At 39.7% G+C, this 144,179-nt stretch overlaps 1 protein-coding gene across 5 annotated transcripts; it reads right to left on the reverse strand.

Annotated features, from left to right (window-relative positions):
• Positions 1-12,965: 12,965 nt before the first annotated feature.
• Positions 12,966-110,768, reverse strand: USP15 (ubiquitin specific peptidase 15). 5 transcript variants are annotated; one of them, XM_075209594.1, is made up of 22 exons: positions 110,659-110,768; positions 102,879-103,006; positions 93,478-93,608; positions 81,648-81,774; positions 80,822-80,967; positions 78,708-78,766; positions 65,669-65,755; positions 53,929-54,073; positions 51,724-51,897; positions 45,578-45,736; positions 45,126-45,350; positions 43,533-43,616; positions 43,348-43,442; positions 36,892-37,083; positions 36,301-36,416; positions 29,867-30,142; positions 27,407-27,477; positions 26,358-26,473; positions 24,439-24,588; positions 18,505-18,608; positions 15,373-15,461; positions 12,966-14,951 (listed from the first exon to the last, which is right to left on the reverse strand). In XM_075209594.1, exons 1-22 carry the CDS (start codon positions 110,745-110,747, stop codon positions 14,766-14,768), a joined length of 2,949 nt encoding a protein of 982 aa, XP_075065695.1. In that variant the 5' UTR covers positions 110,748-110,768; the 3' UTR covers positions 12,966-14,765. The 5 variants fall into 5 exon arrangements, with proteins under 5 accessions (XP_075065695.1, XP_075065694.1, XP_075065697.1 ...); XM_075209593.1 differs by having other exon boundaries at positions 93,478-93,620; XM_075209596.1 differs by lacking the exon at positions 65,669-65,755.
• Between the last annotated feature and the right edge of the window lie 33,411 nt (positions 110,769-144,179).

The raw sequence follows: 144,179 nt of genomic DNA on the forward strand, positions 1-144,179 counted from the left end.
ATGCTGTTATTGGTGATCATTCCATCAATCAACTTATATAATGATTTCATGCTGATTTAATTGCCTTATACTCTGATGTTGATGTGCCTTGGAGGAAATAAAGCTTCAAAGAAGATCTCATTCAAGTTTCAAGTCTGGTGAGACCAGAGTACACAGATGCATAATTTATTAAAGGTAAGTGCAGGCAGAAACTCATAACCAGTGACATGGTGGCTGAGTAGATGAGATGAAGATCACATATACTAGAGTTAAGCCAGAGCGGGAGAATCCACAAGCATTGCTGAAGGAAAGCTGGAACTGCTCACAGAAATACAATCTATGTTCTAGCACAGCCTGCAATGAGAGCAAAGGATTTTAAGAAAGTTCAGCAGGTGTAACTGATTACCACTAAAGAAGGGAAAATTCCTCCGTGACGAATTAGATCCAAATCCATAACAACAGTTTGCTGAAAAAAGGGCAGAGAAAGACAGTGGGCCTGATTCTAGGCATGTATTCTGAGCGCAACCTGCGTTTAGAAGTATACATACATATTTAGGCCTTGTGCACTCACAAATTCATCAAGGAACAAATTGAATTAATATCACCTGTTAATTATGGAGACATTAATGATAAAATATTTAAAAAAAATAAAAAATTCCCCATGAAATACATTTATTGGACTGTTAATGTCTACTGAACATAAAACAATATTTTACAGTTGCTCCTGATTGCAAACACATGTTACAGCATGCATATGAGACTGTCAATACTACTGATCTGGAACTAGCTGAAGCAAGAGATACGTCAGAAGAACAAATAACATTAAGACACTCAGAGCTTGATTCAGAAGTGGCTGCATGTGCTTAAGTTTGGCACGCACCTACTGTACAATGACCACAGCAAAACGCCCCTTTCACCCACCCGTTCACTCCCTGAAATCATTGGCTGTAGTCCTTTGCTTTTGCAGACACAGTGGCCAGAGCTCACTTCACGGATGTATCTCTTGGTTCTGGGCATGTGCAGAGTGATTTTGCAGACGATACGCACAAAATCAGCAAACACATGCCTTGATGAATCAGGTCCAGAATCGTGACAGAGTCGGGAAAATATACAGTCAAGTGCATAAATATTGGGACATCGACACAATTCTCATATTTTGGGCTCTATACACCACCACAATAGATTTGAAATGAAACAAACAAGATGTGCATTAAATGCAGACTTCCAGCTTTAATTTGAGGGTATTTACATCCAAATCAGGTGAACGGTATAGGAATTACAACAGTTTCTATATGTGCCTCCCACTTTTTAAGGGACCAAAAGTAATACGACAAAATAAACAATCCTACATCAAACTTACCCTTTTTAATACTTTGTTGCAAATCCTTTGCAGTCAATTACAGCCTGAAGTCTGGAAGGCATAGGCATCACCAGACGCTGGGTTTCATTCCTGGTGATGCTCTGCCAGGCCTCTACTGCAAATGTCTTCAGTTCCTGCTTGTTCTTGGGGCATTTACCCTTCAGTTTTGTCTTCATCAAGTGAAATGCATGCTCAATTGGATTCAGGTTAGGTGATTGACTTGGCCATTGCATAACATTCCAGTTGTTAGCCTTAAAAAAACTCTTTGGTTGCTTTTGCAGTATGCTTCGGGTCATTGTTCATCTGCACTGTTAAGCGCCGTCCAATGAGTTCTGAAGCATTTGACTGAATATGAGCAGATTATATTGCCCGACACACTTCAGAATTCAACCTGCTGCTTTTGTCAGCAGTCACATCATCAATAAATACAAGGGAACCAGTTCCATTGGCAGCCATACATGCCTACACCATGACACTACCACCACCATGCTTCACTGATGAGGTGGTATGTTTTGGATTATGAGCAGTTCCTTTCCTTCTCCATACTCTTCTCTTCCCATCACTCTGGTACAAGTTGACCTTTGTCTCATCTGTCTATTGGATGTTGTTCCAGAACTGTAATGGCTTTTTTAGATGTTGTTTGCCAAACTCTAATCTGGTCTTCCTGTTTTTGTGGCTCACAAATGGTTTACATCTTGTGGTGAACCCTCTATATTCACTCTTGTGAAGTCTTCTCTTGATTGTTGACTTTGACACATATACACCTACCTCCTAGAGAGTGTTCTTGATTTGGCCAACTGTTGTGAAGGGGTTTTTCTTCTCCAGGGAAAAAATTCTTCTGTCATCCACCACAGTTGTTTTCCGTGGTCTTCTGGGTCTTTTGGTGTTGCTGAGCTCTCCGATGCGTTCTTTCTTTTTAGGAATGTTCCAAACAGTTGATTTGGCCACACCTAATGTTATTGCTATCTCTCTGATGGGTTTGTTTTGATTTTTCAGCCAATAATGGCTTGCTTCACTGATAGTGACAGCTCTTTGTATCTCATATTGAGAGTCGACAGCAACAGATTCCAAATGCAAATGTCACACCTAGAATCTACTCCAGACCTTTTACTTGCTTAATTGATGATGAAATAACGAAGGAATAGCCCACACATGTCCATGAAATAGCTTTTGAGTCGATTGTCCCATTACTTTTGGTCCCTTAAAAAGTGGGAGGCACATGTAGAAACCGTTGTAACTCCTACACCGTTCACCTGATTTGGATGTAAATACCCTCAAATTAAAGCTGAAGGTCTGCAGTTAAAGCACATCTTGTTAGTTTCATTTCAGATCCATTGTGGTGGTGTATAGAGCCCAGAATATGAGAATTGTGTCGATGTCCCAATATTTATGGACTTGACTGTACATCTTACAGAAAATTGCATAAGATTAGGCGAAAGAACAAATTGTAGTAATGGCATCTTAATCATTATCTCGCCACAATGTTTTTGTATATTACATATACTCACATTTATTTTGGAAAATATAGGAAGCTTGTATTATGCTATTATTCCAACAACCAACTATGTTGCTACTGTGCCTTGGAAGAAATAAACTTCACAGAAGGCCGAAGTCAAAGGGGTATAAGGGGTATCAAGCTGCAATTTTCCAGCGGGTTTGAAAAGTGGAGATGTTGCCTATAGCAACACTCAGATGCTAGTTATTTACTTAGTACATTCTACAAAACGATAGCTAGAATCTGGTTGCTATAGGCAACATCTCCACTTTTTTTTTGTTAAACACTTCATAGTTTTTATGCATTTAACAATATTGTTCTTTGTGGGAAAACATGCTATTCCCATTTGTAAAGTTACACAGAAAGCTATTCTATAATAGCCAATAAGTGCCTGGAAATATAAGTGGGCTAGTTTGTGATGCAAATTCCTTTATTTTAAATTGCTGTAATAAGCCTCCCAGACCTTCTATATTATTATTATTATTATAATAATAATAATAATACTAATAATAATAATAATAATAATAGGCTCCAGCCAGTGCTGATGTACTGCGTCAGCAGTGTCATTTATAGCAAAACACCCAGTGATGGAATCTTTTCTGACATCATTAAGGAAAGCAAATGTTTTTGAACTGACTGGAATATATTAATTTATCAGCTTTTGATCACCATTTGGGGATGTATTTGATCATAACTGGATGCAGTGGAATACTATCTTTTTGTTGAATGCAGCTTTTAGAGGCTTTAAAAAACAAACAAAACAAACAAACAAAACATGCTTGACTTTTATTATGCTTAATTTTCTTAATTTTTTATTTAAACAAATGTATCATTGTATTCAGTTATTTGATTTTATTTTTAAGTAGTGTTGTTCTTTAAAACAGAAATGCAATTCATAGGTATCATTTTTATAGGACTATATAATATTTTAGATATGCAGTAAAATATACATTTTTACCACTCACAGCAATTATCTTTCTAACCTAGATTTTATACTAGTAATGTTTTCCCCTAGTATATACTATAGTATACCTAGTATATATTGTTAGTAAGATTGAAGAGTTTGCAGTCTCCTAATACAGTTGCTACGAACATCACATAAAATAGTGCCAGGAGGGTATATAACCTACTATTGCATGCCTTTACTGCTAGGGCTGCTTTTTAGTCCCAGTCTTTCTCTAACACTAAAATTGGCAAATAGGCTAAAAATATTTTGTCTTTAAATTAAAAAAAATTATGTTTAAAGGAAAATAAATAAGTAATTATGCAAAACCTAGTTTAAAAAGCACTCCTGCTGCACAGTGCTGGGGTCAGGAGTTGATTCCCAAACAGGGCCTTATCTGTGTGGAGTTTGTATGTTCTCCCCATGTTTACATGGGTTTCCTCTGGGTACTCTGTTTTCTCCCACACTTCAAAAAATACTAGTGGGTTAACTGGCTGCTAACGAAATTAACATTAGTCTGTATATGTGTATTAGGGAATTTAGACTGTAAGCTCCAATGGGGCAGGGACTAATGTGAACGATAAACATTCTCTGTACAGCGCTGCAAATTGGTGGCACTTTAAAAATAAATGGTGATGATGATAAAAAGGATTTTTTACTTACAATAAATCCCTTACTCTGATTCCATCTCAGGGACACTTAACTAGTTAAACTGTGACTGCTGACAGACTCCTCCCCTCTGCAACCCCCTGTAGCTAGTCAGTCTAATTCTAAAGCCCTCAAGGAAAGGGAGTCAAACCAAGCAAGAAGCAAACAGCAGAAGAACAGAAGGGAGGGAACGCAGTATCCCCCAGATGGAATCGGAGAAAGGGATTTATCGTAAGTATAAAAATCCTCTTTTCTCCTTCATACTATCTGGGGGATACTGCTACCATGGGGATGTACCAAACCAGCCCCCCCTAAGGGAGGGACCGTCCTGGAAGCCTGGCTCTTAGCACGCTACGGCCGAAGCTAGCATCCGAGGACGTAAACCCACTGAACTGATAAAATTTGGTGAATGTGTGGACCGAGGACCATGTGACCGCTCGGCATAGCTGATCAGCCAAAGCCCCATTACGCGTAGCCCAGGAAGCTCCCACAGACCAGGTGGAGTGTGCCTTGATGTGGGTAGGCAGAGTCCGGTTAGCCTTAAGATACACCTGTTTTATTGTAAAGGCATGCCATCTAGCAATGCTTTGCTTGGAAGCTGGCCAGCCTCTTCTTTGGGAATCAATTAGGACAAAAAGAGAGTCCATACGTCGGATATACAAAGTTCTTTGGACATAAATACGTAATGCCCTGACCACATCTAAATATTCTAAGGAAGAACCTGCGGAAGCATCCTGGAACACTGGAACCACTATTTCCTGTTTGATGTGAAATCCGGAAACTACTTTCGGTTGAAAGGAAGGGACAGTCCGAAGCACCATCCTGTCATCATGGAAGACCAGGAAAGGCTCTCTGCAGGAAAGAGCCCCAAGCTCTGACACTCGTCTGGCCGACGCTATGGCCAGCAGGACCACCACCTTCCATGTCAGAAATCTAAGGTCCGCTGACTGCAAGGGTTCAAAAGGAGGTTCCTGAAGCATAGATAGTACCAAATTCAGATCCCAGGGTGTTGTGGGAGAAGCAAAGGGAGGTTGAATGTGCAGGACCCCCTGCAAAAAAGGACGAACTTCTGGAAGGTCCGCTAGACGCCTCTGAAGATGGAAAGGGCCGCGACCTGGACATTTAAAAGGAACCCAGGCGGAGCCCTACATCAAGACCGTTTTGAAGAAAACTTAGCAGCCAAGAAAAATTAAATTTACTTGTATTGTGTGCCTGGTCTTCACACCATTTAATGTAAATGCGCCAGATTCTATGGTAAATGCGGGCTGACACTGGCTTCCTAGCCCGTAACAGGGTATTCACCACCCTGGAGGAAAACCCTTTTGACTGCCAGAGGCAGCCATGCCGTCAAAGCCAGCTCAGGCAGTTCCTGATGTTAAAAGGGACCTTGCAGAAGGAGGTTGTTTTGCGAAGAGGGAGACAAAGTCCTTGTCCCACTGCCATGAAACGGATGTCTGCTTACCATACCCTGCAGGGTCAATGGGGAGCCACCAGTATAACTGGCAGTCTTCCCTGCTTGACCCTGCAGAGTACTCTGGGAAGCATTGGAATGGGAGGGAAAAGATACCCTAGCCGGAAATTCCAATGTATTGTCGTTATGTCCACCGCCACCGGGTCCCTTGCTCTTACACAGAACATGGGAACCTGCTGAATGTATCTGGACACCATCAGATCCAGAACCAGAAGGCTCCACTTCTGGAATACCAACTGAAAAACCTATGGATGGAGTGACCATTCCCCTGGCATTGCTGTGTGATGACTTAGGAAGTCGGCTTCCCAATTTAGAATGCCTGGAATGAATACGTCTGACAGATATGGGACACACTGTTTTGCCCAAGCAAATATCTGGGCTGCTATGCCCATTGCCGTTAGAATTCTTGTCCCCCTCGTTTGTTGACATATGCCGCCAACGTGGCATTGTCAGATTGTAATCGTACTGGCAATCCCTGAATTAGGGACTGAGCCCCTTTTAGAGCCATAAACATGACCTTCAACTCCAGGATATTTATTGGGTTCTTTCTTGTTCCAATCAAAGACCCTGAAGGTGCAAATGTAGCACCACTGCACCCCAGCCCTTTAGACTGCCATTCATTGTTATAAGGATCCAGGAGCAAGGGGCAAGGGAGCTGCCCATGCTTAGGTGTTCTTGACTCTGGGGACAACAGTATCCTCTGGTGCTCCAAGTGAAGAGCTGAACCTGACAATTTCTTTAGGAGATCCCCCTGGAAACATCTCGAGTGAAACCACCCATAGGGGATTGTCTCGAAGGTCGAGACCATCTTGCCCAGTAAACTCATGCAAAGAAGCATGGAAGGTTTGTGACTGTCTAGGACCCTGGTCACTAGGTCTTGTACTGAGCAAACCTTGTCCTGTGGAAGGAAAATTTTCTGCCTTCTGGTGCCCAATAAGAGACCTAAGAAAATCATCCTCTGGACTGGTATTAACTGGGACTATCGGACATTTATCAACCAACCATGAAGCTGCAGGGTCTCTATAGTGAGGTGTAAATGCTGACAAAGAAGCAGATCTGAGAGGGCTTTGATAAGCAAGTTGTCGAGATAGGGCACTATGCTCATTCCTATAGAACGGAGATGGGCAGCCATTACTGCCATGATTTTTGTAATTACTCTGGGCTCTGTAGCCAAGCCAAAATGAAGTTCCCTGAATTGGTAATGGTCCGCTCCTACCGTGCGGCGGAGCAACAGTTGGTGCCCTTCCCACATAGGTACATGAAGATGTGCGGCCCGAATATGTATGGATGCCAGGAATTCTTCCCCCTCCAATCCATATGTCCCTGAACGAAAAGACTTAATTCAAAACCTGTCTATTTTCAGATGTAGATTTAGGGACTTCAAGTTCCAAATGGGATGGAAGGAACCGTCCAGCTTGGAGACCAGAAAAATATTTGAATAGAATCTCTGGTGTCTCTGATTCTCCGGGACAGGGCAGAATACTCCGGCTTAAAAAAGAGAATCTACACAGTGCAACATCGCTTGCCTTCTGTTCTGGTCGAGGGGCAGGGCAGTTGCAAAAAAAAAAACCCATGAGGGGCTTGACTTAAAAGATCTATGACATATCCTTTGCCATGATCCTTTAAATCCAGGGATCTGGAGGATTTTATCCACTGTTCTATGAACAGTTGCAGACGCCACCCTCATTCCCGCGGGCGCGAGAAGATGGTGTAAGTCAGTAAGTCAGACTGCCTGTTTTCCCGGGAGTCTGGCCAGACGCATGTTGTCAGATGAGGACCTTCCTCTATGGGAGAGACCTCTAAACCCAGAAGACCTACCTCTGCTTGTTTGACCTCTAAAAGGTGGGGCCTCCCTGAAAGTTCTGACGAAAGGAGCTAAACCTCAGAGTACGGGTCTTTAACACATTAACGGGAAGGAAAGTATTCTCCCCCCCTTCGCCTGGCAGATAATGTTATCTAACTGGTCCAAACAGTACTGAGCCCAAATAAGGAAGAGCCTCCAAGGCCCTTTTAGAGTCTAGCCCAGCTTTCCAGGACTGAAGCCAGAGAGAGTTCTAGACGCCACCGCAGCAGCTGACATAGAAGATGACAAGGATTCTGCATTCTGTGCTGCCTCATACAGATACCATGATGCTTCCTTTCTTGTGTAAAGCTAGGGGAAGAAGGTCCGAATCCTGGAATCTCTCTGCCAGATGGTCAGCCCAAGTTTCCATTGCCCTAGCAACCCATGCAGAAGACAGCATGGGTCTAAAGGAAGCTCCCGCTAATTCATAAATGGATTTTAAAAATCCTTCCACCTTGTGATCAGTGTTCATAATGAAAATTGGCGGTCCCTGGAACTGTAGTGTGGGGCATCAGTCGTGCCACCGGTGTATCCACTCTAGGAACCTGTTCCCAGTGAGCTAGGTCATCTGGCTGCAATAGGTACAGGGACATAGACCTACATGGAACCACATTTTGCGATTGGGCTGCGGCCAGGCCGATTCAGTAATCTCCCTTAATTCCGTAGAACGGGGAATATAAAATCATGGGTTTTTTAACCTTTTTGATTAACCCGTGGTTACCCGGTCTAGGCTCGTCAATATCTACCAGGTCTAAAGCACGCTGTACTGCCAGAACACGGTCAATACCTTGGTTTCTGATTGAGTCATCCAGGTCTAGACCTGCGTCTGGAAATCTGACTCATAAAGAAGTCCCCCCCCTCCTCTGATGACACCTCAGAGTCAGAGACCGAGAAGAGAGGGTAGCTCAGTCTGTGTCTCCTGTTTCTAGAGCCTGATGCTCCTGGGTAATCTAAAAACTGGTTTAATTTATCTATACTGCTAACCAAGGCACTGGACAAGGCCGGTTCCCTCTGGGAAAGGCCTGAAGGAGTTAATGAGGATGGAAGGCCACCTGGAATTACCCCTGCATTCTCATGATGGGGCAATATCTATGTCTGTACTACCCTTACCGAGTTAGAAGGGTGTTCGGCCACTGAAGTCCCTTTCGGGCGGCTCAAAAGCTGCACCAGAGAACGTACTCACTGTTGTGAAGACATTGCCCACCTCGGTTTCTCCATGGCTATAGGAGCCAAAACCTGAGCCTGCACGGCCTGAGAGCCCGCCTCACAGCCCACACAGAGGGCCACCGGGTCCTGTTGTCCCACAGGTAAATTTATTTTACATTTTGAACAATTATAAAATTTAGCTTTGGTAGATTTCCCCTCATCAGACATAATTACTGAATAGGAACAACACAGGATAGAAAGTGTGGGGAAACGAGGTATTAATATCACTTCAACCTGTCAACTGCGGACTATAAAAACATATACTTTTTCTAGCCCTCTGTTTCCCCATATTTCTGTCATATTTAGACTTGTGTATATTCTATTTTGTAAGTAGTAAAAGGTCTGCCAGCATATATAGTTATCTTGCAGACTAGTCCATTGTCTCAGTCTAGTTCAAAGGGTTATTGTCCACCAGTCCTGTATGAACGTACAGGGGTCTCTTGTCTTTTAGATGCGAGCTCCATGTTTATTACAGAGGACTGCATTAAGCATTTAAATGTAAATGTGTCTCGATTGTGATCTCTCCTGTTTTAACAAACTCTGCTGTATAGCCACAGAACAATACCTGTCCCTAATTAAATCAGGAGTGATTCATCTCCTATCCCTTTGGCTGTATGTTTACCTGTGAAAAGGTAAACACAGAAAAGGAACAATCAGGCAGGTCCTGAAATTGCTGACAAAGTCATTTTTGGGCTTAAAAGAGAGCTCTAGAGGACAGCAAATTGGCATTCATAATAGCTGAAGTCAGGCTGGCATTGAGATATAGATCTCTACCCCTGACAGGAACGGGACAATCGGTCCCTGGATACTGCCGTTGCCCTGATCTACCTCTCCAGGAGCTGTGTGCCCGCCGAAAGCAGAGTGACAGTGACTCAAGGCTGCTACCTTTGCTAGTAGCCACACCTCTCCAGGGTGTCCACCTGCCTCTCCGCCATCTCCTCCTGATGTCCTCTAGATTCCTCAAACTCAATCTCACAAAAACCGAACTTATTGTCTTTCCTCCATTCACTCCCCCTGCCCTTCCGACCTTTCTATCACTGCTCTCAACTCCTCTATTTCCCGTTTCTCAACTTCGCTGCCTCGGCGTCATCCTGGACTCCTCTCTCCTTTGTCCCTCACATCCTCTCTCTCGCCAAATCCTGCCGCTTCCAGCTGCGCAACATCGCACGCATCCGGCCCTTCCTCTCCCAAGATGCCACTAAAGCCCTTGTCCACTCTCTTATTATCTCCCGCTTGGACTACTGTAACCTCCTCCTTACTGGCCTCCCCCGCTCTCATCTCGCTCCGTACTCAATGCACCCGCTCGGCTCATTTTCTTTTCTCGCCGCTCCTCTTCTGTCTCCCCCCTCTACCAATCCCTCCACTGGCTACCCATCCCCTACAAAATCGTGTTCAAGCTCCTCACTCTTACTTTCAAGGCCCTCTCCAACTCCACTGCTTCCTACATCTCCAACCTTATCTCCATTCACGCTCCATCCCGCCCTCTTCGTTCGGCTAACGACCACCATCTCTCTTCCCCCCTGGTTACCTCCTCCCATGCTCGCATCCAAGACTTCTCCCGCGCTGCCTCCCTCCACTGGAACCAGCTCCCCCGCTCCATAAGAACTTCCCCTAACTTGTCCAGCTTCAAACGGGCCTTAAAAACCCACCTCTTCCTTAAAGCCCTTCTGTCCCCCACCCATTGACCTCCTCCCAGTCTCCCCCTACCCCCCTCCCTCTCCTGCCCCCCTTCTACTTCCCTCCTTTTCATTCTCCTCTCCCCCGCCCTCTCCGTCTCTGCCTCCGTTCTCCCCATTCCCTCCTCCTACCATTGTGTCTCTGCCCATCCTACCCTCCCCTTAGATTGTACGCTCCTCCGAGCAGGGCCTCCTCTCCTTCTGTTCTCCACGACCTTAACTCTGCTCTCCAGCTCGTCTCCTCCGTGAGGTCCTCCAGCCCGTCTCTACCTCGCTGGGGGTGCTCACCTCTAATCTAGCTGTTCATTGAGCTTCTGAGTTACTGTGATTTCTGTTAACTGTACTGCGCTGTCTCACCCTGTATCGTGTTTCTGTCTGTCCCTGTACGGCGCTACGGATACCTAATGGCGCCCTATAAATAAAAATTAATAATAATAATAATAGCCTTAAAGGAGAGAGGGGGGATAAGCTTGGATTGGTAGACAGTAGTCCCTGAGAGTGACAAGCATACTGGCGAGTTGATTTCATTATACCCTGTATGTTGTCTGTGTGAGACTGTAGTGTTATTTGTTGCAAGTTAAAAGAGGATTATTGCTGTTTTGTGCTACCATTTTGTCAAATATACTTATTTGTATTATTTTGGATATTTGCCTGGGTGATTTTGAACCTTGGGTAGGTACCGGGTAGGCCAGCTGTGCGGTGCAGAAGGTTACGTTAGACGCGGTATCTTCACAGAAAGTATAGTATACAAACACAAAGGCACAGAGCGACACCTAAGAATACTACTAATCCCTGAGAAAGTCACCAGTAGTAATCTCAGATTTATTTTTATAAGCAAATTATATATGTATACATTTTAGTGAGTAGAAAACAATATATTAAATTATGTACCTACAACACTATATTTCTTTTAAAACACAATATACGTCCTCTTATATCGCAAGTACAGTGTAATATAGAGAATGAATAATACTTAGCCTATCCAGGCTAATATTGAGCAGGCAGGAGGGAGTCCAGCAGCAGCCAAGTCTGAGTTTGACTGCAAAGTTGCCTTCCCAAGTCGATGCTTTGGCCCTGTGAAAGAAATCAACTTGCCAATTAAGACAAGGGGAGCTCTATAATAACTCTTTCCTGTCTGCAGCGTCCAGCGGGTCTCCTGAGTGCTTGTAAGAGTTTGTTTGCGGCACTTCTACCATTAAGCACGGAAACTGCCTATTTCTTAATGCATTAAATGTATTATCCAAAGTAGCTCCGTCCCCTCTCCCATCTGAGGAGGGGACTTGGTAGCTTCCAAGATGGTGGCGGCCATTGCTTCTGGATTCCGGCGCTCTATGCTCCACAGAGCTTTTTCTCCCCGCTCTCGCGTGCCAGCATCAATACAAAGAAGACAGGTGGTTTTTGTGAGAGCCTCCGCTCTCCTGACCTGATAGCGCTGCAGCCCCTGTAAGTAATGCAGCCTTGTTGTCCCAGTCTTCTTATCTTCTTTCTACACTAACCTAGAAAGAAAAACAGCCTATAAAAATAAGGTAAACAGCAGCAAAATAATAGTCAGTCCAACTCTTTGGGCACTTAGATTACACTGACTAGCTACAGGGGATTGCAGAGGGGAGGAGTCTGTCAGTAGCCACAGTTTAACTAGTTAAGTGCCAACGCCACACTCCCCAGCTACAACCCCATGGTAGCAGTGTCCCCCAGATTGGATGAAGGAGAAATGTAATTTATCGTAGCAGTATACTCCAGTATTTTTTCATTCTGGAGCAGCTACTTTGGCTTTATGTTTTAAATTTGACAATTGTATGAGACATGTTTGATAAGTTACGTACAATTTGAAGATTGTAGTGCAATCCTGTATATACGTTTTTCATTTTTAAATGTGTGATAGGAACAAAGAAGGACTAAATTGTCCTTAAAAGTGTGGTAATTCAATCATAAATTCTGAAAATAAAATACCAATGTTATTTCGTAGCACAAACTCCAGATGACTTGTAAAGGAACAAAACGGATTGTGGTTTTAAATTAGCCCAAAATTAACAGCATTTTTACAGAACTGCCAAAACAAAGGGGAAGAAAAGACAAAAACTTAAGCAAAATAGAAATGCAGTAGTTTTAATCTTTAGTAAAACAAACAACATTCTAAATGACATTTTAACCTCAAAATGAAAAAGAAGTCTAATATACTGAGGAAAGGACAATGTGGCCTTACTTTCACATTACATATTCTATTACTTTCTCTTTATCGTACTCTACATTTTAAAAGACTCCCCCTTGTTATATGCACAAACAATTGTTTGAAATTTTCAGGTGAGACTCAAAATACAGTATAGGAAAGAAAACGGACTACATAAAGGCTTTCAACAACTTTATTGAAATGTATATAAATAAATTAATCATGCATTAAATGTAAACCCAAGTGAACTTAAAGTGCAGACAAACCTGTTACCTCCGTCATGCAGAAGGCTAACATTTGACATAAAAAAAGAAATACAAAGCAGCTTTAAAATACCAGGATATCACATCAGCTTTAATATTGAGCTATAAAGCAAAGCCATACCCTTATGTCTCCTGGTCAAATGCATTTATTTGTGTTCTTAATGCTAATATATAAATAAAATAATTTACCAAAATGTGCACTCACAGAGTGAACTTTTATTTACAATACACAATTTAAAACCTATTGTATTTTTATTACATTGGTTTAAGTTGAGAACGTTCTACTTTTTCCCCCTTATTTTCTTAATTATTTCTCCTCTGCTGCAACATTAAAGAAATTCCTCTCAGGTAGTAGATATTTAAAGCGTGTCCCAACATTTACAGAGGCCTTTCATAGGCAGTATACAAAACAACAATACATTCTTCAAACAAGATCACCGGTAAAGCAGCAAATAAACAACTTGTTTTACAAAATGTCCTATGTTTTATATTTTTTGGCAACCTGGACCCTTTAATGCAGTTAGCCAACATGATATCCAAGGCTTGTATGCAATATACACAGTTCTGATAATTGAACATGCAAATGTCAGTTTTCCTATTTCTCTAACAATTTACCCTTTGAGATCAGTTGTAAGGCCATGGTGACTTTTAAAGGGAGCATACAAATTCCACTGACCTGGATAAAGTCAAACATCTTAAAATGCAAATAAAATAAAAAAAAAGAACATCCCATTTAAGATAAGTCCACAGTCATTGTCCCAGGCACTGGTGCCATTATATAAATGTTTAAATTTACACTATCACTGAAGAGCTCCAAGATCCCCAACTAAAATTCTGATGGGGAAGAACTTACAAACACAAAGTTTAACGTCTGACTTTACAGAAATTTCATAAAAATGCACCAATGTTAAGCAAATAGATCAGCAAATAGAACAGCAATTCAACAAGTGACAAGAGAAACTTACATTCAATTGAAAAATAATTTTGACACAGCATTATGAAATCCAAATCCAGTACACAGCTTTAAGTAAAACTATATCTCAAAAGGCTAAAACACCTTTGATATCCCAGCAATTATTATTCAGATGTTAAGTGGTTTGCACTGATTCCAGAGTAAATTAAACCTGTATATTTTAGGAGAAACAAAACAAAATAAAACTAACAAAAAAACAACAGAAAAATCCCCCAAAACAAGCAGAACTGGCTCTGTTTCTGTCTTAGAAAAAATAATAATAATAATAATAATAATACTTGAGCAAGTGATAACATAGTATCTATTACTCTTTCCACCCTCATGAGCTCAGCAGATCAGAAAACAACTATTTATTGTCCTGCACTTATGAGCCTTTAATGCATTTTGAAGAAATAAAATACAGGACCCTGAGCAGCTGAGGATTTGAGATATGTAATGTAATAACATAAACTAACCTCAACTAATTATGAGAGCAGCAAAAACTAAGAAGACAACTTTTGTTCATTCTTAAATACAAGTCTATATTAAGTAGAGATTGTTCAATCACAGCTTCCATTGCATTGTCCTTTTATGGAGAATTGCAACAAAAAAAAGTAAAAGAAATAAACAAAAACAAACAGTTTACATTCTGCCAGCTGATACTCCTCTTTTTTTGGGCAAAGAAAGAAAAAAAATGCTCGCAGACATTTCATCTTATTAAAAGTGATCTTCATTCCTAGGTATGTGATCAGAGGCCTCTTTTTAGTTGGTATGCATACAATTTTCATTCTCTATGTCATTTTCATTCTCATTTGTCTCCTCATCACTCTCCGGTGGGGCACCCGTGGCAGCTGAAGCACCTTGCTTAGCCTCTCGGTCCAGAGGGAAGAAGCCAGTCCCACTGATAGTATCTTGACGTTGATAGAAAAGAACATATGCTGCTTTGGACTGTGGGGGAAAAAAGTTACCCATTTTAATTGGCAACTCCTAGGTCAATAGATATAATGGTACTGTATGCAATATATTTGAATGAAAAGTTTTGTGCAACATGTTTTGTAAATGTGAAATAGAAAAGTAAAAATGCATACAAATATCACAAGGATATAACTTGGGTCAAATATAAAATAATTTGTATCCAAAGTTGCTGTGTATATAAAGACAAAGCATGTATCAACTATAGATTGGATCCCATGAAATCCAAGTATTTCATAAAAAGAAGACATTTAAGTGCTAGGGAAAGGTGGAAATCTTGGAAGGCCACCAGGTAAAGAGCCCTGTACAAATGGTTTAAGGGTGAACCAGATATTGTATGGGAAGTATAGTAAATATGAATCAAATAGCAGTTAACTATAAAATATAGAATACTCACCACTATCTGATCTTCAGACGCAGATGAAACACTGCTATCATCAAAATAATACCATTTTTCATCATCTTTATTTTTTGCAAAGGCTGTATCTAGGGAAAAAGACAAAATGGTGAAAAGACAAACATTGTATTTTCTTTGAAGAGAAGAACAGATTATTTAAACATAAAAGCTCTGTTTCTGTTGTGTGGATGTCACTTTAGTACAATTCTCAGATGTTGCTATTACACCAGTTGATTTTAATACATATTTAAAAAGGATACACATCAAATGACATAAATCAAACCACACAAAAAAAACACAGAAATACACATGTAGACATGTAGGTTTTCAGAAAATTAAACAGATCAAATGAATCCGGTTTCTGTTTGTAGGTTTGAAGAATTGATTAATGACAAACTAACCAAAATTATTTTTTAAAGGTATGGTAAATATCCTAGCGAGTTATCCTTTAAGAGCTCATGCAAAAGCAATATTTATTTTCCAGTGATGTAGCTTTGTAAAGAGCAGTGTTGAGTCAATACATTATGTAATATCAATCCACTGTAACAAAAGAAAAAGAAGTTTTTAAATGTGATCTGATGGGTAAAGTATGTAGGCTAAAATCATTCATTAGCAAATTTTGAGCAGATTCTCAAGTTGAATAATCATAAATGTCAGGTCCAGTCCTTGGAAGGGCTTCTATTCAACAACATGCTTGAATATGGTGCAGCATGCCAACCAGATCAGACCCATAATAACCACCACTCTTCCAGACAGCAAATAATAAATCAGCTATTAGACTTTTTGGAAACCACCCTACTTAATAGATGTGTTATACAAAGTTCCAGCATTAAGACAGTCTTATGGACATCTAAATATCAGTGCTGAAATGTGTAGCTATTTGAACAGGGACTGCCAGCAAACAAAGAACACTGCAAATTAAGCATTATTAGGATTGTCAACTACCATAGCACTGCAAGTTATGTCCGTCACTATTGCCAGCTTTTGTTGTTTTGTTTCTTAAATGTTACCCCCTAACTCAACTAAACATTGTTTTTTTTTTTTTAATGTTACCTTATAACATTTAATACTATTACCATGTGTAATATCCCTTTACAATGTGGAGAGCTTGAATGCCATCAAAAAGGATAATTGTATTCACTGACAATGGCAAACACAGCCCTAGAATGATCTGCCTCCTGGAGATGTAGTCTTCAAAAATGTTCACCCCTAAATATTTTAATACCTGTAAAACCACATTAAATAGAATTGTTTTGCAATTTTGTTATGTTCTGGATTCACTTTGTTCTTTGTATAACTATAATTGACCACTCTGGCAGTTTTATTATTTATTCAAGAAACCTATAATGCCAATTCCTATTATTATGCACTGATCCTATTTGGTGTGGAAAAGTCTACATAGTTCTAGATCCAAGAATGAAGATATCCAAACTAGATGTCTGCAAGTTACCTTATATACAACTATGTATAGCAAAAAAAATATTTTTAACATCACATACATTTTTTTCTGGCAATCGCGGAACTCCAATAATAAATTTTAAATACTTTTGTGTCAAAAAAGACTAAAGTATTATAGGAGTGATACCTTTATTGGCTAACCAAAAAAAATATTATTATATTTGCTAGCTTTCAGAGCACAGAGGCCCCTTCATCAGGCTACTTTACAAATGAATGACTAAGAGATAGGCACAACATTTGAGAGCTGTTACATCAAGAAATTTGAATCCAGATCTCTGAATTCATAGGACTTTACGCTTCCATCTGTAACGAAAACCTCAGTTTTATTACTTTAGCTTATCGTAATGATATATTCCCCCCCCCCCCTGTACAAATTTCTTCATGTAACAGCACTTAAATGTTGCGCCTGTTTCTGTCATTCATTTGTAAAGCTGCCTGATGAAGGGGCCTCTGTGCTCTGAAAGCTAGCAAATATAATAATAATTTTTTTGGTTAGCCAATAAAGGTAACACTCCTATAATGCTTTTGTCTTTTATGGCACAAAAGTATTTAACATCACATAGACTTATCTACAACTGAAAGGTTTCTAGTGTGTAGCAAAAGCTGCCAAGACTGACTAGTGTATTGGGAGGAAGTGGGACGGCAGTCGAGTTCAGTAAGTGTTTCATAGATAGGATGTAATTGAGACAATTAGCCTCTGAAATGGACAAACAGTGATGGAATTGTGAGGTAGGTATTTGTAGTGAGAGACTTATGAAGATATGGTAGTTAAAAATGTACAGGCGACAAGAACTGTTGACAATTCACACACAGACGGACACAAAAAGTTGTGAGAGTAATTAGGTACTGGTACCCTAAGGATCACTCAGGGTTGCTGAAGCTACATTTTGTAAGTGTGGCGGAGCGTGGCAGAATAAGTTGATCACATTACGTCCAAATTAACCTATCACGTCAGATCACATTCAGTTTTAGCTGGTGGCAAGCACTGGGATAAATCCAGGAGCTATCTGAAGACTTCAGCTTCAGGAAAAGAGAGTTTCACAGAAGAGGATTTACTGCAGCACAGGAGGATGCACAGGATTGTTCATGGCAGAACTCAGGGTCCAGTGCCAGGACTAAGGCATTGATATCATTGTGCAGTGATGAATGAGGAGGGCAACATTGACATGGGAGGGAAGTTCATTTGACAGAAGGTACCCTAGAAGAGGGAACTGACAGTGATCATGTTAAAGGAGACAACCAAGCAGCTGGACCTCCAAGGATCTTCCAGAGCTCAACATCCTCTAGAAACAGCTGGTCTCCCTCCACCATGGCTGAAACACTGACTCCTTTTGTCCCTTATAAGGACTGTGCAACTTTTGCTCAGGAATCAGCAGGTGGCTTTAGAGAGGAGATGCTTGTTGTCCAGATGAGGAGCACCTGCAGACTCCATGATTTGCACAAGAACTGGGTGAAATACTTGATGCAATGAAGGTCAATTGAAAAAGTTCTCCAAGAGGACAATGACTGACTATTAAAAAGTCTAAGTTAGGAGTAAATGTAATCAAAGAGCATTGGAGTTAAAATAAAATATTTTAGGGGCATGGCCTTTTTCTCAGGTGGTCAAATATTTCAATAAAAACATTATTGCTAAACTTATTAAAGTTGTAAAAAACAAAACTAAAACTGACTTACAATGTCCACCTCCCATTCCTCCATAGTGGTTTGACACAGCAATTAAATTGTAGCAACAAGGTCCTGCATTTGGGTTAATGAGGAACTTTGACATGTCCAAATCACTGTTTGAGGAAAAAGGACATAAGAGAAAATCCATTAAAAAGCCACAAATTAATCAACACTGCAGAGAAATGTTATGTTAAGGTTATGTTATATATGAAATGCTAACCACCCGTGATATGACATAAGATGAATAATTTGAAACAGACAAGTCTGACTTTACCTGTATGTCTATCCTACAACGCAATAAAGGGTGAATCTGGTCTGAGATGTGTATGCAATCTCTATGCATGCAATATAACTGTGCGACATAGATGCAGATGTAAAAATTCATGCGCTACTTAAGCAACTTCTGAAAATTATTGTGATATTACGCTTTGGCTCTCATTTTGTAATTACATTGGAGCAGACAAAACAGTTGGGTGAGGTTCATATACCTGGTCTCTTTTTTTGCTGCTGTGCAAAAAACTTTAGGGTCTACATATATAGGAAAATATGGATGAAAAAAGTGGCAAATTCGCTCTTATCTCCATATCTGCCTATGGGTGTGGAGGAGAATGGAAATGTTACTAATAATTACCACGCAGTCTCTTCCATCACTCCCTCCTTGAATTTGAGGCAGAGGTCAACTTTGTTCCATTTTTGAACAGAGCTGCATTATATGCAATATTCAATCATTTATGTATGAATGTATTTATCTAAATGCTGCTGCAAGACTTATCTAACTCTCTCACCGCTCCACATCTGATGCACTACTTTGATTCTGGAGGACACGGAGCCAGTGTAGAGATTTGCAAACTCAAATTATTCACCCTTACCTACAAAGCCCTCAACAACACTACCCCTGCATACATCTCAAAACACTCTCCCTCCTGCCCTCTTAGATCTACCTTTGACCTGCACCATGTCTCGTCTCTGGTTACAACCTCTCACGTGCTGCTCCACACTTATGGAAGTCCCTACCACGCTCAATCAGACTATTCCACTGCCTTCAAATCTTTAGACGCTCTTTGAAAACCATCTTTTTTTTTTTTTTTTTTTCTTAAGAGGTGACCTTATCCCCGCTAATACTAGTCACACTAACACAACCTCACAACTGTCCCAATCTCCATTCTGAGCCTCATTTGCTCCTCTTGTTTCAGTTGTGTCCTCCTTAACTTAGATTGTAAGCTCTCTAATGAGAAAGGTCCTCCATACCCTTTGTATTCATGTCTACATTTATTTTGTCTAGTTTATATGTCCCTATTTTATGTATGTCCTACTGTACGGCACTGCAGAGCACTGTGGTGCCTTTCAAATCTATGATAATAATAATTATATGTAGCTGTTCCATTTGTTTGCATATATAAGACTTATATGGCAGGAAAAACTTGATTTTTAAACTTGCGCTAAATCCTGTTTTCTGAATATTTTGAAGGATACTGATAATATAATATAGAAGGTCCAGGCAGCAGTTTGGCACTTTACATTTTCTTCACTAAGTATGCAACTCCTTCCCCTTCTAAATCTCCTTCACTGCATTTTTCTAACCAAGCCCCACAGGAGAGAATAGAGGAAAGGATCTGAGAGAGAGAAACAACATTCCTCATAAACATTATAGGACAAGAGTAAAGGGTGGCATGCTGTATCCCCTGATGGGAGTCAGAGAAAAGGGTTTAACATAAGTACATTAATCCCATTTTCTCTTACATCTTATAGGAGATATGGATGTTGGAGAAGTCCAATATCTGCCCTTACAGGTGGCTACACACTGGAATTGCATATTGCAGCACCTTCCATCCAAAACTAGCATATTTTGACATGAAAACTTAGTGAATGTATCAACCGAGGATCAGGTGGTTGTCCGACGCAGCTGCTCAGCTCAGTCTCCATTTCAAGCCACCCAAAAGACGCTCACAGATTTGGTAGAATGTGCCATTAAATAGTGAAGAATATGATTCCCCACCCCAATGTTAGTTTGTCTAATCTCTGAAGTAAATCATGAAACAATTGTATGCTTTAAAGCAGACCATTTTTGTGCACATCTTATGAGAACAACAAGTTCATCAGTTTTTCTAAACTCAACAGTCTTAAGAAAAGAAATCTTCATAGCCCTAACAATGTGGGAAATCTGAATGGTGATCTTGGCACAATGCCAGGATTACAATATCAAGATTAAAATGAAAAGGAGAGACTACTTTAGGCTGAAAGGATGGTTTTGTCCTCAGGATAGCTCTATCCTCCTATGAGGTACGGAGATCTGTAATCATCATCATCATTTATTTATATAGCGCCACTGATTCCGCAGCGCTGTAATGCCATCAAGACTAAATTCACATCCTAGGAGCTAAAGGAGGAATGTATAGAGGCTGTACAGAGAGAGATCTGGGATATGGACTTCAAAAGAATAGAGACTCAATCAATTATAACAACCCACTCAAAAAATCTTGTTCCCAGTTTTCCACCCTTGGAGTGAACACTGCTGCCAATGCTGAAACATTTAAGTTCACCCAACACATGATCTTGTGGGTATTTGCCATCGTAAGGGAGCTTTTTGTTCTTCTGTGATGGTTGATGTATGCCACTACTGTGGCAATGTCTGACTGAACCAAAGATGTCCTCTAACGACAGTGTTCAGTACCGTTCTTCATGCTAGCACATTTACTGGAATCCTGGCTTCTGCTGGAGACATGTAAATTGACATTAAAGAGTAACAACGCATCCCTGGTTATGATAGTTTAAACCCAAATAGCTTGTTAAGGTGGTCTATTCTGAGCCACCAAAGAATAGAGTGGTATGTCTTTGGAGATAGTTTGATGACCTGGTTGATCGAGTTTTAGTGACATTTGTTCCATTTCGCTATAAGCTTGATCTGGAAACTCTTGAATAGAACTATTCAAATTGCATGGTCTTGAAGGTCGAGACCAACTAACCCAAGGATTTTCATGATCAAATGAAGAGAGATCTATTTGAGTGCTAATAGAGAGTCCACACAAGAAGTGTATTTCGTCTTGAGGCAAGAGCACCCTCTCATCATCATCATCACCATTTATTTATATAGCGCCACTGATTCCGCAGCGCTGCACAGAGAACTCACCCACATCTGTCCCTGCCCCATTGGAGCTTACAGTCTAAATTCCCTAATATAGACACACACTCACCGACAGACTCATACAGACAGACAGGTAGAGACTAGGGTCAATTTTGATAGCAACCAATTAACCTACTAGTATGTTTTTGGAGTGTGGGAGGAAACCAGAGCACCCGGAGGAAACCCGCGCAAACACAGGGAGAACATACAAACTCCACACAGATAAGGCCATGGACCCTCTGCTGTCAGGTATTGAACAGCAGACCAAGAAAGACAAGTCTCTGGGAAGAAACTAAAATGCAGTCCATAAATTTGTCACATTTCATGCTGGATATAACAGATCTCAGGGATTCCATCTTGAATCGAAACATTTCATGCTGGATGTGACAGATTTTAACATTTCCATCTTGAATCAACTCACTCGAATCTGGATGTTCAGAGCCTTGAGGTTCAAACTAGGCCAAAAGGTTCTGTCTTGGCTTCTGAACCAAGAGGAGGTTTAAATAGAAACCTATTCAATTCTAGTCTGCTGGCACAGGGATGACCACCTCTGTTGTAATGAATGTCTAAATAGCTTCCTGTAGAGTCCTACGTCTTACTAAGTCTCAAGGAACAAACGTCTGAGTTGAGATCTATCATGATCTATGAGGACTCTTACTCAGGAATCTGAAGTGGATCTGAACCACTGATTCCTGTAGAGAAACAGGCAGGTTCCCACCAAAGGCACATTTGGGTAGGCAGACTGCCTGTCGTGGTGACAGACCTTGGAAGTCGTCTGTTTAGCTGCCCAAGCCTGCATTGCCCTATGTCAGGCTTGGCTAACCTGTGGCACTCTAGGTGTTGTGAAACTACAAGTCCCAGCATACCCTTCCAGCAACAAGCTGCTATATATTGTCAAAGCATCCTGGGGCTTGTAGTTTCACAACACCTGGAGTGCCACAGGTTAGCCAAGCCTGTCCTATGTTGTCTTCCACGAGGGTCATAGGTCTGGTCACTTGCTTTACCTGCAGTGTGAAAAGACTGAAACTTGGGACCCTGCACCTTATATATATTGACTGTCGGGAAATTACTTCTTCCCCATCCTTCTCCTGGGTAATGATCTTATCCAGTTCCACATCAAATAAGACATTTCCTGAGAAAAAGCAGCTAGCAGACCACTTAAGTCGAATTCTAGATCCAACGAGCCAAGCATCGAGAGCAATGTTCCCCAATATTTGGACGCCTCTCAAACGCATTCAACTAAAGTTGGTAAATCAGATCTGGATCTACCAGATTGCAAAGTATCTAAAAATCTGTCCTTACCAGGTTGAATGACCCCTAGCTGAGAGAACTCAGATAAACTGACTCACTTAGATTTTAGCAGAAGAGACAAAAGAGATTTTCTTCACCTATCCCACAGGGATATATGACAAGCTGTGAGTGCTCAGATATAGACTGGGCCAAAGATTTAGCTCAGGCTGATTTTAAGAGATCAGTGCACCCCCCTGCAGGTGTGCAGTGAAGTTGGCTATCAGCCTCACATAAAACAGTGTCAGATAAACCCTGGGATAATGTTGAGCTACATGTTGAACACTTAAGATGTAGTAGATGTCTCACCTCCACATTTAACCCCAGAATTAACCCTTGAGCAAACATAAGAGATTACCATGAGACAAAGCTACATTTGCTATAATCAAACAGAAAATTAATCCTGCAAAGACAGACACAACCTAAGCTAAAGAGTGGAGGCAGAACCCACAGAAAACTTATCTCACTCTAATACTTCCCTCAGGAGAGATACAGAGGAGAAGAAAGAGCTGCATATGCCCGAGTCTGACTATGTTTGGCTGGTTTTTCTCTGTGAGAAAAGGCTGCAAATGAGGAGGAGCTAAGCTGCCTGGGGTTTAGTCTAATAAACCTGAGGTAATTTTGCATTACATTTTGAACACTTATAAAATGTAACAGACAGCTCTCCTTTAGATTTAACTCTGGAATTACTCCCTTTATCAAACATAAGAGATTAAGATTAGACAACATGACAGCTGCAGTAAACGGACAGACAGGAAAGTGAATCCAGCAAAGACAGACACAACCACAGCAAGAGATTGGAGACAGACCTCATACAGAAAAACTCTCACTCCAATACTTCCCTCAGGAGATAGACACCTGCAGCTCAAACTCTTCCTTTATGTATGACAGTTTAGATAGGCTTCCCTGTGTTAAGATAGGCTGTTAAGGAGGAGGAACTAGGCTGTCTAGGGTTTAGCAACTCTCCCCAAGAGCTCAGCACTAAGCATGGGCACCATCCAGAGGCCAAGTTGTGCCTAGTGATGGGCTGCTATGTATGGACTGAAACGCCTCCTTAACGCTGCACTTCTCCGCATGCCCTGGATATCGGGGGCTAACCATGACTAGACTCTACTTTCCCAGTCACAAGAAAGGGGACTAAAAATCTGAAGCTGTACCTCTATTGCATGGTCCGGTACCTGATGGCGTGTTAGCAGTGTGGGGTCTCCTGGTCACTACCTGACAGGGTCCAGGAGCTCGCCCCGAGGCAGTCCCTCACAGGAACTGGGGCAGCACTCCTGGGGCATTCTGATTCCAGAAAAGCACTATACTCCTGTGGTCATTAGAAAAAAATGGAGTTCTCTGCAGGGAGATGAAATTGAAGGGGGGAGGAGTTTCAGACTTGAAGAAAATTATAAGTGCCTGGACCCTCTGTACCACATTATCAGTGTCCACCACAGGATATAAGAGAGATTTGAGTTTATACATCCTCCAACTCCAAACAGGCATATGTTGTCCCTTTACTGTGAGAACATGTTCATTTTAATTTTACTTACCTTACAGGAAAATCAACTAATGTATCCAACTTATCCCTCATATATCTACTGTATGAGAAGCGTTTCAAGTGCACCACTAAAACTGGAGGCAATGACCAGAGATCTAATTTTTTGGTTGCTTGCTGATGTTCTTTGCAATTCGGACAATACCTAAGAGAAAATATATTTTTATTAATTCAAATCACCAGCAACATTTATTATTAGTAACACATCAGCAAGTTATGTTGAAGATACTTCAATATGCTCATTAAAAAATAGTTCATGGAATTGACACTACTTATCAGGTGCTTTTTCCTACTTATTTGCACCTTTCTTGCACACAGTGCTATTACTTTGTTTTAAAAGAATTCACTCATTTTATGGGTCAGGGATCCCAAAAAGTAATTATTTTAATAATAAGGAAATAAAAGGTAAAAGTGAAAGTAATTCGCATATGCCTGCTGTAAATAGAATCCCATATAGCTAAAGATAGGGGTGGATTTCCTTATGGAAGGGCTGTTAAAATCATCTATGACAAGACCCAGTCCACCTGACTTGCTCCACTGTATCTTACAAATCATATTAGTCTTTATCGGCACATTGTTTATTCCGGATTATGAAGATTTTGAGGTATCTACACTCCATGATCATTTATTATAAAGAAAGTCCACAGTCAAAAGGTCATCTTGGACAATTACTATGTATTTCCTGCTAATATTTTCTTAATTTGTTAGATGCACTCTCTAACAAAGTGTATTTAATAATATCTATAGTAAAGGTAAAATTATTTTTTTCTTCTGAGGACAGATATGTATGTGTTTTCTGAATACATTCCCATTACGATCGTCACGTCACCTGCAGACATATACTGTTTAAAATCAACTGTGGTGGAGATGGACATGTATTTAAAATAGACAGGCCCCTCCTCAGAAGAACTGCAACTATTAAAATATGTGTTATACATTCCTTTAAAAGGTTTATATAAATAAATAAATAAATGATGGTCAGAACTGAATAAACATGAGAGAGGACTGACCTTACAAAGTTTGTACGATTTCTAAACATCAATAAAGAACACGATTATAACATACGTCTATTGATATAGAAAATATCAAGGACATTAAAAAAACACAAAGTATAGTATGTGCACCAACACTTAGCTAGAACTTCAGTCATTGACTCCCCATTTTACTGTGGTACTAGTGTGGCCGATTTCTCTTTAGAATAATGGGACAGTGAATGGTGGTAAAGAAAAAGACGGATAGCATTGCTAGAGTAAAGAAGTGGTGAAGGCAAAAATCTACATGAGTTTTGATACATTTTCTGTAAGGCACTGAAAGACATGCAGTTATTTAATGCCTTTGCAATGCACTTTGAACACATTTCATGCAGTCAATCCACACTGTATGAACATCTGTTTAATAGAAGAATTGTAATATTTGCTATGCAAAAAAAAACCGTGTAATCGCAGAATGACTGGATGAGTGTCCACTTTGGCAACATAAGTGATGGACGAGACTATACATATAGGTGGCTTGCATTCAATAAGATCACATGGCTGACAACTGCACACCAATAAAAAATAAGCCCGCGCTCGGTATATCTCACATTATATATGGTACCAGCTGCGTGGCAATAAAAATGCCCATATATGTATACAAAACAAAATGACTTAGGGATGCAGGCTTAAGTCTTTTGATCAAAATATGAACTAATACCTCATGTTTTCATTTTGCTAGACACACACAGATATGCAGTTTAAAGGATAAGCGCTGACAACTTGTCTTTTTGTTTTGTAACCGCACACCAATGCCAATTAGATTATGCAGAATGCAGATAAAAATGTAACTGAAAATTGTCTAAACTGATTACTCGGTCTAATCTAAACCTTCTACAGGTAACCTTTAATGATTGATCAAATTTGATCTGGTTAAACTTACCATGGATCTTCAGCACCTAGCTTTTCCTTTGTTGTAAAAAGTTCAATACAATCTTTTAATTTCATGAAGGTCTTTTTCTGGGGCGTGAAATCAACACTTTCATGTTTTTCAAAATCCTGAAATATTTGAAGAAATAGTATTTAGCTAAGATGGATGCAATAATATTCTATTAATCTGTAATGTTATGAATGCCAGTTAAATTCACTGTAAATATAAACAACAAGATGGGCACACTGGTAAGGATTGATGCTTCACAGCGCTAGGGCCATGGGTTTGATTCCAACCTGGCCACTATCTGTGTGGAGCTTGTATGTTTTCCCTGCGTTTGCTTGGATTCCCTCCAGGTGCTTTGGTATCTTCCCACAGTTCAAAAAGAAACTTGTAGGCTAACCAACCCTTGACAAAAAAAAACTAGTTTGTGTGTGTATTCATGTGGCAGTGAACTTAAGACGGTTACTGATGTGAACAACTAAATATTTTCTGTAAAGCACTATAGGCACTACATAAATAAAGGATAATAAATTAAATTGTGGTAAAATAGACTACAGAGTAGATAAAACATCAGTACCTATATAATTAAATTTTTATTTGTTCTAGCTACATTGAAATAAGTACTTTTCATTTCTACACATCTTCATTCAACTCTAAACTGACTGCTAGACTTGTCAGATACTTATTTATCATATCACTATACCTACCAATGCTTAATAATTAAAAACCAACTGAACTTCACAATTCAATGTTTAATTCCCCACAAAATTGTATTGTATTGTATAGTACATTATTTAAAAAAATCCTTCATTAGCAAAAAAAAGCCTAATTATGCAGGAAACACATTTCTCCTGGCTAATTTGACAGTAATTAAAAACTAATGCATGTCCAATCCCTTTAGATCAATATTCTTGAAAGAAACATTAGTCTAAATTGTTGCTAGGTCAGATGAAAAAAATGTTTCAAGATTCAGAATATCCATTCAGAACACTCAGTATCAGGTTATAGTAGAGTATATAGTATTGTATAGTTTACAGTATAGTAGCACAATTACGTACCTCTGCTGCATTTTCATCAAAGAATTTTTTCTTCATTTTGGCATCCCAATCCAAAGCAAGGTAGGAGCTTTCTAACACATAACATAACAAATTAATGACTGTTTTGTATTAACAATTAAGCACATTTTTAAATTTACAGCCGACAGCATTGCTGAATAAACAAAGATGTAAATGAATGTTACACCAAAACTAAATAACGAAGAAGACAATAAACTAAAGTAAAGTTTATGTAATAAACTGTTAATGAATGCAATATTCTGCACAGTAGGAGGAAATTAGTCTTTATAGAAATATTACTTGCATAAGACAGGCAAAATTATTCCCTAAACATGTGATGGTATGATTAAAAACAGAAATGTATTCTATAGAAAGATATGGCCAACAATATTATAAATGTATATATATATATATATGTATATATATATATATATATATATATATATATATATATATATATATATATATATATATATATATATATATATCTAATATATAAAAAAGAAAATTTGTCCTGTCTGTCTTTCTATACAAATCCACATTTTTCAAGCGAAGATCATGAAATTTTGCATACGAGTGTATTAAAACATGACGGATGCAACTAAAAAAAATTAAAATTGAAATTCATTACGGGGTGGGGGTGGCAAGGGGGGTAACACCTAAAAATCATCGAAAACGACCATAACTCTGGAATGTCTGGAACAATTTACACCAAACCTGGTACACATATGACTTACAGTCTGACAACAAATATTGTGGGTGCAAGACACCCCTAGCACTCCTAAGGGTGGAGGTGGCGATGGGGGTAACACCTAAAAATCATCGAAAACCACCATAACTCTGGAATGTCTGGAACAATGTCTTGGAAGAAGTTCCAAAAAAAAGGGGAAATATATTTTTTCTGGATGCACCCGGAAGAACAGGTAAGACGTTTCTCATCAAGTTGTTACTTGCTAAAATTCGAGTACATTCCAAGATAGCTATTGCTGTGGCCTCTTCTGGAATTGCTGCAACTTTGCTCCCTGGTGGAAGAATGGCACATTCAGCTTTCAAGTTACCGCTTAATCTGGCCCAAAGTGAAACTCCCGTCTGCAATATCACTAAACGAACAGAAAAAGCTCAGATTCTGCAGGAATGTCAGGTCATTGTATGGGATGAATGCACCATGTCACACAAAAAGGCTTAACAGGCCCTCAATCAAACACCTCAATTTTTAAGAGGCAATGATTTACTAATGGGTGGAGTCACTGTTGTATTGGCTAGAGATTTTCGACAAACATTGCCGGTCATTCCAAAAGGAACAATGGCGGATGAAATTAATGCATGCCTTAAATCATCACATCTTTGGAGGCATGTTCGCACTTTGCGACTAACCACAAATATGAGAGTTTCTCTGCATGGCAACACAATGGACGGTCAGTTTGCTGATCATTTGTTAAATATTGGGAATGGTTTAATGCCGCTTCATCCAGTAACTAAAATAATTGTGTAAACAACATCAACTTAAAGATTCAAGAAGAGTTGCCTGGAGAAGCCATATTATACAAATCAATAGATACCGTTGTTGAAGAAAATGAGGCTGTGCACTATCCTACTGAATTTTTAAACTCTTTAGAACCTCCCGGAATGCCACCGCATAACCTGGTACTGAAGATTGGATCACCCATTATGCTTCTCAGAAATTTAAATCCTCCAAGACTTTGTAACTGTACAAGATTAGTAGTCCAAAAGCTCCATTCTCATGTCATTGAAGCAACTATTTTGACAGGTTGTGCAAAAGGTGACAATGCTTTCATTCCACGCATACTCTCATTCCATCTGATATGCCATTTCAATTTAAGCGTCTACAATTTCCAGTTCGTTTAGCTTTTGCCATGTCTATCAATAAGGCCCAAGGACAATCTTTACATGTAGCTGGAGTCAACTTGGAATCACCTTGCTTTTCTCATGGACAATTTTACGTTGTGTGCTCAAGAGTTGGATCACCAAGAAATTTGTATGTATTTGCCCCAAATAAAGAAACGAGAAATATAGTTTATCAAGCTGTTTTGAAGTAATTGTTTATCGGTTCGTTCCATCATATACAGTTCAACATTTTCACTTTTCACCTTCTACTGGTCCAATTTTAACATGATATTTACATGTATGTTTAATATTTAGATTGATTTTTGTAAATAAACATTCTTTAAATCCCGGGCAACGCCGGGTATTCTGCTAGTGTATATATATATATATATATATATATATATATATATATATATATATATATATATATATATATATATATATATATATATATATATCATTCTAGCACCCAACAGAAATTCCAATGTTTTAAAGACAATTTGCCCTATGTGGAACCTGAAGACATTAAAAGCTTGTAAGTATTTATAAAAGCATCCATAACAAACTTATTTTTAAAGTCTGTAATATAGACTTTGTAACATAAAACAACAGACTTACCGTCAAGCCTGAGTTGTCTATCATCAAATCTAATGTACCGAGTATCGTCTTTGATATAACTGATGTCTGCATTACCCAAATTAGTAAACTGGAATGTAAACAAGCGTTTTTTCTGCCCTGTGAGTGATTGTCCTTTGCAGGTTTCTTCAGTGCACAATCCATTTTCTGAGTCGTTATCTCCTCCAACAGAGTCTTCTGACTGACTGTTCTCATTCTCTGAAGGCAGCTCCTGATCCTGGCTAGACTCATCATCTGGTTCATCAGTTTCCATTTCACCTTAAAAAACAGTCATTGTTTTATCACAATGTCTCTAATAATGCTACATTAGAAGCATCACTATACTATCATAGACAGAAAGATCATTTTAAAAGGAGAAGTCCTTGTTGGCTTATTTTCAGTGTTAAATGAAAGTAGACCTAATAGGGCTATTTTGTAAATTTAACCCTTATCCTATGTATGATCATTTCCTAGATACACACTTTAATACAGTTAATCTGGCACACACCTGAAGTGTGTAAATGTTTAGTCTCCAGGTACATACATTAATTTCCTATGGTCAGCCCCCACCAGCATGTCTCCAGACAACACAGAACTTGAACTTTTCATATACACGTCTCCCTCCATGATGGAGACATGGCAGTAAAGATAAGATTTATATATGCTCTGTATGTATGATCATTTTGTAGTGTAACTGGTAAATGATCATACATAAAAGAGGTATTATATTTGCAAGACTTTTGCACATTCACCCTCTAAAAATAAATAACTCAGCTTTTAAAGTGAGAGAAAAATAAGAAAAACATTACAGGAGAGAGACTCACAGAGAAAAGAGGATTTTTACTCACCGTAAAATTAGTTTCTCTTACTACACTGGGGGACACTGCGTTACCTTGGGATATAGTAGGTGGGTCTGGAGTTAGGCACTTATAAACTTGTTTGTTTCCCTGACTCATCCCCCACTATGCCCCTCCTCTGTAGCTGACTTCAGTTTTGTATAACCAAGCCAGGAAGAGAGAAGAAGCAATCTAGAAAGCAACACCAAAGATAGCACTACATTCAGAGCAAGGGAGGGCACGCAGTGTCCCCCAGTGTAGTAAGAGAAACTGATTTTACGGTGAGTAAAAATCCTCTTTTCTCTGTCCTACCACTGGGGGACACTGCGTTACCTTGGGGAGCTACCAAAGCTGTGTCCAAGGGCGGAAATGCTCTGGAACGGCTGTGCGCAATGTTTTGTGTTCAAAACCCTGCATTTGTGAATGCAAAGGCATGCAACAAAGAAACAATATGCAGCAGAAACAGATGCTGCCACTCTGTACAACTGCGCCATTGAATGACGCTTTTGTGGCGTGCAAAAAGCTGCAACCCTCCTGGAAAGTGCACTGTAAAAGTCACTGGAACCTGCAGAGGGGTACAGACAGAATGTTGGTCATGATGCAGTGGCAAGAGACCACCTAGACCCTGTCCCCCCTACGCTCTTTAGCGTTAGAGAGGCTAAATGGGCATTAAATTCCTAACAGGAACTGTGCGAACAAGAGCACAAACTATCTCCCGTCGGAGAAACGTTACACAAAAAGAAGAGGCACAAGATTGATGGACTACAATCTCTGTGTCAGTGGAATGCAGGCACTAATTGTCATAACCAATTATGTCTTGAACCGCCACTAAGATTCTGGTAAAGGAAATGAGGAAGAGCCATACACACTCTCGCCCCAGATCCCCCACGAGATGTGACATCCAAGAGAACAGCCTGCATTGAGCTAACAACTCAATCCACTCAATGATATACAAAAAACCACCATATACACTGATGCAACAGCTTAAGTCACTCAGTGATATCTAAGGGAGCACTGATACAGTGCTTAAACCATTCAGAGATAAACAAGGGAGCACTCATTTCATGAGCAAACAGCTTAACTAACTCAGCGATATCTGAGGGAGCACTCATATAGAGAGCTAACAACGTAAGCCCGACATATATACCAGGAAGCACTCAAACCATGAGCTAACGGCTTAACTAATTCAGAGAGTCACCGGAGGCCAAAGCAAGCCTCCTGATGACGAGAACTAGACTCCCTGGAAATCTACAACCAACCAAAGGTGGGCTGAGCATAAAGAAACCACTTAAGCAAAACAACCTTCCGCTGAGCTAGACAGAGAGCCACGGAAGCTGCACGCTGAAAGAAGAAGGGCGTAGACCCCATAGAAGCCAGCTGGTAAAGAAAACTCTTTAAAAGATTCCTGAGTGGGACGTGTGAAATTTCAGAAATTTACACCAAATATAATTTCTAGCCCAAAGAAAACAGCTGAGGAAGAATCTCTACCGCTGAATTGAAGGTAGCAACCATCTCCCTGCAAGGATTCTCTGTCCGAAAAGGTTAGCCATCCGATGCCACAACGTCAAACCAGATGATGAAAACAAAAAGAGCAGAACTACGAGATGAGGCCGCTCTGAAAACGGGAAAAGAGGGACGACAACACAAGTCCTCTAAAACAGTAGAACACTGCTCTGCGAGACATACGGCGGACCACCAGACTAGCTGGGATGCGCCCCCTCCTAGAAACTCTTGAACTCCCACGAGTAAATAGGAGCTGTGAATCACCTCCTAAGTTCTAGGGAGACCCGACTTGGCTATGGACAAATCCACCTGAGGGTCATTAGATTGAGAGCCGATAGAGAAAACAGGTTAACATGTGAAAAGAACCTGGGCTCCCTCTTAGAGAGCCCTATGACCTAACCAGGAGAGCACAAAGGTATTACCCTGAGGTGACCCACTCTACCTGTTAAAGGATTGATTGCTAAGGCATTAGGCCCTCAATAACAATAATAATAATAAGTTGGTCTAGCTTGGCCCATAGGATGGCACAAGGAACACCCCTCCGACCATACACAGGTCGACCCCTATCCTGCATTAGGATATGGGAATTGCATAAGTGCTACAAATATGCAACAGCACTGCATTCTGAGACCGAATCTCTACAGGTTTTCTGACCCTCTGTCCAAGAAGAACAACTGACTCACTAATAAAAACAATGTGACTAAGCACCACCCGAAAGGTAAATTAGTGAATTAAGGCAAAGGGGTGCTATGCACGTCCAAAGCCATGAAATCAGCCTTCCTTGATAAGAATCTCCCTGTTGAGACATGGGAGATGTTACAAACAAGGAGAACCAAAGATACCAGTAGAAACTTGGTATCCTATTTTGCAAAACAGAAACTCCTGTAACCGAAAGGAAATTCTGCCAGGAGCAATTTAGAACTGTGTAGAAAAGAAATGAGCGTGTTCTTTGGTAGGAAGCTATTGAAAACCTCGAACTAGAAGATAAGGCATAAGCCAACGCTTCTAGCGTGGTAGAACAAGCGAAAAGCTGGGTAGGCTCAAAGTGATCACCTGTGAACCCAATAATGCAGTCCTGCTTCTTGCTGAGAGGCTGCAAGTATAATGTTCTGGCTGAAAACGTCTAGCTGTAAGCTAAGCGTTGGGTGTAATAAATAACTTCCACCTTCGGGGAATGTCCACAAATCAAAGGATGTTTACCTGATTTCCACAGCACATAAACTATAACCACCCCTGTAAGGCTAAGCCTGACTCGGAATGTGGCACCCTGACCTCAGATCAACAGAGAGGATCAGCGGATGGAACACGTAAACATCATGGCCTGGTGTCGCTGACATAAAACAAAGAAAGCACACCTACCGCCAGAAGCCTTTGGATACTCATTTTATAATAGAGCAAATTGAGAGTTCCGATATTGGAACGTAGTCCTGTGAGCATGTGGCTAACTATAGGTATCATAGCTGAATAGCTGTATGCCTACCAGCTATGATGCTGCTGGGTGAATACAAACCACCCCATTAACCCTTAATGTGAATAAAGGCTAGAGCACTTCTTCTGTTTGAAAGCCACTAGATAAAATCCTTTACCAGCCCCTGCTCCCGCCGGGGACAGCAGAATAAGCGAACTGAAAAGCCACAGGATTGTCACCAACAGGGATTACTTCCCTTGTATTGACTCTGGAGAGTTAGAGAAGGTGAAAACCTAGCCAGCCTATTACTGTTTACCTGGTCTTTGAGAGAAGACAGACACCGAGTTTAAGATATGAGGATAAACATTTTCCCAACTAGGGTGTCACTAAAACTTAGGTTGAAAACCAAGTATAGACTGTTTGTTTTGCAAATGCGAAAACTGTGTACAGTTTAAGCTGGGATTATCCACCTCGTGAGTGTAATCAGCAAGAATATTCCTCTTGATAGTAAAAACAAGATGGAAATAGACATCCTCTGGTGAGGGATAAACTACATCTTTATTTTGACTGTAGCAACAGTCAAAGATAAAATCCTCTCCATCTGTGAAAGATGGTGAACAACAGCATCTTTGTCCGGATGGTTTTATACCTGAACAGCGTAATGTCGCTTCTGTGTTAGCGGACAGATATAAGCTGTGTGGGAGCTTAACCAGCACAGTGTAAACATGTGTAGAAGCATGAAAAAGGGTATACTCATGTACCATTTCAAACTTTAAAATCACCTTAATGTGTTCGGCCACCAGACGTGACAGTGATTTAGACCAGACCTGTTTCTGCAAAACAGCTGACACCGAAATGGGAGCACCCTATTTGTAGACCTTAGCCTCGCAGTCTGTGCCGAGGCATTCGGGCTAGGCTGTGGAAAAGATAATTCAAAAATTACATTTCGCACATATATAATGTCACTCCTATTTTCCAGTTGATCCGTCAGAAAACATAAGGAAACGGTAGGCAAAGTAACAGGAAATAATATTGTCTAACAATATACTTTGAAGACACATATTCACATAAATATATAACAATTTCAGAGAGTGCCAACCAGCGAGTAATCTACTCCCGGAGGAGTCACCTATTGTAGGCTGCTATAACAGCAATAAAAAAAACACAGATCAAATCTGTTCTATATTTTAAACAGGTAATATATATATGTGCTATTATGGAAATAGAAACCACAACACCATGTAATCAAAACTGTGTATATATCAGATGAGCCACAGCTCCTGATGTACACATATATATATACATATTGCAATACAGACCAACCAGCCTACCACGGGATAACACTGTATATTAATTTTGTGCGATATAAATAATGTAGAGCATATAAAACAGCGTGTTTATTACCCCCTAGGTAATTCCTGAGACATACCGCATATCTGGAAAACTGTATAAAAGTTACCCAGCCACAATGCTTGTGGAACTGAGGCTATACATAACAAAAGGGATTTTATATATATATAGAACTCCCTTTACCAGAGTTATGGAAACCATATGGAATATCATACAGCTATGTATTCCCATATCAATGTATATCTGCCTTAAAAGAAAAATATGTCACAGGAGGATAGGAAACTACCAATATTGTCAAATAGGTAATCCTATAATATATACAGCAGTCACAGGATCCTGAAATAAAAGTCCTGACTGTGTGGCAAGTAGGCTGACAATCGTTGACAAATATGATTAAAAACGATCCAACATTACCAGGTGAAGAGAGGCAGTCAGGAACAGCATGCACTAATGTGTGTGCGCTCCGGATCCAAGATGGCCGCCGTTCACGCCATTAGGGAGAGAGAGGGGGGGAGGTGCACTCCCCTCTCCTAACATGTCCGCCCCTGCTCATCGCCGCTCAGCCCATATACAGAATATGGCTGCAGCCGGGGGAAAGTGAGAACCGCCGCGCTGCCGTGCCCAGGGTGCGTGCGGTCTCACTGACAGTTTCATCGCCTCCACAGAGCGCGATGCCTGTCCTTCTCCCCCACTGCTCGTTGTCTCGGGGTAGAGGAGGGGGGAGGAGGCTGCCGGCAAGTCTGCGGGCGGAGAGGAGAGGTGGAGACACCTTTACTCCTGCCCGCATATCTGATTGTGGCCGCGGCCGTGTATAAGGCCAAATATATAATAAAAAATGGCCCAAATGAAAAGTTTGCCTTTAAAGGCATAATTAAAACAAATTAAACATGGCCCCTTTGCTCGTTCTCTCTAGGGGATGACTGCCGGCAGAGGTGCGAGGGAAGCGTGCTGAAGAGCTGCTTACCTGCGCTGGAACTCAGAGTGAATTAATCCCCGGGACTATTCACTCCTCTGGGTCTTTTCAGTCCAGCGCTACACCTGAAAAGGAAAGAAAAATAAAAACAGGAAAACCTAATGCTAAACTAAGTATAGGCAGGAGCCTATACAGAAGTGACCTTTCTCCAGAAGGCACTTACAACAACTAAAGTCAGCTACAGAGGAGGGGCATAGTGGGGGATGAGTCAGGGAAACAAACAAGTTTATAAGTGCCTAACTCCAGACCCACCTACTATACCCCAAGGTAACGCAGTGTCCCCCAGTGGTAGGACAAAGAAATATACAAGATAAAAGACACACACACCATGTTATACTTTTCACAATGGTACCATACAAAAACTTACTTGGAGAACCCTCTTCATGGATACCATTAGGGCCATTTCCATTAATGGTAAGTTCTTTATTGCAGGGCAGAGGGCCATCAATTTCTTCACTTTCAGTTGCGATTTTTACATATCGGCTGTAAGAAGCAAAAAATAAAGTTGAAGGTAAAAGACACGCAGCACACCATTTAAAGTAGTGGTAGCTTGGCATTTTAGTCACTGGTTAGTATAAATGTTTAGGAACCCGGCTATGTAGTGCACTTTATTTAACTAACTTTACTCAACAGAAAGCATCAATCACCAGAATTCTGGTATTAAAATGATGTCTGTTTATTTTGTTATACATTAAGGACGCTTTCTCAATATTTTTTTAGAGTAACAGGAACATACTGCCTTACAAGTCTGTAAGATTTTCCAAATTGCTCTGATACGCAGTTAATAATTTGCAGATCGTTCAACTGTCATGGATGAAAAAGACTACACGTAGATAAGGCTTGAAAAAATATAGCAAAATAAAAAAAAGACGAGGTAGGTAAAAGCAAACACATTTCAACGATATATGCGGTTACAAAACAATTAACATGTTAAGTTAGCCAGTCTTGGATTACATACCACATTCTTGCTAAAAGAAGGTTATACAGCTTATCTTCAGTGATGTTTCTAGGCACAGTCATAAGAAAAGGTTGACCAAATAATGTTGAACCATGGTGATGACTATAACTAGTATGGCGGAATTTCTCACGTAAATAAATAGGAATTATGACCTGCTCTGTATCTTCTGTTCTGTTGATTGAGGTTTCAAATCTAAAGTAAAAATTTCTGGATTACAATCAAGAACAAAAATATGCAGTCCAGTTCACATGATGTATATTGCATTTTAGTGACTATAGTAGTGGGTATAAAACAGAGAATAAATAACAAAGAAGCATTTTTTTATACAGATTCACCTACGGTCCTAGGTTGTACAGTTCACCTGGGTAGATAGCCTAACTATGGCAATACTGGCTAACTGCAAACATTAAAAATGAAGCTATGTTTAACTTATCCACCAATTGAATAGGGATTGAAAATAAAAATCTCTACCATTATTGCATGATTTTAACAAAACTATTCTATTACTGGTGGTCGATTTCCTTCCACAATAGGGATGGAGACTTCCTGTGTAGAAAATGAAAAAAACAGGACAATCTATTTATTTTTTTACCCAGAAGCACTGTTTAATCCAGACATAGCTTGACTATCAATAAAAACATGCAAACCTGACAGCAATACATATATATGCAGAAAAACCAAAGGCAACAAATCACTGACACATCTCCCCTTTTGAAATATTTAATTTAGTTTAGCTGTTGCTTCTGCAAAATGGAATACTTATTACATTTAATTTCAATTCCTTGAAAGATTTCATGGCATCCGTAACATATGGGTTAACTCCTCAGTCAGCGGAGTAGACACAGGAAAAATAAACTGTTATATAAGGTGACTCCCTCTTCCCTTTGAGAATCTTCAGAAGCTGTTCTAAAAAAACCCAAAAAAAACAAAAAAACAGACAACACAGATGTGAAATATCCATCTGCCATGGAGTCTGTCTTTCAAGGGATTAAAATGAACAGTAATAACTATTCCTTTTCAAGACTCCTGGCAGCCGTGACATATGGGATATACCCAAGCAATGTACGGGTTGGGTACGTATCCTCGGGGGTGACAAAACCGACATGCTTTTTTCCTACAAAAAAAAATCCCAAATGTGACAAAAAAGACTAGAAAATAAAGAGACTTACCTGAAAACCGAAGTCCACATCTCCGATCGAAGAGCCATATTGACAGGCAGTGATTCCGAACACACCTCCCTTTCACGTCAGCGCGACTTAGATGAAGGTTCATTTAAAGCGGCAATGTGTGGACCCCACAGGTTAAGTGTTTAAACACTTAGCCTGCAGGGTCCACACATTTTTTTGCAGACGTGTCAGCGTCGGTGGCATGATTACCACCACAATATATGACATGGGAAATTTGCCATAATAAATATTTATGGAGCCAGCATTGCAACAAAAAAGATTTACTGAATCATTGTTTAAAGGATTTTCCTTCCAAACTAAGCTTCATTAGAAGATGTTACATCCAGAATACAATGTCAGGAAAACATGTGAAGTGATGACCACCCTACTGCCTTATATAAATTGTATGCTGAGGTCTGAACTTTCTATGCCCTGGAGGTCACTACCACCCTTTAGAGTGTGATCTTATTATCTGAGGCACATTACTCTTGTAAGCCTACACAATGATCTCCTTGAGAAGGTATGTTTTAATGGAGCATATCCTTAATGGGGTCCTGTAGGCAAAATAAAAAGTTGATCTGCCTTTGGAGTTCATTCGTTTTGGAAAGTTAAATAGAAATTACCCTGACAAGATCCAAGGTATGTAGATCTCTATTTTAAAACCACTCTGTCCATATGTTTAGAAAAGGTTGTTTTGTTTTTTTTACACCATAAAGCATGTAATTCTCCCACTCAATGGGCAGATGTAATTGCTACCAAAGATACCATTTTAAATTTCAGCCACTTAAGAGATACTTTCTGCTGGAATGGATCAGATGATGGATCATCTTGTACTTTCTTAAAATCCCAAAGGGTCTAATAGCTTGAAAAATAAATAGAAAATAAGTTCATATAATTCCAATTTTGAGTCGGGAAAAACACTAAGTGCCAACACATGAACTTTCAAGGCAGTTAAAGCAAGACGCTTGTCTAATACATCTTAGAATTTGTGGAAAGATTGCAGAAGTTGGATCAAATATTTTAGATTTGCACCACAGAATGAACGTTTCCCAAGTCCAATAATAAATAGTGGAAGAATTTTGGGTTGGGATGTATTATTGGTCCCTGATGTGATGACCAGCAGGTAGAGGTCGAGGTTGTTCCAAAAGTATTCTGCAGGCTACTGCAAACCAAGCTGCTTCTGCAGTTTCTTTCTTGATTTTCCATAGAGTTTGGGCAATCAGAGGAAAAGTAGGGAAGACATACGCCAGTTGAAATGTCCATGCAATTAATAGGGCATTTATTCAATTTGTTCTGGTATAATTGAGACGAGAACATAACTGCGTTATATTTGTGTTTGACTATCTCGCCATCAGTTGTATTTGAGGGAGCCCAAATTTCTGTACTATCAGTTGAAAACCCTTTGTGCAAGCAAATTTCCTTTATGAACCTGGCATCTACTGAGATAGTCTGCTCGCTAGATGTAGTGCAAACAATTTAATCAAAATTTCTTCCTATCCGTTGATATGTTTGTCATTATGTTCTTGCTTCTTGTTCCACCTGGTGGTTTACAAAAGTAACTACCCTTGAGTTGTCATAAAAAAAATTGGAGATGCTTGGGCCTTGAGAGGTTGAAAGTACTGGATTGCATGCCTTACTGCCCTCATTTCTAGAATATTAGCCTGCAGACTTTTTACGTTCTGGAGCCACAGTCTGTGGTGAGCACAGTCCATTCTGGTTGTGAGAGGGACACTAACTCTAAGTTATGTATTTTGCCCACCACCCAAAGGATTTTAATGCTGTATTTGTCAGCATGATGTGTTGATCTAGAGAAGTTGTATTGTGATACCACCGACTATGAGCAGTTGCATATGCAATCTTGGCCAAGGATGAAAACATTCCTAACAGGCACAGACAGTTCCATACTGGCACCTTTTTCTGAAGTTCAATTTGTTATACTAGATGTTGAATTTTAGGGAGTTTTTCTTCTGATATGCACACTATGTCTTTCACTGTGTCTATCTGTACTCCTAACAATTGTAGCTGTTGACATAGCACATGGTTACTTTTTGCTGTGTTGATGATTCAACCGTGTTTTTGCAAAAACATTATGACTTAGATAGTTCTGTGCTTTGCGACTTCTTATGAATTTCCAGTTACCAGAATGTTGTCCATACCATCATTACTTGTTTTCCGAGAGCTACCATTAGTACCACTACCACCTTGGTGAAGGTATGGATAGTCCTAATGGGAAACATGTGAATTCGAAATGTTGAGCCAGAAAAAAAAAAAATTGAGGAACTTATGTTGTTGAAGAATAATAGATCTGCAAGATGTGCATCACCACATTCCTATTGGTGTACAAAAGTCTGCCTTCTCTATAGCTTGGAGTATTGATTGTACAGACCCCACGTGGAAATTTCTTGCATAAATGAATTAAGCAAGTTCATATCTAGGATTGTTCAGAAATATCTTGATGCTTTCTTTACCAGAAAAAGAAGCCCTGCTGCTCTGTTTTACAGTGCCTTTAATTTCACTACAGAAAAAGGTGTATTTCACAAATATATTCTTTCTAGGTATAGAATGGAACTCAAATCTTGTACTTTCAGCAAATGATATTGAGAACCCAGAGATCCTGAGTGGTGAGTATCCAAGTCTCTACATACTTAGAAATTAAGCCACCCACAGAATTCCATGGAGGTATCTTTAGGGATGAATCACAGCGGTACGAGGTCTTTCGTCCTGCTTTATGAATTGCTTCATGCTTCTCTGAATTGCTGGTGAGAAGATGATGAAGGAAAAAGTATCGTTCTCTGATCTTGTAGAAAACAACGTGATTTACCACCAGTAATTTTCTGAATCATTGAGTCCAGTTTTTCACCAAACAAAAAATCTCCAAGAAATGGAAGTGTGATTAAATGATTCTTCAACTGTGAGCTTGCCACAACCGATGCCATACTTTCCTGGAGACTCTTCTAGAAGTATGGCTCTAGCAGTAAAGTAATTGAATACAGTGAAGCTTCACAAAGGAAAATCTATTCCTTTTTGCATAGTTTCCGTGCATTTAAGTAAATATTTCCCATTTATGTTTTCGTGCATCTGCTCTGGAGACTGAAGCCATAGTTTGCGCTCATTCTTTTATGCATATTTATCTTTAATAACTCTTTGTGAAAAGAACACTTTCCTTGACGATTCTCAAATAGGAAATCTTGTAAAGAGGCTGAAACTGGGGTACCTTCTGATCCCATAGCTTTGTTAATGTTTTAACAAACCCAGGAATTCACCTACACCTGAGATATTTAAATGCAAACTGCATTTCATATTCCCTTGTTTATAACACAAGCCTTAGTGGTAAAATTATCTTGCAACAGGCATGCAATTAACACCTTAATTTGTTTGTGATATTGAGCCATGTTTTCCTTGTGCTGAAGTATACAATCCACACAAAGTCCCTTCATAATCCTCATTTAAATGAATATCACACGCTGCACACACGATTAGATTTACTTGTATTTTTTCCTTTAGCGGGCTCTGAAAAAGCACTAAGAAAGGGTTACTAACTAATCTAAACTATTTAAACGGTGTATAACAGCACCTCTAAAATAGGCTTACCTCGAATGGGTGCTTTGTGGTGGGGGGTTCAGGTTTTATAATGTAAAGTTTCTTAAAGAAATGTAGATTGAAATGGAGAATCTCATGGCTTTATTGGCAATCAGCAAACCGAAAGTGGCGTCATATATGCACCAGTGACCTTCCAGCGTGCATTTTTTAAGATCACATTACTGAATTTTGTGCTCTCTTATGTCAGGACACCTGGGTTGGAACCGAAGTTCTCTAGATATCCACAGCCCTCTAGGTTCACAGATCCCACAGGTAAGGAGGCAAGAAAGAGATAAGAACCTCTTTATTTACCAAATGTGTAGACACAGATTAAATGCAACAGGAGAAACGTATTCCTACAGCAAATATAACCAAGTGTCAGTCAGTTCACCAGTGTCAGCAAAAAAGTCCCCAATTGGTTACCTCTCAGCTCAGAATCCTAACAGGCACAAATTCCCAGTAACACAGTCCACAATTGAACAATTCAAGAAGGCCATTGAGACAGGGGTTCTGATCCGGTCTGTGGGTCTGTATGACTTGCTGAACCCAGCTGCTTGGCCAACTCTCCACCAGCTTGGTGGGAACTCTGGGCATCAGTCTTCCTACCGATGAAGGTTCACTTATTCCCCAGAAACTGTGAGCATCTCCCTGTGGAGTGATGACAAAACAGTCCCAGAGGTTCAGCACCCAATCTGTCTGAGCAGGTCCCTGGTTCAAACGATCCTCTCTGGAGACTTTCAGTCAGGTGCTATGTGCTTCAGAGTTTCTGAAAAGGAGGAACAAATCTCCTCATGAGAAACACTTTATTTGCTACTTAAAAGTAGCAAAGACAGCTTCCCCAGCCACCTCTGCTAATACTTGCACTCCCAGAGGTGCGTCGCAGGGGCCATCTGGACTCACCAGGAACATGTAAGCCTTTGTGTAGAATATTATTTTATTATTTTGTTCTATCTAACCTACACACATACTTGCCTTACTCAGCTGAGAGACTGGAAATAGACACCAAAGTGTTATTTTTTTCTGAGCTGACTAAGGAGTAACCCATATGTTACAACTGCCATGAAGTCTTGAAAGGTCAGTGTTGGTAGTGACAAAACTGAAACTATCCAACAGCCTTTTTGCTGATGTTTTAGATTTCTCGTCTCCTCTTTCAGGTCTGATGTACTGATCATTATGAATAAATTAGAAAATGCCACATATTATATCCTGAGACTTCTAACATTTAAATACTTTATTAAGGTTTGGTCATGGTTCTTAATTCATGCATAATTTAGCTTGTATTTTATTTATTTTTGCATTTTATGTTACTGTGTATACTTCACTCTTTCTACCACCTGTAAGGAAAGATTTAATTTTTACTTTAAATACAATAACATGTTCTAACACAGATATGGATATCTGTAACATGCACAGCCCATGTTAGAGCATGTTAACACATGGTTTAACGATACAGGAGTTGTGCGAGAGATTTCCTAAACCACTCACTTTTTTATTTTGAAGGTATCGTGATCAGCAGGCAGAGACAGCATTAACTTCTAGTTCATTTTAAGAAACTTATCTAAAATAAATTATTTCATACTTTTTCATAGCTTTGTTATGACAACAATGATATAGGACTTTATTTTTTTATTTTTAAATTAGCTCAAGATCCAGTATCATTTAGCTTCACAAGCCAAAAATGTTTAAACATTTAGTGCGCTACAAAACTTACACATAAATGTCATCACGGTCCATAATGCTACTCAAGTTTTCATCCATAGCGAATATTCTGTGAAATCTATGGTTGTAAATATCTGTGACTACCATCTAAACATAAGGTGAAAAAAATTAATTACATAATTAGATTATGAAAGGGTATAAAGACCAAGAAAAGGCATGTACCAACACAATACATACCTTTTCTGGAGCAATATCAGACAGTGAAGAAAGAGCTGTGCAAAGGTCCATAATGTTTCCAATTTTTGGAACAATTACTTTGTACTGGAAAATAAACATACAAATTCATCGGATCAGGGTGTTCTGTAATGAATAAAAATCTGAAAATTGTATGAACTACATTTTTCTGGGCTATGACATTGTTTATTTCAACCTATAGATCATTCATTCATTGCTTGTTTATATTTTCTATCTGTATTTATTGCAGCACTGTGTAAATATATTTACCTTGTTGAATCTATTCAGGGGGATATTCACCTTTTTGGGGGAGGGATGTTTTTTTTTTACATCACTTTTTAATGTTTTATTTATTGCTATGCTATACAAAAGTTTATCATCAGTGTTGGACTCAATATTACTAGTGGGTGTTGTTTGGAGCATTAGTTACTTTAAGTTTACTTCCTTCTATTTACTTATGTTTAAGTAATGATATTTCCCTTGCACTTTACTCTGGGGTATGCTAATGATCTTCACAACAAAGTGTGATATACTAAGTACTCTTACTTTAGGTTTGTCATTTTATAGGTTAGCATGTGCAGATCACAAATATTTAATATTATGGGACCTATAAATACAACATATACTAAACGTCTAACATATCTACTTATCTATTATTCCAACTCTCCATCCCACATTCAGAGGCAGGGCCACCATCAGGGGGGTACAGGGTGTACAGCCGTATGGGGCCCGACAGCAGAGGAGGGCCCATCCAGCCCTAGGCCCAAACAAATTTATTAGGGGCGGGGGCATTTGCAGTGAATTAAGGGAGGTAGCGGGAACCATTTCTAGGCAGCAGCTGCGCTTGAGATGTGAGAGGTGGTGTGGGGAGTCCTCTATATGTAATTAATGATGCGGCAGCGGGCCCCCTTGTAGGCAGCACGTCTGCCTCCCCTCCCATGATGTTGGGGCCCACAGTTGCCGTTATTTGCTACAGTAGAAGCACCCCCAGACAGAGATTAATTAAGAACATCACAGTGCTGTCAATAGAGAGGAGCCAAAAGGAGACAGCAAGATGACGCAGAGAGGTAAGTAAACTACTGCAGGGGTTAGATGAAACACGGGATGGGGGAGTGACTGTAGAGAATGGGGGGAGGCAAATGTTGGGTAGAGAATAATTTAAAAATGAAGGTGGGGTGAGAGAATGAAGGAGGGGGCCCCTGCCTGTTACATTTGTACTGGACCCCTCAATTTCTGGTGGCAGCCCTGTTTAGAAGGAATATCTTGATGTCGTAAGTGCTGGGTGTATGAATATTAACAAACCACCAAGCGCTTGCATCAGAATCTCATGCATACAATTACTAGTAATTGAATAGTACGAGTCACATTCTGCTGTGAGACCAGCAAAATTTCAGAGAAAAATAAGAGACAATGGATCATATGTAATGCAGATCTACATAGTATAAAGAATTTGTTATTTGAAATAAATTAGTCAACTAAACAGGACAAGCACTGGGAACATCTCTCAATAACAGGATTGCAATGTATTTACTCGGTTAACAGAGAAAAATAAACACTAAGCTATTATGTGTGTATCATCTACTGCTCACATCTTACCTGCATAGGTTTAGAAAGAGGATCCATTCTAACAAGATACACTTCCAATGTGCGCTCTTTTTTCATTGGTAGTGGAAGTGTTAAATAACAAAAAGGATCAAATGTCACAGAAATTTTAGCACATTCAGGACACACTAAGGTGGACTTAAATAACCCATGAAATATATCAACAATAATTGAATCATTTCTTTTTATATGGTTTTCCCAGGCTTCTTCAGCAACCACCTGAAATGTGAAAACACAATATTTAACATTTTATAAAGACAAAAATGTTAGAATACACCTTAAGTTTAGGACGAAAACCAGACAACTAAAATGCATAATGTAACCCTCTTGTCTTAAACAGACATCATAACTGTTTTCAGATTAAACGTAAATGCTTATTTCTTGTAGAACTCCTGCAAAGCATTGTCAATATTAATAAGAGGTAGAATCCATGTATGACGAAATACCTTGTCTGGCCTCCCATCTGCATCCTTGAGCTGGATGTAAGGTTTCTTTCGGATTCGATTTAAATCTTCATGTAGGCCATCTAATAAAAAAGCAAGTAGTTCTTGGCAATCCTGCTGCTGATAACCAGAAAATTGAGGTGCAAAACGGCCTACCTGAGTCTGCAAAATAAACATTTGAAAATTACTTTTGGTTTACAAGATATCCAATCTTAGCAGAGATCAACTAAGGATACAGAGAATGTTGCACATAGGATTGCAGAAAGTATGCCTCTTAAGTGAATTACTGTCAACTGACATAAAAGCTCAAAGAGTAAGTGCAACAAGGGGATGAAACATGTAAATTTAAAAAAAAACAAAACACAATTTATGAAAAAGACATTAATGAATAAGAAACTTTGAATTAATGCAAGGTCCAGAGAAACACTCGCATGTGCCAACACACTATTCACCATTAATAATAGTTTGTAGTATCAGATGGAGACTTATTTTTTTAGTATTTTCTACACGTAAGGGCCTTGAGATAAAAGTTATGGTTTAACATTTATTATTTTTTAAGATTTAAACAGAGTATCAGTATCCACAGCGACCTGTCCCGTTTTGGCCATTTTGTCTTACATCATCTGACCCTTCATTAGTTGTATATGAATGCTCAATTAAAAACAACAGTTTCACAAGACCGCTTAAAGTTAACATTCTCTGTTAATCCTTTCACAATGCAGCGAATCTATGCATAAAATAAAAATATATTTCATGCTGTAATAAGAATTTTCTAATGTTACCACATATAGAACAACATGTCTGCTGTAAGGCATAGCTTACTAGTAGCAGAGGCATGTGCTGCTTTACAGAAAAAAAAACACACTCTTAAGGCTATTGAATTAAATTTTAAATGTCAAAACATCTCCTAAAAGCACTCTTATGTTCACCAATTCAGGTTTATAATGGACATCAGGTAGGTGGCAATTTAACTTTAAGGGTTTTGGGCGTGGTGTTATAAACAGAAACAATTAATTGAATTAAATTTTCTCAGATTTATGTTTTTATATTGATACTTTTTGATTCCCTTAAAAAAAAAACACTCAAAAATTACTGCACTCATACCAGGTAGTGTCATAATAATTAGAATTGTGATGATAATAATTGAATGAAATTAAGACTGAGATTGTCAAGGAATGATGGTTAACCTAAAGAAGGCACATATACATAAAGTGCAAGTATGATAAAATATAAATAATTTAATAATGAAAAGAATATGGAATAAAACTCTAAAAAAAGAGGACTAAAATACACAATATCAAAAATGCATATAGTGCAACCTAGCTGATTGCACTGGATACCTGATACAATAAGTACAATAATACCACCATTAGTAATAATAATAAAGTTCAAATGGTGAACATAAATTAGAGCAACGCCAAATAAATATAGTGCAACCGTACTAATTGCACTGATAATACTGGGCCAGATGATAAAACCAAACACTTTTAAATGTACTATAAAAGTCCCTACAAAATGTCTCTGAAAACAAAGAAACCGTAAGTCAAGGTACCAGTTGATAAAGGAATGAAGGAGTCTATGGAAAAATAAATTATATCCAGGTATGTAGAGGTATGAGATCCAATAAAACCGTATGCAGTCTGTGGTGCCTTGACGTTAAGGGATCTGAGCTCAAACTAATCCCATATAACAAACTGTAATTAATCCAGTGTGGATAAAAATGCCAAATGGTAAATACTTGCTGTATGTTGAAAATAGCTGGGCACCCAGGGTATGAGAAGTGTAAAACTACGGAGCTGATGGTTAACGCGTGCGTTCCACAGTGGAACGCACTTGCTGTGTGCCGCTTCCTGCATTGATGATGTCAGTTCAGGTGGAGTGTCCCAAGTAAATGAAATTGGCAGTAAAATGTCATAAAATCCTTAATTCTGTAGTGTTTCCCTGTATGGGTTGACACATATTCTGTGATTGGATTCGTGTGTCTAAATTTTAATGATGTGCAATTTTTACAAGACCCACAGTAGTAGAAACCTGGTTTCTTCCCGTTGGTTGATTCCCTTAATGCACTTCCTCATACCGTAATTACACAAACATATTGTTGTGTGCTAAGTTTAGTCTTTCCTACTGTACTGTATCAATAATCTCTTGCACATATTTTACACAAAAAAGGTGTTTTATTTATTTATTTAAGCAGGATCTCTCATATTTCCAGCACCAATATATCAGTGTGAAATCTAAAAGTAACATACAGGATAGTTACTTGTTAGCAAATTTTAAATCTAACACAGCTGTACAGCCTGAATCAGGTCTTCTCTTCACTTTTTTTGCTTGCAATCAAATAGGGAAATTTTTAATGATGTAACAAAATAATGTCAATGATTCCATTATAATGTGGAAGCACTTGGCAATTTTGCATTAGCTGAACACGGTTTGATTTGAATGCTGTACACAGCTAAGTGAATAATTTCAGCTTCCCTCACAAGTAGTAACAAACTGACAGGGCAGATACATGGACCTTAAGGAAAGCTAGTTTCAAGCCATTGTCAAGACCATTCTGTTAAATAGAACAAATAAATGAATGACTTCTTCGGAAAGACCCCTAGCCCTAAGGATCATAGCTTTAACAACCATATGGGTGAAGCCAACCGATCTAATTCTTGGTGAAAAAAGGGGCCTTAACAGAGAAGATTGTTTCTTAGAGGGAGCCTCCATGACGGCAATGTCGCCATATTTAGAATATTCGGGTAACAAGATCTTCATTACCAATGTGGTGCTACTAGGATTACTGGAACACATTTTATCTTGTTTTTTTCCAGTTCCCCAAGTAGCGGGGGATGACATATCAGCCAATAGTTTCATGGGAATGTCATGGCATCCACCAGAAACACCTTCGGGTCCCAGGTTCTCATGCAGTACGGTCCACTTTGTGGCTTGGCCGAAAGGCTATCATATCCACCTCCGGCTGACCCAATTTCTCCACAAGCTGATGGAAAACCTTAGGGGAGAAAGATCGTCCCCCAAGAAATCTGCCCCCAAATTGTGCACTCCCAGGATGAATACTGTGGACATTGCTGTAACATATTGTTCCATACAGAGGATAACCTGGTGGTCTCCTTCATCGCTAGGGAGCTCTAACTGTCCAATTGGTGATTTATGTATATCACAGTTGTGGCACTGTCCGGCTGAATAAAAACTGCCCTGTCCTTCAAGATAGAGAGTGTTTAACACTCTTGGTCAAACTCAGAGTTTGACCAAGATTACGAGGAGCGTTGCATTCCCCGGCGACTAAGTCCCTGTAGCCGAAGATTTAGAATCAGAGCTCCCCATCCCCATAGTCTGGCACTTGTGGTCACTATTGTCCAATCACAGATGGAGAAATGATTGCCATTGAGATGAGATTTTCCTCAACTCAGCCAGCCAGCTGATGAATTTTTCTGACAGTCTGAAAAATGTGACTGGATTGGATCACCTGGTTAGAATCTCGTTTTGAAAAACCTACGAGTGGGAGAGTGTGAACTGCACTGTTTCGTAAGTTGACACCATTTCCCCATGACCTTCATGCAAAGGAGAACTGATACCCACTTGAGAGTCAAAGATATCTCACCAGCTTTTGAACTACAATGATCTTCTTTATTGGTAAAAATACCTTTTGATACTTTGTGAACTGAAAGTGGAAATCTGCGATGGCAAGTATCTGGGGTCTATGATTCTTTCCCCCCAGATCAAAATGGGAAGACATGCATCTTTTGTATCCATTGTGGCCTCTTGGTCTTGTCTCTCGTGAGAGGTACAAATGGGTGGAGGCCGCAAGAGGATCACTATGCAACCTACTTTCATTATAACTCTTACACATGTCAGAAGTGGATCTGATCCATTTTTCCTGAAAGAGCAAAAGGCGAACTCCCACCACAGAAATTACTGGGGGGGGGGGAGGGGGGTCTTGCAATCTGCTTATCAGAAGGCTTGGGGGCAAGACACTTGCCTAATCAAGCCTGTTTGCTCCTCTGGTGGCCACCACATGAGGCAGAGGAGTGGTCCTTTGTAGAGGATTCTCCTGTTTCCCTGAGAAATGAAAGGACTGAAATCTGTGGCTTTGGGTCTGTAAGCTTTCAATGGATGGTAAGAGCTTTAGTAATCCTTTCGTCCAGGTTGGACCAAAAAGGACATTCACCTCAAAAGGCAGAGACTCAAGAGTCCTCTTGGATTCTGTTTCAGCCACTGAAGATCTGAGCCATAGTGAATAGCTGGCAGAAAATACTAGAACCAAAATTCTGGACTGAAGTAAATCTGCATATGCAGGACAGCTTTGCCCAAATATTCACTCACGTGATCTACTAAAGGCAACAATTCTGATCTTGTCCTACCAGACAGTAAGTACTCACAAACCTGCTGTGACCACTTCTCGACTGCTCTTTTAGAATTACTTCATATTTCCTATCCATTCTGTCCTTCACAGAAAGGGATCGGAATTCGAATTGTGTTAAATTTGGAAAGGCAAGCAATAGGTGCATCCACCTTTGTGGGTAATTCCCACATTCAGCATTCTCGCTGGAGAGAGGATAGATAACTTGAACCTGAAATTTTCAGTCAGGTTTAAGCCAGGCTTCTCCCAAAAGTTCTGACAATTGTGGAGAGGCTACGATACGAAACCAAGTGCTTCTTTTCTTCTTGAATAAAGAAATATCAGTCAACCACCAGTACTAGAGTGTCCTTATTATTAAAGACCTGTTGAACGGCTAGCACCAACTCATCGAGGCCCTGTATGCTAGATTACTCCTGCTCCAAAACTGTTGGTTCTTAAAATCTGAGTATCCTATTTCAGCAATCTTTCAAGAAAGGAAGACATTCGCGCAAAACCCTGAATTGAATTTCTAACTCTGAGCCAAAGATGGTTCTCAAACCACTAACATGGGCTCTTGGAACCCCCTTGTACAAAAATGTGCTGAGGAAATGGGGATTAATCAATGTAGTCCCCGCGGGGAGAATAAGAGAAAAATCGACTTTCCTCGGAATCCTCAGTAGCTTTGGAACCGGTTCTCTTATCCGACATGTTAGTAAGGGGACAATAATGAGAATAGATGTAGAAAACAGTTAAAATAAAACAAGGTGAATCTAAAGACAGTTTGACAAAGTTTGACACTCACGTCTGTAATAAACACAAAATTCCAGGTGTAACATTAGTGCCCACAAGGCCAGTAACTTACAGTAGCCAAATTACACATACAAAATACATTTTCTCTGAAAGAGAATAGAGGAGAGGAACCTCTGAGGAGAAAAGATGTAGGTCAATTCTAGCGGGCTATTCCTGTATGAGGTAAAGCCCGCCAAGGAAAGAATGCCAGATGTAGGGGGTTAAGCATCTCTCTCCATGGCCCAGTCCACATATACCACTGTCTAAAAGTCAGCTGCCGAGTGTCATGATTTGACCCTGCTGCTGTAGGAACCCCACCTGACCTCTCCTGGCGTCAGGCTGTCTTGCTCTGCTTCTATGATCGGGACCAGGTAGCCGTGCTGACCGCAACAAGGCCTATCTGCCATTAAAAGGGAAACTGGCTGCCCACAAGAAGCGCTGCTGCTCCCCTTTGTATGTTCAGCATATGCAGCGAAGTCACTGTTTCTGATACAGACAGCAATATGAATAAGAAATAAGAAAAAAAAAACCAATACATTTTACAGCAGCCTTGAGATTCTATTTCAGCAGGCCCTGTCACACAGAACATTTTAAGACTCATAGGGGGCTATTCAATTGTTAGTGAGATCGCTAAAATACTCGCACTCCAAAAATATTACCGTTAATACGGTAATATTGCGCGTAAATACCGTTAATACGGGAATTTACTCGCTGGATTTCAGCTCGCAGCTCAGGGAGCGCGAGTATTTTAGCGATCTCGCTAACAATTGAATACCCCCAATAGTAATCTGTGAGATTTAAAAGCTCTGTATTTGCATTAAAATGCTCTAAAAAATTAGGCATTAAGTGACACCACTCTAAAAGTGGTAATTCATTTTCAATAACATTTTGTGTGGAGTTGTCCTCACTTTTATTTAAAAAACACAACAGCAATAAAGCAAGATTTTTTTTTTTAAATATATCACAGAAGAACGTTTACAAATATAAGTAAGTGCCATGCATGGTAAAAAAAACTTACCTTAAATGATCTTGGAGTTACGTAGGTGTATTTCCCTGACCACATCTGCTTGATGAGCTCTGCATATGACTTGGCTATTTCTCCTCTCATTCCTAAAGGGTTATCCAGGTTCAACTCATCTTGATACTTATCATTAAGGAAGTATTCAGTTAGTGGTGGAGTATTGCTCAAGCACTGAAAAATCAGATTGTAAAAATGAATTTTAAAAATTCAACCTATTTACATATTATAGAAAATATACCGGTACTTACACTTTATTACAATATTAGAGTGTTAGAAAAATAAAAAATAACATTAGTAATAATTAACAAATACAAAAAAAGTAAGTAAAAATTATTTAAAGACCAAAGTTTCCAATAGAATAATTCTTGTTACTGCTTTCAAATTTAAATGAAAATACAATTCTAGCCATTTTTTATGTTAAATATAAATCATATACATCATCCAGCAGCAATTTAGTGGCGATTCCTCATGGGAAGTTGGGGGATCCCTCTCTGGGACCCACACTATATCCTGAACTAAGCAGAGTGGGCAAAAAGCAAAGCTACCAAAGTGGTGGAGGAGATTAGCATACCTTACAACATTTACATTTTCTAAATCATAACACAATCATGCTTCCTCCAAAAAGGAGTTATAACTGTCACGTTAGGGGCGTGGGCACATCACAATGGGCATGGCCATATCCCCAGGGACATGTGTAGTACTTCTGAAGCGTAAAGTCACCTCCAACACTCCACCCCTTAGTAAAAACACTCTTAAATGGCCACAAGCACCTGCTCACCATGGCGATGTCCATATCCCCCGTAAGGACTGTTGGGTGGTATGGATTAGCTTGCCAATTTAAACTGCCAGGGCTCAAGGTGGGTAGGGAAGCAGACAGAACCATTAGCCATTCATTTCAGAGACACATTTACTCCACACTTTCTATTACAGCACATGGAAGGGATAGGACAGGTTAAATTCGCTGGTGTTAAAAGCTGCACTTCTCTACATGCTGACAAATGCAGGGTTCAGATGGCAGCAGGTGGACCCTGCTGAAGTGCTATACAGGAGTGCTAAAGAGGAGTAGATGTAGGATACAAAAGTAGACAATTCTTTTAACTGTGCCTAATTCAGAGTATCATGCATATGATACACATAGTTTCATACTATTCCTGTGTACAGGCAATAAGTAGACTTAGGGAGAGGGGTCTTTCTCCTTGGACTGACATTTCCAAATAGTTCCGAGCCTGGTCTACCTAAGCTAGACCACTCATTGTATGAGAGTTATTACATGTGAATAAAATAAAAGAAGAGCCTGGGAGAAGATATGTGGATTATGGGACAGGGACAACAAAAAGGTTCTCTGCTTTTTAAGTGCCTACAGTTAGTATCACTTTCGAAGATAGAAAAAGTGGTGCAACAAAACTGTAATGAGGCTTGTTATGCACTTGCCAATATGGTTCTCTTCTAGAGTGGTAAGCAACCGAATCCATACTCAATTTGGCCACAAGTGAGGGTGGGTCACAAGTAACTGTAGGTCCAAACTGTGATAGTTTCAAAACAAAATACCACACACACAACTCCATAACATCCTACAAACTACATATTATTCTACATAAGCATATATGGAGTAATGTTCATAAATATCTATAGCATAGAACAGATTAGAAATGGATAACCATAATTTTCCTAATATACATTTTGAGGATATTTTCCAGAGTAACTTTTATAAAGAAGTGAACAACATTAAGAGACATGTCTCTAATTTTCTGAATAGGCTCAAAGAGACAAAATTATTAATGAGCATAGAATCCACAATGCCTCAGCTACATCAATTACAGTAGATAATCCTGAAAATATATTACAATGAAGCTAACATTTTCAAACATGTTGTGCAGTTGTATCGTCTTTGACATGAAAATAAACACAGATATGAATAAGTGAATTCCAGAAGGCTGCAACTGAAACATAATTTAACAATATGAATGCTCAGAACCCATTCCCTACCACACTAAATTATGTTAACATAGATCAAAATAGACTACAATCCAGGCCCTATTGTGAGGGCATTATATTAATCTTAACAGTTTGAAAACAAATCATATACTTTTGTTTCCCCATATCTGTATGTCCCCTACAAAGAGCACAGCACAAGAGAATATGAGACTCCTTTTTCAGTTTGCAATACAATAATTTCTACACTAGTTTTGTTTGTTTTTTTACCTGAATTGCCGAATTCATAAAACAAGTGTTTCCCAGGTTACTTAAGCCACAAAGTCCTGGTTGCTCATTGTGCCTTCCTGGCTCAGAGTATTCATAGTTCTTGTAGGCAGCATAAGAAGGTAGGCAATAGTTTGAATTTTTCACACTGAAAGTACAAAAACAAATAAAAAGTATTGCTGAACTGTAAACAACAAACAGGGAAAGGAACACTTAAACAAATAATTCCCAACAAATGTATTTTTACCCAGAAATCATATGTGTAGGTTCACAGCTCACTCTGTTTTCAATAGAAACCCCCAACTTTAAACATTTACTATTAAAACATAGCCAACAGCAATTGATCATTGCAGAAAGATTTCAAACTCTGCTTGTGTGTTTGCAATAGCACAGATTTACTATTCAATATTTGCTTACAAATTACAGGTGATACAGCCAAATTCCCAAGGCTGCTGATGCATCTCAACTCCAAGTCAATAAGAGAAAAAAAAAAAAAAAGAACTATTTATAGCTTTTCAACAAGGACAACGTGAGCTAATGTTCTCAACCTGAAAACAGAGAAAGCCAATGAAGGATGTATAAATGTGCTTCATTTAGGTAAGTTATACAGCTGTGTCTCGGTGGAGACCTAACAGTGTATGCTAACTTACTTAAAAAAATAAATAAAAAAAAATTGTCAAATTAAATGATAAACAGGTGATATTGTGTAAATGTATGAGTGCTTAGAACCCCCCTGATATATGTTCATGGTCATTGCATCTAGTCAGAGTATATACACATAAATACAGTAGCTAAAGACAGCAAGCCAGAAAATGAGTGTATTATTAACGTTAATTTCCTTTCTCGAGCTGCTCCGTGACAGCCATTACAAACAGGTTTACACAGCTGAGAAGACAAAGAAGAAAAATGCCTTCTCTCCCCGAAGGTATAACGCCTTTCAATGGTGTTTTGAAAAACTTCTTAAGCTGTTCTTGAAAAGTAGAAACAGACAATATGGATGGGAATATTGGGCTGCCATGGAGTATCTCAGGGCAATGAAATTAATGGTAATAAATATCTTCTTTTCTTGTGAGCTCCATGGCAGCCATAACAAGTGGGACATACCCAAGTAATACATGAGAAAGTGGGTGGGCTCAAGCAAAATCAATGCTGACAGTGCAGAGTGAAATGTTTATTATTGCATAACTTCTTGAAGGATTTTAATTCCAAACAGATCAGTAGCAGATGTCATGTCCAGAAGATAATGCTTGGTAAAGATGTGAATTGATGACCACCCAGCTGCTTAGCAGAGATCATCCACCAATACCGGAGTACTGAATGCCCAAGAGGTGGACACCACCCTTGTAGAATGTGCTCTTAGAATTTTCATCACTTCACATGCGTTACTCTTTTTCAATTACCTCCCTGATCCATCTTGCAGGAGTATATTTGGATGGAGCATGTCCTTTTAGAGATCCTACAGGAAGGACAAATAATTGATCAGTTTTCCTTTGTTCTGGAGAGGTAAAGCAAACATATCTCTGACAAGATCCAGTGTATGTAATCTTTCCTTTTTGTCGTTAGTTGGTTTTGGGTAGAGAGATGGTAATATGATCTCCAGATTTATGTGAAAATTGGAAACTACCATGGGTAGTAAAGAATGAATAGTTTGTAACACCACCATGTCTGTATAAATATTCAGAAATGGCTTCTTACACCATAGAGCATGTAATTCATCCACTCATCAGGCAGACAGAAACAACACTAAGTGTGAGACATTTGAGCAAGACCTCTTGTAAAAATTTTCTAGGATTATAAATTAAGGCATAGAGGGCACCATTAAGATCCCAAGGTGCCACAAAAGGTTTAAAAAGAGAACATTTTTTATCTTTACTGCTTGAAAAAAAAATACAAAAATAAGATCCTCCAAAGCTAATATAGTCCAGAAAAACACTAAATGTTCATGTATCTGTGCTTAAAGTGGTGAGGGCTTGTTGAAGCCATCATGAAGAAAATCAAGAATAAGCTGAATGCTTGCAGAAGTAGGATCTTCCAATTTGAATTTAGAATGAATATCCTCCAAATCCTATAATAAATAGAGGAAGAGATTTGTTTTCTAGCTAGAAGGCGTACTTCAATCACCTTGTCAGAAACTACCTTGAGCCTCAATTGCGAAAAAACAATCTCTACAACTTTTAAAAGACGACATCCGTATTAGCATACAGATCTGGTCGCTGGTGCAGAACTGATCTCAGTGTCAAAATCCTAACTTATTCTTGGAGCACTTCATAAAACTATTGCAAACCATGGATGAATAGTTTAGGTGTTCAGAATTGTTGTTAAACTTATTCTGGGAAATCAGAATCTCTGAAAAGGTATTTGAACAACTTTTTTGTAAAATGACCATTCCACTGGATGAATTTAGAATCTGCTAAGATAATCTGGTGTTGTCTTTGCCTACCAAACGGTCTTTTGCCTGCATCTCAAGAATGTCTGTGTACAGCTGATTTTTGGTCTGTAGCAATGTGAATGGACCCAGCTAAAGGTTCCTCGCATGCCACCTTGCCCATGGGAACCAGAGACAGAGTTTTATTTTCTTGAGAGCAGCCATGCAAACTGCTAGCACCTTGATGAAGGTCAATGAAGACAGGCAGAATCAAAGATAAGTGTCCTGTAGATTTATGGAAGTAAGGAATTCTAGTTTCTTCGATGTGTGGAAAGGACTTTACCAGTTCCAAGTGGTCTTGAATGGCAAGTGTATAAACCTGTGCATAATTTAAATTTCTGCCCCCACAGATTTCTTTGGAGGTTGAACAGGGAAAGAGCCATTGAGAAGGCTTCAGAGCACACTGCTGTTACTCACTCCCGAAAAGGACGCAACTGGAGAGCTCTTCTAGCGACCACAGATGATTACCCTGAAAGGGTAATCATATGTACTGATGCTTCACATGGGAAGTCTATCCTTTTTCTCATGACATTAATGTTTTTGAGTAGATACTGTCTGTTTATTTTCTCTTGTACATCCTTATGTAGAGAATCAACCCATACTCTTAGTACCACTCCAGACTTGAACAGAGTATACTAAGATATATGAAGTTTCTTGAAACGGCTTTCCATTTTCCTATACATAGGACCTTTCTACAGGCATTCATGCTTTAATAAAATAGTGTTCTTCGCTGAAAGACTGGCTAGAGCAACATCAATTTTTGGCACCAAACAGCACATTGATACCTTTTTATCCTGAAAAAGATACATGTGATCAAGTTTGTCCTACTGTTCTCATTTCTTATTAATGAGATCCTTAATAAACCTATGCACATGGATCACTCAGCCTTTACACTGATGATCCTCAAAAAGAGTATCTTGGTGAGAGAAAAGAGTTGGTAGATCATCAATTACACATTAATATGTTTAATGAGGATATTCACAACATTAGCATTAAATGACTTGGAATCTTTCTGCTGACTCACTGTCACATGACCCTTTAAGATCACTGAGAACCCAATGCCTCCCAGGAAGACATACTAGGCCTATCATCTTCCAGATGCACACTTATCTGTGAAAAGGTTATTGTAAGCCCTTGAATGGCATATAAATATTCATTTGTGACAGAGTGGTTCATTGCTGTCATCATTCTGGAAATTAACTCCACAAACTGTTCAGGGGGTTGAGAAGAGGGCCATATGGGCTGAGAAATAGCTTGTACAAAGGGGCTATTCTAAATTCTCAGTAAAAAGTTAGTCACACGCTCCACAAACACGGTGGTAAGATTTGCTGCTTCTCTTTTCTTCAACGAGCTCTGAAATAGTACTGAGAAGGAAGAAGACTTAACAGAGTAATAAAAGTAGAATGTACCCTAAGGGACATACCTGGAATGGGTGCTCCACTCACACTACTTGGGAGTTGGCTCAGGACCATAACAGCAGAATATTACACAGACACTACTCCTGAAGGTTGCATGGACTAGTTACTATTGTCATCATAGATTTGTAAGGTGCCACAGTGCTCCGCAGCGCCGTACAGTAGGGAAAACAGGACACACATAAAGCAAGGACATAAAAGGCAGACTAAATAAATGCAGACATGAAAACAAAAGGTATAGAGGACCCTGCTCATTAGAGAGCTTACATTCTAAGTGGAAGATTGCACAGCTGAAACAAGAGAAGCGAGTGCGGCTTAGAGTGGAGAGTGTATTAGTGTGAATATTGTCATCAGGTATAAGGTAAGGCTTAAAAAAAAAAAAAAAAACACGAGACAAGGCGCAGGTCAGAGATAGATCTAAGAGGGTGGTAGGGAGAGTATTTTGATATGAGATTTGAGCTGTATGAAGGGTGGTGTTTTTGAGGGCTTTGTAGGTAAGGATGAGTAATTTGAATTGAATTCTGGAGGACACAGAGAACCAATGTAGGGATTTGCAAAGTGGTGCAGCAGATGTGGAGTGGTGAAAAAGGATTTCCACCTCATGCACCTGATAAGTGCACTGCCTGGACACACCCTATTGAAAAGTTTACAACCCAGGCTTACTAAAACTGTTTCTGACTATGGCCTTACCTTTATTATGAATACATAAAAGTAAAACATCACAAAAGTATCTGCTTACATGTGGGTATTATTCAACTGACACCAAATGAGCGTGTGCAATTAGAGCATTTGCCACTTTATGTGTTACATATTATTTATTTTAAGAATCTCTACAGAATGGTACTGTTGATCCTTAATTTATGTGTTATTAATAATATTTTTATCAGTTTTCATTGCTGCTTCAGGGAACATCTGCACATATTTAGCTTTGAGTGTTTTTTCTGTTTCCCACAGCGGCAATTTATTTTTTTAATTGTGACGGAAAGTGATAAACACTCAAAGGGAGTGCAGATCTCCAACCTATTTCTAAGTGCTTAATAATGACCCTACCAGCTTCAGCTTGCTTCTCTTCTGCCCACCTCCACACTTTCTGCTTACCACACTGCTCACAACTTTGCCACCTACTTCAAAAGGGAAAAAAAACACTATTCACCAAGAAATCTCCACTCCACTTCCCTACAAACCCTCAATTCTTTCTCAGTCTCTGAGGACAGTGTTGATAGATCACTCTCTTCCACTTCTCACTCAAACTATCCCTTTCCCTATTCCTCCAACCCACCCAACACTCAATTTATTCAATTTATCTCAGTTCTTCAACCTGTCTCACTGGCATTTTCACTTCCATATTCAAACATGTACTCATCTCCCCAAACCATCTCTCGATCCTACCTCTAACTACTGCCCCACTTCTCTTCTCCAACAATCTGTGCACGACTAACTCAAAGGGTCATTTCTCTCTTCTCATTCTCCTTTACCTCTCTACTGCCTTCGATACAGTGAACAACTCTTTTCTACTGCACACTTTCCACTGCCTTGGCCTTTGCGCTATTCTCTCATGGTTATCCTATCTTTCTAAGTACTTAGTCAGTGTTTTTACTGTTGGCACATCCTCCACTCCCTCTTTTAGCCAAGGCCCTCCATAAAGTTCTTTTCTCAGTCTTTTGCTTTTCTCTCTTTGTACCTCTTATCTCAGTGAACGAATATGTTACTCCCTTTCACCTTCAAAGCCCTCATCAATACCTCAACCTCATGCATCACTGACCTCATAAAAAAATACCATACTTAATAGATCTGCCTGACCTGAAATCCTAATACTTATCCCATACTGCTACCCACTTATGGAACTTTTTATCCTTCCTGATTACATTTTCTCCAAATCTTCAACCTTTCAAGCACTCTCTCAAATACCACATCTTCACCCAAACCTATCCTAACCCCACCTGATACATTTCCTTCAGCATACTACTAGCTACAGGGTCTCAGCACTGCCCTCCCCCTCCACTAGACTGTAAGCTCTCACAATCGGGGCCCCCTGTAACATGTCTCACATTATCAGTCATCCTTGGATAAACTTGGTCTGTTTACATGTATAATTTGTCAGAAAGACTGTCCAGCTATGCAGGTTTTTGACGATGCCCGCACAAAACCATGTGGAATATTATTATAATGTTAAAACCTCTTTAACAGTAAGAGATGACTGGTTGTAAAGTAACAAGGCTCTCAGGACCAAATGTACTATATAATATTAAAGTTGAATGAACCTGTAAATCTGATCCCTGCAGGCTTTTTGCTATAGAAAGGATTAAACTATTAACTACCTTATAAAAAAAATAAAATAAAAAGGACAGAGACAGAAGAGTCCTAACTTCTGCATTTTCCAACATACAATTAATACATAAATGATCAAATATAATATAAAAAAACAGAGAATATACAAGAAAAGTTGCTGCTGCTATCTTGTGGTCCTTTAACCAATAATGGACCTTTCAGAAATTAAGAGAATATTAAAAATGGGAGAGTGCTGATAATGTACAAGTTAATATGATGAAATGCAATAAAATACCTTGTACATGTAAATAAACTTAATACACTCTTATCTGGAAAATCCCTTCACGTAACAATCAGATGGATTTCTTCAAATTGAAAAACCCAAAAAGGTCATCAGCTTAAATAGATATGAGGTCATAAGTACCGAACATGGAAATAAACTTGATGATATGCTAATCTGTAAATCATTGAGTAGATCCATAATAATATATAGGACAACAAAGTACTGGGCTAAATGTATTAAGGCCCATTTTAAAACGGCAACATGTTTAAAGCCAAGTTTGAGATGAAATTGAAATTGTCATGCTAGCACAGAGGGTTACAAAAACATCTTTCTAAATTTAAAGATTGATATGAAATTTCCACATAAATATTTGGAATACAAAATAAGACAAAACATCAAACAGATCAAGGTGCTAACATGTATCCAGAAATGAGACAGTGTTGAGTCCCTAGCTGTAGGGAATTAAGTTCACCGATCCAATAGGGCTCCCTCCTGGAGGGGGCAAGTTTTCTACTTCCACCCCTACAACCCAATGCAACTTGCTCAACGTCCCCAAATTTTAAAAGAACTTTTAAAATTTGTTTCCAAGTGAAATGTCTGGGTAAACTGTGTGTTAAGGCCATGTATTATACAGGCTCCTGGATTCTAAGTCAAAGTTGTCATTTTGTTTTTCCTAAATAGGTCAAATTACGCTTTGTAACAAATAAATATTAAAAGTAGAATTGCGGGCAATATGGCTTTTTGTAGTATATGCAATACCTGTGCCAACATTAAAACTATGAGATTTTTTTTTTATCAATAAATTTGCAAATATTGCAATGTTAACATGGGAAACTTCCTCATTGGTTTTCATATGTTAAATAAATTACCAGGCAACTGTGTAATGCCTTCACTGTCTTTTCAGAATTAGCTTGTACTTAGTAATAAATGGCCAAAGTTGTATATTATTTTCTGTTTATCCTTAAAATTCACCAATGCGGACCAATCCAACACAGAGATTTTTGGAATGGCTAATTTATTAATGTAGAATATCCTTTGTCCAAATACTTTAAAAAATATGTGATTGTTGAATGGAAGTTGTATTAGAAGTGCATTTTTTTCTGTATGAAAGGAGACAGATGGCAACAGTATAAACTGTTTGCATCAATATTTTTGGGGAAAAACTTCTATTGATGGTATTACAAGTATCTATTTCTAATGAAAAATTGAGAATCTATTTGAATTTCGTCTTTTTTTATATGTCAATAAGCTTATATTACTTTTTATTAATATTCACAAGAAATCTTAATATTAAGTTACCAATATTATTTATTTTTAAAGTCCATGCATGATGTTGAGTTGATGTTCAGTAAGTTTCATTCTGCTATAAAAATATTATCTCAACTAGGGGCAACTTTTGTCTCCACTGCTGTTCTCGGTTTCAGTAGAATGTAAGCCCTCGGCAGGATCCTCTCTACCTATTGTCCCACAACTGTCTCTTGTTCCTCGTAAGTCCCATCACGTCTTTTGCTGCACTCTGTGTGAGTCCCCATAGCATTACTCAAACTCATCTGTGCTGCCGACATGTACTACCTCATCTATTTGTTACTTTCTTCTGTATCCGGTGCTACAGAATCTGTGGCGCCTTAAAAATAAATAAATAATAAAAATGATTTTCAACATCAAATAATTGTGGGGTAGAATAAATTCTATTCCATTTAAAATAAACTGTTCCCTCTCATGGGATAGGCTCATATCTCTTGATAACTCACTGTTATTTGACTCAATTCCCTTAGGTCGTGGAATTAAAGTATAAAGGGATGGTGTATCAACAATTAACCATTTGTATTTCTCCTTCCATATGAAATTCTCTAAAGATTTCAAAATGGCCGTATACTCCTTTGTGAATCATTGAAGTTTTTAAAACATAGGCATGTCAACTTATATCAATAAAGTAGGAAAAATTGGACGTTAAGGAAGTGCTTGGGGTGTATACATTGTTACAAAAGGGTACCAATGTATCTTTTTGCTCCAATCGCTGATTTTGTTGTGTTGACTATCTAATGTGTCCCTCAAAAATGTCTTCCCGTTAAACAAAATTGTATACTGTTTGACTTTGGCTAGTCTTTTGATTTTTGAGACTTGATTTATATAGCTCTCAGCTCCTTTAAATTTGGAGAGAGATTTGTCTAACTGATCCAATTCCTCTATCTGTCTGCTGGAGTTCCCTTGTATTTTCGACTATTATTAGTCTGAGAAGATGAGTCAAAACACTCGTCTAGCACTTTTTTCTAATCTATTACAAAGCGTCCATTTGAAGCGCCAAAAGTAAGTTCTTTTAATAATCGGAGACCCCTAGTTATACACCCCACTTGTAGATATTTTTCACATGCAGACAATTTCTCTAAGAACAGAGAGACCCACAAATTAATATCAATAGAGCATTTAAAAGATCTTTTAGAGAGATCAGTAAAAAACAAAAGCATCTTAAATACTACATGTGATATAGGTATAGATGCTTGTTATACAGAGGATAACTTTTCTAACTAACAGAGTCAGAAAAGTTCTAACTTCTGCACTCCTTCCACCATTCAATTCATATATAAATTATACCATGAAACATACAAACTATAGAGAATATACATTAAAAGTCACTGCTGCTCCCATGTGGTCCTTAACATATGACTTTATTTTGCAATTTATTTGATCTTTATGAAAAACATTAAATTGATGTATATGTTTTCATAAGCATTGATATTTTTTTTCCAGTGAACTACAAAACTATATGTATTATTTAGTATTTTCTGTATAACTGTGTACTGCCTGGACTCCCAAAATGTACACAGCAAGGTGCAGTTTAAAAAAAACATAAATCAACTAAATGTTATGCATGTCAATTGAAGATGCAGTACTATTTATTTAGGGGATTAACCTCGGCTCTCAGCTCGGGGACTGACCTTATTATGAATGTAGTAACAGTAACAATTACACTGCATGGAAACTGCCTTGTGACTTCACTTAGGAAGGAAATTTGTTCTTTGCTATTCGACTCTTCTGTTATGAGGCCTGGTACCCATCTCACATTAGTACAATATCGCTAGGTGTAATGTAAAACTGTGGAAATTAGGGAAACCCAGAATTGCACCTCCACATGTCATTTATGTTTTAGGGTATTTAGGAAGTTTATTCCTTCTGAGGAACTTGGGGTCCCCTATGTTATCTAGTGTGTGTCTTGGCCTTACTTTAACTCTGTGATACTACTGCTATGGAACAGGTTCTGATGGCTGCCGACTAAGGCAGTAGAGGGGGGCTAACATGTCATCTACTGTGGGGGAGGAATTATAGAACATGAAAGGAAGAATGCGCCAGCCATAAAGAGTGCATTAATTTTGCCTCCGTGTGTCTGGAATTGATCCATTCCATGGTCTAGGACATACTAAAGTCATTATGTTTACTTAAGAATGTGCCAAAGATTGACCAAACACTGTAGCATTAAAAGTCAAAGCTATGCAATTAGTAATTTCTTAAAATCAAGGCATAGTTATAATAAACAGACTTACGTGGAATTGAGATGTTCAAATGCAAGTTTATTCAAAAGTATATAAAACTAAACAAATTATCTGCGATGATATGGTGCAATGTTACAGGCCTGATTCATTATGAAATGTAAATGCGGATATGTGCAGTATTTTGCGGATGCTCAGAAAAGGAGTGAACGCAAGTACTTTCAATTAATCTTTGAAAGGAAAGGACTCTTCCAACAGCCTACGATTTCACGTTCGGAACGGGGGAGGGAAGGGACGTATGCACAAAGTAAATGTACAGTAAGGATGTGCCAGGTTTGAGACCATGCACTTCCATTAGATTCAAGCTATGTGCGTCTCTCAGATATGTGATTTTCAGCCATATAGAAGCAACTGTAAAAAGTAATTTCATATATAGAACAGCTCGATAAATGTATTTAGTAGGAAAAAAAATGTTTTTTCAGGCAACTTTAATTTTTCTCTTCTGTGCACCTACGTATTATTCGTATCCTGCAGTGTGTTGGGTCAGTCTTCATTCGACAAGTGCAGTATATGGAGAGCATACCTACATTCATATTCAACAAGAGACATTTCTTCAGATCCGCTAGTATTTGAATACAAACTTCCGTATACACGAATTATGTATGTTTAAAGAAACAAAAACGCACAATACGTTCGTTTTGCATGTCTTGATGAATCAGGCCCACTATGTCTAAAATCCAATGAAACACAAGATGACAACTTTTCCCCCCACCGTTTCCTGCATTATCTTCCTCACTAAGTTGCTTAGCAGAGCTCCTGATAATAACTATAGGAAGGCACATCTTTGATCTTGTTTGTGTAGATGACAAACACACAAATACAGCAAGAATTTACTTTCTTTACTTATTTCAGAGCTTTCTGGCTAACACGTTTTAGGTTTAAGAGATCCCATATATGTAATTTTCTGGTTAAAAGAACAGTAGGTATTTTAATTATGTGGACATTTCTGAATATTTTAGTTAGAAAATATAATACAATAGGAAAAAAAAATCAAGTGCACTACTAAAAACATGATATTGTATAGTGATGTCTTAGTTGTGGTGATCATATACTAGTGAAAACAAATACGCACCTCTTATGTCTTTTGTAGAATATAATAAAAAGAAAAGTTGAATAATTCACTCCATGCGTGCACAATATTATTTCAACTTGCTGTTATTACTGGAATTAACTGCTGCAAATGATTATTTTTGGCTTTAAAAGGAGTGGGCATTCATACTTTTCATTCATTCATTGGTGAATTGAATGGTTAAAAAATACATATATGACATGCAAGTTAGTAACACTGCATATGCTTTCCTTTGCATTTTAAAGGGCCAGTTTCACCTACAGCTTAATTTCCACTTATAGACCTCATGTCCTGTATTTTGAACGTTACCTTTCCTGCAGAAATCGCTATCAATTTTCTCTCAAGAAACATTTATATACAAGGAAAATGATCATGTACTCAGATAGAGAGTACATTATCTCTTATATCATACATAGCAGGTTTCTTCCGCAAATAGCAAATAGATTACATTTTGATGATATGGTTACTCTACTTGAGGAACAATAAATCCATTATTGTCAGTGGCTTGTAGGAAATTTGTGGAGTAAAAGCATACAAATAAATAGTGCACATTATCTAGGGGAAAACAAGTGCCAAAAATTCAAGGAATCTGAAGAAAAATGTAACAAAATAAAAAAAGAAGAGAAGCGTCAGAAAAAATTCTGATCAATACTGAAAAATACAATGCAAACGCATAGAACAAACCCACTCAATAGATGATAATGGGTTAATACACACACTGCAGAACATGGTGCTTACTTTCTGTTGTTCAAGGTGCTATAAACATTTGACAGAGATGGAGTAGAAATCTTTGATAATGCTGAAAAATGTGGTGCACCTGGTGACCTTCAAAATATGGAAATGTGAAATTAGAAAAAATGGTTAAACTATGGTAACATATGGTAAAAGAAAAATTAATCGCACACCAAAGAATAATACAATTAAAATAATAAATGACAAAATAGTATGTTTAAATCTAAAAACAGAATTTTCGACACTTGACCTCTCTTCTAAAGCAAGACCTCATACACACACTCACTGGAACATTTATAAAATATTTTATAGAACTATCCAATTACCCCTTCCTGGTCTCAAACCTCATTCAATACTAAGTTATTGTGCACAATCCTGACAGCAGAGACTCCCAATTGGAGCACATACAATGGTTAACTTGAGATGCCCATAATGAGCATTAGCCATTACAATTTACATAGAATATACTGTATGTGTACAGTCTGTATAATTGGTGTAGACCAGAGGTTTTCAAACTTTTGGAGCTGAGCTTTCCTTTTGAGTTTCAATTTTTGATCAGGGCCCCCTAAACCAAGACCAAAATAGGGACATAAAAATATGCTTAATTGACCCCTGATAACCCTTACATAACTAACCTATTTGTAAATATATAATTAACTAGCATACACACTTAACTGGGTGCTAGCTCGGGAGTATTGATGTGGACGGACCTTGTCCCATCTCCACTCTTCTCCTGCCCGGTCTTTCTGACGACTGCATTCTAGTGTTGGGACTTCCCATAACAGAGAAAAATATATACTTTGGTTGCTCATATCACCGCCTCCCCAGTAGAATATATAGCACAATAAAAAATGGAGTAGGTTTGTACCATATTTTGATATGTGAACATGCAACCTAAAGTCAAAGGCGCTAATTTTTGCAATATCCTATACTTACATCTATGTACGGATTATGAGTGAATTGGAGTAAAATTGTAGATACTCAAATGGACCAGCACACTATACACCCCACCTAATAACCCTTTAGAAGCTTACTTCATTGCAGATAAATCAATATTCGGTAATGTTTGCAAGCAAAAGGAGTGGAAGATGTCCCTGAAAAATGCATTTTAGTGGCACACAATATCAACTGAATGGACACTAAGGTTTTAAGTGATCAAACCTTAACTTCTCTATTATCGAAATACCTTGTATACTTTATGAAGTTTGATTTTTTAATGTTTGGGGTTGTGTGACTATAAGCTACACTTTTGTCCATCATTGGGTACAATTTAGGATTTTTCAATTGACAATCTTGATTAACGTTATCTCTATGTTATTATGAAGTACACACAGAGGCTTGAGGTGTAGAAGAGCAATGTAACTTATGTTTATGATAATAATACAGGGTGAACAAAATCTTCATCTTTCTATGAATGATATATTAAGTATTTTTGGGGGGCTAGTAATTCTCCCTTCTTTGTGTGGTGTGTTCCAGTGCACATTTGTTTACCATAAAGTGTATAACATGCCCATTATATTCATATTAGCTGTAATGTACAGTATACTGATAATACTATTTCGTAGAATATTTCATTAAATGTACCAAGAGGTGGCCGCAATACAGTAACAAACACAAACCCTTAACATTGATATATGCAGTTTTACACTGAAGAAAGACGCTGACCACTTTGTTTTTTTTTTGGTATCTCAGGATGACTTATAGAATTAGTCACAGGAAAAGACCACCAACCACCATAAAAAGAGGAAATTATTTTTCAAAAGTTAAAAAATACAGTTCGAAGCCAAATGTTATGAATGACAAACATGTATTTTTACATTAAGGGTTATACTGTAGAAATTTTGGACACATTATCGAAGTCGTATAATTGGATGAACGAAAGTATATTGGTTAATATTGGTTTTTTGGCCGATTGCACTCAGTATGCCACGCTACACGTGGCATACGGCGATCGCACGGTAAAATACGCACGCACACACTCGCATGACAACATTTAGTTATTTATGTAATTCATATTCATATTGGATCCATTACACAGTAATTTATGAGCAGACAGTATTTGGTTTATTATTAGTTTATATATTATGATTATATGTACACTTTAGTGTTATATATGGTTCAGATAATAGGAAAGGTGGCATGTCTAGTATCATATTAAAACCCTATTCATCAGCAGCTGTCCGGTGCAGTCGGCGAAGAGATCGCACATTGCATACTTTAGTTATTGATATTAGGGAATAAACCTTTGTATGATGTTGGCTATGAAATGCTCACATCCCCTGGAGAGACGACCCCCCCCCTTTGAATTCCTTAGATTGAATCAGCCTATGACCTGTTTACCCTGGAACCACCCTTGTCTGGACCTATAGAAGCAAACTACGTCATCTCTATTGTTCACTGTGTAACACTGACTGAATATATATCATAGCTGCACCCCCACTAGCCTCAGACTTCACTGATCACAGTATTCAAAGGTGAATCACTGTCCAGAGGTGCCCGTGGTTAGCGAAGCGAAGCGGTATGTATGTATCTTTTGGTATTGGCTGTACTGTACTGTATTATAATATAATAATGTATTGAATTGTTGACTATTTTCATCTGCTAAAATAAATCACTTTGTGCGTTAGAAACACAATACAATCGCCCATGCAATGCTTATTTGAAAACGATAGAATTACTTTAATAATTTGGGGGCTCTTGAGTTAGAAGGTTACGTTGCCGGAAGGTATGCAACGCTGACGGAATTCGGTTCCTCAACAAAGGGTGGATATTGACGGACGTGTCTCATACGGGAAAGAACGCAATGTGTTTAAAAACTGTTGTCCATTCTGTGTTGAGAAGCCGAATGTTCGCAGTTGCGTAATCTGAAGGAATGCTAACTAGAATCTAGGGACAAGAAAGAAAAATGTTTATTTTTATTGTCGTTTTGCGTTTTAAAGGGTATTGCATTGCCTAGTGTATGTGTGCTTCCAGTTTAGCGTGTATGAACTTCCGGTATTGTTACCACGTGTTTAAACAATCATGTTCATAGTCTGTTATATGTAACATAGTCTACATATGTGTTAATATATTCATAGTCTGTTATATAAGCATTTGTTAAAACCTCTGTAAAACTACCATTTTTTGGGAAATCTATTTTCTGTGCTGAAAACAAAAGGTTGTATGTGAATGGTATGCATAAAGATAAGAGAAGAGTTTGCATACTGTTGAAGACAGACAAAGAGGTGATTTACTATTGAAAAGACAGAGATATCGGTTGCTGCCTGACCAGGGGGACTGGATGGTTGTGTTTGAAATAAGAACACTATTATAGGTAGTATGTGGATTTTTTATGTAACATACGGTGCAGTTTAATATGGTAGTATGTGGATTTTTATGTAGCATACAGTGTAATAAGTAGTATACAAGGTATATGGTGATATGGTAGTATGTGGATTTTTATGTAGCATACGGTGTTATAGGTAATATACAGTATTCTAAGCTGTATATGGTGTGGGAATAGGTAGTATACAAGGTATACGGTGATATTGGTAGTATGTGAATTTGTATGTAGCATACGGTGTTATAGGTAATATACAGTATTCTAAGCTGTATATGGTGTGGGTTCAAGTAGTATGTGGAATTTTATGTAGCATACGGTGTTATAGGCAATATACGGTATTCTAAGCTGTATATGGTGTGGGTTTTATGGTAGTGTGTGGATTTTTTATGTAGCATACGGTGTATTGAAGAAGTACGTGATTTGAATAAGTAGTATACAGGGTATACGGTGAAAACAGATTTTGTGGTAGAGTCAAGGGTATCGAGGAGCTGATAGCCCTTTAGTCCGCAATGATATTTCTGTGTTAGGAGGTGTGTGGGCGTAGCCTGTGAAACCATCCACGGATAAAAAATCTCTAGTAGGTTCTGTTTGAAAGGAGAACAGGTAAAATGTCTTTTTGCGTAGCGTTGAGAAATAGGTTGTTTTCATAATGGATACAAAGCAAACGCTAGAGATAGTTCGTGTTGTGCTGCCTAATGAATGGCCGGTTAGTTCAGCAAGATTTCTCATGTTTAATAAATATGGTGCATACGCAACTGAATATTGCGACAAGTGGGTCAAAATTACCAAGTATTGTGAAAGACCTTTCCCAAACATGGGTAGTTTTGAGTCAGAGGTGTTAAATATTGTTAGAAATAAAGTGCAGTTGATTAAATCAACAAAAACAAGAATTGAACATGATAGCTGTTTAAAATTGTGGCAACAAGAAGGGTACACATGGCAAGGAAGCGCGTGTTCAGCGGAAGTAAGCGTACTGGAAACAAGCATTCCGGAGTTGTGTGCATTGCAAAGCCTGGCGAACTGAGCGCAAACACGCCCCTAACAAATTTGGTCGAGGCGGAAAGTACAGCCAATACCAAAAATGTAAAAACTGTAACTAGTAACTTGTATGTTGTTTTAAGTAATGTTAAAAGTAATGTTTCAGGACAAAGAATAGGAATGATCCCCCCAGCAGGGGCAGCGGCTGAAAGTGGTGAGAATAATGTAAAGGTTAACACAGGGGGAGACATCCATTGTACTGCAGCAGCAATTTCAACAACTAGTTCAGAACATAGTGATTTGGTAGGCTTACATCCTGTCTGCACAACAACAGTTCCCAATGGGAAGGGGGACAGAGATGATGAAGTTCCTTTAAAACATGTAGCAAAGCATGATCCATGGACTAGGTCTGAAATATTTTCAATTTTGTCTGATTTCCCTGATCCTAGGAAAGATTTGACCAAATGTCAGAAGTTCATTAGATATTATGGTAATGTGTACGAGCCAACTAATAACGATTGGCGAGTAATGTTGAAGGCCTGTCTTCCTCTCAATACTGATATACAAAAGTTCATTAAGGATCGTATGTTGGAGGAGGATGAATCCTTAACCGAGGATGATAATCAGGACAATATTAGACATATAATCACACGGTTGGCCATATATTTTCCAGTGATAGTGGACTGGAGTAAAATTTTTACTATCAAGCAAAAAGATAGTGAAAATGCAACAGACTATTTTTGCAGGGCTCTGATAGCGATGGCCAAATATACTGGGGTATCAGACATAAAGGATAATGTACACTACAGAGAGGTTGCTGTTAAAGTTCTAATGGATGGCCTCAGGGAATACTTGAAAAGAAGGGTGCAAACTTCATTACCATACTGGAGAGGAAGTACTGTAAGTGTTCTCAGGGAGTCAGCTATAGGACATGATAAAAATATATGTAAAGAGGAAAAAGCACTAAGTGATAGGGTAATAATGGTAAGTATCCCAGCATTAGAGGGATTGCACACACAACCACAGTGTAATAACACCTGGGTTAAGGAAAAGAAACAACATGAGTTGAGGAAGTGTTTTCAATGCATAAAAATAGGACACCTAGCAAAAGATTGTGCAGACATGACAAGGACGTGTTTTTACTGCCTTAAGGGACACAGGAGTAGGAACTGTGTAGAGAGAAAAAGGGATACCTGGGTTGGAAATCATATAGACACCCACAAAGGAGGCGTACACAAGTCTCAGAGGTTCCCCAACAATTGATTGCACACCCCATAGCAACTAATACTTTGGGGGAGAACTATAGCCGACCCTAGAGTTAATCTGTGGTAAGTATTGGTGAGAAGGTTTAGAAAGAAAAAAAAAACTGCTTTAAAAGGTAATCTTTATTGATTTTGTTTGTTTTATGTTGTCAAATGCTTGTTTTCCTAATCGCTGGCCGATGGTAAAGAATGGAAATGTTTGTTTTGTTTGCTGTTTTGAGATAACTATCTTGTTTCCCTCTTACAGATAAAGGGTACACGAAAGAAATATAGACTTAGTGTTTACAAGGGTGGGATAGAGAAATAGAAAAAAATCACTCTTGAAAGACAAATTAACAATAGACAATTGGAACACTCTTTGTTTCAGGCTGCAGTGACTCATGATAATTTGTTTGGCTGAGAATCATTATGTATCTCAGATGAGTCATCAACAGTTAATTTTTACATTTCTCTATCATAAGTTAGGAAAGTCCGTTGAAAAGGTATGTAATCAATGTGATACCGAGTTCTTAATGAACAAATGACGGACGACACTGGATTGCACGGTGGGTTTAAGACCCCCTAGTCAAGTATGGGGAGGGGTCATAGTTAGCAAATAGCTAAGGGGATTAGTGGAATGAATACAGCCATTTTCCCATAGAGTCCAATCCAGCTGTCATTTGTGTTCTAAAATCTCCCTTTCTACATGTATGTTTGTATTTAAACCTTTGTATTCCCATTATTCATTGCTTTCTTATTTCTCATTCTTTACATCTATGCTAGTACCTCTCTTTCTTTTTCTCTCCCTCTCTCTTTCACTCCCTCTCTCTGCTCTGGTAGAGATAAAAAACAGACACAGTCTCATCAATGAGGATAAGACATATTTTTATTTTTTACATAAGACAAATTCAGGGATACACACACTAGATTGACATGAGTTACAGAAACAGTCAGGGGTTTTGTTTTCATGTGTATAGAAACTGCTGATTTTAAGCAGAAAGGTTCTGTTGTGGAAATACGATTCATGTTTTATAGATTGTATATCTGTTTTGTTTTTTTGTTTTTGTTCGTGACTCCTGTACCAAAATGTGCCTTTATATGGATGCACAAAGGGTGGGGACAGGAGATTGCTAGAGGATAGGCATACAGATATGCATCTCTGTATAGAACATTGGAGTAGGATTTTTACCACAAGATGCGACATAATGTGAAACCCTAGAAAATGTAGAATTTTCGTGTTTTATATTTTATTTCACTGTTAGACAGACATGTACTGGATACTGTTATATTTGAAGAAAGTGTTATAGAAATAGACCCCTTTGTCTTTCTCACATAGTCAAGTAGCTGAATGTGAGGTACTGAGAATGACATGTGAGTTGGCAGAGGGAAAATCGATTGATATACAGTGGTCTTCAGCATTTTTCTAGTCTAGGGGGCGATGTTGAGTTGACTGAAAACTCTGTTATAGCAATACCAGCACATGATTAGGACACTACATAGAGGACTTTATACAGTGACACAGTTACCAACTGAAGTAGCTGCTAGTAAAGTCCACACTTACACACACGACCATACATAGCTGTCACACCAGGGCAAACATAGCTGTCAAATAGACAGTAGGGTTTTATGTGACAGCTAACAAATCTATGTTTTGTTTTGTTTTTCATTGTATTGTTTTAGTTTTAAAATGTCAACACACACACACACACACATGCACGCATACACATATTGGTTAATATATGAAGATTTGTGTTACCTGAGGAATAAACTGTCTGGAAGGTGAAGAGATGTGGTGAGGAGTCTGGCAGACCCTGGAGAGATGGACAAGGTAGACCAGTAGCTCCCAGAGTGTATCTCCCAGACCCAGAGGAGGCAGCAAATGGTCTGGCTCAGCTGGGTACAGAAGGTATGTGCAAGCTGGTAAGAGTATATTGGGGTGCACCAGACATTTTGTCTCAAGCTAGTAGGACGGCAACATCCTATCTTGATTAAGAGAATGTCAGGAAAATGATACCAATAGAGCCATCCCATATCCCTCCTGCAGATGGGTTTTCCTCCAGGTAAAACAAATTCACGTCATCCAATTACCACCATGCAGGATCCTCAAGTATACACTGGTGTACCAATGAAATATGTCTGGGTAAAGGTGTATTGAAATGTGTCTAATGTATTACTGTGTCATACTCAAAGCTTTTGTTATTCAATGTGATAGTCCTAGAGTTATAATAGATGATAGGGGTATTCATGTTATTGATAATAGAGGTATAATGTATGAGTAGTGGTAACAAATCACATACTTTCAATTAGCCACAAACCAGTGTGAACATAAAGTAAAGGTACTCGGTAGAACGAATTGAATAGAATAAGAGTTGGAACTTGATTGAAGTGACTGATAGCTTCGGCCACTAGTCCTTCCCCGCTACCAAAATATCACTCCTGGACAGACTTTTAACCTGTTGGCTTTTGAAATATTCCTGACCCCTCCCCCTCATGAGATGAGATTGTAACTGGGAGGCTAGGTTAGACCTAGAGAGAAGGTAAATAGTGAGACAGTAACCAAGAACGTCCAAAACACTGTTTCCTGAAAGGTCACACTAACTGTCAGGATGTTGGATCGGGAGAGTAAGTTGTGGAACAGAAATTTCTTAGGCTCAGGTTTTTTGACACAGGTACCAGGTGTAGGCTACCAGCATCACGGCTTCAAGGGTAGCAGAGACACACTGGTGCCCATTCCACCCACTGCAGAGGGGCCAACACTCAGAGAAGGGTCCAAGGGCACTCATGAGTCTGTTCTGGAAGGCCTCAAATGCAGTTAGTAGCACCTGAGCCAAAGGCTAAGACAGTTGTCAAGCATGAAGTTGTAGTTTTTCCTGTTTTGTGTTCTCTCATTTCATTCTCTTCTCAGGACGGTCAATTCTTTTGATTATTAGCAGGTGACAGAGGCTGGTTCAGGTAATGATAATGAGGTATTGGGGATGAAGGAGAAGTTAGTAGCATAATCGGTCCAGCCAATTACTCTATTCAATTTAGGGGTAAAGGAAAATTTGGAAACCTTGGAGCTTGGAGAAAGTGCGAGGGGCTATTGTCTGAGTAGCATTACGTCCGTAAGTACGGTGACCCCATAGTTAAAAAAAAAAAAAAAGGTACACCCAGCGATGCCAGTCCAGTAATATTCGGACTTGAGCAGGCATCCTTGAGAATGATTATCATTCTTGGGAGGGTAAGGTTTTAGACCAAACAAAGTGCTGGGCGTGCTCTCACATACCTCAGTGATTATATCAAGTAGGACTAGTTCTCTTTCCACTAAATATTCTTGAGGTACCGAAACTATGGGTGGGAGGTCACTAGGGGAAAAGTACGACACCTAGGTCCCTTAGTCTGAAGTCTCCCAATGCTTTGCAAGCCGATCACTGTTAAATCTGAGTATTGGGAGACTGAGAAGAACGAACAGACAATAGCCCGCCCACAAGTGTTGATGAAAAGAACTGATGACATTATTAGAAGTGTGTATATTAACGAAAGCTGAAGGAGATTGTATATGACATTATTGATAGACATAGGATGATGCTATTGATGAACATGAAGTGTTTAAATGTATTCTGAGCTTAAAGACATGCATTGGACAGAAGAACCTGTTAAACTTGAAGAACTGTAGTAGAGTATTCTGTATAGCTGATACATGTTCTATTGTACCTTGTACCTTTCCAAATAATGTATTACGTGTTTTATTGCACCCTTGAAGGGCATACAAAAGGTTATCTCCAAGCTCCAGAAATGTACGGTCTATAGTAAAAGAAGAAATCGTTTTGAGGATTAAGACTCTCTTATGATAACTTGTTTAGATCTACAAACAGCGTGGTCATACCCCAAGGGGGATTTGCATTACATAGCAATGAAACGTGGTACTGAGATCCTGCATATAACATTTTTAAGGTGATAGTTTATTGTACTATCAAAGGGTGGAACTGTCGAAGTCGTATAATTGGATGAACGAAAGTATATTTGTTAATATTGTTTTTTTGGCCGATTGCACTCAGAGTGCCACGCTACATGTGGCATACGGCGATCGCATGGTAAAATACGCACGCACACACTCGCATGACAACATTTAGTTATTTATGTAATTCATATTGGATCCATTACACAGTAATTTATGAGCAGACAGTATTTGGTTTATTATTAGTTTATGTATTATGATTATATGTACACTTTAGTGTTATATATGGTTCAGATAATAGGAAAGGTGGCATGTCTAGTATCATATTAAAACCCTATTCATCAGCAGCTGTCCGGTGCAGTCGGCGAAGAGATCGCACATTGCATACTTTAGTTATTGATATTAGGGAATAAACCTTTGTATGATGTTGGCTATGAAATGCTCACATCCCCTGGAGAGACGACCCCCCCCCTTTGAATTCCTTAGATTGAATCAGCCTATGACCTGTTTACCCTGGAACCACCCTTGTCTGGACCTATAGAAGCAAGCTACGTCATCTCTATTGTTCACTGTGTAACACTGACTGAATATATATCATAGCTGCACCCCCACTAGCCTCAGACTTCACTGATCACAGTATTCAAAGGTGAATCACTGTCCAGAAGTGCCCGTGGTTAGCGAAGCGAAGCGCAGCGGTATGTATGTATCTTTTGGTATTGGCTGTACTGTACTGTATCATAATATAATAATGTATTGAATTGTTGACTATTTACATCTGCTAAAATAAATTACTTTGTGCGTTAGAAATACAATACAATCGCCTATGCAATGCTTATTTGAAAACGATAGAATTACTTTAATAACATACACTATACACAAAGCATTCACAGTCAATATATCCTGTATGGAAAAACAAATTTGAATAAAACAAGTTATGTGTAGCTAATAAATAGATTAAAGGGACATTCTACTGAGACATTTATGTTAAGAATGTTTTAATTTTAAGTAGAAAAATTTGTTGTCAGACAAAGCCAATGTAGTTTAAGGGATTGTGCATAAAGATGGTGTGTTCTACCTACATTCCATACTACTGGATACAGAAGAGATTAATTCATAGACATATTATTGATTATTATGGATAAATGCACTAAGCATAAAGAAGGATTTTTCAATAAAATATGTATTTGACAGATCCGAACAGAAGATTTACAATTCAACCCCCACCACCCCCTCGTCGATGGCCAGAATGAGAGTTGCTGTGACATCTATGAACCTATTCACATAATGCATTTTTATATTATTACAATCCACTTTTTATATCATTCACCAGTTTTCTATATATACACACCCACTAGTGATGTCTTTCAAATTAAGTGCTTAGTAGTCTGCAAACACACAGCTACCCACATGGCTAAAGCTGGGTACACGCTTCAGGTTTTTCATCCAATAATTGGACAAATCAGCAAATATACAACCATTTGGTCAGATATCGTGTGAGTGTGTATAGTGACATGATTATCTAAAGTTGTCCCAAAGTGCCCATCACCGCTTCATTTGGTTGGTCATACTGTTTAATATTTTCCGACTAATCACCTTGCAATCCTGCAGTATGTATACACTTTCACGACTGTCAGCCAATAGTGGATCTCAGTGTGACAGCTCTCATTACAGTATATGTCCGCTGTCATCTCCCTGCTGTGTATCTCCGTCTCCTTCCATGTAGGCTATTATGCTTGCCACCCTGTGTTCTCAGCGAGCGGAGCTGCCTGCTTCAGTTAAGATCATTGCCTCTGCTGGCTATCTGGCATTTCTGTTTGCACGGATAGATTGTGATAAATAAGTGAACGTCAGTTTTTAAATGTACTATAATAATAGTTATCCAATGTGATCAGAATCATGGAAAAATACACCTCTTAGCAGATCCCTAACCCACCACTGTTCTACACGGACACAGCACACATCACATGCCAGTTATTGATGGAGATCACTAGTGAAATTAGTTTGATTTTAACTTTTATTGTTACCAGAGAACAACCTAAAAATTTCTCAAACATCGGCACATCAGACAAATCGTGTAGTGTATGCGGGAAGCATCTGTATGAGTAGGTGTCAGTGTGGTTTTGCAAAAATTTATATTATATATGTATATTTCAACTATACAGATCTGTTTCTGGACTATAATTAGTTGCAATTTAATTCACTAAAAATGTTATAAATATATTGAACGAGTTTAGTAACCTCCGCTAACATAAAACAGACACAGATATACAAAGTTATTCCAGCCTTTCATTTTATTTAGAAACATTATGCATATTCTATAGGGCAAAATCTTGATAGTGGTTTTCTATGAGCTAATAAACTTATAAAGTGCACTGGAGAGAATGAATAGAAAAACCGAGTGACAGTAATATGTCTTCTATATCTTAAAATAATGTTTTCATTGTCAGTACTGGGCTGCACGTTGTTCGAACATTCAAACAGCCTGCAAGAGATGTACAGGAGCCGTTAATCCGTGTGTGCAGAAGTTTTCTGACAGCACTTGATAAGGCTTCTCTGGCTTCTTCTTTATCTACAGCCATCTATCCAAAAGAAGGCAATCATGTGTTATAGAAATGCATTTAAAACCGGACAATGCCCCCTCTCTCCCACTCACTGCGTCTCTCCAGCAGACAATGTGACATGTCCAGTTTTGTCACCCACATCTGTGACCTGTCACTCTATTCTGGGGAATGCCGATAGTGTAATAAAATAAAGCAAATCCATACAAAACGGTGCGCTTGTAACAGATTTGTTGCAGCAGGCTGCAGACCAGAACATACAACACATCTTTAAGCGCTGCGACAAAGGAGAAGGATGCAACAGGATACAAGCTAGACACAGGCTGCACTTTAGTGTGCGGTCATAACACACCAGTCCTGCAATGTAGGAGTTGCAAACCCCCTGCCACACATCCCAACCTGCTAAGTCTAGCCTGCATTTACACAGGACAACACTCCACCTGGGGAGAGTTATAGAGCCTGCATCGCACAGCTGCTGCAGGTACCTGTGCAGGACATTGGTGAGCAGTTACGGATACAGATTAGATCAGACATCAGAGGTGCAGGAAGAACTCCTGGAAGAACCGCTGTCTTAATACCCTGGGAAACCCATACTGCCACTATGCATTGCACTGCTCGCAGTTTAACTTCCAGCAGACTCCTTTCATAGAAATGAAATGAATGGAAATAACGTGGGCATCTCTCACACAGGTACCTTCAGTCAGAGGATAGCTATAACAAGAAATAAATGAAGGATGCACATTGTCTTGTCATTCTCTAAACGACTAGAGGACCAGATGAAGAGCACAGATCTGAAAGTAAGTTGTATCAGTGTGTATGCATGAATCGGCAGGCTGATCGGGACTTCAGTCATTTACACAATCGTTAGAGACAACAAATTGGTCTAAGGTTTTTGTAGTGTGTACCCAGCTTTAGTTGAAGGCAGTTTAAAGCCGATACTCAACATAGTCATCCAAAATAGAAAAAACCCCCAAAAAAAAACAACAACAAAAAAAAAAAGACAACTTACTTCGGCATTGAACCCCTTGGCCACTGTCCTTCTTGGGTTTTCTGTTCTATTACTAGCATCTGTTAAAACACAGAAACAAGAAAATAAAACTGTAAAAGCTCTAAACAAGGGCAGTTACCCTCTTAGTTAAGAATCAAACATGGGTCTGGGATCCATTTAACAAAGGTGTTGGTAGGTACTGCTCCTCAAAATTTACAAATACAACACTATGCTATTAAAAAATCTGTCACCATATTTAGGTATCTGTCTCCCGAAAAATATCCACCTACTCTATCACTCAAATATCACTAAGTCAATTCTGGAAACTGAACGAGAAATAAGTGGTGGGGTAGACTAAATCTGTCTATGGGAGGCCGGATCAATCTGATAAAAATGATTACTTTTCCGAGACTGCTATATCCCTTGCAAATACTCCCTTTACTTTTAACAAAATCAGATTCATCAAAAATAAACTTGACTTTTCGTAAATTTATTTGGAACTTGAAAAAGGCCCGAATTGGACTCATAAAATTACAACAACCAAGAGAGAGGGGAGGCTTCAATCTACCAAATGTGGCTCAATACAACCAGGCGGCTCAGTTAAGACACTTGAGGGATTGGATTCATAATACATCCACATATACTTACACCACACTTGATCAAAACTTCCTTCCGGATATAGACCTCTGTGCATTTATTCACATGCATAAACAGGAATTACCGGACCTGGTTAGTGATAATCCAATCCTTTTTACTACCTATAAGCTATGGCATCAACTTTGTAGGCAATTCAAATTAAACCCACATGCTTCGCTATATCTCCCATTATTACGTAACCCTGAATTCCAAGACTGCATGGCTTCCTATTCTTTTACATTGTGAGAAAAATTGTGAATTTCAACAATTCGCCTACTAATTGACAAGGTGTCTCGTAAACCCATGTCTCATGATCAAGCCTCTTCTTTTTCCCCCTTCCCCCCATTCGTGCTCATAATTTGGCCTACTTTCAATGTCAACATTATATTAAAACTGTCTTAAACAAGTTCTCCCCGTTAGACTGGGATAACTCACTAGACCCAATTTTGTCTAAGCCGGTCCCGTTACACCAAGCTATTTCACAACACTACTCTATTCTACGCCATCGGTTTGATTTTAATAATTCCAAGACAGGTATCTCCAAATGGCAAGAACGATTCCCTTCTATGACACCAGACTTTCTTCTGAAAGCCTTGTCAAAACAGTTGCGTTTAATCCCAGCTATGACTTATTAAGAGATGTTTATAAAAAATCTTTCATAGAGCTTATCTCTCCCCATTCAGACGTTTTCAAATAGGTATGGCAGATAATCACAAATGCCCAAAGTGTGGAACACATCAGGCAGATCTAACACATTGTTTGTGGGACTGCCCTCATATAAAGCGTTTCTGGGTCCAGATCTGGAGATACTCACTTGCCCATTTAATAAACTATGTCCCACTCTCCCCGGAGTGGGCAATATTCGGAAACTTGCCAGCAGAAATTAAGGTGACCAAGGGCTGTAGAAAATTATTGCTTGCTATATCGGCGGCAGCTAGGAAGAGTGTTCTGCAGTTCTAGGCTCAGAAAGAACCACCTACATTATCATTATTTAGACAAAATCTTTACCATGTCTTTCGTATGGATTGGATAGAAACCTCTATACAAAAAGAAAGCAGAGTTGAATATTTTTTTTAACACCTGGAAAAGCCTAATAGATCTTTTACCGCAAGTTATACGTACACAAGTTTGAAAAAGCTTTCATAATACAGAATGGTATGAGCTACGTATGTGTGTCGGGAACCCGCCGATTGAACATTTGTCCTCTGAATAACTGGTTTTAAAGAGGAGGGAGGCGTGCTGACCTGCGTCCTTGTGCTCATCTATGTACTTACCTGTTCCTTAAATGCTAACAATCCAAAAAGTCCTTGATTCCAGTCACTGGAACATAGGGGTTGTCAGTCAACCACACCAATATATTCCTACGTTTGTAATCACTTTGTATGCTTATTGCCCTCAATGTAACTAATGTGCTCATTTTTTGTTGTCAATCTCATAAATAAAAATGTTTAAAAAAAATAAAAATAAATAGGTCACCAGAGTTTTAAGTTTCTTTTTACCTGTCCTTGGTACAACCCAGCATCCTGTATAGTGCTTTCAGGTTTATTCAGAGGTTCAAATGTATTGCTCATGTATTTGTTCCACAGTCTGGTCTCTTTTTCATCTGGAATACTGAAAGTTCTCCTCATTTCTTTTTCAATCATATCTGAATTTGGTAGAAAAAGAAGTTAATTAGCTATTAGACAAACACTGTTTGGAAAAGAAAATGATATATAAACACACATAAAATGGTTTGGTGCAAAAGTTTTAGGCAAGTGTGGAACAAATGCTGCAAAGTAAAAATGCTTTCAAAAATGTTGTTTTGAATGCAATGGGTGATCACACCAAATTTTGATATTTGATTTATATTTCTTTTCTGTTCATTCACTTTTTATGTTGGTAATTGATAAAAAATAAACTATTAAAAGTTCTGCACCATATTGTACATGTACACACACACATTTGTATATATATATGTGTATATATACATAAGTACATACACAAACTTATGTCAAAGTGTAAGACAAAGGGGGGAATTCAATTGGCCGAAAGGTGGCTTCAGTGTCTAGCGGCGCACATTGCCAGCTAACACAGTACAGAAATCTATGCTCATTTTACCTTGCATCTCTGTACATCAAAATGAGCAGAGATTTTAGTAAAAACTCTGATGCAACGTGTCTCCAGGGACGGTTCCGGAGACACACTGCAGCACCTCGTGGCCAACTAGACTCCCCCCAAAGTATATAATATTTATTACACATCAAATTCAAGATATTGATGTAAATTGTATTTGTAAATTAAAGTCACACGATGAGTAAGAAAAACCAAAAATTAAGAGAGACATACCTATTGTGTCAGCTTTGCTAAATCGTCTTGTAACCACATTGCTCAGATTGCCATTCTCGCATAGCTTTAATTCAGTTAGGTAAACTTCGACTTTGCAGTGCTTTACAAACATACCCTGTTCAACAACCTGGAAACAAACACACAGCTAATATCAGCAAAAGGATTCAAACAAATCATGTTTTAGAAATATACACACACAGCCAATTCAAGGCTGTTAAGTTTGCTTTAACTGGTTCCAGCCCATGTTCTGATGACAGACATGTCAATTGCATGATATCATTTTAGTGATGCCACGAATGAGAATAGAATATTTAAAATTTATTTACATCAACCATTTACAAATATTACAACATCACATGCGAGAGCACAACTATTAAAAAGTACAAAACTCCATTGAGAATGAATGGCAGTTTCACTACCAAAAAAAATGCTGCCACGATACTCTGCATCTCTGTAACCATGTCCCACAGACATGACAATAAATGAAAATAATTTAAGCATACCTAAAAGAAGGAAGCCCAAATTTATATTCATCAAGGCTATGGAAATGCTGGCAACTTTTGTTCACGGGTGAGAAAAGTGGCCAGGCTCTTCTACCAGTGGTTAGCAATGAAAAAATTGGCGTGAAAGTCATGTGTGTATGGTTTGTCTAATGTGGGTGTGGTTATGTCAAAGAAAAAAATATACATCTACCAGTTTCATCAGACTACTATTCAATGCAGAGAATATTCTAGTGACCTTTATACAATACAGATAGCATTCTAGAGACCTCTATACAGAGAGCTTCTTAATAACCAAATACAAGGGAGTGTATTCTAGTGACCTTTATGTAATATAGAGAACCTCTTAATGTCAGATTTAATATGCACTGAGAATCTTAACAAACAATATATAGAGAACAATTTTGTGATTTCTATAAAACAGAAGGAGCATTCTCATAACCACTAGTCAAAACAAAAAGTTTCACAATACAGACCCTAATCTCTGTTGTTGACCAAATCAGACACCAGACCCTTAGTGGCAACCCAAATTAATTACGTATCCTTCCTGCAGTCCCGTTGCTGTCTTTCAACGCACTGAAGAAAAAGTGTGGTCATGCTGGCACACCATCATACCCAGTTGATGACTCCTAGCATGCCAATTAGCGTATACTTCCAGCAATTTGGGAATAAGTGTGGGGTCCTCCCAACATGCTGATTAGCAAATGGTCAGCATACCTAGTGACTGTGCGGCCACACTTCATAGCTGTGGCAGAGAGGCAGGCAGAGGTTACACTCCAGCTGTTCTGATTGTTTTTAGAAAACATTACTGGAACGCCCGATAGTATCCTCTACTGGTCTCTCGGAAATCGGGTGCATCCATGAACTGTGCGGCCATAGGTATGCTAGCTCAAAAGTGTACCGGACTAGCGGGCAGAAACATCCCTGTCCAAATTCATCTCTGATCAAGGGCAATCATTACCTTTGTTTGAATTAATTTATTTTTTGTTATGAAACTGGAGGGAAGAAGGAACTGTATTCAGAGAAGTTATTATGTGGTTTCACAGGGCAATAAATCTGCCCGACAACATACACAATATGGACAAAAGTATTTGAAACACCTCAATTCAATAATTAACGGGTTTTTGGCAATAAGATCCGTTGCCAGAGGTGCATAAAATCAAACACCTAACCATGCAGTGTCCATTTGCAAACATTTGTGATATAAAATGGGTCATTCTGAAGAACTCAGTGACTTCAAGTGTGGTACTATGATAGAATGCCACCTTTGCAATAAGACGGTTCATGAAATTTCATCCTTGCTGGATATTCCACAGTCAACTGTAAGGGATATTAATAGAAAGTGGAAGCATTTAGGAACAACAGCAACTCAGCCATGAAGCGGAAGACCACATAAAATCACAGAGCAGGGTCAAGTACTGCTAAGGCACATGGGGCCTGATTCATTGAGGCAAGTTTTTCCATTACACATGTGAACAAGTCCTTAAACTGTCACACTGTAATTCAGATATGGGTCATCCACATGAAAAGCATTATGTAGAGAAATCTTACCTCTCTGTCTGTATGAATTACCCAGTATTGTCTTATCAATGATTGTTCCCAATTGTAAAGCGCTACAGAATTTGCTGGCGCTATGTAAATAAGTGTTGATGATGATCATATTTTCATAACACATAAAAGATATGCTTATATAAACACAAGAAGGTGAATGATTTCTAGTTAACTTAGAATACCTTTAGCATACAGTTATCATATTTCATTAATTGAAAACCACTCTTCAATGCGATGGGATAAGTTTACATTACTGTACACTCGGGGGAATTCAATTGAGCGCAAGTGGTTTTTTTTTTTAACACAGCGCCAATTAATTTTAATGCATTTTTTTTTTTTTTTATCATTTTCGAGCGGGTAAACTTAACCCGCGGTTCAATTCCATTTTTAAAGTAGCGTTTTTTTCCATCAAACAGTCCTATTGCGCTCCAGTCGAAGGTCTATTGAAAGTATAGGGTGGGTGAGAGGCCGCCGCGTTAAAAGCTATTCAATTGTTTTTTTACGCGGCGAGTTAAACAGGCCAATATGCGGTTTTATCTCGCACCTCTTTGGGATGTGCTAAAAATAAAAAAAACCTAAGAAACCATTTGAAATCATGTAATAATGAAAAAAAAAAGATAAACTATGTTTATCAGTAATGCATAACATGAAAAAGTTGATTTTATTTAAAATAAATAATGAAAAAAATAAAAAAATAAATAAAAAAAAAAAACACTAATTAATTATATTTATGTATGTTTTTTTGTACTAATATGTATGTACTAATGTGTTTTGACATGGTATAGATGATTCTATAGTATAAAAAATAAAAAAATATGCTAAAAGAAAGCACTGTACGTAGATATTATCAAATAGAAAGGCTGTGTAATGCTATCTAATGTATGCCAATCCTTTTTGCTTTGTTATACTTGACCGCGTTAAACACTCTCCTTCACTCCCCTAAAATTTGCAAGCACCAATGATTAATGCGCAGGGGCAGCGTTATCTCTTTTTCAATTGAATTGCATGAGTTTTAATGCTGCGTTAACTAAAAACGGCCGCTATAGCAGTTAAAAACCCACGCAGGAATTTTTGGTAAACGCTGCGGGGAAAAAAAGAAAAAAACTCACAGTCAACTGAATTGCCCCCTAACATACATAATTAATTCATATAAATATATGCAGCTTTTACAAAAGTGGTATTGGTTTGACTTTTCTTTGAAATACGAGATTTCCTCTGGGTGCTTCGTTTACCCCCACAGTCCAAAAATATACTAGCATGTTAACTGGCTTCTGTGTGTTAAGTCATTTACACTGTAGGCTCCACTGAGCAAGGATTGAATTGCGCAATTCAATATTCTCTGAAAAGTGCTGCATAAAATGGTGGCGATATGCAAACAATAAATAATAACAATAATAATATGTACTGGGGGCGTGGTTTGGACGCCATTCTGTGTGGATGGAGGTTTTGCCAGCTCTCCCCTCTTGGCTACAAATTTCACATTTTCCCGTGAGCTATCTGCCCTAATTAGGACCCTGCCACACGGCTTACATCAGAACAACACTCTGCTGGTCCCATTGAAGTGATTCCGGGCGCACTGCTCCAGTTTCTGACCCTCCATCGGCTGCCTGCCTCGCGCCTCTAAGACTCCCTTTCTGCCTCCCTCGAGACCCACAGCTGTAAACAACCCATCGCTACCTGTGGGAGGGTCCGCTCTGGCTTCTGGCCGAAACTGCTGGGCTCCCCTGTCGCTCCAGCGGCCCCCGATCCACGGAGGGCCTACTTCCGGTTCTGAACCTCGGCCTCGAGTGTGGGCAGTGGTGGTCGCCGCGGCACTTCCGGTGGGGGCGTAGCCTATCGGCGGGAGTCGAAGAGCTTGGATTGCAGGGCAAACATCGTTTCTGACTGCCTTCCAGACAATTACTAAACAGTGACAGGTTAGTGGTGGTCTCTTTCTGGATCAAGCTGACTGACATCTGAGTGGCACAACAGGGACCCTCTACAAAGTGGGCCTATCTGGTTCTGTGACAGAGAACAAAGAATCCCTTTGCCTGGTATTTATAACTTCTACACGAGAGCTTTGTGCACTGAGTTAATCTTATCTATATACTACTATTCTGAGTTGAAAACCAGAGCTGAAAAACTGCCTGCACCCAAAAGTTTGTGACACTGCTGACATCTGCTGGTCAATTATAATATTGCGTCTGCAGAGCTTTCTGTAAAATACCTGACATCACAAGGTGTTGACATTCCTGTTAACGCATGGCTGAGAATATCTTTGTAATGTGTATGAAGCATGGGCATCTCCCTGCCACTATGGAAGTTTTGAATTAACATGCAGGATACCCACCCAGTGTGACACTCTAAGTAATCAATCGTTTAGCGGAGTATACTTTCCAAACCTTGCTGGCTTTACATAATAGACAGTCTGTCATGGCTCCTAAAAAGATTAAGCCTACTGTCTTGGCTCCTCCACTTAAATTCCAACCAAAGCCAAAGTCGGCGTCAAGTTCTCCTTCTACCTCAAGAGATTCTACCCCAGTGGCTCGAGCTACGGAGTTAGAGATCCCCCCTCTACCTCCTGTTTCTGATTTGGGAACCGATGCCGCATTGGATACTCCACTAATAGCGCGTGTTCTACAATCTACCTTACACCAGATGTTAACTGCTCTCCGGGCTGACCTGACGTCTGAAATGAAAGCGGCCATTGGAGGCTTGAAATCTAAAATCACTGAAATCGGGGATCGTACAGACCACCTTGAAACAAAGATGGGAGAAGTGTGTGCATTTAACAATGACCATGCCTCCTCACATCAATCCCTGCAGAGTGAGGTTACTTTCTTGAGAGGTAAAATGGCGGATCAGGAGGATCGGTCCCGCAGAAACAACATTAAGATCAGGGGCATCCCAGAATCTGTTTCTAATGCAGATCTGCAAGATTATGCCGTTTCTTTGTTCAAGAAGCTAATCTCAGTGAGTGATGATAGAGACTTTCTCATTGACCGCATTCACCGTCTTCCACGCCCTCGATCTGTGTCGGGTGAATCTACCGAGAGACACTCTTCTTCGGGTCCATTTTTTCCATATCAAGGAGGCTATACTCCGAGCGGCTCGAGATGTGTCTAATGTGGCTATCCTGGGGGATCTGCATCTCTTTAAGGACTTGTCACTCATTACCATCAACCAAAGAAGAGCCCTTCATCCAATAACGGCAGCCCTGCGAGCAAATGACATCCCTTACCGTTGGGGCTTCCCAGTTAAGCTACTGGTACGCCATGAGGAGTCCTCATATGTCATCTCATCCCTTGAAGCTGGCACTAAACTCTTGGAGGACTGGCATATTTCTCCTACACCCGGAACCGCGTCTAGCAACACCCCGCTTCAATCAGAGTGGACTCGTGTTTCTAAAGACTGAGGTGTAATACTACGGATAAAACCGTAAAGCCTTACAACTTCTACCTCTGGCTTGATAAGTATAATTATTAATAATTCCTTTTTGATTTCCCTTTCTTTTTGGATATCGAATATTTAGTATATTGCGTTTATACGCTTGTGGTTTGCCTTAAAAACCCTTGTTAACTTTCGAAATGTATCAATCAGGTTTAGCTGAGGAAGACCTGGACCCATGCGAAGATTGGGATGTCGCAGTGGGTGGGCCTGGTGCCCCCGCTGGGAACACTCCCCTCTTTGCATTGTCTGTATCGTATTATTGTAGGATATATTCCCTGTTATAGTACACCAGAGTTTTAGTCTGATGTTATATGGTTACTGTATTATTGCTGTTTGGATTTTTTTTCTCTGTTTTTTTTTCTTGTTGCTTACTCTTTCCTGAGTGTTACACGGGTGGGACCGTATCCTTGTTCCACCACCTCCCCACATGGTACCTAGTTTGCCACATGCTTCCCTCTGTGGCAAATGCACTGACCCCATTCAACGGGTTAGTTTAGTTTTTCTCTTCTTTTTTCTGTTTGTACCCTTCCACCCTGGTCCCCCTTTTCCCCAGATCACTCGCACTATACACTACAAGAATGGAACTGGCTCACTAGTGACATCTTTTCCTTTCCAGGTTCCATAACTTATGGTTCGGTTTTACTCCTTGAACGTTAAAGGACTCAATTCCCCAAATAAACGCCGACTGGCGCTTACTACATTTCATAAACGTAGAGCAGATGTTATAGCTCTGCAAGAAACTCATTTTTCATCCCGTGCCCCTCCCCAACTTAGAGACCCGAGATATCCCCTGGGATACTTTGCTAACGGCCCATTCAAAAGGAATGGGGTGGCCGTGTTGTTCAGTGCTCGTGCATGCTTTAATCTACAGACAAAAGTAGAAGATAAATCTGGCCGATTTATAATTCTGGTTGGACTTCTAGAGGATAAACAGGTGACCCTAGTCTCCCTATATGCTCCCAACTCCCGTCAAATTCCTTTCCTTAAGTCACTATGTGAGCAGATACAGAAAGTACGCAAAGGCCACCTGGTCCTGATGGGAGATTTCAATTTGACCTTAGATCCCAAAATAGACAAATCTAGGCCATTAAAATTGGCGGGTCCTGATCCAACCCTGGGTCCTTCTACAACCTTTCGTAAATTATTAGCGGAATATGATCTTTATGATGTTTGGCGGGTTCAATTTCCAAATGTGCGGGACTACACTTACCACTCTAGCGTATACAACACATACTCTAGAATAGACATGGTTCTGACGGACAAATGGACACAACACACTAATGCAGTTAATAATCTTCCTATCACATGGTCAGACCATGCCCTAATTGAGTGGACCTGGAATTTAAATCTCACTAAAATCCCCCCGAGACCGTGGCGGATGCCGGCCTATTTACTTACTTCCTTTGAGGCCAAGCTCGGCTTATCAGAAGCACTGACACAATATATCCAGGTGAATAACCCGGAGGATACCTCCCTATCCACTCACTGGTGTGCTTTGAAAGCAGTTTTACGTGGTTCAGCTATTCAGATTGGTGCACGATTGAAAAAGCAATACCTTTTTCGTCAACGTACGCTTGAAGCCACTCTAGTCACCCTAGAATCACAAAACCAGACCCGTCCTTCTAAAACCCTCCAAAAAGAAATAAACAACGTTAGGAAACAGCTTAATACACTTTTTATAACCCGCATAAAATCAGCTCTTACTAAACTGCGTCAGAAATTTTATTCCACGGGCAATAGAGCCAGTCGGCTTTTGGCCCGCAAACTTAGAGGTAAGCAAGCTAGAAATCGAATAAAAACTCTGAACGACTCTAGGGGTAATAAGATCCACAATCCCGCTGATATAGCAAATCAATTCGCTAAATACTATGCTAGCTTATACAACCTCCAGGATGACAAAGACACGGTACAGCCGTCAGAACTGTCTATATCTACCTTTCTCCAACACCTTAATCTCCCTTCGTTAGATCGCGATAGCCTGAAGCAGATTAATCTCCCTTGGTCTCAACGTGAGATCGAGGAGGTCATTAAGCGTCTCCCTAGAGACAAGGCCCCTGGTCCGGATGGCTTCGTAAATGCCTTTTATACCACATTTCGGTCGGAGTTGGCCCCGCTCCTTACCAATCTTTATAATAACGTTTTGATGGGGGGTTGCTTGCCAGCTGAGATGTTAAGAAGCGCAAATATTAATGATCCCCAAACCTGGTAAGGATCACTCCGACTGTAAAAACTATAAACCTATAGCACTACTTAATACTGACCTAAAAATTTATGCTAGGTTGATAGCCAACCGTCTGAATCCCTTCTTACCACAGTTGATCCACTCGGACCAGGTGGGCTTCATATTGGGTCGCCAGGCGTCAGATAACACACGGCACATTTTAGATGTGATAGACCTTTTGTCTGAGACCAGAGAGGAGATCGTTATGCTTTCTCTGGACGCAGAGAAAGCATTTGATAGGCTCCATTGGCTCTATATGAAAGAGGTTTTACTTAAATTTGGTATTCAGGGCAACATTTTACATGCTATATTAGCTTTATATCAGGGCCCTTCTGCAAGAATATTCAGTAACGGTTTTCTATCCGTTCCTTTCTCCATTACTAATGGAACAAGGCAGGGGTGTCCCCTCTCCCCTCTGATGTTTGTCATGGCTATAGAGCCTTTAGCGCATACAATTAGACAGGCTTCCCATTTTCCAGGCATTACTTTTCATTCCTATACACACAAACTATGTTTATTTGCGGACGACGTATTTCTATTTGTTACCAGCCCGGAGTTCTCACTGCTAGCCTTGAAACGCATCCTAGATGACTATAGCTCGGCCTCGCTATATAAATTAAATATCACTAAATCTGAAGCCTTACCTATTAATATACCGCAATTATCACTATCGTTTTTGCAAAAGAAATTTCCATTTGTCTGGGTAAAGGATTCTCTACCGTATCTGGGTATACATGTTCCCCCTACCTTGTCCGCCATATTTGAAACTAATTTCACTCCAATCTTTTTGCAGCTTTCTTCCCTAAGTAAGAATTGGCTTAACTTTGAGGTATCCTGGCTGGGTCGCATAGCTGTTTTTAAAATGATGTTTCTACCTAAACTGATGTATATTTTCGCACTATTCCTTATACTGTACCTAAAAGATTGATGGCCCGATTTCATACGCTAATGATGTCATATGTGTGGCGGCAGAAACGCCCCCTTCTCTCCCATAAACGTATGGCCCTATCTAAACAACGTGGGGGTGTGATGCTCCCTAACTTAACTCACTACCAAGAGGCCTGCATATTGAGCCAACTGCGGGATTGGGTACTCCCTCCTTCCTCTAAGCCATTGGTCGATTTGGAGAGAGCCTTGTGCCCTAGCTACCCGTTGTTGGATCTTCTCTGGACACCTAGGCCGGCTCGCCCATCTGTTATATACAGGTTACGGTCCATCTCTGATGCCATGCAGGTATGGGATAGAATTATTGGGTTGCATGCTAACTTTGTACTCCCATCTCGTAATCTCTCTCTCCAGGCAGTGGTTCAACTCATCTCAGATCTAAACCTTACGGTTTGGAAAGCCAGAGGGATTTTCTCAGTATCAGATTTGTTTGCTCAAGACCTTTTTCTTTCCTTTCCTCAGCTCCAAGATCGCTACAACTTGCCATCCTCAGAAACATATAGATACTTGCAAATCCGACATTGGGTCAGAACGGTCTCTAGGACCCCCTACTCTCTTATTTCGCTCCCATTGTCTGTCATAAACAGACTGACAAAGGGTAGTGGTAGAGGTGGAATAACGTTTTGGTATCACTACATGTACTCTCTAATTCCCCCTGCTAAAACTCCTGCACAAACCCAGTGGGAATCGGATGTAAACCTAAGGCTCACTGAGCAACAATGGGAAAGAATTTATGTAACTTCCTACCATATGTCCAAATGCATTAATCATACAGAGATGCAGGTCAAACTTCTCAACCGGCTGTACCTTACCCCGGAGCGGTTACACAGGTTCTGGCCAAGTCAATCAAAATTTTGCTGGCGCCAATGTACCCAAATAGCCGATATTTTCCATGTTTTCTGGGCTTGCCCAGTGATTCAGCCGCTGTGGGGCGAGGTATTTGCTCTGATCTCAACTGTCTTAAAGACTCCGGTTGCCCTAGACCCAGCCCTGGCTCTTCTCCATGTCTACCCGACTTCCATTCCGAAGCACGACCGTTACCTTTTGGGCCACATATTGATAGCTGCTAGAGCAGTAATAGCACAAAACTGGAAGTCTCAGGCTCCCCCAACCACTACCCGAATCATCTCTAAGATACAATATAGTTTTGAGATGGAAACAATAGATACGCCCTATTCCTCATCTGCATCAGCTCCCATCATGAGATGGTTTAGGTGGCATGAATATATCACAGATGGCCCTGGGGCTCTTTAAGAGGTTCCCGACTTCCCAGCAGCCCACTCCTCAGCGGCCCTCATAGAATCCCCCCAGCCTGTCGAGCAGTTCCAACCCCCCGACACCCCTTCCATGGTAGAAGCATCTCGTTGAGGTCATAATGAAGGTTGATATGTTTTGCTGTATCATTTTTTTTTTTTTTTTCCTTTTAACACTAAATGTTAAATGTACATTGTTTATATAGTGTGCCTTATGTTAATCGAGTGATCCTTTCCCCCTGTGCGGGGACTCCCCTATGTGCTCCCCTTTGTTTGTATTCTTCTCTTCCCCCCTTTTTTTTCTGTACCCCATATATCTTTAAAATTGTTCAATAAAAATATTGATGAAAAAAAATAAAATAATAATATGTACTGATACAACAGACTGAGAAGCAATACAAATACTTTTTCATTTAAACAATATGAGTATCTCTTACAACCTCGGTGGAGAGAATATTTCTGGGTCAATTAAGTTGTTCTTCAGTATGTACCACTAGCTCCAAAATTCTCAACAGGTATGCAACAATTCAATATTTTACATAAGATATGTGTTGAATGTCTAGTCAAATAAAGTAACCCGATTTGCATATTAGAACTAAGCAGACAGGGCTGAATAGATGCTGTCTGTAATTTTAGCTCCTGAAAGCAAAAACTATCCATTGCACATAAAAAGCTCATAAAATCAGGGTTGCTAAACATCTTTTGCACTTGGACAAACCCTGAACAGAAACATGTTTGTTTATTAACTTTGGTGCACCTTTCCAATTGTACCACAGCATTTTGTTAAAACTAGACTGGCACAACCAAGTATGGGATCCGTTATCTGTAATCAGATATCTACAAATATTTTAACATCAGAAAGACACAAAAATAAATAACTACTGCTGTCCAGAGACGATCATACACAGACAAGAACAACAAGTATTGGTTACCATGAGGTGCTTTGCTGAATAATGTATTGAGAATTTGAATGGAAGAGGTGGTATGGATATAGACAAAGGTGATTGTTAAACATGATTTGATAGATTTTAGGCACAGTGCTCTAAATAACGGAAAAAACATGGAAACACTTAGTCTAGTTTAATTATTATAAAATTAAGCAAATTCTAATTAGAAAAACAGCACAATTGAGTGGCTCTAAGTATGCCTATGTTACACTCGCATTGGAACAGAATTGAGTGGGTGAGGTTAGTGCAGCCCAATCTGGCCCATTCTCTTCCCTTGAGGCAATGCCATATTGCACCCTTCTAAATAAAATTTGCTGTAGTAAAATACTGTAGTATCCATACAGTGATGCAGACTTATTTAACAAAAAGTACAAAAATAATCAGTTGTATGACAGGATTATAAATGTATAATACACAAGTGATATATAAATAAGCTCCAGTAAATAAAATATAAAAACAGTGAGGTCTGATGTAATTTCAATGTTCATTGAAAAAACACATGTATTATAAAGAATAATACATCCCATATTGTAAATTACCATGGATATTGGAATGCACTTTAGATTTTTATGATTTCTATAAAAACACTCTCCCCCTAGCCTTGTGATCACAAAACTCTTCTGTGACTCCTAGTATCACAATAATTTACAGTAGGGAGTGCATAATCCAATATATTTCTTCCAAATAACTCTGGCCTACCAACTATAATCAAGCCTTAGTGTACATTTTGGACTTTGATCACTGTTTGAAGATTCCATGGTTACAAATATGTTCAAAATGTTCGTATTGCTTCAGAATCCCCATCACTATTAGGGAAAGTATTTTAGATATTACAGTGATTAATTGTTTGACATCTTGTTGAATGCATTGTATGTTTGGAACCAAAATAAAATATAAATGAACAATGACCATAATAAGTAAGCATGACACCCTTCAGAGAATATAGAACCGATACTGAAGTAATGTTCCATAAACATACAGTACCTTGCGAGATATAGGTTCCTGATTCTCCATCACCGTGTACCAGCTAACAAGCTTGTTCCAGCCTTCGGTAGGCAACAGAATGTAATCAAGTTCATCAATAAGATGCTCCTTGAGAGACAGTGTGTCAGCATCTGTGAAATAGACTGTCAGTATTTAAAAATGAGAAAACTAACCAATAATACGCAAATACAATTAAGTCACATAGGGAAATTAAGTGGAATTTCACTAGAGATGATTAAAACACTGCAACGGAGTCGGTAGATCAACAAAAGGTAGTTCTGACCAGAGGGGAAAAAACATCACTAGACGTATGTAAGCACCCTAAATGAACAAGAAGGCTGACTAGAATAATGTTAACTGTTATTCATTTACGTATTATATTGTTAGTAGCATCCTTCTTTTCACAATACAGAAATACATTTATTTAAAAAAGTTTAGTGGAATTACAGTTTAAACATTCCAAAGATAGAAATATGTTAATTTAAAAAAAAAAAACAAAAAAAACAGAGCAAGTTTGGGACAAATGACAATGCAAACTCTGGTGCTGTTTGTTTTGAAAAGAGTTATGACATTTTATTCAAGTCAGTATGAATGAGTAAGGAGGACCTGTAACTTTCCACACACACACTGATTCCATATATATATAACATCTGTTATTTTTGGACTGTGTACATTTCAAAAAAGAAATAAATAATAATAAAAATATATATATATATATATATATTATTTTTTTTTATTATTATTTATTTCTTTTTTTGAAATGTACACAGTCCAAAAATAACAGATGTGTGTACTTAGCTGTTGTGTCTATCAATCAATGTCATTGCAAAAAGTAGGAGCTGAACAAAAATGCTCTTATAGAAAACTCCAAGCAAATCAAATGTTTTCTAAATTAATTTCCCTATTCAACTAGTGCAATCATTAGGGTCCTATGCCAGGTAGCCACGTGGTTCATGATTCACTCAACCCACAAGCATACAAGCATCTGCATTTGACCATTGTTCACAAGTATTAAATGCAAACTGTGCTATATAAGGCTAATGAACCAATCAATAGTCGTCAACAATCTTAAACACGGTGGGTTTTGTGAAATCCCCATTGTCCTCCTATTGCAAAACATTTGTATATATTATTTTGTAAAAATATCCATATTACTCATAATATTTTAAATGTCATTCAGCCCTGATTAATTCAATGTATCTAACCTAATCTACTATAAATATGCTGCCTCTAAGCGATTTGTGAATTGGCACGCTATACCAGTGCACTCCACTCCACTCTTGTTTATATCGCATACGGTGGGCCAATGAACAACCATTAGGCCAGAGGTGGATCACTCCTGGTCACCAGGGCATTTATGTGTAATGTCCATTAAATGACAGGCAGCTCTTAAATGCATTGACCAGGATAAATGAAAATTGGTCCCAGTTGTATAAAGTACGCATGCACAGTATTACATAACCGTCTGATATCACTGAGATCAGAGCCAAACTTAGAAACTCTTATTGTAAGAAACAAGAGAGAAGAAATGATCGCATGGGGCACTCATTAATGGATATAACCGACGCGCGTCCGCCGACGCGTGTTTTGCTAGTAGCTTTAACGAGACAAAAGCTACTAGCGAAACGCGCATCGGCGGATGCCGCGCTCGCTACTCACCACTCTAGAACCTTTATCTATATCTCTACCTTTTCAATATTAGACAGAATTGAACAATAGCAGCCAGCAGTAGTGTTTTAACGATATTTAGGGTATCAGCGCTGTAATAGATTGCGGGTCTGACAACTTTAGTGTAGGACAGAGGACCAAAACTTAACAGTCTAAGACAGGCAGCCCTATCTTGAGGGGTAACCATTATATAGCTTCAAGGCATTATCAAAGGGAGCCATGATAAGATAGGATAGGCTATCATCCGCCTGGAGTGTAAATCGCTAATGGTCTATAAAAAGGGTATTCACCCTATAACCGCATAAGTGGACTATTAATAACGTGCTGAAACCACTAGTAGGGCAAAGTAGAATTCATTACATCTATTGCTGGATTCTGATCTTGAGAATCTATTGTTCAGGGGTTATTTCATTAAGATCATATAAAAGAACAATAATATTCATTGAATAAGGTTTAGAGTTTAGAATTATTTGATAAGGAGGACCTATGATTGAATTCATTTGTTTAAATGAGCTAAAAGATACAAGAGTAGCCCCGCGGCTAGACAATTAATTATTGTCTATTTTAACTGAATTTACATTTATATCATTATGTGTTTCAATCATCTTTTAATATTTCGCTACTAGACCACTGGTTTTATTTTGATACCAATAAAGATTTATTTTTTAATATGTCACATACAAATATTATAACAATGTGTATGGTTATATCCATTAATGAGTGCCCCAGGCGATCATTTCTTCTCTCTTGTTTCTTACAATAAAGGTTACTAAACTTTATGATCGGGTGCACCCCTCCTCATTAGTTATTTAATTCTCACTTAGTAAGGATTCATATATTTGGAGGAGGTTTAATGGTACACTTGGTGCAGTCAATTTCTGTCTTTAAACTTAGAAACTCGCCAGAAAGTCTGGTGGGTTAGGTTGGGGCATGATGTGTGAAAGACTGAACTAAACTTGTATAACACATATGGTGCATATAGCCGGTATAATATAATGCCTTGCAAATGTATTAAGATTCAAGACCAATTCTCTATCTTCACTGAAAAACAAATCATACACTGAAAGCTTGCTTTGCTATCAAACCACAGAATCTCAAAATTATGTTTTTAGTGTTACATTATTATAATTTTTTTGCTACAGAAACAGGTTATGAAAATTGTAAGTAACCTTATTGTTTTTGTGCCACTCCAATGTTAGTTTGGCCTCATTGTCTTGCTGACAGATGAATTTTGATCTAAGCTTGTCTTTTGGCAGGATGAAATATGTTCTCTTGGATTATTCACTTGTATTTTGCATCATCCATTCTTTCTTCTATATATACAAGATACCAAGTCTCTGCTAAAAAAATGCAGCCCAACAGCATAATACTTCCTCCATGTGTAGGGTTTTCCATAGGCGGACAGTATTTCATTTCATACTGTTTTAAACATTGGCCATAAAGCTCTATCTTATTGACCCCCCTCCCACCACTGGATCACACTCATGCTTTTTGGCAAATACCAGATGTAATTTTTTGTCTTATTTTGTGCTACCATTCCACACAGGCCAGTTTTATACAGAGCTCTTGACTAGTATACCTTTACTCTAGTGTCAGTTACTGAATTTTGCATTGCCATTACAGTGATTGTTGAACTCTGAGGTTTCTCTAATAAGAATTTCTTGAGTGCGCATAGAGTTTTGAGGATCTTTCCTAGGCTGCGTCTAGGTGGTTTGATGTAGCTCCCCTTATTAATAAGTGAACCAACAGTGTGGATACTCTTTAGGCATTTTCAAAGTCAACCTTCAGATCCATAACCTAAATAATGATGTGGTAGGCGGTGGGTTAGGTGTGCAGAAAAACTGTAAAACAACGGTGTCCTTGCTTTATTGTAACATAAAACAATGTTACATTTACAAAAAGAAAAAAATTCTGAAATAAAAATATTCAAAGTATCAGCATACTTTTGCAAGGCAATTTATGTTGGTCATAATAGAACTGTTCAAATGTAATTTGTCATTAAGTATGAATGGTGTTTTCTAATGAGATTGGCCCTCCCCCATTAAAATATTAATTGTCCAAAATTAACTTGTTATTGTTAAGATTCAATACTGTATTTTGCCCTTCCACACCCTTAAATACTTTTTGAATATGGTTTGTATATTTTGTGTAACAACATAGATGGCTAACAACATATTGGCTCCTAACTTTGGGAGAAATTTGTCTAGGAATGCATTAGGCACATTACACTCAGAGAATGCAGGATCTCAGGGCAGAGGATGGGAGAGGCATGCTAGATGACTCAAATGCAGCCAAACTGGAAACATAAAAGGGCAGATCTAGCCAGTTGGTGTTCAGCTCAAACAAGCACACTCTATGGAGCCAAATGAGTGTGCTTGGCTGTTTTTTCTCAAGTTGGTATCTGGTAGCTCCCAACCAAATGTTGATCAAGGTTTCCAGGTTTTTTGTGGGGGTGGGGGGCAGTTTGGTATAAAATTAGATGTCTACATCTCTGAGATATGTTCAGCTATAGTCCTGATCCCAGTTAAAAAATTCTGATCTAAACTTCTCATGACAGTTTGAATACCCATATCTACCGGGGTATCTCCCACCTAACGATCAACATGTTTTGTCATTTACTTTACTTGGCACTCTGCTTTCTGTCCTATATCTTGCAATTGCTATATAGCAAAACTTTGCATCTAATAAATCTAACATAGTAGAAGCAATAAATTTGGGATTTCAATGCCAACCTCCTGTGCCAGTCTAAAAAGAAACATTTTGATGAATAAAGCGGTGAACTATTATTTTAATAGTCATTAGAAAAATGAGGAATTTACTAAAAGTTAATTGTCCTTACTTTTTTTAAATCTATCAAGGTGTCAAAATACAAAACCCAGGTGGTTAAACAGGAATTTTCTAGCAAAATAATTTTATCTGTAGCAATTTCTATCGATTTAAAAACGTGTTCTCACAGAGTTTTCCTTATGTATTTCAAAGGGGTTTCCAGCCTGTGTGCTACATATAGACCTCTCTGTATCCCCTAGAGGCACCAGCCATGTGCTGACTTTGGCAGGGGGATCCCAACCTCATGCTGTTTAGTGGAAACCAGCCCAAGCTGTCTCCTGCTTTGGCTATTTGAGGAAGGGTGGGGTGGTAGTGCTGTTCGACATTACATTACCCATTGTGCTCCATACAATTGTTTGCTTAATCTCATTGGTTTTGTAGCGACTTACTAAAGAAATCCCTAAAGCAGCAAACCTAACTTCTGCAAAGTGTTTGGAAATCTATTTAGGTGGCAGCAGTACTGGACAAATAATAATTAAAATGAGGTATAATTAAAGGGAGAATGTAATCATTTTAGACAGACCAGGTGGTTTTGTGGCGATCAACCATTTGTCACACAGACTCAATTTTCTGCATCATAATTAGTACTTAAGTAAATAATAGCCTGAAGTGTGATAAGCAATGAGCAACAAAATTGCACTAGAAGATTCCACAGATCTATATTGGTATTAAACTGCAGTTTAAAAAAATCCCAAAAACTAAGTAAGCAGAAAGACCCCAAACAGACTCACTAACCATTTGACTGATGAAATAGTAATTAGGACAATTATTATTAGGTTGTGCGAGAACAAAAACATTAACTGGAGCACTACAACTCATATTTTATTTGTCTATCGGCTAAATGCAGCAAGTCATGTCACATACACGAGTCTTACAAATACCAGATATGCAGGAAAAAGAGCACACTAATGCCAGACACACGGAGGTTTGAGAAATTTAACTGTGGTCAATATAATAAGTCAAACAAAACAAAAATCTTCGTTTATTTTCCACATTTAACAAATGAAGCAAAGAAAATGTTAAACTTCAAGCTCTGAGCTAGATGGTTATACAAATCTATACTAAAAAGAAGTGGTATTAGGAATTTTATTTCACATACATGGTCATTTGCTGCCACTATATAGAGGACAGAAGCCTAAAATTTGAATTCTCAGCTGGGCTACACATTTACTATGTCCCTCCCACTTCAAATTGACATAAATGTGCCAGAGCTGAAATACTCTGTATTGCTGTTAACATAGCAACCTGGAAATATCCTGGCAAGGATAACAGCAAGCAGGGTAACCTTGATACACTGTCCTATCCTGGTTCTCATCCTACCTATCTAATCGCTCTTTCAGTGTTAATTTCTCTGGATCCACCTCTGCTCCGCTTCCTTTATCAGGTGGAGTACCACAAGGCTCAGTCCTAGGTCCTCTGCTATTCTCCAGCTACACCACTTCTCTTGGAAAACTAATAAGCTCCTTTGGATTTCAGTATCATCTCTATGCGGATGATACACAAATATATCTATCCTCTCCTGATCTTTCACCATCTGTGTTGTCTCGCATTACTGACTGTCTTTCTGCCATTTCATCTTGGATGTCTTCTCGCCCACTGAAACTAAATCTTTCAAAAACTGAATTAATAATATTCCCACCCAAAAACAGAAGTTTCCTGCCTGACATTTCAATTTCTGTTGATAACATGACCATAAATCCCACCCCGCAAGCTCATTGCCTAGGTGTAATCCTCGACTCACAACTGTCGTTTATTCCCCACATCAACTCTATATCTAAATTATGTTACATACATCTAAAGAACATTTCCAGAATACGCACATATCTGACACAATACACCGCAAAAACATTAATACATGCACTCATCATCTCCCGCATCGACTATTGCAATTCCCTCCTTACTGGTCTTTCCAAAGTCAGACCCCTACAATCTATTTTGCATGCAGCGGCTAGATTGATTTTTCTTGCAAACAGTTATTCCTCTGCTGAGCCACTGTCAGTCTCTACATTGGCTGCCTGTATTTGAACAAATCCAATATAAAATTCTTCTATTAACATATAAGGCCATCAGCAAAATTGCACTGACATACATTTCCTCACTTGTCTCAAAATATCTCCCTACTCGACACCTCCGTTCTGCACAAGATCTACGTCTCTCTTCCACTCTCATCACATCCTCCCATTCTCGCATACAGGATTTTTTCCGGGCTGCACCCACTTTGTGGAATTCCCTCCCTCGCACAGTAAGACTTTCCTCTAGTCTTCAAACCTTCAAGTGTTCACTGAAAACACACCTCTTCAGACAAGGTTATGATATTCGTCAACCACCATCTTAATTCCCTAGATTACCCTATTACCATCCTCTACACAGCTAACGCAAAACAACCCTCTGACCAACATTGCCACACACACAGCCCACTCAATACTTTTACCTTTGCATTCTAGCTGGTCCATTGTGCAAAATGATGTAGCACATGCCCTTGTGTTTCAAACTCCCATTGTTCTATAGATTGTATGCTTGCGAGCAGGGTTCTCTTACCTCTGTCTGTATGTATTACCCAGTATTGTCTTATTAATGTTTGTTCCCAATTGTAAAGCGCTATGGAATCTGCTGGCGCTATATATATAAATGTTGATGATGATGATAAATAATACAGATTACTCAAAATACACATGAGCAAGAGATCTTCCAAAAAGTCATTGACAACATTTTCTCTGCATATATGAAAGAAGTTATAACGGATTCTAGGACACGCACATGCACCACAGAAAAAACAAAAACAACTCAAAATAAATTAAGACATAGAAAGAAAGAAAACATGACCTTCTCTTCCTTGTAATATTCGTGCTATAACTGAGGGGGGAATACAATTACACCACACAGCCAAAAGTATGTGGATACGACAATATCACATCCATATGTGCGTGTTGAAAATATCATTCAAAAACTATGGAGTTGGCCTCCCTTTGGCTGCCATAAGTCTCTACTCTTGTGGGAAGACTTTCCACTAAATTTTGGAACAAGATTGTGGATTCTCTTCCATTCAACCACAAAAGAATTAGCGCTTTAGGCACTGATGTTGGACAATAAGGCCTGACTCGCAGTCTGCTTTCCAATTCATCACAAAAGTTTTTGATGGAGTTAAGATCAGGGCTCTGTGCATGCCAATCAAGTTCTTCCACAGCAACAGGAAAGGCATTCCCCAAGCTGCTGTCACATAGTTGGAAGCACACAATTCTCTAGAATGTCACTGTATGCTGTAGCATTAAGATTTCCTTTCACTGGAACTAAGGGGCCCAGGCCAAACCCTGAAAGATTCAGACCGCTGTTCCTCCTCCACCAAACTTTACAGCTGGCATTGTATATTCGGTTAGGAAGTGTTCTCCTGGCATCTGCCAAACCCAGATTCGTCCGTCCGGCTCCCAGATGGTGAATCGTGTTTGACTATGGAGATTGCATGGCTGTATGCTTGATTTTATGCACCTGTTGGCAATGGGTGTGGCTGAAATGGCCAAATACATTAATTAGAAGAGATATCCACATACTTTGGGCATGTAGTGTAGCTCAAACACAATAATAAATGGAGTTGAAATGTGTAGGTAAAAGTGCAAGTTTTAGTATTCGTTTTTTAGTAAGTTTTAGTTTATCAATTACTGGAAGGATAAATTCCAGTAAGTGATCAGTGATATGCTGAATACATCATTGAGTAACTGAGAAAATGCAAAATATTTAAGACAGAAAATGTTATGACAAAGCAGGATAGTGTATTCTGACCGTGTACTAATAAGTACCAAACTTGTAACATCAGCGGTACATTTAAACAGTTATGAATGCATAAACCCAAGGTCAATTCAAACAAAGCCTATAGAGCAATTAAAAGTAAGCTTCTGCCAAATACAGGGTTGAAAAAAATAATTACATGCTTTAAGAATTGAGTGGCCATTTTAAAATAGTTGGTGTGATTGTCCAGAAAGATAATTAGGAGCCACATGAAGGGTTTCTATAGAGTCCAACAAAATGAATGAAGGCAAATGAAGTCAACCTAATTCAGTAAAAACACATGTGGCATCTAACTGGTGTACAAAGATAGACAGCAGTATAACAAAGATAAAAAGGTATCCAATATTGAGAAGCTGTCCACTGTACACTTAAAGCGGTTCTTGACCTAAATGGTAAAAAAAAAAGCTATGATGTTACACCTTTAAATGTGGCTTTGAATGTTTTATAGCTACCAAGAGAACAGAGAACACACCGCCTTGTGAAAGAAGTTCATGGGGCAGCAAAGGCAAGCATTACAAGGTTACCATGACCATATACTGCCATAATGCATTTACTTCTTAAATTTAGGTTGAGAGACCCTTTAATCCAGGTGGATTATTTATAAGAATAGTGTAGGAGCAATAAATTGCCATGCAAATCTTTTTTAATATAACAAAATGCAAACAAAAAGGTTCCATAATCTACTTGAGAATGATATGAACTCTACACTGGCTGATATTTTGTATTCTCGAACACTTGTCCTCAATTACATGGCCGAGCTGTCAAATTCTTGGTCCCAAAATTTCCCTATGTTTCTCCCTTTTCACCGATATACTTCCTGAATTATTTTTTTTATTGTGAATATTCTTTCCTACTGCTAGACACTTCTATAATTTAGAAAATGAAGACTCTAAATGGCTAACCCACAACACCACTCAATAGTCAGTTTTCACAGTTTAAGTTTAATCAAAAACAGATAAATATTAATTTGAGGGGAAAAAAAAAAAAAAAAAAAAAAAAGAGACCTTAAGCCTAAATACATTTGTCTTTTAAAAACATCTATTCTGAGTATACAATAACAGAGTCAAGGGATAGGTACATAGCTTGCGTAGGTTATTTTGTACTCATTAAAAACATGAGGGAATGACCTTTGAGGAGTCCAGAGTTATCAATGGGACCTGGATACACATTCTGTTCTCCCATCTGGTACTTGTCCCAGCTGTCAAAACCCACATATTTTTTCCACTGCTTGAACCAGCGACTATCGATCAAATACCTGAAATACAAAGTTCATAATAAAAAAGGGAGAACAGAGAGGCACAAACCAAATACAAGCACTAAAGTCAGTATGAAAAATGTATAACACTCTGGAACCTAAGAAAATGATGTAAAACAGAAACCACCAATTCAATAAGATGCAACATAATGAAACCAAGGCAGAACAAAAAGAAAACATTAGCACGGGTACTGGGAGGATGTAGTCATACATGAGAACTGCTAGCCTTAGAAAAGTTTATATGTTTTAAAAGTGAATGTATAATGTTTTTCACAGAAAAGTATTATTCACGCCATGATAAATTTCCAAGAAATTAATCATAACTTATTTATCACTGGAAAGGTGTGACATCATAATATCGGGTCTACAGTTATATAGATAGTGCCAACCATATACAACCGGGCTGGACAACCAGGTGCTGTAAAACGATAGCTGTCAGGATATGCTGGGACTTGTAGTTTCACAACACCTGGAAAGCCACAAGTTCGCCAGGCCTGATATATACTAAGAAAATCACAAGGCACCCCAGAATTGTATGCAGTCTTGTACCTTTACACGGGCATAGATTTCCATGACAACTTGTCGCATATACTGTATTCTGTTACTCTATAAAGGAACAAGGTCAAAGACAGTTCTTTTATACATGAAATTAACGTCCAAGTTGACCAGTAACAATTTTGTCTACAGTAGGTGGATGTTATTATTTGCTTCATTTATTAAGTCTCCATCTCCCCGGAAGGACTCCATTGGTTCCCATTTATTACGATTAATTTTGTCAGGATATGTCAGTATACTCCATGCATTATTCTTCAGAATACAAAATTATAACCGATTCTAACAAGCATTGTAGCTGGATATAGAAGTGTCAGAATGCTTTTGGTTGCAATTTGGACGGTTTTTGCATCAGAAATACCCTTGGATGGCCGAGAAACAGCTTTTCTCAGCTAAATACATTATGGTCACTATACAGACTACTAACCAATTTTTTGGCTAAAAAAATATGGCTTTCAAAAGCACCAGATGGTCACCACCCTAAGGGGAAGACATTCTGTATAGTTATCAATTATGTACACACAACTGCAACTTGAACTGAACGCACATGGGTGCAAAGTAGGCGCCTAGTAACTGTCCTAAATGAATAAATGAGAATAGTAGTAGTGGCGAATGTTAAAGAAACCTAAATGCATGCAACCAGTTCAGGAACATAAACGCCACAACGGAAAAACGTTACAATAGTCATGTGTTAAACATGTCGGTCTGCTCATATTGGCTCGCAGTAGAATGACAAAAGATAGAAAACAAGCGTGTTCAATTTTTGAAGCTTTAGTGGGAAATATGAACCAACTGCACAAGTCCATTTTAGTAGACTATATGTTGTTAAGACAAGTTCAGTGTATCGAGGATGGATGCTAACCCCTTATTGATCTGCAGTACTTTGTAGCTTCGTGACTAGGTACATTGTATTTTTTAGGTTTTTTTTTTTTATCTCAGCATAGAGCTTGGGAGAAAATGTAAATAAAGTGTTGTATTATCATTATAATATGTTATCATAGTTATATTACCATTTGTTTGTTCTAACTGGAGCTGACATAGCACCTGCAGTTTAAAACAGATTATATATACATTTTTCTGTTATGTTTTTTTCAACAGAGCGCCAGTCTGGGTCTTCCTGAACGAAGAACTGCTGTAAGAGGAATTCAGTTTTCAAGTGATCACCCAGGGTTCCAGGATGCGTAAGTATCCCATCTATTATGTGCCACCCAGAGCCCTACTGAGGACTGGGCAAACTGATTGTACAGCCGGAAACTTTAATAAGTATTAACAGTTCCTGGACTAATAGCATCTGTCACTTAGGAGCATGTGGCCGTCGTTTCGAGCTGCCATAAAAACACAGACCGCTACCCCACATTTTATAGAAATTTGACTAAAAAAAAAAGTAAGGAAAGAAAAGGCACCGACTCACTCAAGTATATAACCATTTTCCTTCTTAAACAATTCAGATTAAGTCAGGCTATGTGCACAAATACATTAAAAATTTCCATTTTCCCTAAACAGAGGCCTGTCATCAGCTTTGTAAACACCTTTGTGTTCTTTACACATCTGTCCATCAAAATGAATGACCTCAATGTGATATTCCGCCTCTCCTCGGGTCAGCTGTCAGCAGGAGAGTCGGGAATTATTAATGTTCATGTGTTCAGGCTCTAACAAGCATAATGTTTGCTACCTATGGATTTATTAGGTACAATTTATAGCTTGATTTAAAGTCTACCTTATTTTCATAGAAATCATTCCCCTTTAATATCACTCTATGGGGCATATTTAACAATAGACGGTATTGCACTATCGTGCACTTACCGTGTAATTAGGTAATGGAAGTCTCCAATTGATATTTATGAAAGCTCCATCGGACTGTTTAATCTCGAAAACCATTAATTTTCTCTGCACTTCGTTTTTTCTAGCAGTCACCATACAACAGTATGGTGACTGCTCGGGGCCGGCATTTAACAAGTTCCGAAAAAACAAATTTTTCGGAAACTTGTAATGTAAATGTACGGCAGCTGAAGCTGGCGTACATCATAGGAACTGTTACAGATTCTTTTCTTCCTCGTTATGTCCAGCTCTGCTACGGAGAGAAGAGCTGGACAGCGCATGTCCAGGGAGTGATCTTGTGATCCCTCCCTGTCATCTGATCTCATTTCAGACTACAGATGCCGAAACACTAGTCTCATGTCTGTGCACAGCCTGGAGGTCTCTAGACTGCACATGCGCAGTTGCATCTACAAATGAAAAAAAAAAAGGAGGAGGAGGAGATGGGAATACACCGCGTCCGAAGAGGCAGGGGTAAGTATGATTTTTCTTTTCACAGAAACAGCAGATTATCGGGACTGCTGTTTCTGTGCTCCGGTTTTGATAAATTTGAGAAATGAATCAATACTTATCCGTCCGATAAGGATTGATAACCATTTCTCTATTTCTACGATAAATGATAAATGTGCCCCTATGATCTCAACATACTTTGAAAAGGTGAATGAAAACATTCATCATTTCATTTTTAGCATTAACAACATGATGCCCTGTTCTGAGATCCAGCCGAGCAGCAGCATCCTACAGTAATAAATATTCTTCCTAATGCATAATATAACTGACAAAATATCTAATTTCTCTATACTATAAATATTTATAAATCCTTCTTTTATCAGCTTTATACATTGCATAACATTTTGATACAATAAGTGCTTATACCAGCAAGGTACACAAATGCATACAAATAATTACAGAGTTGTCATATAATTGTAGATGGACAAAAAAAAATGTTTCTAATGTCTTCCCTAACCAACAGACAGATAAAGAGTATGGAAAATGCTGCATACATATTGTAAATAGTTTTAGGCTGCTATGTATTGATGGTGCGCCAGTTTTCTACTAACTAAATAATTAAAATTTAATTTTGGCCCTGAAAAACAGCTATGTATTGTAGACTCTGGGCTAAGAACTTATTTATGTTCAACAGAAATTCATGAAACTATTTTTCTTGAACTGGTTACCTTCCATTTAATTTTCAAATGATTTAAGCCTGAAAAAAATGGGTAAAAACACAAGAAAACTTGCAAGATACATTGTTTCAAATTTTAGAATGCAATGGTGAGAACAAGCCAACAAAAAAAAAATCCCATATTTGTTGCCGTTCATGCGCTGAAAAGCGCATGAACGGCATAAAGATGTGAATGGGCACTAAGAAAGCCTCTTGTCCTATTAAAGACACATAGGGGTATATTTACTAAGCTGCGGGTTAGAAAAAGTGGAGATGTTTCCTATAGCAACCAATAAAATTCTAGTTATCATTTATTTAGCACATTCTACAAAATGAAAGCTAGAATCTGATTGGTTGCCATAGGCAACATCTCCACTTTTTCAAACCCGCAGTTTAGTAAATCTAGCCCATATAGTGATACAGAGCATCTGTTTTTGCTGGTACTATGCTATCTAGATTTAAATGAGTTTAACTTTGCAAGCGCATATAAGCTTATAATGCAATAAATACAAGAATTGTATTCATTAACGTGTGGTTGCTTGGACAGAATTAGTATTTATTATTCAGAAAATGTAAACTAGTGAAGTGCTGGCTTCATACTATGAATAAAGAGCAGATAACCATATTAACTATTACTTCAGTCTTGTATCTCAGATGGGAGATTGTTGCAATTTCACTTGCACACTTGACTATCCATTTTGGCAAGACGGACGTGCGCACTGCACCATTGTCTCTCCATTCAGATCAATGATCTTTGCGTATCCATCTCTCTTTCATTCAGCTGTCAAAAAAACAGAACGGAATGGAATGCAGGAGAGACGGATTAAATTACGCCTGTGAGCATAAAAGTGTACTAGCAATTTCTGTGTTGCGTTTGGCTTGCATCCAAAGACAACTGGCAAGGCCTTTTCTTTTGGTATGCAGGCTATACATTTTCTAAGTTCAATATTATAATTAACCACTACAAAACTAGTTAGTCTGACCTGTCGCTAAAAGCAAGGATATTTTAATTTTAAATATCAGAATAAACATTTTAATGCACTGCAGTCAAGCGAAATACATTTTATAAATCATATAATTGCTTTGTTATGATGTACAACTCTTGCAGATTGGGTAATTTTGCATTTCTATTATCATGGTCATTATACAGAACTTTAGCCAGTGACAAAAAGCTCTCCACAGTCAACTAAATGAATTGCAAATTTCAGTTATATTTATTTTTACACCTCAGTTTACAAAATGTAAGCATAAATGTTATTTGTAGAATAGCACTAAGCATTTATATTCTACATTACATACTTGTTTCTAGGTAATAAAGAAAACATGTTTTGAAACAAGAAGTAGCTTATATATAGTAACTACTCTTCTGAAATACTGATAAGAACATATTTCTCCATGAACATAACAGAGTCTACAGGTTAACTCATTGCACACATCCAACCTCAGAACTAGTGTTCTATAAAAAGTGAAGGAATTGTCATATTTATATTTAAACAGGTTTTATTTATTTAGTAGACATGAAGTACACTCTACAAAAAGAAAATATTTTCACAATCTAAGATACATTTAACTACATTTAATGGTTGGTTTGTGTGATGTTTCATGTTTATAACTTTCTCCCCAATGTAATGTCTCCATTTTGGTATGGAGGCCCTACAGTCTTGACATTTCTTATTGCATTGAAATAAATAACAAGGTAATGGTAGGGGTCTCTCAAGAGGATCCCCACCAAAATGTTATACTGATTATTTCAGAGATACACACATTTGCTTGGTGCTGGTACCTAATTTCTGGAAAAGCATGATTTCTGAAGGACAAATGAAGAGAAATCAGCTTACATGAAAAAAGCCAAATATCTCACCGAACAGGAAAACCAATTAAAGTGGAACTAAACCCAAAAATGAATACACATTTAACCTTCACATAACAGGTATCTACCTAGATTTGAATTGTGAGCGGTTAGCACTTCTGTGTCACAGCAGTGGGGTCGTGAGTTCATTTCCCATACCGGGCCTTATCTGTGTGGAGTTTGTATGTTCTCCCTGTGTTTACATGGGTCTCCTCCCACATTCCAAAAACATACTGGTAAAGTTAATTGGCTGCTGGAAAAATGAACCCTAGTCTGTGTGTGTTTTAGGGAATTTAGACTGTAAGCTCCAATGGGGAAGGGACAGATGCGAATGACAAATTTTCTCTGTACAGCGCTGCAGAATTGGTGGAGCTATATAAACAAATGGTGATGATGTGAAAGTGATAAACCGGTAACATACAGCAATTTAAACTGGCCACAAACACACACTTCAATTCATTCTCGGCATGGTCGCTGAGTGACTGAGTCAATTCGATCAAACATATAGATTGACAAATGTGACAGAACTAATAAGAATGTGGGCGTGATGAATGAATGGCATTACCTTTCAAGTGAACTAATGATGGCACAGAAAGGCTGATGTGATCATAGTTCAATATGACTGGATAGTCTGGCCTCATCCAATCAGATTTTGATCAAACCAAGAAGTTGTTTTGGACAATTTAGCGTAAAACAAAAATTGGCAAGAGAGATCACAGCATATGTAGGTACCATTACAACTGTTCTACAATCTCTTTTTTTACTGACTGGAAATAATTATGATAATCTGAGCAGTGCTGGGCTATATGTTGAGTGCAAACAAAACATAATACCATAAATTGATTGATCCAATTATTTATTTTCAAAATATGTCATATATAAACAAGTAAAGTACTATACAAGTACAACATTCTAGATTGCTAACAATGATCTTATTACATTATGGAGAACATTAAATGACAGACTTTGGGATGAACTGTCACAGAAATATGGAAATTTAAAATGAGCAAGTCTAAATAATGTTTGGATTAATCAGGGCTATCCCAACATTCAATACAGTTCACCATCCTCTATGACCAGGGCCGGATTAAGGGAATGGAGGCCCCTGGGCTAAGGGGGCCTCCATTCCCCCATGAGGGCCCCCCCATGGTGAGCCAAGCCACGCCCCCCCTGTGATCCGAGCCACCCCCCCCGGCACTTACCTCCTTCCCCGGCGCGCTGTACGCTCTTTACTGAGGAGATCTCGTGAGAGTGAGACTCACGAGATCTCCTCAGTAAGGAGACTACAGCTCACCGGGGAAGGACTGCAGTGAAAGTGCACAGCAGCACTGATCGCGCTGGGGCCGCCCCCGACCGATCAATACTGCTGCTGAGCACTTTCAAGGGCCCCCTGGATGCCCGAGGCCCCTGGGCTATAGCCCAGTTAGCCCTATGGTTAATCCGGCCCTGTCTATGACATACCATTTTTACTTTTTTGGGATTAGTTCTGGTTTTAATTTGGAAAAGTAAACAAAGAAGGGTCTGGAAACAAAAATATTTTGCCTTTGCGTTTCAGCTTTTTTTCCTGCTTCTTTTTTCCCCACAGACTCCCTTAACAAGGACAGCAGAGAAGTGGCAGATATAGGGCAGCTTACTAACGAAAAATGCAAATACAGTTCACAAGACAAGCTAAATAATGTATGCAATGAAAGGCAAGTCTGACAAATATTTCTAAAAATACTGCATTTATATCTAGTGTATAACCTAAAATATGCTAGCCTGTGTTGTACACTTCGCAAGCCAGCTGTCCATATTATATAATGATTATTTACTCACACACTAAACTGCACTCGTAATATAAACAAAACCCATATATAAGATAATAACTGCAGTTAAAAATGTAAGGATGAGAAATGAAAAGTAATATATATCATGGTGAAGGTTGTAGAGAGCAGAGTCACAGGTGACAAGTGTAAGGTCTGGCGCTTGGTCAGTATTGCCAGGGTGAGAGCTCCGTTATGTCTCAGGCCCTTGGCTAATTCCAGTGAGGAGACTGAGGGGTACTGGGGGATGTGCTGCTAACGATGACACACACACATTGGCTCTACATGACTGACAATGAACAGGTGACCACAGCTTGAGAGTTCAATGTCTGGTGCCGGGCATGATACAGATGTTTTCCTGCAACGACCTGTCTTCCAGTCTGACTCCTACTGCACCAGGCAGCATGTCAGCCTTCATTGCCATCTCTCCCGCCCCGCCCGGGTCACACCTCGCCTGCGCCCCACTCACCAGGTGTCTCCTCTTCGAAGCGGGGTCTTCAGCAACGCCGACACTTCGGATCTCTGAATCTCCAGATCAACCACTCCGCCTTCCGCCATCTTCCTGAACTGACAGCTGCGCGATGCATGCTGGGAGTGACGTCACTGCTGGGAAGCAGGGAAAACCGTGTGAGCGGCGGCGTGTGCTTGGGAATCCCTGGAGCCAATCACTGGAGACAAGCAAGCTAGCGAACACACTGGAAACAGCTCATCCTACAATGCTCATTGGATAATTTCCACAGACATTCACTGAAGTCATGTCACTTTACACAGCTCTATACATACAAGCTGGAGATGAAATCTTCTCTCTGTAGATTCCAACTACAGCGAAGTAAATGGAGAGACAGTGTAGTGGAGACATTTGCTGAAGCCACCTCACTAGACATATTCTCTAGAGACATCTGTAGATATTTACTGGAGTCAGATCACTGAAGATAGCTTGTGATGATACATTTCGGATGTTTTCCTTTCACTGTCGTTTGCTCTGCGGCTGTCCACAAATTTTCTCACATGAATCAGCCAGACAGGTACCTGGGTCCCGAGCTAACCCAAAAGCCTGATTAAGGGTTCTGGCTGCCCCAGTCTAATACACTCAAGTAGCCCCCCCAAAAGAATAAATAAAAAAAATCATTAAAAGAAAACTCAGGAGTAATTTCCAGCAAATTTAGACACATTCTCTTACCTGTTCTTGCCATTCTTTCTTGCTTGTTCTTGCAGCTTTATTGTTGTTTATCTATCTTCTGGAAAATTGAGGTCCTGTTTTGAAAATGTGCAAACATTGCAAACCCTCAATGATTAGGCTCTTTAGAGAGCATCCTTATGAACGCCACACATTACAGAGATCTAATCCCAGTCATTTTGTCACACTGCAGCAGCAAATTCATGACTCTCCTGCACACTGTCCCCCTCAGAACACACTCTGCCCCCCTTCTGCACTCTGTCCCCCTCAAAACACACTCTGTCCCCCTCAGAATACACGCTGTACCCTCTTCTGCACACACTCTGTCCACCTTCAAAACAATCTGTTCCCCTTTCTGCACGCTGTCCCCCCAGAACACACTCTGTCCCCCTTTCTGCACGATGTCCCCCCAGAACATACTCTATCCCCCTTTCTGCACGCTGTCCCCCAGAACACACTCTGTCCCCCTCAGAATGCACTCTGTCTCCCTTTCTGCACACACTCTGTCCCCTTTAAAACACACATTGTCCTCCTTTAAAACACACACTCTGTCCCCCTCAAAACATACTCTGTCCCCCTTTCTGCACGCTGTCCACCCAGAGCACACTCTGTCCCCCTTTCTGCACGCTGTCCCACCAGAACACATTCTATCTCCCTTCAAAACACACACTCTATCCCCCTACAAAACACACATTCTGTCCTCCCTTCCAAACTCACACTTGTTGCACACACTCTGCAACCCTTTCTGCACACACTCTGTCCGCCTTTCTGCACGCTGTCCCTCCAGAACACGCTCTGTCCCTCTCAGAACGCACTCTGTCCCCCTTTCTGCACACACTTTGTCTCCCTTCAAAAGACACACTCTGTCCCCCTTCCAAACTCACACTGTGCCCCCCTTTCTGCACACACTCTATCCTCCTTTCTGCACGCTGTCTCTCCAAAACACACTCTGTCCCCTTTCAAAACACACACTGTCAGCCTTCTGCACGCTGTCCCCCAGAACACGCTCTGTCCCTCTCAGAACGCACTTTGTCCCCCTTTCCGCACACACTCTGTCCCCGTTCAAAACACACACTCTGTCCCCCTCAAAACATACTCTCCCCCTTTCTGCACGCTGTCCCCCCAGAACACACTCTGTCCTCCTTTCTGCACGCTGTCCCCCCAGAACACACTCTGTCCTCCTTTCTGCACGCTGTCCCCCCAGAACACACTCTGTCCTCCTTTCTGCACGCTGTCCCCCCAGAACACACTCTGTCCCCTTTCAAAATACACACTCTGTCCCCCTTCAAAATACACACTCTCTCCCCCTTTCTGCACGCTGCCCCCCTTTCTGCACACGCGCTGCCCCCCTTTCTGCACGCTGTCCCCCTGCATACACACAAATCTACTTACCTTTCTTCTTTTCCACCGATAGCTCCTCTCACTGCAGCTCCTCACTGACACAGTCAGGATGTTATGATGACATCATGCCCCACAGCCAGTGAGGAGAAGGGAGGAGGGAGCAACAGTGCGGAGGAGGGACGGCTCTGTGTGCACAGAATCAATAGTAAAAAAAAATAATAATAATAATATGCAAAAAAATCTTAAATGCTGCCGGCGTTGCGCCCCCCATCCCCCCCCCCCCCCCCATTTCCCAGCACCCCAGGCTGCAGCCTGATCAGCCTATTGGTTGATCAGGCCCTGCTGATTTTTCAATCAGTGAAAATCCTATTGCTGCTGAAAAAGGCCTTTTCTTGTTTCGCCCAATATATGAAAGGGTTTTCTGCCAGCAATTATATTGCTAACACCGGCAATAACACCCGCCGTCAATATGATTTACCAGCGTTTACTGGCTATTTAACAAGTTTCACAGTGGAAGTGTTATAGCAGATAAAGTTCTGTTTTTCATGTTTTATTTTTATATTAGTGGAAGTCAATGCCCCAAATTTGGACAATTTGTTCCACTGCGCAAGTGTAAGGCGACAAGTCTCATATATACCCTATCTGCTTAAACAAATGGCCTGGGATTAGTGACTACATGCATTCAGGTGTGTTTAAGTGCTCTGGTCCCACTGTACTGTCATAAAGCTTTGGAGGGGACATATTAAACATGTCAAAGGTTTTGAAGAATAGGTTGGCACATATTGGAAAACTGGGGAGAAGCACGCCATGGACAAATGGGGCCTTGAAACAACATTGGGAATCAATTTCTTGCTTCATGTTGTGAGTGAAGGGAGTCACAGGAGTGCTTGACCTTTATTGACATGGCTTGAATACCCCATTTCATCACATCACTAGAGTCCATTGATTTGAATTATTAGTGATAAAAAAAAGACAACGGAAGTCTTTTCACAGGAGCAAATGCTGGGCATTTCAGTTTAGACAATCGAGAAAACCAATAAATCCTGTTTTGGAATCAATTAGTGTCGCCTCTGAATCATCTAAGACAGCTCAATTGAGAGTTCAGTATAAATAATAAAGATAACTACTTGAGACAGCTTATTTGAGTCAATCACTGGAGATGTGTTGAGTACGATTTGCCAGCGGTGAAAACTCCCAACTGTAAAAATGTTGACACGATAATGTCTCAATGGACGATATGTACACAGCCATATTGTGATGAAAATATGCCGATGTGCAATATGAGATTGGTAGATATTGAATGGTGACAAACAAAATATCAACATGTACTACTTGCAGACCTTGATAAATTGATGACAATCAAAATGTCAACATTGAAAAAATGTGTCGACCATGTAAATAGCGAGATATCGATATGTTACCGATCATAAGTTCCACAGGTGTATTTATAGAATGTATGTAATTAAAATGGCTAGCACAGTGCCGCAACTAGATATTTTAGTGCCCTAGGCGAGATAGGGCACCGGCGCCCCCCATCTAAGTGGGAATGACATCTGCCGAGTGGGTGTGGCCAACCTAATGTGGGGGTGTGGCTAGCACTTTACTGAAAGGATTCTGTTACACATATTTGCACATGCATGATAAGCCAAAGGCACTATGTATATATATATATATATATATATATATATATATTATTAAAGTTCTTTTATCGTTTACCAATAATCATTGTCTGCTGCGATTTGCGTGGTTCCAACTCACAAAGCGATTTATTAGCAAAAGCAAAAGAATAACAGTTAAATAAATAAGTACAGCCAATACATACGCCACGCTCTGCTGGATCCAGCTTACAGTCATTCAATCCTGAAGTCTGCGGTCAAAGAGACTGAATGCTTGTTCCAGAGAGCAATATATATACATTTGGTGTTACAGTAAATACAATACAGTTGACTTGGCATGTTTCCATAGGTTCAAACTCCAGGACGGTCCAGTATAGTGTTCATAGGTCAGTTCAAACGACACCCTCCAAGGGTGGGGGTCAGCTCTCCAACAGCTGCATACTAATCTTCCCGCCGAAAGCTAGTTCAAACTGGTCTATTTACATTACACACACACAATAACATTCTGATCATTTATTCCCTAAAGTCCATATCTTACATACGCAAGGTGAGATCCTTTATGCGATTGAACCAGATCACTAAGGATAAATAGAGGATTAGAATGATACCAAACATGATATGTTTCCTGTAACCTGAACCTAAGATCTCAATAAAGTGCTTCTAACATTGTCATATTTAACTATAACTTCAATAGCAGTTGTTCAAAAACAAATGTGGGTTGGAACTATTATAAAATGAACTATGTACAAATGAACGTGTAATTGTATGTGTTCGTTGTTTATCGTTTCGATTGCATCATAACACGTGGCGTACTGATCGTAATCGCACAATAAAACAATGTTAATCAATATAGTTTCTTTCATCTAATTATTTGACTTCGACAGTATATATATATATATATATATATATATATATACATATATATATATATATAGAATGTGCATTATATGTATATAATGCATATATTAGCAAATGCACGATAAGCCAAATGCATTATCATCATCATCATAACCATTTATTTATATAGCGCCACTAATTCCGCAGCGCTGCACAGAGAACTCACTCACATCAGTCCCTGCCCATTGTGACTTACAGTCTAAATTCACACACACACACGTCAATTTGTTAGCAGCCAATTAACCTACCAGTATGTTTTTGGAGTGTGGGAGGAAACCGGAGCACCCGGAGGAAACCCACGCAAACACAGGGAGAACATACAGACTCCTCACAGATAAGGCCATGGTCTGGAATTGAACTCATGATCCCAGTGTTGTGTATGTATATATATATATATATATATATATATATATATATATATATGTATATATATATATATTTATAATTATATAATGCATTTGGCTTGTTATGCATTTGCAAATATGTGTAGCCAAGGATTCTTATATGTATTGTAGCAAAGAGGCCTATTTGCCACAGCTCTCCTGCGTAGGGACAGGTGAGGTCCTGGGAAGTCTGCAAGGGAAAGCTGCATACAGAGTTATTTCCCACACAGTCTTTCACATCTCCGACAAACACGTAACCTCTTTAATGAAATAGGTAATTAAGTTGTATACACCTAATTTCTTTTAACCAAGAATACTGCTGCACTTTCAGTGCCAACCTTCCAATTTATTTTGTGTTCTTGGTATTCCAAGAGCATTGTTCCCATGAACAGACCAAATGCTGGGTGGAAGCAATGGTACTATTCCCACAGACTGGCTATGGTTTCTTTCTCAACGTCTTCCAAGGACACAGTTTTCTTCAAAATATTTTACTACTTGTTCTGTATTTTCCCTTAAATGGGTCTTCAATTCTCCCAAAGCTGCAGGAATTTCACTTGCAAGAAATGCAACCACTTGTAAACACCTAATTTTTAGAGCAAAATCAGTGTCCACACCGTATTTTGGGGCTAATCCAGCAGACTGTATGCTTCTATAAAGGTTCTGTCCCAAGTGAAACAGCTTTTATGACGGCTGCCTCCAAATTCTCTTCTTGTGTCATTAATGGCATCAATTTCAAAATCAGTCAGGATGTACTGTGGACCAAGCTCCAGATCATATTCCAATGCATACTCCTGTAAGTCCTGTAAAAATCTTTCGTAACATTCATGGGGGTAAATGTATCAAGCTGAGAGTTTTCCTGCAGGTTTGAAAAGTGGAGATGTTGCCTACAGCAACCAATCAGATTCTAGCTATCATTTTGTAGAATGTACTAAATAAATGATAACTAGAATCTGGTTGGTTTTTCAAACCCGCCAGAAAACTCTCAGCTTGATACATTTACCCCCTGGCTTTTACTGGAAAGTAAGCCATAGATTAATGGAAGACAATGTCTGGTATTCTCAGCAGTTACAACCATAGTATGCATGGTGTATAGTTGCCTTAATAATGTAATAATTTAAGACAGGTTTTAAAATTGTCATTTAACACCCAATATGATGCTTCCTGCATTTCATTAAATTTTCCGGAGTTGCAAACAATAATATTCTTTCACTGCCAAACGTTCTGTTTCTGCCCAGAAATCTTACTCTGTTGATTTCTCTTAAATTTTCTGGCTCATGGATTACGTTTAGTGACTTGGGCTGTGGCAGCATATCTGTTAGTCTCACCATCTTCACGATTTGTCTTCATGATTAGGCATATAATTATGATGGTGTAACGCATGTTGTATGTTTCCTGCTGAATAATTTGTGCTAGTATCACCAACTAGAGCACACTAGAGCACACCAACAATTTATTGAGGATTTCTCTGCATGGCTCCCTCGCTTCTTATCTTCAGACATCCCCACCATCATCATGGGTGACTTCAACATCCCCATTGATAACCCACCTTCCAAAGCTGCATCCAAACTACTCTCTCTAACATCCTCACTTGACCTCTCCCAGTGGATTGAATCATCTACTCATAAGGATGGCCACTGCCTTGATCTTGTTTTCTCTAGACTATGCTCAGTTTCTAATTTTATTAATACACCCTTCCCCCTCTCGGATCATCACCTTATCAGCTACACTCTCACCCCCACTGCTCTAACCTCTCTACTGTCTAACTCAACCAAGCCTCCTCATACTCGTTGTCACGAACGCGCTCCCAGCTGCCGTGACGTTGGGGTGTTTGCTGTATGAGGTCACACACGATTTCAACCCGCAGTCTCTCTCACCTATCACACAGGTTCTTAGACCTACGGAATCGCCCCCAAACACAGCGCTCTCACACCCCCCAGACACTTCAGGTACAGCCACCACCTATTGGTTATGGGCAATAGGACCCCAATATACTGTCCCACGCTGGCACACAGGCTCCTAGTTCCACAAACTAGCAAGACTCACACCAGCACCCACAGGGTTAACTCTTCACACCTCCAGACTGTTACACAAATGTACATACAAGCACGCACAGTTTGTTAATCAAATGTATCAACCAATCACACACTGGGTAACCTGGATAAGCAATCTCTCTTCTACACAGGCTATGGATTCTTTAGAGTATCAAGGACGCAACTTATTAAATTTTAGATTTAATATACAAAAGGTACAGGGCATACAGATATAAAGAAAAATAATGAATAAACAAATAATAAATTTGACATAACAAGCAAAACAGTTTAAAATAAAAGAGATAACGTACAGAGCATTACTTACATATAATAATCTGTATGCCTGGGGCAGGCAGAAATGATGGACAGTCCTTCAATTAGATTGATCCCCAAAAGTCTGACAATTTGTTCCCTCAGAACACAGATTTTTAAGCAACCTCAAATGGGTGCGGCATTCACAGGGGCAGGGTTAATGCTAATCGGGGTTGTGTCCTGGGACACCTTTTCAAACCAAATTTACCTGTTGCCTGATTTATTAACCAATTCTACAATGTGATATATTTGTCCTGGACAGCGTTACATCGATCCAATCTTATCATTAACAAATCCCCTATGACTTTGTTCATATTTTCATATCAAACATGCCTAAGTACAGGGCATTCGCAGAGCTTACACTCCTTTTCTTCATTTCTCTGTGGGGCAGAATTCTTAATTTACCATATGAGCTGCCCTTCATCATGCTATTGAGGAATAGGTGGTTGATCTCTGCTTTTATTGATTTTAAGTGGCATATTTTAAAACTGAATTCTTTCTGTCTATACAGTATTACATATAGGCTATGTTATCCCCTGGCCTCATTGAGCCAGGCCACATGCTGAGCGGTACCTACAAGTCTATTCAAGTGTCACAAGCAAACAGTGCTATGTCCTGAAAGCTGCTAAAAGTGGCCGGCTTATCTCCTCACACTGGGATGTAAAAACCTCCAAACACCATTACATCAGACGCTGCGTCTTTAACTGTTACACTAGCTTATCAATGGATTCATTTGATACAACCTATTTACCCTGCAGTTATGAATTATCCCTTGTAAATAAATGCAAGCTCTCTAATTTACACCTAGGGGTTAGTTTGTGTTTATACTACCTATTGAAGGGAAGTACTAGCTAGGGAAATACATGATCAAATACAATGGATGTCTGTGATCTGCATATCTAAAGCTGGTCTCTGCACAAAGGGTTTACCTAACTCAATTACATGTTCTTGGCCTCATTTGGTCACACCTTTATCTGAATTGACCATCAGGTTAATTTAGGTATTCATGCAAAGATTTATTTGGGTCCTGACATCCAATATTCTATTTCAGCATATCAGATCTATGCTTTATCCTGACATCTCCCCCCTTCAAGAGATGGCATGGGCATTGACTGACAGGTCAGTGCCCAAGATCATCTCATCTAATTTCCCCCTGGGTCCACTGTAATAGCTGCTAGCGGGCTCTCCCTGTCATTATGAGCCTTCAACCGATTATCATGAAAATTTCTCTCTATCATCCTGGCAGGGGAATCATACCACTGCTTCTGGCTGGTCTGGGCCTGCATCACGTTCTCATGTACCAACCCTGTTACAGTGTGCACTTTGTCTCTAATCCTCATGTCTTCTAAGTGAAAGCCTGAGGGAAAAATGGCCAGGAATTCCTGATACTGTACTTCTAAGTGGGAACCCCTTAAGGCTGGCACAGCAGAATACCTACTTCTACTCTGCCCTGCTCCCCAGTTACAACCTTCCCTGTCAGTGGGACACCCTATGCACTTCTTATCTTGGGGCCTACATAACAGGACACTCCCCTCCCCCTTGGACTCATCTATCTGGGGATGTAGAGTAGCCGGGAGTATGGGCCCCTCATCTATCTCCTCTAAGCCGTTAGACGGCTGGCTAAGTGAGTGTGGGCTAGCAACTGACCCCCCTGTCTCTATGGAAAACTCAGACGAATGGTCAGAACTCAGATGTAGATCTGAGTGGTGAACATTCGAACTACAGGTCCCAGCAACAAAGTAAGAATTGCTGTCACTCGCTACTTCCCGTTGGTCAGGACTATGTGTCTCCCCCACATGCTCAATCGCTCTGTATGCAGCTGGTTCAGGCACAGAATACACATCTTCACTCTGCCCTCCCTCCCAGTTACCGGGTACAGCATCTTCCGAGCACATTACCTGGGTAGAAACATTGTCTTTCTCTAGCACAACAGAATTAATCACATTGTCATCTGTCCCATTTCTAGTAAGCATATTATCTACACCAGTATTAATGCCAACATCTGCAATAACAATGTCCGCTGTCCCTATCCCATGACAAGATGTCAGTGTAAAAACAGGTTTGGATTCTAACACAATACTGTTATTGACATTATCCTCATTATAGGCAGTAGGTCCAATAAGACATTCTCTTTCCTTATCACATCCTGGCACCTCGGGTTCTTCCCGTAAATCCTCATAATTGCCAGAGTTAACACTGCCACGTATCAGCTTCTCATCATCACATTTCACTCGCACAGCACCAGATGCAAAATGATTACAGAACAGTTCAGGTTCTTTACACAAAGTCACATCATTGGCAGGTTCAGCATTATCCCATACTACCTGGGCTGAGTCACATGGTGTAACAGAATTAGAGATAGTAGGAACAACATTTGCGGGAACATACTGAGAATTTAACCATCCAAGATCAGTAACTACTAAAACATTTGTGGGAATATCTTCAGGCACTTCCATTTTTCCCCCAGAAATAGTCTTCTCAACAATTATGTCCTCTTTAAAATCAGCCTCCTCCAATAGCAAATTCTGTGCAGCATCTGGTAGTATGCTGCTAGCATCATCAGCTTCCCCCAGCAGATTAAAAGGGGCCTCTGGATGCAAAATCTCGGTAGCATATTTCATGTTATCTGTAGCTGGCAGGGGTACCTTTTCCTCGTGGGCCACCCCTACAGGCTGGGCGATTACTGCTCCAGCTTGTGAAAGAAGCTGCTGCAGGTGCTGCCTTTCGTCAGCCACCCGGCGACACTGATCTAGCCAGAATGGGGTATGAAGTCCACCCCTGAAAGATACCTCTTCCTGAGCGTATTCAAAACTCTCCTCCAGGTAGTCCAGCCGTTCCGTAAGACTCATTGTGTAGCCCGGAATAAGGACCATCATGCGAAAGGATGTATCGGGCTTTCCTCTTCCCAGTCGAGGTGTTCGATGATCTCCCTGCGTGTCTTGTTGTGGCAGGAGAAACCTCGCAGCTGAGCTTCTTCAATTAGCTCTGCCATACTCATCATGACAAGTGGATTCTTTGGATTTATGAAAATGTACCTACTTGGATCCTCTGGTTCAGTGACATTATCCACACCTTGATCCTCTGGTTCTGTCTTGCTCCCCAGCTCAGGTTCCATATCACATTGCTTCTTTGCATCATCCTCCAATAATGCGTGAACCAGCTCCTTTTTAGTTTTATCTGTCCAGTCGAGACCTCGCTGCTCACACAGGGCAATTAAAACTTCTTTGGCTTTTTTCTTGTAAGCAGCTGCCATCCTTGCAGTCACTTTGCAAAATAAAAGATAGAAAAGAAAAACAAGAGAGAAGGGAAGGGAACTGCTTTGCACGTATGTCTTCAAAAATTATAGCCCTGAGTTTCGTCCTTGTAAAACTATTGTATTCCTCGCAAGGTTACAATCAGTTTATAAGTGCAAGGGTTAATTGCTTAAACCATGCACTTAATACTCTAAGAAATTAAATCATCCCACCGCTATGCCACCAATTTGTCACGAACGCGCTCCCAGCTGCCGTGACGTTGGGGTGTTTGCTGTATGAGGTCACACACGATTTCAACCCGCAGTCTCTCTCACCTATCACACAGGTTCTTAGACCTACGGAATCGCCCCCAAACACAGCGCTCTCACACCCCCCAGACACTTCAGGTACAGCCACCACCTATTGGTTATGGGCAATAGGACCCCAATATACTGTCCCACGCTGGCACACAGGCTCCTAGTTCCACAAACTAGCAAGACTCACACCAGCACCCACAGGGTTAACTCTTCACACCTCCAGACTGTTACACAAATGTACATACAAGCACGCACAGTTTGTTAATCAAATGTATCAACCAATCACACACTGGGTAACCTGGATAAGCAATCTCTCTTCTACACAGGCTATGGATTCTTTAGAGTATCAAGGACGCAACTTATTAAATTTTAGATTTAATATACAAAAGGTACAGGGCATACAGATATAAAGAAAAATAATGAATAAACAAATAATAAATTTGACATAACAAGCAAAACAGTTTAAAATAAAAGAGATAACGTACAGAGCATTACTTACATATAATAATCTGTATGCCTGGGGCAGGCAGAAATGATGGACAGTCCTTCAATTAGATTGATCCCCAAAAGTCTGACAATTTGTTCCCTCAGAACACAGATTTTTAAGCAACCTCAAATGGGTGCGGCATTCACAGGGGCAGGGTTAATGCTAATCGGGGTTGTGTCCTGGGACACCTTTTCAAACCAAATTTACCTGTTGCCTGATTTATTAACCAATTCTACAATGTGATATATTTGTCCTGGACAGCGTTACATTGATCCAATCTTATCATTAACAAATCCCCTATGACTTTGTTCATATTTTCATATCAAACATGCCTAAGTACAGGGCATTCGCAGAGCTTACACTCCTTTTCTTCATTTCTCTGTGGGGCAGAATTCTTAATTTACCATATGAGCTGCCCTTCATCATGCTATTGAGGAATAGGTGGTTGATCTCTGCTTTTATTGATTTTAAGTGGCATATTTTAAAACTGAATTCTTTCTGTCTATACAGTATTACATATAGGCTATGTTATCCCCTGGCCTCATTGAGCCAGGCCACATGCTGAGCGGTACCTACAAGTCTATTCAAGTGTCACAAGCAAACAGTGCTATGTCCTGAAAGCTGCTAAAAGTGGCCGGCTTATCTCCTCACACTGGGATGTAAAAACCTCCAAACACCATTACATCAGACGCTGCGTCTTTAACTGTTACACTAGCTTATCAATGGATTCATTTGATACAACCTATTTACCCTGCAGTTATGAATTATCCCTTGTAAATAAATGCAAGCTCTCTAATTTACACCTAGGGGTTAGTTTGTGTTTATACTACCTATTGAAGGGAAGTACTAGCTAGGGAAATACATGATCAAATACAATGGATGTCTGTGATCTGCATATCTAAAGCTGGTCTCTGCACAAAGGGTTTACCTAACTCAATTACATGTTCTTGGCCTCATTTGGTCACATCTTTATCTGAATTGACCATCAGGTTAATTTAGGTATTCATGCAAAGATTTATTTGGGTCCTGACCTCCAATATTCTATTTCAGCATATCAGATCTATGCTTTATCCTGACACTCGTAGAAATCTTAATTCTATTAATCTTCAACAATTTTCCACCTCTCTCCAACACCTTCTCTCCCCTATCTCTACATTCTCATCCCCTGAGATGGCAGTACCTCATTTTCACCTAACCTTAGCAACGGCCCTTGATCAAGTGGCTCCAGCGACACTTCATACTACACGTCGACTTCGATGTCAACCGTGGCACACCAAAGCAACACGAAATCTTCAAAAACTGTCCCGTAAAGCAGAACGTCACTGGCGTAAATCTCGAAGCTCTAATGACTTCTTCACATATACTTCTGTCTACCACTCCTATCGAAATGCTCTGGACACTGCAAAACAAACATACTTTCAATCTCTTATCTATGCTCAGGCTTCTAACCCCAAACGCCTTTTCAATACATTTAATCATCTTCTCAATCCTCCCACCCCGAACCCTCCATCTACTATCAGTGCTCAGGATCTTGCTACCTACTTCAAGGACAAGATCGATAAGATCAGACTAGAAATGATATCCTCTTCCTCAACAAGCCATCAGCTCATTTCCTTCCCACTACCCTCTGACACCCTTTCTTCATTTGACCCCACAAATGAAGAGGAAATTTCTACGCTCTTCTTATCTTCCTACTCTACCTCCTGTCCTCTTGATCCTATTCCCTCGCAAATTGGTAGATCCCTGTCTTCTGTGCTCATTTCACCTCTAACTCAAATCTGTAATCTCTCACTCTCTACTGGCATCTTTCCATCACTATACAAGCATGCAGTGATTACTCCTATTCTAAAAAAACAAAACTCCGACCCAAACTCTCTCTCAAATTACCGTCCCATCTCTCAGCTCCCTTGCCCCTCTAAGCTTCTAGAGAGACTTGCCTACACTCGCCTCACACGCTTTCTTTCCGCAAACAACCTGTTGGATCCTCTTCAGTCAGGCTTTCGTTCTCAACACTCCACAGAGACTGCGCTGACCAAGGTTGTTAATGATCTGATCACTGCTAAGACTGAACGCCATTACTCTCTCCTAATTCTCCTTGATCTCTCGGCTGCATTTGACACAGTTGACCACTCTCTTCTCATACAAACGCTGCAATCCCTAGGTCTTCAAGACACAGTTCTATCCTGGTTCTCATCTTACCTCTCTAATCGCTCTTTCACTGTTAATTTCTCTGGAGCCACATCTGCTCCGCTTCCCCTATCAGTTGGAGTACCACAAGGCTCGGTGCTAGGTCCTCTGCTGTTCTCTATCTATACCGCTTCTCTTGGAAATCTAATAAGTTCCTTTGGCTTTCAGTATCATCTCTATGCGGATGATACCCAAATCTATCTATCCTCTCCTGATATCTCGACATCTGTGTTGTCCCGTGTAACTGACTGTCTTTCTGCCATTTCATCTAGGGATGAGCGCACTCGGATTTATGAAATCCGAGCCCACCCGAACGTTGCGGATCCGAGTCGGATCCGAGACAGATCCGGGTATTGGCGCCAAATTCAAATGTGAAACTGAGGCTCTGACTCATAATCCCGTTGTCGGATCTCGCGATACTCGGATCCTATAAATTCCCCGCTAGTCGCCGCCATCTTCACTCGGGCATTGATCAGGGTAGAGGGAGGGTGTGTTAGGTGGTCCTCTGTCCTGGTAGATCTCGTGCTGTGCTGTTTAGTTCTGTGCTGTGCTGTTTAGTTCTGTGCTGTGCTGTGCTGTGCTGTGCTGTGCTGTGTAGTATCAGTCCAGTGGTGCTGTGTGCTGTGCTCTGTCCTTCTGAGGTCAGTGGTGCTGCTGGGTCCTGTGCTGTGTCCTGTTCAGTCCAGTGGTGCTGTGTCCTGTGCTCTGTGCTTCTAAGGGCATAGTTATTTCCCCAATATTCCCCTGTGTTTAAAAAAATAAAAAAAAGTTTTTTTAAAAAATACCAAAAACTACTTTAATTTTTTTTAATTACCAGAAAATTTGCACAACCAATCCTGCAGTATAAGCCCATTGGTACTGCAATATTACCAAGTTCACACATTCAGCAGTAAAAGTCCAGTGGTACTGCAATATTACAAAGTTTACACATTCTGCAGTATCAGTCCAGTGGTGCTGTGTCCTGTGCTCTGTCCTGCTGAGTTCCGTAGTGCTGCTGGGTCCTGTGCCGTGTCCTGTTCAGTCCAGTGGTGCTGTGTCCTGTGCTCTGTGCTTCTAAGGGCATAGTTATTTCCCCATTATTCCCAAGTTTTTAAAAAATAAAAAAAAAGTAAAAAAAAAAAAAAAATTAAAAAAAAAAAAAAATATATAATAATTATAACCAAATTTGCAAAACCAATCCAGCAGTATAAGTCCATTGGTACTGCAATATTACAAAGTTCACACATTCTGCAGTATCAGTCCAGTGGTGCTGTGTCCTGTGCTCTGTCCTGCTGAGGTCCGTAGTGCTGCTGGGTCCTGTGCCGTGTCCTGTTCAGTCCAGTGGTGCTGTGTCCTGTGCTCTGTGCTTCTAAGGGCATAGTTATTTCCCCATTATTCCCAAGTTTTTAAAAAATAAAAAAAAGTAAAAAAAAATAAAAAAGTAAAAAAAAAATAAATAAATATAATAATTATAACCAAATTTGCAAAACCAATCCAGCAGTATAAGTCCATTGGTACTGCAATATTACAAAGTTCACACATTCTGCAGTATCAGTCCAGTGGTGCTGTGTCCTGTGCTCTGTCCTGCTGAGTTCCGTAGTGCTGCTGGGTCCTGTGCCGTGTCCTGTTCAGTCCAGTGGTGCTGTGTCCTGTGCTCTGTGCTTCTAAGGGCATAGTTATTTCCCCACTATTCCCAAGTTTTTTAAAAATAAAAAAAAAGTAAAAAAAAAAAAAAATGTAAAAAAAAAAAAAATATATAATAATTATAACCAAATTTGCAAAACCAATCCAGCAGTATAAGTCCATTGGTACTGCAATATTACCAAGTTCACACATTCTGCAGTATCTTGTGCTACATATAATGGAGACCAAAAATTTGGAGGATAAAGTAGGGAAAGATCAAGACCCACTTCCTCCTAATGCTGAAGCTGCTGCCACTAGTCATGACATAGACGATGAAATGCCATCAACGTTGTCTTCCAAGCCCGATGCCCAATCTCGTAGTACCGGGCATGTAAAATCCAAAAGCCCAAGTTAAGAAAAAGTAGCAAAAAGAGAAACTTAAAATCATCTGAGGAGAAACGTAAAGTTGCCAATATGCCATTTACGACACGGAGTGGCAAGGAACGGCTTAGGCCCTGGCCCGTGTTCATGACTAGTGGTTCAGCTTCACCCACGGATCTTAGCCCTCCTCCTCCTCCCCCCCCCTACAAAAAATTGAAGAGAGTTATGCTGTCAGCAACAAAACAGCAAACAACTCTGCCTTCTAAAGAGAAATTATCACAAATCCACAAGGCGAGTCCAAGGATGTTGGTGGTTGTCAAGCCTGACCTTCCCATCACTGTACGGGAAGAGGTGGCTCGGGAGGAGGCTATTGATGATGTAGCTGGCGCTGTGGAGGAACTTGATGATGAGGATGGTGATGTGGTTATTGTAAATGAGGCACCAGGGGGGGAAACAGCTGATGTCCATGGGATGAAAAAGCCCATCGTCATGCCTGGTCAGAAGACCAAAAAATGCACCTCTTCGGTCTGGAGTTATTTTTATCCAAATCCAGACAACCAATGTATGGCCATATGTAGCTTATGTAAGGCTCAAATAAGCAGGGGTAAGGATCTTGCCCACCTAGGAACATCCTCCCTTATACGTCACCTGAATAACCTTCATAGTTCAGTGGTTAGTTCAGGAACTGGGGCTAGGACCCTCATCGGTACAGGGACACCTAAATCCCGTGGTCCAGTTGGATACACACCAGCAACACCCTCCTCGTCAACTTCCTCCACAATCTCCATCAGATTCAGTCCTGCAGCCCAAGTCAGCAGCCAGACTGAGTCCTCCTCAATACGGGATTCATCCGAGGAATCCTGCAGCGGTACGCCTACTACTGCCACTGCTGCTGTTACTGCTGTTAGTCGGTCATCTTCCCAGAGGGGAAGTCGTAAGACCGCTAAGTCTTTCACAAAACAATTGACCGTCCAACAGTCGTTTGCCATGACCACAAAATACGATAGTAGTCACCCTATTGCAAAGCGTATAACTGTGGCTGTAACTGCAATGTTGGTGTTAGACGTGCGCCCGGTGTCCGCCATCAGTGGAGTGGGATTTAGAGGGTTGATGGAGGTATTGTGTCCCCGGTACCAAATCCCCTCGAGATTCCACTTCACTAGGCAGGCGATACCAAAAATGTACAGAGAAGTACGATCAAGTGTCCTCAGTGCTCTTAAAAATGCGGTTGTACCCACTGTCCACTTAACCACGGACATGTGGACAAGTGGTTCTGGGCAAACGAAGGACTATATGACTGTGACAGCCCACTGGGTAGATGCATCCCCTTCCGCAGCAACAGCAACAGCTGCATCAGTAGCAGCATCTACAAAATGGCTGCTCATGCAAAGGCAGGCAACATTGTGTATTACAGGCTTTAATAAGAGGCACAACGCTGACAACATATTAGAGAAAATGAGGGAAATTATCTCCCAGTGGCTTACCCCACTTAGACTCTCATGGGGATTTGTGGTGTCAGACAATGCCAGTAACATTGTGCGGGCATTAAATATGGGCAATTTCCAGCACGTCCCATGTTTTGCCCACACCATTAATTTGGTGGTGCAGCATTACCTCAAGAGTGACAGGGGTGTGCAGGAGATGCTTGCGGTGGCGCGCAAAATTGCTGGACACTTTCGGCATTCAGCCAGTGCCTACCGCAGACTAGAGGCACATCAAAAAAGCATGAACCTGCCCTGCCATCACCTCAAACAAGAGGTTGTGACGCGCTGGAACTCCACCCTCTATATGCTGCAGAGGATGGAGGAGCAGCAAAAGGCCATTCAGGCCTACACAGCCACCTACGACATAGGCAAAGGAGTGGGGATGCGCCTCAGTCAAGCGCAGTGGAGACTGATTTCCGTGTTGTGCAAGGTTCTGCAGCCATTTGAACTTGCCACATGAGAAGTCAGTTCCGACACTGCCAGCTTGAGTCAGGTCATTCCCCTGATCAGGCTGTTGCAGAAGCAGCTGGAGAAAGTGAGGGAGGAGCTGGTAAGCCATTGCGATTACACCAAGCATGTAGCTCTTGTGGATGTAGCCCTTCGTACGCTTTGCCAGGATCCGAGGGTGGTCACTCTTTTAAAGTCAGAGGAATACATTCTGGCCACCGTGCTCGATCCTCGGTTTAAAGCGTATGTTGTGTCTCTGTTTCCGGCGGACACAAGTCTACAGCGGTGCAAAGACCTGCTGGTCAGGAGATTGTCCTCTGAAGAGGACCGTGACATGCCAACAGCTCCACCCTCATTTTCTTCCACATCTATGGCTGCGAGGAAAAAGCTCAATTTTCCCAAAAGAGGCACTGGCGGGGATGCTGATAACATCTGGTCCGGACTGAAGGACCTGCCAACCATTGCAGACATGTCTACTCTCGCTGCATTGGATGCTGTCACAATAGAAAAAATTGTGGATGATTACTTTGCTGACACCATCCAAGTAGACATGTCAGACAGTCCATATTGTTACTGGCAGGAAAAAAAGGCAGTTTGGAAGCCCCTGTACAAACTGGCTCTATTTTACCTGAGTTGTCCCCCCTCCAGTGTGTACTCGGAAAGAGTTTTTAGTGCAGCGGGGAACCTGGTCAGTGAGCGGCGAAGGAGGTTGCTTCCTCACAACGTTGAAAAAATGATGTTTATAAAAATGAATAATCAATTCCTCAATGAAGTACAGCACTGCCCTCCAGATACTACAGAGGGACCTGTGGTTGTGGAGTCCAGCGGGGACGAATTGATAATGTGTGATGAGGAGGAAGTACACACTGTAGGGGGAGAGGAATCAGAGGTTGAGGATGAGGACGACATCTTGCCTCAGTAGAGCCTGTTTAGTCTGTACAGGGAGAGATGAATAGCTTTTTTGGTGTGGGGGCCCAAACAAACCAATCATTTCAGCCAAAGTTGTTTGGTAGGCCCTGTCGCTGAAATGATTGGTTTGTTAAAGTGTGCATGTCCTATTTCAACAACATAAGGGTGGGTGTGAGGGCCCAAGGACAATTCCATCTTGGAACTTTTTTTTTGGCATTATATGACCAATCAACAGTCGTTTGCCATGTTCAAAAAGTAAAACCAAATTTTAAAAAATTCAAGAAATTAAACCAAAAGTAAAATGCCGTGTCATAATTTAAAACAAGAGTTTTTGACGTGCTCTAAAACTACTGTATTGTTGTTTATATTTTATAAACACTACACTTGAAAGCTTGAGTCTTTCAATAAAAAAAGTAACTGTCCATTGCACGAATATTTGCAACAGGGACAATTTTAGGGTTAAGAAAGCCAACTGATAACACTTCGACGCTGTCTGTCTTTATAAACACTACACTTGGAAGTTGGAGGAGGTATTGTGGCCCCGGCACCAAATTTACTACCGGGGCCACTCCACTGTGCAGTCCATATTTAGGTGTATCAGATATTAAACAACGGTGACAGTTGATGCCCAATTTTTTAATTATATTGTGGCCTCGGTACCAAATTGTGTACCGGGGCCACCACACTACGCAGTCCAGATACTTGTTTGGTGGAATTCAGACCAGTTGAGGGTTTTATTATTATATTGTGGGGACCACTCTATCTATACCACACTACAACTCTATACCACTCTATTTCATACTTTAATTCTATTTAATACTTTAATTCTATTTCATACTTTAATTCTATTTAATACTTTAATTCTATTTCATACTTTAATTCTATTTAATACTTTAATTCTATTACTAATTACCATAAAGAGGAACAAAATAAACCAATTTTACCAAAAGTATAATATGACTTAGACTTACAAACACTACACTTGAAAGATGGTGCCTTTAAATGAAAAAGTCAGTCTTCATTGCACGACTATGTGCAACAGGGACAGTTTTTTGGTTTACAAAGTCAACCAATAACACTTGGACCCTGTCTGTCTTTAACATACTTGATGGGATCTCAATGACGAATTGTCTGTACCATGTTTGGAGGAGGTATTGTGGCCCCGGTATCAAATTGGGTACCGGGGCCACCCCACTACGCAGTCCAGATACTTGTTTGGTGGAATTCTGACACGTGGAGGGTTTTTTAATTATATTGTGGCCTCGGTACCAAATTGTGTACCGGGGCCACCACACTACGCAGTCAAGATAGATAGATGCGTATCATAGATAAAGTACATTCAGTGGTGTGGGGCAAATTGAAAAATATTCAAAATGCACTGACATTATCAAAAACAAGAGGTTGTCACACGCTAAAACTCCAACATGTATATGATGGAGAGGATGGAGGAGCAGCCGTATGTGTAGTGTAATGCAGACCTGTTGAAGGTTTTTTATATATTTTATTGTGGTGCCCAGTGCCCACTCCTCTACGCAGTCCAGATACATTTATTGGTGCGAATCATAAAAGTTCAGGGTTTTTAATATATTGTGGTGACCCACTCCTCTACGCAGTCCAGGTACATTTATTGGTGCGATTCATAAAAGTTCAGGGTTTTTAATATATTGTGGTGACCCACTCCTCTACGCAGTCCAGGTACATTTATTGGTGCGAATCAAACAAGTTGATGGTTTTCTTATTATATATATTGTGGTGACCCACTCCTCTACGCTGTCCAGGTACATTTATTGGTGCGATTCATAAAAGTTCAGGGTTTTTAATATATATTGTGGTGACCCACTCCTCTACGCAGTCCAGGTACATTTATTGGTGCGATTCATAAAAGTTCAGGGTTTTTAATATATTGTGGTGACCCACTCCTCTACGCAGTCCAGGTACATTTATTGGTGCGATTCATAAAAGTTCAGGGTTTTTAATATATATTGTGGTGACCCACTCCTCTACGCAGTCCAGGTACATTTATTGGTGCGATTCATAAAAGTTCAGGGTTTTTAATATATATTGTGGTGACCCACTCCTCTACGCAGTCCAGGTACATTTATTGGTGCGATTCATAAAAGTTCAGGGTTTTTAATATATATTGTGGTGACCCACTCCTCTACGCAGTCCAGGTACATTTATTGGTGCGATTCATAAAAGTTCAGGGTTTTTAATATATATTGTGGTGACCCACTCCTCTACGCAGTCCAGGTACATTTATTGGTGCGATTCATAAAAGTTCAGGGTTTTTAATATATTGTGGTGACCCACTCCTCTACGCAGTCCAGGTACATTTATTGGTGCGAATCAAACAAGTTGATGGTTTTCTTATTATATATATTGTGGTGACCCACTCCTCTACGCAGTCCAGGTACATTTATTGGTGCCATTCATAAAAGTTCAGGGTTTTTAATATATATTGTGGTGACCCACTCCTCTACGCAGTCCAGGTACATTTATTGGTGCGAATCAAACAAGTTGATGGTTTTCTTATTATATATATTGTGGTGACCCACTCCTCTACGCAGTCCAGGTACATTTATTGGTGCGATTCATAAAAGTTCAGGGTTTTTAATATATATTGTGGACCCACTCCTCTACGCAGTCCAGGTACATTTATTGGTGCGATTCATAAAAGTTCAGGGTTTTTAATATATATTGTGGTGACCCACTCCTCTACGCAGTCCAGGTACATTTATTGGTGCGATTCATAAAAGTTCAGGGTTTTTAATATATTGTGGTGACCCACTCCTCTACGCAGTCCAGGTACATTTATTGGTGCGATTCATAAAAGTTCAGGGTTTTTAATATATATTGTGGTGACCCACTCCTCTACGCAGTCCAGGTACATTTATTGGTGCGATTCATAAAAGTTCAGGGTTTTTAATATATATTGTGGTGACCCACTCCTCTACGCAGTCCAGGTACATTTATTGGTGCGATTCATAAAAGTTCAGGGTTTTTAATATATATTGTGGTGACCCACTCCTCTACGCAGTCCAGGTACATTTATTGGTGCGATTCATAAAAGTTCAGGGTTTTTAATATATATTGTGGTGACCCACTCCTCTACGCAGTCCAGGTACATTTATTGGTGCGAATCATAAAAGTTCAGGGTTTTTAATATATATTGTGGTGACCCACTCCTCTACGCAGTCCAGAAAGATACCTTGTTGCAACGTTTTGGACTAATAACTATATTGTGAGGTGTTCAGAATACACTGTAAATTAGTGGAAATGCTTGTTATTGAATGTTATTGAGGTTAATAATAGCCTAGGAGTGAAAATAAGCCCAAAAACTTGATTTTTAAACTTTTTATGTTTTTTTCAAAAAAAATCCGAATCCAAAACCTTAAATCCGAACCGAGACCTTTCGTCAAGTGTTTTGCGAGACAAATCCGAACCCCAAAAATAACGAAAATCCGGATCCAAAACACAAAACACGAGACCTCAAAAGTCGCCGGTGCACATCCCTAATTTCATCTTGGATGTCCTCTCGTCAACTCAAACTTAATCTTTCTAAAACAGAGTTAATAATATTCCCACCCGCCAACAAGAGCATACCTGACATTTCTATCTCTGTTGATAACATGACCATAAATCCCACCCCACAAGCTCGCTGCCTAGGTGTAATCCTTGATTCACGCCTATCCTTTGTTCCCCACATTGACTCTATATCTAAATCATGTTACATACATCTAAAGAACATTTCCAGAATCCGCACATATCTCACACAAGACACTGCTAAAACCTTAATTCATGCACTCATCATCTCCCGCATTGACTATTGCAATTCCCTCCTTACTGGTCTTCCCAAAAACAGACTCAAACCCCTAAAATCTATTTTGCATGCTTCGGCAAGACTGATTTTCCTTGCAAATAGCTATTCCTCTGTTGAATCACTCTGTATGTCTCTACACTGGCTGCCTGTCTTCTACCGAATCCAATATAAAATACTTTTACTAACCTACAAGGCCATCAACAAAGCTGCACCAACATACATCTCCTCTCTTGTCTCAAAATATCTCCCAACTCGGCAACTCCGTTCTGCAAAAGATCTGCGTCTCTCATCCACCCTCATTACATCCTCCCATTCCCGGTTACAGGACTTTTTTCGGGCTGCACCCACTCTATGGAACTCTCTCCCTCGCACAATAAGACTCTCCTCTGTTCTACAAACTTTCAAGCGTTCTCTGAAAACCTACCTATTCAGACAAGCTTATAATATTCCTCAACCACCATCTTAACCTCACTACCTTTAGCCTGTTACACAATTTCACACAAGACAACTACCCCCGGACCAACATTGTTGTGTGACAGGATCATTTAGCTTATGAGTCACCCTACCTTTGCAGTCTGGCTGGGCCAAGATGCAAAATGTATACTTAACCTCATGTGTCAATCTCCCATTGTCCCATAGATTGTAAGCTTGCGAGCAGGGCCTTCTCACCTCTTTGTCTGTTTTACCCAGTTTTTTTATTAGTTTATTACGTTTGTCCCCAATTGTAAAGCGCTACGGAATATTTTGGCGCTATATAAATAAATGATGATGATGATGATGATGATAGTATCGCCACGTTCTCTGATCTGTGCCCTTGCAATAGCAATATCTGTTTTTTCAGCCCTCGCTGCATGATTATGCTCACTGTGGAATAGCAGCTCTCGGCCAAGGGCCATTTCTTTCATTGAGGCATAGGATATACATGTCCAAACATTTGTCTCCATGCAATTCCAGTAACATATTTCTCCACCTTGTTTATTTCTACTTAAAATCTGTTGACTTTAAGTAGAAAACTTCCCTTTTGAGAAGAGACCAGGCAAAAGTATTCTTCAGCCATAATTTCCAAAATATCATTGTTTTTTTTGTAGAATTCAAAGAAATGCAAATTCATGCAAATGCTATACTCACAAATTACCATGATTTGATTTCTCAAAAACTTTGGATCAAATATGAATCAAGGGCGGATTCATCCAGTAGCTCAATACAATCACAATGGCTTTGGGAATTATGCTGATTTTCATCATAAGACTTATGGAAAACATTGTCCAATAGGAATTAAGAAAGTAAAATAGTTTATGCATAAATTAAACACTTAGCTAATTAAAATTTACCATACATTTTATTGTTTATCCTTTGTTAGCCTCCTTTTGTTTAATTAATATATGCTGCAACTAAATACTATTGATTTTTAATGTGATCTTTATGAAATGTTGAAAAAATTGAATTCATATTTTAAGCAGACTTGCTGTATTGAAAAAAATATTATTTATTTATTTATTATATGTAATTGATTTAAGAATAGTTATTTTTTAACAGATTTGTATTCTAAAAAAACGGATCTATTAGAAATGCGCTGTTATAATATTTAGGGTGTAAACAATTCAATATTATTGTATTTAGATACAAGAATATATGTGTTATGTACTTTTATTTAAAGTGTGGTTCTTCAGACAAAGGCCAGCAACGTTATTTAGCGCGACTGAGTGGAAAACAATGAAAAGGGCATTACATGTTTCACAAGCATAACACTAATAGCAAAGATATAATTTATAAATCTTCTGATAAAACCATCTTTTCAGTGTATTATATTCTTATACTTAATATAATTGGTGGTTAAAGTGTGGTTTTCAATGCTAATGTGTGTCTCGACCATCAGTAGATGTAAGTCTATTTATTGATTGCATTGGTTGCTAAAAGAAAAATAGACCATGGAGGAACAATGTGTGGATGAGATGCTTAACCAAATAGTTAAAATAAAGATGTGAAAATAACATCGGCTTAATAAAATAATAATACAATTACAATAAAGGTAGAAATATAATGGACATATAACCGTTTATAGGACAATAACATACATGGGCATGAGATCCTAGCAATCATTGCGTTGCTAGTTAGTTGACATTGAATAGGAACTTTAAAGTAGCATTTTTAAAATATAAGGGAAATTATTACAAATAGCTAGAACGGAGGGTGCTAATGAAGAACAAAGAGTACCTGTGAAACTAAAGCTTTCAGCCTTAATGAATTGCGGGCCTTGGTGAAATTAATAAAATGAAATTAACTAACACTGATACCTGTAAAAAAAGATTGCTTTTACAAAAGTAGTAATGCAAGCTTGTAGTGATAAATAGAATCGGGAATCAGGTCTCTGAAAACTCAAGATTCGGAAATCAGCTGTCAGGAACCGGGTCAGAAAAAGCCAGATACACCACAACAAGCAGCAGTCAGTTTGGAGAAATGTCAGTTTGGTTAATGGTGGAAAAGGCTTTTATTAGGGATAATGTAAGGAACGAAAATGCAACACTATTATGCAAATCCTATAACACTGATAGGATGGTTTTGATATGGAAAATAATACCTCAGAATGCATAGTCAGATGAAAAGCAAATCCTTTCTTTATTTGCATGCACACAGATGTCTAGTTCATGCAAGAAAAGATATACCATTTAAATATTACATACAATTATAAAGTCTTTTGAGTGGCACTTGTCCATATGTCATTAGTTATAACCAGGGTCTTCCATGAAAAAAAAACGTGCATAGATACAAGCAGCGGCGTAGAGAGGGGGGGAAGGGCAGTTACAAATTACCAGAGCCCGGGCCTACCTAGGGAGCCCGCTGCTAGGTAAGTAAAAAAAATTACTTTATTTTTTTTTGTTCAACGGGTGGCGTTGTGAAAGCTGCAATAACAGGTAGATGAGAATAACACCATTTTCATACATAATGGGGAATTCAATTGCCGTCAATGTAGCACAATGTGGCGCACGGACGTCATGCCGTGCACATTGCCGTACAAATCTCCACTCATTTTTCCTTACTTATCCTTCCTTCAGGTATCTATCTTTTATTTTTTTTCAGCTCCCAATTCTATATCAGTTTCTATACATACATATTTAATTTGGGGCATCATAATGTTTTAACAGAGCTAATTATAGAATAGCAGATATTAATACTTAAAAAATTAATTAATATGGGGTTTAATAGTGTTCTATTATTGGTAATCCACGTGATAAAACTTTAACATTCTTTACGGGCCTGATTCAATAGCGGTCTTATCTGCCAATTTTGTGTGGATCGTATGGAAATCCACTCTGCACATGCGCGAAACAGGGAGTTAAGTAAATCAGTCACTTGAGAAAAAATTCCTTCTTAACTTAATACTGCAAACTTTCTTAAGTGCACTTAAAAAGCTGTCTGACCTCATAAGAAAAAAAGGGTGGGGAAAGGGTACGGAATGGGAGGAGATCATAGTGACTTAAGAAGAGTAAGCCTTTACCTCCGGATCCGTCGGATAGATAAGAAGCAGTACTTAGCATTTTCCTTAAATTCATGCTTAACACTTAAGGAAGCTCGTGGTCATGTTTAAGTCCAAAAGCTATACGCCACAACACTAAACTTTTGCTAAACCATAGTTTCTTTAAAATACCCCTAATCACAACTAAATATGCACAACATACATCTGCATACACTTCTCTCATAACAAATCACTGTTTTTTTTTTTATTTACGTTTTTTTAGCCTGAAAGTACGGCAGGGAGTCGTTACCTGTTATCCTGCCTTGTTAAAGCAAAAGCAAACATCTGAATTTAGGATATCACAGATTAGAGTAAATTTTGTTTAATATAAATTGCATTTAAAATCCAAGTTTAAAGAACATTTCACATCCTGATGTTAATCTTTTAATGAAAGGACTTATTGGGCTTGGTTGGAAAAGGGGGCTGGTTTACCCCCTGCCAGGGTGTGTCCAAAACTGTATAAAAATGAGCACTCTTTGACCATGTAGCAATATATACCATCTGTAACTTCTGGAAAGATTGTTAGTACCACAAACTGTCGTGTGTAACTGTCCTTCTTTGGACTGTTTGAGCTAATAAAACATTACTGCTTCAAGATCGTGTTTTGATGCTTACTTACCTGTGGCAATTCCTGTGACCTACAGATAAGACCCAATCTAATCTGTTATTCGGCTGTTCTAAGGTGGACCCAGCATTCTAGTAGCAACGCTCTGACCGCTACCTTGTAGCTTTGGCCAGTGTGATCGGCCAGATCGGACCATCCACAGCAACCCTGATCTACAGGCAAGAGATCGGATGTACCAACCCAGGTACCCAGCGAGGGGGTACACCAGTAGCGAGAGTTTCCCAGAAGGAATCGGTCCTAGGTGCCGGTGACGGAACCTAGTGGTGGCAGCAACAAAAACCCCTCCTACTTTGTTTAGAGGGTGTCACGGGCACTAGGAGTCTTTGCCCAGGATATCACCAGATGATGGACTTACCAGAGTAATATAGTTGGTACTATGGTTCTCTGGTAGTAGGGTGACAACGGAACAGGAGAAACAGCAGATGGTGAGAGAATGCTCGAGGAAAGTCTATGACTAGCAGCAACTGGTAATGAGTAGATGAATGTACACGAGGAACCAGATGGACAAGGAAACGTGAGGAAAGTCAGTGGTCTGCGAATAGCAAGTTGTACCACTGCTATAGTGAGGAGGAATGTCCAGGAGTAGCGAGGAGGTAGTGAGGGTCAGCGGTCTGCGTATAGCAAGTTGTTCCGCTGTCTATAGTGAAGGAATGGAATCCAGGTGAAAGTAGGTAACGGGGAAGTCAGTGGTCTGCGTATAGCAAGTTGTACCACTGCTATATATATGTGAGGAGGGGCACGAGGAGATGAATGTAAAGCAGAGTATACACGGGGCACACAGAACTTGATCCCACGATGATATCCACAATACAACGATAACTGACAAGCACTGCTTGAAGTATACAAAGTCACAATAGCTATCCAGGCAATAGGAAACAAAGTCAATGGTAACAATAGCTTCAGTGGATAGGAGGCTCCGGAGGAGAACACAACTCAGTCCAGATGGATATGCAATACAAAAGCAAAGTCAATGGAAAGTATGCATACCGCGGTTCAGGAGAGCAGGCTGTCAGAGAGACGTGCAGGGATACCTGAACGGCTGAAGGCCGGCAGGAGGAGAGACCACAGAAGGGTGGAAGCGGTAATCAGGTTGGTGCAGCGCACGGCAGGTAATCCAGAATCAACGAAGCAATACTCAGGAAGCAGTAGTAAGTGGAACTGGAAACATGAAGAACACGGGAGAGTTGAGGCTGTCTGGTATCCAGTAGTAGTGGTGGAGGCAGCGGAGAGCTGACACGATAAACACAGGAGCGTTGAGACGATCAGGAACTCTGCAGTAGTAACGGATGCAGCGGAGAGCTGACACGATAAACCCAGGAGAGTTGAGACGATCAGGAACTCTGTAGTAGTAACGGAGGCAGCGGATAGGAATCAGCTGAGTGCAGGCACGATGAACACAGAAGAGTAGAGGCGGTCTGGAACCCTGTAGTAGTAACGGAGACAGCGGAGAGCTGACACGATAAACACAGGAGCGTTCAGATGATCAGGAACTCTGTAGTAGTAATAGCAGATAGGAATCAGCTGAGTGCAGGCACGATGAACACAGGAGAGTTGAAGTGGTCTGGAAACCACAATAGCAGTAAACAGGAATCAGCAGGAGCTGAATACACAAGGAACACAGGAACACCTTCAGAGGCTCATGGGGAATGAGACTCCAAGATCAGGCAACCAGGTAATGATCACAGGTGGTTTAAATAGGGAGGGTTGCCTGATCATTCAATCAATTAAAAGCAACAGGAACTGAAGGTTTGATAAGGGCTGCACATGCGCAGACCCTCAGGATGGCGGACGGCCACGGTTCCTGAACACACGGGAAATGGCACTAACAGTCCGGTGAGTGACAGTACCCCCCCTTTTAAAGGTGGGCACAGAACACCTGGAACCGGGTTTGTCCGGAAACTTGGAATAAAACTTCTTAAGAAGAGCTGGAGCGTTGAGATCTTCTGCTTTGATCCATGACCGCTCCTCAGGACCAAAGCCCTTCCAATGAACGAGGAAACGAAGAACTCCTCGCGAAATTTTTGCATCCAATATGTGAGTAATCTCAAAGTCCTCCTCTTGATGAATTTGAACTGGCCGAGGTGCTGAAGGAGGGACCGAGAAACGGTTGATGATAAGAGGTTTGAGCAAAGACACATGGAAGGCATTGGAAATACGAAGGTTCTTAGGTAGTAGAAGTTTGAAACAAACTGGATTTATCACTTGAATGATCCTATACGGACCAATAAAACGAGGAGCGAACTTCATAGATGAAACCTTCAAACAAATATTTTTGGTTGATAACCAAACACGATCTCCGATTTTCAGTGGTGGAATAGGCCGTCTCTTTTTATCTTCAAAAGACTTATATCTGGCAGATGTCTTCTTTAAACAGGTTTTGACCTGAGACCAAATATTTTTGAAGGTCTGACAAACAGTCTCTACAGCAGGAACTTGGGTGGGAGGGAGGGCAGGAAATTCCGGAAAAGACAGATGGTGACCGTAAACCACAAAGAATGGAGTTTTAGCAGATGATTCATGATACATGTTGTTATGAGCGAATTCAGCCCATGGAAGCAAATCTACCCAGTTGTCTTGGTTGGCTGAAGAGAACATCCTTATAAAAGTCTCAAGATCTTGATTGACCCTTTCGGTTTGTCCGTTAGATTGAGGATGGTAGGAGGATGAGAGTGATAATCGGATACCCAAGGTCTTACAGAGGGCCCGCCAGAATCTGGAAACGAATTGTACTCCTCTATCTGAAACAATCTCGGAAGGACATCCATGAATACGGAAGATTTCTTTGATGAAATAATCGGCCAGAGTAGATGAAGAAGGTAAACCGGTCAAAGGAACGAAATGTGCCATCTTCGAAAATCTGTCCACCACTACCCAAATAGTATTGCAGTTTTTACTAGGTGGAAGATCCGTTACAAAGTCCATACTAATTGTCACTCACCAGACTGTGAGTGCTTCTTCCCGTATGTTTAGGAACCGTGGCCGTCCACCATCCTGAGGGTCTGCGCATGTGCAGCCCTTTCAAACCTTCAGTATCTGTTCCTTTGAGTTAATTGGCTGATCAGGCAACACTCCCTATTTAAAGCACCTGCTGTCTATACCTCGTTGCCTGATCTTGGAGTCTCATTCCCCATGAGCCTCTGAAGGTGTTCCTGTGTTTCCTCGTGTATTCAGCCCTGCTGATTCCTGTGGTTTCCAGACCACTTCAACTCCCTTGTGGTTTCCAGACCACTTCTACTCTCCTGGGTTTCATCGTGTCTACTCCAGCTAATTCCTATCCGCTGCCTCCGTGCACTACAGTTACCAGTTCACTTCAACTCTCCTGTGTTTCATCGAGACTGCACCAGCTGATTCCTATCCGCTGCCTCCGTGCACTACAGTTATCAGCTCACTTCAACTCTCCCGTGTTTCATCGTGTCTACTCCAGCTGATTCCTATCCGCTGCCTCCGTGCACTACAGTTATCAGCTCACTTCAACTCTCCTGTGTTTCATCGAGACTGCACCAGCTGATTCCTATCCGCTGTCTCCGTGTTCAAAAGTTCCAGCTTACCTCAACTCTCTCGTGTTTCATCGTGACTGCACCTGCTGATTCCTATCCGCTACCTCCGTGTATCTGCAGTGTCCTGCTTATCGCTGCTCTCCAGTACTCCTCGTGTCTGCAGCCAGCTGATCCGCTCTCCGTGCTTCTACAGTGTTCCTGCCTGTGTCAACTCGCCTGTCTGCATTGGATCAACGCTCCGCTGCTGTCTTCTCTGCCATACCACTTCTACTCTTCAGTGATCTCCAGGCGACCAGTCCTATATACTACTGCTTCCTGAGTATTGTTTCCATCGTTGCTGGTCTACCTACCTGTGCGCTGCATCTACTTGGATTCCGCTTCCATTTCCCTGGGACTTCGCATCCTGCCGGCCTCCTGCCGCTCAGGTATCCCTGCACTCCTTTCTGACAGCCTGCTCTTCTGAACCACGGTATGCATACTTATCATTGACTGTGCTCGTGTATTGCATACCTTGCTGGACTGAGTTTTTCTTCTCTGGAGTTGCCTATCCACTGAGACTATTGCCATCATTTGACTGTGTTACATTGTAGTCTGGATAGTTCCCGTGACTTTGTATATTTGTGCAGTGCTGCTCAGTTATTAATACTTTGTGCATATCATCGTGGGATCAAGTTCAGTGTGCCTGTGTATACTTTGTATTACATTTATCTCCCCGTGCTCCTCCTCACATATATTTCAGTGGTACAACTTGCTAGAGGCAGACCACTGATTCCTGTTCCCTGTGTCACCTGTTTCCAGTATCCTTCCACATAGCAGTGGTACAACTTGCTAACGCAGACCACTAACTCTCCGGATACCTCCACCTAGGATTCCATTCCTTCACCCAGACAGCGGTACAACTTGCTATATGCAGACCGCTGACTCTCATCACCTCCTCGTTACTCCTGGACATTCCTCCTCACTATAGCAGTGGTACAACTTGCTATACGCAGACCACTGACTACCCTCACGTTTCCTTGTCCATTCAGTTCCTCGTGTACTATTACATATATATTACCAGTGCTGCTAGTCATAGACTTTCCTCGAGCATTCTCTACCATCTGCTGTCTCCTGTTCCGTGATCACCCCGCTACCAGAGTACCATATTACCACCTATATTGCTCTGGTAAGTCCATCACCTGGTGATCCCTGGGTAAAGACTCCTAGTGCCCGTGACACTAATATGAGTCCATGGCTTGGAAGGAATGGGTAGTGGTTGAAGCAAACCCGCTGGAGTTCTGCGGGGGGTCTTAAACTGAGAACACAATTCACACGCAGCCACAAAATCTTTGACATCTTTCCTCATAGAAGGCCACCAGTAACTTCGAGAAAGAATTTCAAAGGTCTTGCGTTCACCAGAGTGTCCAGAAAAACGAGAAGAGTGAAACCACGAAAGGATTTTCTTCCTAAGTGCAGGAGGCACGAGGGTTCTCCCAAATGGTAGCACCTTAGTGGAAGAAGCAGCCAGAGAAACACATTTGGGGTCTAATATAGAGTGGTTGGGACGTCACAAAAGCTCGAGATAGGCCGTCTGCTTTTTTATTTTTTGCAGCTGGTTTGAAGGTTATGATTAGTTCAAAACGAGAAAAGAAAAGAGACCATCTTGCTTGACGAGGATTCAAACATTGAGCAGACTGTAAATATGACAAATTTTTATGATCAGTAAAAATTGTCACAGGATGACGAGCTCCCTCCAACAAATATCTCCATTCCTCTAATGCTACTTTTATAGCCAGCAACTACTTGTCCCCGATGGTATAATTCTTCTCCGCAGGCAGAAGACCCCGAGAGTAAAAGGCACAAGGATGGAATTTTTGTTGCTCCGATCTTTGGGAGAGAATGGCTCCTAAACCAACATTAGAGGCATCTACCTCTAGGAAGAAGGGAAGCGTCACATCAGGCTGTCGAAGAACAGGAGCAGAGGAGAAGGACTCTTTAAGAAACTAGAAGGCTTGAAGAGCCTCAGAGGACCATTGTTTAGCATTGGCCCCTTTACGAGTTAGGGCCACAATAGGAGATGCAATCGAGGAAAAATCTTGAATGAAGCGTCTATAGTAATTGGCAAAACCTAAAAAACTCTGAATTGCACGAAGAGTAGTTGGCTGAGGCCAATGTAACACAGCATTCACCTTTTCTGGATCCATCTGAAGACCAACTCCGGAGACAATATATCCCAGAAATGGAATCTGTTGCAACTCGAATGAACATTTTTCTAACTTGCAGAATAATGAAATTTTCCGGAGTCTGGAAAGGACCTCTGCCACATGTTGATGATGAGAAGGCAGGTCCTGCGAAAAGATCAATATGTCGTCCAGATAGACGACGACACAAACATATAACAAGTCCCGGAAGATCTCATTAATGAAACCCTGGAAAGCAGCAGGGGCATTACATAACCCGAAGGGCATTACTAAATATTCATAATGCCTGTCTCTGGTGTTGAAAGCTGTCTTCCATTCGTCACCGGACCTGATTCGAATTAAATTGTAGGCACCACGAAGATCCAACTTGGTAAAGATCCGGGCTCCCTTGATACGATCAAATAACTCAGTAATTAATGGAATGGGATACCGATTTTTGATAGTTATGGCGTTAAGTCCACGGAAATCTATGCAGGGGCGTAATGACCCATCCTTCTTTTTTACGAAGAAAAACCCTGCTCCAGCGGGAGAGGTAGAAGGTCGAATAAATCCTCGCTGGAGATTCTCTTGGATGTATTCAGATGTAGCTTGAGTTTCAGGTAACGAAAGTGGATACACACGTCCCCTGGGAGGAGTCTTGCCAGGTTGAAGATCAATCGGACAGTCCCACGAACGATGAGGAGGAAGACGTTCAGACTGAGTTTTATAAAATACATCGGCAAAAGAAGCATACTGAGGAGGAAGTCCCGGTGAACAAGGTGAAATGGAGGATTGCTGTATTTTGAGAGGAACGACTTGAGAGAGGCAACGATGATGACATTCAGGCCCCCAAGACGTAACTTGAGGAGTGTGCCAGTCAATCTGAGGAGAGTGACGTTGAAGCCATGGAAGGCCTAATACAATAGGACTGGTAGTAACAGGAAGAATTAAAAATGAAATTTCTTCCTGGTGTAATACACCAATTTGAAGGGTTACTGGAGACGTACTGTGGGTGATGAGACTATTAATAATGCGTGATCCATCGATAGCAGTCACAGTAATAGGTATTTTCAAAGTAATCACTGGTAGGGACCATTGATTCACGAGGGATTTAGAAATAAAATTTCCTGCAGCTCCAGAGTCAATAAGTGCTTGGGACTTAAAGGATTTGGTAGCAAAGGAAACTGTAACATCAAAAGCACAAACTTTTAATTTCGTAGAACATGGAGAGGACTCCAGTGACCCTAACTTCACCTCTCCAGAACTGGTTAGGGCCTGGCATTTCCCGATTTTTTAGGGCATGAATTGAGCATATGAGTAGAATCAACACAATAGATACAAAGTCTATTTTTTACTCTTCGGTCCCTCTCCTCTGAAGTTAATTTGGAGCGACCTATCTCCATGGGTATCACCGGAGATGAAACTGGGCGAACTTGAGGGCTTGAGTGAAGAGGTGCTTTAAATGAAGTTTTTTTTTCGGACTCTCTTTCACGAAATCTCATGTCTACACGGTGGCAAAGAGAAATCAAATCTTCTAGAGAAGTAGGTAATTCTTGAGTAGTCAGTGCATCT

This window comes from Mixophyes fleayi, chromosome 4 (genome assembly GCF_038048845.1).
Source record: "Mixophyes fleayi isolate aMixFle1 chromosome 4, aMixFle1.hap1, whole genome shotgun sequence".
Lineage (NCBI taxonomy): Eukaryota > Metazoa > Chordata > Amphibia > Anura > Limnodynastidae > Mixophyes > Mixophyes fleayi.

Excerpts from the sequence above, each read along its gene's own strand:
- USP15 (XM_075209593.1), bottom strand. The coding sequence starts at position 110,747 with ATGGCGGAAGGCGGAGTGGTTGATCTGGAGATTCAGAGATCCGAAGTG. Across the intron at positions 45,737-51,723 it reads TAACTCCAAGATCATTTAAG|ACTCAGGTAGGCCGTTTTGC; the intron begins GTAAGTTTTTTT and ends TTTATTTTGCAG. Across the intron at positions 37,084-43,347 it reads GACCGTGATGACATTTATGT|ATTTGAAACCTCAATCAACA; the intron begins GTAAGTTTTGTA and ends TTTTTACTTTAG.